This window comes from Melozone crissalis, unplaced genomic scaffold (genome assembly GCF_028551555.1).
Source record: "Melozone crissalis strain CALT ecotype California unplaced genomic scaffold, PUWL_Pcris_2 ptg000029l_1, whole genome shotgun sequence".
Lineage (NCBI taxonomy): Eukaryota > Metazoa > Chordata > Aves > Passeriformes > Passerellidae > Melozone > Melozone crissalis.
This window is the reverse complement of record NW_026535807.1, coordinates 18,182,449-18,326,627: the sequence shown is the minus strand read 5'-3', so window position 1 is coordinate 18,326,627 and position 144,179 is coordinate 18,182,449. Positions and strand designations below refer to the sequence as shown.

The 144,179-nt window shown below is 42.8% G+C and overlaps 1 protein-coding gene across 2 annotated transcripts; it reads right to left on the bottom strand.

Annotated features, from left to right (window-relative positions):
- Window positions 1–62,807: 62,807 nt before the first annotated feature.
- On the bottom strand, window positions 62,808–135,492 carry SLC6A1 (solute carrier family 6 member 1). 2 transcript variants are annotated; one of them, XM_054281310.1, is made up of 15 exons: window positions 135,390–135,492; window positions 84,793–85,206; window positions 83,389–83,520; window positions 82,007–82,107; window positions 80,521–80,630; window positions 80,276–80,408; window positions 78,829–78,963; window positions 78,606–78,709; window positions 78,157–78,281; window positions 75,966–76,078; window positions 72,446–72,577; window positions 70,630–70,732; window positions 69,449–69,549; window positions 67,750–67,917; window positions 62,808–65,193 (listed from the first exon to the last, which is right to left on the bottom strand). In XM_054281310.1, the coding sequence occupies exons 2-15, from the start codon at window positions 85,025–85,027 to the stop codon at window positions 65,089–65,091; spliced, it is 1,797 nt and encodes a 598-aa protein (XP_054137285.1). In that variant the 5' UTR covers window positions 85,028–85,206; window positions 135,390–135,492; the 3' UTR covers window positions 62,808–65,088. The 2 variants fall into 2 exon arrangements, with proteins under 2 accessions (XP_054137285.1, XP_054137284.1); XM_054281309.1 differs by lacking the exon at window positions 135,390–135,492 and adding an exon at window positions 114,530–114,727.
- Between the last annotated feature and the right edge of the window lie 8,687 nt (window positions 135,493–144,179).

The window sequence follows — 144,179 nt, the reverse complement described above, 5'->3', positions numbered from 1 at the left end:
TGCAATTCATTGTCCCATTCCAGCTTTAGCCCAGGCAGTCCCTGTGGTGGTGTTCACAGGGGTCCCAGGACGAGGGAAGAGATGAGAATCTTGACTCCATGTTTCAGGAGGCTGATTTATTAATTTATGATATATATTATATTAAAAGAAAATTATATATTAAAACTATGCTAAAAGAATAAAGAAAGGATTTCATCAGAAGGCTAGCAAGGAATGGAAAAAGAATGATAATAAAATCTTGTGACTGACCAGAGAGTCTGAGACAGCTGGACTGTGATTGGCCATTAATTAAAAGCAACCACATGAGACCAATCCCAGATGCACCTGTTGCATTCCACAGCAGCAGATAACCATTGCTTACATTTTGTTTCTGAGGCCTCCCAGCTTCTCAGGAGGAAAAATCCCAACGAAAGGATTTTTCATAAAAGATGTCTGTGGCAGTCCCATCCTTGTTTTTCTCTCTCCAGCCCACGGTGTTTGTGCTCTTGGGCTGAGGTTTGGATCATTTGTCCTTGGTGCCCAGCTGGAGCAGGAATTGTTTTGTCTCCCTGCTCTGTGCACAGAGCTCACCATCCCCTCATATGAACCCAGACCCACACACTAAAGCAGCACAGAATGTGGAAAATAGAAAAGCTAAACCTGAGGCATCAGCCCATGTGCACAGAGTTGTGGCTGCCCTGAATTCTTCTTTCTCCCAAAATTTGTTCCTGTAATAAGCTAGTGATGAAAAACTCAGTGTAGGAAGTGTCTGGGTTGAAGCAGCAAGCAGGTGAAGGAAAATCTGGCATGGTGTTCAGAGACAGCAGGGATTTCATCCTGGAAGTGACAGACATTCACAGATTTTAGCCCATTTTCTCTAAGTTTGCACAGAAATGAAACGCTGGAGGAAATGGTCATCTTTGAGTGCTTTTGTCACCTCCAGCTCTAATCACTGTCCCAGACATCTTTTATGGAAAATCTTTTTTTAGGATTTTTCCTCTTGAGAAGCTGAGAAGCTTCAAGAACAAGATGTAAACATTAATTATCTGCTGCTGTGGAATGCAACAAGTAGATCTTTGATTAACTTATATTAATTGTTTTTAATTAATAACTAATCACAGCCTAGCTGGCTCAGACAGAGAGCTGAGCCACAAACCTTTGTTATCATTCGTTCCTATTCTATTCTTAGCCAGCCTTCTGATGAAATCCTTTCTTCTATTCTTTAAGAATAGTTTTAATATAATTTATATATTAAAATAATAAATCAGCCTTTTGAAACACGGAGTCAATCCCCGTCTCTTCCCTCATCCTGAGACCCCTGTGAACACGGTCACAAATCACTAATTAGATATCTCCAACAAAATCCCTGGAAAGGTCCATGAGGAAGCTTGGACAGGATATGTCTGTGTAAGTTGTCAGCTGAAAATGTAAGCAATATTCTCATCAGTTTTTACAGGCTTCCAGATAAACTATGTGGCAGAAAATGCCTTGCTGACAGATCTACATCAGCCAGGCACAGGGTTTTGTAGATAAAAAATGAAATGTTTGATGCTTGTGCAGAACAGAATGCTGAATTTATGGGGGGAAGGTGCAAAGGATGGGTTTGATTGAATACTTTACAAGTCAGAGCCTCATAATCAGGTTGTTGGAGGAAATCATAACTTCTAAATCCAGGCAGAATCACTGCAGGTAGGGAGAGGAATTCTGGTTTTCACCATGTCCTGTCTTTTTCAAAGCAGAGTCATGCTTTAAAACCATACAAACACAAGTATTTACAGCCTGGTTCTGAAGTGTTAAAAATATGTGTTAAAAATAAGTGTGTGAGGAAAAAGGGGGGGCTTTAAAAATCCTTCAGGATGAGGAATTCCATCTTTGTTTGATGTTGTGGGGAAGTTAAGGGGAATAAAAGCCATAAACACATGGATGTATTTTCTCCTTGCTATGTTTGCTTCCCCACCTTTGCCTCCTAAGCTGAGAGAAAATGGCCCTGCTGCAGAAGGGGCATTTTCCTGGTGACCCTCACTGGAAGGAATAAAGTTCATCTCCTCCAAAACTCCTTCAGTACATGGAATAATGAGTGCAGGTTCTGCTGCTGTGGATTTCTGCAAGGATGCTTCATCTGGAAGTGTTTACAGTTAAAAGAAATATTTTCATGGTGATACTCAGCAGGAATAGTAAAGGAAAACATGGATGATGATGATGTGGAAAATCACTAAGAACTAGAGTTAATTGCTAAAAGTGAAGGATTCTTGTTTCCTTCTGTTTTTTCCTAGGAAACATTCCGGGGAAAAATAGAATTGAGATCATAACCTTTGGTTAATGCAATGTTGCCCTCTTTTTCTTGTTTGATTGTGTTTTCCTGTGTTCCTGGGCACTGACGGTGAACATCTGCTGTTCTGAGGAAGCATCAGCACACTTCTGAAGGATTTCTTGAAGTGCTGAATAAAAAATTATTCTTCAGATGCCTTGAATATCGTGTATTATTTCAAATGATAGCAAGAGATTGTGAGATGAGAATTTCAGAATTCAGTTCTGCGAGGAAAGGTTTTCCAGGCTTCAAAAGACAATTCAGAAATTGATAAGAAATTTTGAAAGTTTGGAAAGCTCTGCTGACTTCAGAACTGTTCTGTGCAATTTTTTAATGGTGAATTAACATGGATGGGCAGAGGGGGTGGATGGAGAGGGTGAGGGAGATGGGGGATGGAGGATTTGATGTGGGCACACAGCAGGGCTGGGAATTCTGACTTGCTTCACCTCCTGACACACAAATCCCTGCTGTGAACCCCTCTCAGACTCTGCAAAAGGACAGGTAAATAACCCCAGAGCCTGCCAGTCCCTGCACCAAGGTGAAAGTTTGGCAAAAATCTAAAATTCCTGTCACTTTGGGATTTCCTGAGAGCTGCAGGGTTTCCCTTCCAGCAGCCCAGCCCATTTTTGTGAGCTCTGCTCTTTGGCCTGGCTGCTGGGAGGAATTTCTGTCCCTCTACAGACACATTCTGCTGCTGCTTCCTCACTCAAAAACTCACTTTTCACAGGGATTTCATAATTGTTCTCAAACAATGAGAGCTGCTGCAATAGAAGTGATATTCCTTAAAAATCAATGATGAATTCTTCAGATCCTCAAACCTAAAATGAAGGGCAAGCAGTGAATGGGGTGTATTTGGCTCTAATGAAAATGGAATCATGGTTTAAAACACTGCCTTTATTTCTTAATTTCCTCTCTGTGCCTTTTCTTTTTTGGATTTATTATCTTGCCATTTTCCTGGGTAAGGCAATTCTGGGGTCAGTGTAAACTCCTGGGCTGTTCAGGGATTTTATAATTCTTTCTAAAACAATGACACTGCTACAATAGAAGTGATATTCCTTAAAAAACAATGAGGAATTCTTCAGATCCTCAAACCTAAAACAAAATTATATTCCTTAAAAAAAATCTGATAAATGCTTCAGATCCTCAAACCTAAAATGAAGGGCAAGCAGTGAGTGAGATTTGGACAGATGGATTTTTTTCCAGACTTTGCAAAGATGGATGAAGAATTTTCTCCATGCTGCAGAGCTGAGAAAATAAAACTCTCTTTCTCCTGAAGTGCATAAATATCTCAGGAATAAATATTCTAGAAAAGCTGATAAATATTGCTGGAATTAATATATTTGCTGAATGAAGTTGCAACTTTTAAATTCTTTGACCTGAGTGAAATAAACAGAAATTTTGAAACTTTTGCTGAGGAGCATTGGAGGATAAATGAGGGGGGGGGTAAGATTTAGAGTAAACCACGTGTTTGTTTGCTTAATTTCAAGTGTTCCTGATTTCATTAGAAGGAGCAATTTCCACAGGATGTGATTCCCTGGATTGTTGTGTTTATGGGGCTGGTGTGTGATTTCTGAGCTAAAACGAAACAGCAGCCTCTGCCGGCAAAAACCCCAGGTGAAAACAACAACAAAAATTAATAAAAACCTACCCAGCCTTCCAGAAAAAGGCACTTTTAAGCTGCATATACCAACTTGTGGGGCTGAAAGTGTGAATAAAACAAATAAAATGTGCAATTCTCTGGGAGATTTGATATTTCTTACATCACCTCGGGGACTGGGTTGAAGCTGCCCTGCAAATTCCCAAATTTCTGAGCAGCTTTTCCCCAGCTGCCCCATCCCAGGCACACCCTGCACATCCTGCTCAGCTCACAGGAGCTGAGGAACTTTGGGAAACTCATGGATATCTCAAGATTTTGAGGCTGCAGGGAAAGAAATTGAGCTTTTCAGCAGCACCAGTAAAGTGCAGTTTGAATATTTATTCCTTCTTCCTTCATTCCTTCCCTTCCTTTTGCCCTATCCCAAAGGAAAGTTATATTCTGCATTTTTTTGGTGTATCTGTGTTAAATCTTTTGTTCCCTCGAGGTTCTGCACCCTGTGAGAGGTTTAGCAGCACAGCATCCACCTCTGCCAGCACTGGGCTGAGGAAAAACTTTCCATTTTGTGTAAATGTGTAAATTCACTTTCCACTCTGTTTGGCCCTTTAATGTCTATTTTTAATCTTATAATTTGGAGAAAATCTTTGTGTATTTTGACAAATTGCTGTCAAGTAAGGGTTTCAAATGCTGATAATTCAGAATTTGTGCTGCAGGTGGAATTCCAGTTCAATTTGTAAAAACTCTTTTTTTTATCTTGTGTGTGCATGAATTAAACAACCAGGCAAAAATCCCACTGTGCCAGGATGTACAATGCATATTGTTTTTCCTAAAAAATAAAAAGCACAGCATCCACCTCTGCCAGCACTGGGCGAGGAAAAACTTTCCATTTTAACTTGTAAATTCACTTTTTACTGTGTTTTTTCCTTGAATGTGTACTTTTGATCTTGTTATTTGGAGGAAATCCTTGTGTATTTTGACAAATTGTTGTCAAGTAAGGGTTTCAAATGTTGATAATTCAGAATTTGTTCTTGTTATTTGGAGGAAGTCTGTGTATTTTCACAAATTGTTGTCAAGTAAGGGTTTCAAATGCTGATAATTCAGACTTTGTGCTGCAGGTGGAATTCCAGTTCAATTTCAACTCTTTTTTTCCCCTTGTATGTGTGTGTGAATTAAATAATCAGGCAAAATCTCACTGTGCTAAGATGTACAATGCATATTTTTTTCCTAAAATATTTTTCCTAAAATAACAGATTTTGTCCTAAAATAATAAATTTTTTTCCTAAAATAATTTTTCCTAAAATAATATTTTTCCTAAAAAATAAAAACAAACTGCCAAAAATCTTTCTGCTTCGACTGACCACCTCCTCTCCTTTCTCTTGGCTAAAATATTCCTTCTCAGGAAAACCAAGCACCAATTTTTAGCAACAAAATGACTCAGGAAATTTATTGGGATGTGGAAGGAATTGAATTCTCATCCCACTTAGAAAAATCAACATCTGCAGCTGCTCAGATGGGAACAATGAATGAGAATTTGGAATATGGGAATAATTATTTATATGGGAGCACAGGAGAACCTTGATGAATGTGTAGTGAACAATTTCAAGGATTCTAAGCCACATTCAGATTGTTAAACAAGGAAAGAGGAGTGAAGCTTAAATTATTGGGCTGAAACAGTGAATTTTACTGCTCCAGCTGCTTGTTCTGTAAAAACACAAGGCAAAATGAGGGATTTGATGCTTTTCCAGCCATGCTGGGAGCCCAGAACTTGTGTGATGCTCCTGAGAACCTCTGAGCGCCTCTGAGGGTTCCTGAGCCCCTCTGAAGGTGTTTCTGTTCCTGAGCACCTCTCAGCACCTCTGAGGGCGTTCCTGAGCATCTCTGAGGGTGTTCCTGTTCCTGAACACCTTTGAGGATGTTCCTGAGAACTTCTGAGGGTTCCTGAGCACCTCTCAGGGTGTTCCTCAGCACCTCTGAGGATGTTCCCGTTCCTGAGCGTTTCTGAGGGTGTTCCTGAGCATTTGTGAGGGTGTTCCTGTTCCTGAGCAACCCTGAGGATGTTTCTGAGAACCTCTCAGCACCTCTGAGGATGTTCCTGACCTCTACTGAGGGTGTTCCTGAGCACCTCTAAGTGCTCCTGAACACCCTTGAGGATGTCCCTGGGCACCCCTGAGGCTGTTCCTGAGCACCTCTGAGGATGTTCCTGAGAACCTCTGAGCACCTCTGAAGGTGTTCCTGAGCACCTCTGAGTGTTCCTGAGCACCTCTGAACACATCTGAGAGTGTTCCTGTTCCTGAGCACCTCTGAGGATATTCCTGAGCATTTGTGAGGGTGTTCCTGTTCCTGAGCACCTCTGAGAATGCTCCTGAACAACTCTGAGTGTTCCTGAGCACCTCTGAGGATGTTCCTGTTCCTGAGCACCTCTGAGCACCTCTGAGAGTGTTCCTGAGCGCTTCTGAGGTTGTTCCTGAACACTCCTAAGGGTGTTCCTGTTCCTGAGCACCTCTGAGAATGTTCCTGAACAACTCTGAGGATGTTCCTGAACACCTGAGGATGTTCCTGAGCACCTCTGAACACCTCTGAGGGTGTTCCTGTTCCTGAGCACCCCTGAGGATGCTCCTGAGCATCTCTGAGTACCTCTGAACACCTCTGAGGGTGTTCCTGTTCCTAAGCACCTCTGAGAATGTTCCTGAACAACTCTGAGGATGTTCCTGAACACCTCTGAGGGTGTTCCTGTTCCTGGGCACCTCTGAGCACCTCTGAGAATGTTCCTGAGCACTTCTGAGGTTGTTTCTGAACACCCCTAAGGGTGTTCCTGTTCCTGAGCACCTCCGAGAATGTTCCTGAACAACTCTGAGGATGTTCCTGAGCACCTCTGAGGGTGTTCCTGTTCCTGAGCACCTCTGAGAATGTTCCTGAACAACTCTGAGGATGTTCCTGAGCACTTCTGAGGTTGTTCCTGAGCACCCCTAAGGGTGTTCCTGTTCCTGAGCACCTCTGAGGGTGTTCCTGTTCCTGAGCACCTCTTAAGACATTCCTGTTCCTCAGCACCTCTCAGGGTGTTCCTGAACACCTCTGAGAATGTTCTTGAGCACCTCTGAGGGTGTTCCTGAGCACTCCTGAAGGTTCCTGAGCCCCACACACTGATCAGGGCCATGCTCAGACAGGCTGGGTGCAGATTCCTTCCCTGTGATCTTTCCTTAACAACAGTAATGAGCATAATTAGAGCATTCTGCTGAAAGGTTAACGACTTGCAGGACTTGTGGGAATTTTAAAGCATGTGGATTTTTCATTTTTTCCCCCCAAGTTTCTAATTAGAAATCTCATCTCCTGATTTTTTTTCCCTAGGATTATCCCACCAGGACATGACTTTGTATGTTAAGCAGAATGTATATCCTTGCTTAGCTTTTCTCCCCTATTTTTTTTTAATTGTTTAATTTACAGCAGCCCTTTAATTATTGGCTAGTTAAATGCTCTGAGTCAAGGTTTTCTGTAGGGGAAAAAGCTGAGCTGGGCTTGCTTCAGATTTCAGTAAACTGCAGGGTGGGCTGGGGAATAGCTGGATCCTGGAATTTGATGGAATCTGATGCAGGAGAAAGAAATGAAGGGCTCAGTTCATATTTCCAGCCCAGAGTGGGAGCTGGGACAAAATCTGAGCTGCCTCAAATGGCAGGGTAGGATCAGAAAAGTCCCAGCTGAGCTTAAACGTCGAGGAAAATTTTAAAAAATGCTTTTCAGATCTCAGCATTTGCTCTGATGAGCTTGTAGAGAGGAGCTTTTTTACCTACATAATCCTTCTGCTGTCTAATGTGAAATTAGAACTGAATGTGGCGGCAGGAAATAAAATTACCAACTTAATTTGCCTGTGTTGTTCTGAGGCCAGGTGGCACTGGAAAAAGAGATTTGTTAGTTGGCAGTGCCAGCAATGTTCTTCCTGCCACTGGATGGCAATGTTTGACTAAAAAATTAAATATCTGTGAGAAAATAAAACTGATTCCCTCTTTTCATGACACGTCTTCCTTTGGGTCTGTGGCTTTCTGACATCTGAAGGGGAGGAAAATATAATATTGCATTAAACTGTAGCTAAATTTCTTTGCTCTGTCATTATTAACAGGGCTTAGAAAACTCTTGGGCTCTGAACTTCAGTGGGTTGGATGTTGAAGGAAATGTTGGATGCTGTAGAAAATTCCCATTTTACGTAAGTGCAGCCGTCTGTGAACTCAACACTGTGGAAAACACAAACCTCAGTGCCCCCTTTGCCATCCTGCCTCTTGCTAGAGAAGCAGGTTGATAATTAATTTTGCACATTAATTTTGCCACAATGAATATTTATGCTTCAAATGGCACAGGTGCTTTAAAAACTGAAACACTCTCGTGTGTCAAGCCAGGTTCCAAGTGGTGTTTGTCAGACAGGATTAATCTGAGGGAAACAAATAAGGGTTAATAGAGCTGTTTATTCCTGCTTAAATGGGGAATGTTTAATTTATGGTGGAACTCAGAACAAGTTTAATTGGGTAGGTCAAAAGAAGTATTTAATTTAACACTGCATCTTCAGCAGGGAATAAAGTAAGAGCTTGGTAAAAAAGATTCAGGGGTCTCCTCTTTGGAAAGGTTTCTCCTACATATTTGTTGGAGGTATTTTTTGTTGTTTTTGCTTTTTAAAACTCTTCAGAGGAGTTCCGCAGCTCTATTACATTTTGAGCAAACACCTAATTTCTTGGAGGTTTTGGACTTATTTAGTTGTATAAAAAGCATGTCAGAATCTCAGAAAAACCTCATTCTTTGTAGCTCTGCTCTGCCATCAGCCAGAATTTATGTGGATTTCTGGGCTTTGGGCCAAGTCAGCAGTTGCTTGGGGACTCATTTTGTTTGATTTATTTGGAAATGGACAGTGAGGAAGGAAAAAGTGGATTGCAGTGGAGACGGAGTGAAATTCTGTGCCTGTGTCTGGAGCAGGGCTTGTTTGCAGGATAAACTTGAGGAGTCTGGGCATGAAGGAAGAGAGGAGTGTGGGGAGGGCAGGCACCCACCTGGCTGAGCAGATTGAGAGGAAATTCACAGTTACTTTAACAGGCCATTTTTCTCATGAAGGGATTTCTTTTTACCACTGCTCTTAGTCCAACCTGCTAATTCCAGGGAAAGCACCAAGAGCCCTGTTCTGCCTTAAAACCACAAATCCCAGACTGGTTTGGGTTGGGAGGGACCTCAAAGCCCATCCAGTGCCACCCCATGCTGTAGTAAGGTAGAAAAACTAAGAATAAAAGCCTTATAAAATCAGGCCTGCTCTGTTAGCCTCTCATTTCTTCAAAGTCAAGCCAGCATTTTGCAAGTTCCCACGTGAAAGCAATCCTGGTGTGAGCAGCTTGTTAACATAACAATCTATTCCTGGGTGAAAAACATCTTACACCTGTATAAACTGGTTTTACACCATCAGATAGAAAAATGAAAAGTGTCTCTGACACACAACTGTCCCTGCACATGCACACCAAGCGTTTGAGTGACCAATACAGAATAACAACTTGTTAATAACCAATAAAGTAATTGGCAAAAAACTACTGAACAATTGGAGTCACACACAGGTGTCACCATGATATTTTCTGAAAAATCCTCTTTGCCCAGGATTTTCTCCTGGAAGGCTGTGAAGCCTCAGAGAGGAATGAAAACAATAATTATTGATCATTGCTGATTGCTGCTCCTGTGATTGCTGCTTTGCAATGTGGCTTGGGCATTGTTTGCCAACAGGTGAATGTTTGATTGGTTCCATGTGAATTGTTTTTATTTAATGGCCAATCTCAGTCCAGATGTGTTGGACTCTCTGTCAGTCATGAGTTTTTATTATCATTTTCGATAAGCCTTCTGATGTATCATTTCTATTTCTTCAGTATAGTTTTAGTATAGTTTTAGTATAGCTATAATATAATGTAATATAATGTAATGTAATATAATATAATATAATATAATATAATATAATATAATATAATTATAATATAATATAATGTAACGTAAAGTAACGTAACGTAACGTAATATAATATAATAATATAGCATAATATAATATATAATATCAGCCTTCTGAGAACACGGAGTCAAATTGTCATCTCTCACCTCATCCTGGGGACCTCACAAACACCACACACAAGGTCTGTAAAACTGCATAAAAAGGAGTTGTGTGAATAAAGAATGGGTTTTTCTACCATGAAGAAAATGGAGTCTGATTTATTCCTATAAATTTCCTAAATTCCAAAATTTATTCCTATTCCTGATTTATTCCTGCCTGTGTGATTTGAGGTGCAACTTTCTGTGGAATATCCAGTAAAATCAGCCAGTTTGCCAGTCTGACTCCCTTTGAGGGACATGCATTATTTTGCTTACATATTAAAATTTACACTCTTCCCACAGAGAATAATATTTGATGAACTCACAGCTCCTTCAGAACTCTCCCTTTATGCCAGGGGGATTTCCATTCCTTGCAATATTCTGCTCAAATGTAGAAGTGTCAGGGAGGTTTTGGACAGATAAATTATCTTTAAACTCCATTGGGGCTGTACATGATCCACTGTAAATGTGTCTGCTTCCATTTGCCTCTCCTGCTGTTGAGACATGAAGAAGAGAACTGGAAAAAAAGCAAGGGCAAGTGTTAAAATTTTTAATTGCTATCAGCTATGACACCATGGAAACATTTGTGTTTGAAATCAGAGGTGTTGGGAGCACCAAAAGGACAGAAAAACTGGTGTAGCAGGAAGGATAATGACACTGAATTTGTGTTTTGTGCTCTATTTAAGGAATATTTAAATGATTGACAGATATTATTATTAGAAACTTTCTGATATTCATCCACATACACCTGGATCCCTTGCAGCTCAAAGGCACTTGGTAAAACAGCACAGATTGATGGGGATCTCCTGGTTTATTTGGTTTTATTGAATTTCCTTTTGCATTTCCATTTAAAGTTCCCTTGTATTCATACTGCAGAGAGAAACCTCTGAAGGGGTTTCAGCAGGATGCTCCAAACCTCTGTAATCATGGAGCAAGGAAGAGAAGATTCTTCTAGAAGGTGTCTAATGGAGATAAGAGCAGTGTTATCCTTTGCATTCACTCTGATGTGCTACTTTTTGTCCAGATCAAAGTGTTCACAGGATTTTATTCTCTTTAGATGCTGCTCCAGTGCTGTTAAGTGTCATTTTTAAGGTCAGGTTACCACAGCCTGCTTGGGTTCCCTCCTTGGGGTACAGGTAGCACAAAGATTTTTTTTTTCCTTTTCTTTTTGTCTCTGTATCTAAGCTCTAACTGCATTTTGGATCTGGGAAGCATGAGGTGTGGGAAGAGAACATTAACAAATATATTTGTGGAGAAATAGAAGGATCAGACAGCTTTCCCCATGCTGAACTGCTAATTCTATTTTCCCATTAATATCTATTTATTCTGTGATGATTTTGATAGGCTTTTCTGCCAGCTGCACGTTTTCCCAGAGGATTTAGGAGCATCTGCATTCCTGGCTTGAGCTTTCCATTAGCCTGGCCTGGGGAGATTCAGTTTTTGGGGGTGCTGAAGGCACCAGGCTTCACCCTGAGCCATAAAGGGAAGCTCTGACCAGCCCATCCCATGCTCCAGGTTAATAGCACAGGTGTAGGTCACTTTCCCCAAACTTTTTTAAAGCCATTTGTCATTAAAAATAATGATTTTGGTCAATTTTCACTTCCCACCTTGGATTAATTAAAAAGAATTGGTGTTTAAGGAGAAAATTGATGCTTCTCTTTGGTTGTGAAGTTTGGTGGCTTTTTTTTGGTTTTAATTGGTTGCTGGATTTTTTTTTTTTTTTGGTAAGGGGCAGAATTTACTCATCTGAATGCTGTTTCCAAAGAGAGAGAGAAAAAAAATCTGAAATATTTTAAAGAATTTTTCCTAAGAAAAAGCTCAATTTGCTTATTTTTTCTCAAGAAAAACAGACTGAAAAATCCCCAAGCAGCAGCCTGAGCCCTCGGAATGGCATCACTGACCTGGGACATTTCTGTGGGTGGTGTCACTCACCAGGATTTCCATCCCAGCTGCATCCTGAGCGTTTTCTGTTGTTGAAAATCATCTGAAACTGGTGATGTGTAAATACCAGAGGCAGGCTCTGTGACAGTGCACATGGAAAAACCTGAAGGGAGCATTCTGAGAGGACCTGAACTTTCCATGACCTGCTACCTGTTGATTGCCAGCTTGGCTGAACTCTGAGTCTGCTCCTGAGCTTGATTGGTGGTGTAGGAACAAAATTTTAATTATTTATGTATAAAATAAGAAATTTTAACTAATATTTTTAATCCTGTGTGAATGTAAGAATCTGTTACAAAAATACCCAGTGTTAAGTGTAACATGAACTTAATAGAAGTCTTTAAAAGGTGAAACTGCAGCAATGTAAGAAAAGTTTTGTCACCTTTAAAATAAATTGTTTAACTCTAAAAGTGGTTGTAATTTATCCCATTTTGGTTGTTCTCGATCAAATATTTTTGGCTGTGTGGTTCAGACCACACCAAGCAGTTTGATGGAAATATATATATAATATATAAATTATATTAATAGATATTACATCATATGCATATATGATATTATTATAATAATACATTATTAAGAATATAGTATATTAATTATATATAATAAAGGTTATATAAATTGTAATTAATTTTTCATTTCAATTATATTAGGAATACATCAATAACATACAGTAATTATATGTTATATATTACATATTACATATTACATATTACATATTATATATTATATATTATATATTATATATTATATGATATGTTATAATATATATTATAACATACCTATCATATTATATATATTGTAGATGGCATATAATATATATAACATAATACTAAATATACTATTAAAGATAATGCTAAATATTAAGCATTTAACAGTAAATACTAAATATTAAATATTAAATATAACAAGATAGAAATATTGTAATATAGTAAGATAACAATATAGTATATTTATAAATATATATATATATATATATAAAATAAAGTATAAATAATGATATAAATATATGTAATATTCAATTATGGTTATATATCCTGGGGAGGTGGGAGAGCTCCTGTTGGGAAGAGCTGCATGGGGCAGCAATTCCCGAGAGCAGCAGGCACTGTGTGTGCCAATGGGGCTGCCACAGAGGAGTGCAGCAGGGTAATTTTTCTATCCATCACTGTCAGCTCGGAGCGTGTGGGGCTCTGGCAGCTGCAGGAACAGCTGTAGCCCAGGTCCATTGTCCCCGTGACCACCCCATGCATTTCTACAGCCTATTCATGGCACTCTCAGGGCTTGAAAGCTGGATGTAGGAATGAAAAATCTGAATATTCTAAATGCCACTGGCTCATTAGGCAGCGCTTCCCACAATAATATCTAATTTTTGAGAGTTCACTTGGCAAAAGAAAAGGCGTTTGCAATGGGACAAGTGTTTCACAGCTTTACAAATGCAAGCAGCGTTTTACCAGTGAGCACAAAGGGGGAGGAAAACTCTCCCCAGATGGATTTAATTGCTCCTTCTGCTCCCTGGGCTTGGTTTCTTCCCAGCTCCTGAGGGAAGACTCAGCCTTTATGGCAAATACAATAATTCCTGGCGTGGAGATGCAGGTGCAGGTGGAGCAGGAGGTTCCAGAGGAAGATGGGGAAGGTGGAGAATTTTCTGTTCTGTATTCACAGAATTCACAGAATCGCTGGGTTGGAAAAGACCTTCAAGATCATAGAGTCCAACCCAGCCCCAACAGCTCAACTAAACCCTGGCACCCAGTGCCACATCCAGGCTTTGTTAAACACACCCAGGGATGGGGACTCCATCCATTCCAAGCCATTCCAGAACTTTATCACATTTCTGTAAAAATCTTTTTCCTGCTATCCAACCTGTATTTCTCCTGGTGCAGCTCGAGGCTGTGTCCTCAGTTCTGTCAGTGCTGCTGGAGAAAGAGCCCAGCCCCAGCTGAGCACAGGCACCTTTCAGGAGCTGTGCAGCGTGATGAGGGCAGCCCTGAGCATCCTTTTCTCCAGGCTCAGCACCCCCAGCTCCCTCCGGGGTTCCTCACAGGGTTTGTGTTCCCAGCCCCTCTCCAGCCTCGTTGTCCCCTCTGGATGTGCTCAGTGTCCCAAGGTCCTTCCCAAACGGAGGGGCCGGAGCTGGGCACAGCACTCAGGGTGTGCCCTCAGCAGTGCCCAGGGCAGGGGCAGAACGACCTCCCTGCTCCTGCTGGCCTCACCATTCCTGATCCAGGCCAGGAGCCATTGGCCTCCTTGGCCACCAGGGCACTCTGCTGCCTCATGTCCAGCCTGCTGTCACCAGTACCCCCAGGTCCCTTTGTGGCACTGCCCAGCCACACCGTCCCCAGCTCAGAGCATCTCAGGGGTTATTGTGGCCAAAATGCAGGACTGGGCACTTGGACTCATTAAACTTCATCCTGATCCCACAGACAGCAGGAAATGAGATCTCTGTTGTATTTATAATTCTGCACTTCTGGAATTTCAGAGTTTAAGCTCCATCTTCCTCCTAGATGAATTTTTCTGTTTGCTGTCTTGCAGATTTGAAAGTTTTCAGACAAAGAGCTGGACTTGTCCAAGGTGGACAATACACAGAATCCAGGCTGGTGGCTGTGTTGCAAATAGGATTTTTACTTAATTAAAAGAGGAAAAGAAGGTATTGGAGACCTTTGAAAATCATGAACTTTTGAAGGAGAAGAAAGGATGATTTTAGCTCCTGGGTTAGGAGCTGTTCCAATCTAAATTTCATAATCTCAGGAGGCTGAGCCCTGCTTTGCCTCCTTGCTCTTGCTTCAGTGAAGATAATAAATATCTTTCAGCATTTGTTTCTTCAGGTTAAGCACCTGCTAAACTTTCTGTAGGGTTTGATTTTGGTCCTGCATATCAAACAAAACTCTGTAGGCACTCCTCCTTTTCCAAAATTCATCATTTTGATGCAGTATTTTGGCTGCAGAGTTCTCGTGGGTTTGATGAGTGTATTTTGCTTGGCAGTTGTAGGAGCCATATGGAGCCCTGCTGAAAGCTGAGACAAGCTCGAGACTTGGAGAGATATTGAAAAAAAAAGTTAAAATCTGACACAGCTGCTATTTCTACTTGGAAATTGGAGGGAGTTTCTTACATGGCACTGAACCTCAAATCTACATGGCAGTAGTGAAGAATTCATTGAAATTTTTATTTCAATATATGAGGAGCACTGCATTTCCAGTTTCCCTGGTCAAAGGTTGTTTCAGTTCTTTCTGTGGCTCTCACTTCATTTATTATAACTTCATTTATTATAACTTCATGGCAATATTCAGTATTTTACTTCAAGCAATGACAGAATTAGTAATTACTTTATATAATTATACAATGTGGAAAGCGTTGGTTAACAGTGCTTTCTACTTATTTATAGTAAATTTATTTCCTCTTCCTCTTCATTTTTTTTTTCATTTTTTTAAAGTGTTTCTGGTTCAGAAAATAATGAGAAGCTGCTGAATCTCAAAGACTCTTTACTAACACGCAGCTCCTTTTATGCTTATCTGTTCCACCCCTCTCTTCTCTGGAAATAAAATTCTCTGTTTCACAATAAAGTCCAGTCTGAGCTGAGAGCAAAATTCTGATTATGTTATAAGCATTAAAGAAATGTAAAAAGGAGGTGTTTGGATTTGAGAGACACAAAAAGAAAGTGGTGATGCTTTGGGATTTCCTGTCATTGATTGTTGGTTTCTACTGCCCTCTCATTTTCTTTGGATCTTCCTGAAAATTGGGCAGACAGGAATGGTGTATCTGAATAATGTATGTAATCAAAATAAACAGAGAGAATTATGGTTGTATAGTGTTTGCAGCTACTGAAAGACACTAAAAACCTATTTTTATTTGGGTAAACTCACCCAAATTTGTAGGATTTCACACCTCCCACCAGCAAGATTGCTTCTCTTGCATGCTGGTTCTGTTATTTTACACATATATCAAAACAACAATTGCCATGTGTCCTCTAATGTTATGGAGATTAAAATGCAGCAGAATATTTTTGGTTTTCTGTAGTGATCCACTGTATGGAATAATTACAGAGCGTTCAGAGTTATGGGTTAGGACTTAATCTTCCAAATTTAGTCCTTCCTTTTGAGGAGATAAATGAAATATTGGACTTGTGACAGCAAGGAAGCAACTCTAGCAAAGCTCTGATAATGTCAGAAAATAAATAGATGTGTGTGTTATATGGAATAGAAGTGGAGTGTCTGTGACCCAGCTTAGCTGAGAGCCAAAGGTGACCACAAGGATGGTGGATTCTGCCACTTCAGAGGGTGATTAATCCTCTGAGGAAGGGGATATGGATATATCAGATATTAGAGAAAATTATTAGAAGAACTCATAAAGAGGAGCTGCTTTTAACAGATGTTTGTGTTTTTCATGTTGGGACATATTGGGGTTTAAGAAGGAGGGAACTGTAAATGTTACCTGTGAAACACCTGTGAAAAGGAAGGAATAAATGGGAATATTCATGTGCACATGCCAGGGAATAATCCTGCTGATGGAGCAATGTCTCTGATGTGAGCATTCACACATAAAAATGAGTTTTTATTTTAAATAACACTCAAAATGGCTGGGCTGTAGGGAGCTGGTTCCTGTTTTTCTCTCTGTTGGAATGCTTGTTTTCCCATTTATAAACAGAAGCAATGATGTTTGGTTCTCTTGTGGATGGCCTGAACATGACACCTGGAGAACTGGAGAGATAAACTCTTCCCCCTTACTTATTTTTTGTCATAAATTTATTTCTTCTGCTCCCTGGAGTTCTTTTTCTCCCTTCTTCTTCTTCATCACTAAATTCTCACTATATATATATATAAAAAATATACATATATAAATATATATTTTTTTAATGGAAATTATGGAGCAAATTCCCAATGGTCTGCATTGTCTAACAACACAAACTTTTCTCTTCTTTTCCTATTTCACTGTAAGTTGTGGAACTGTTTTCATTCACATTCAGTATTTCAAAAAGTGAGCATTTTGAGGGGCACCCTGATGAACCTGCCAGCCCTTTCCATGTACAGCTGCATGTATTGACCAGAACATTTCAGTGATGTATTTTGGCACATTCCAAAGACTCTCTACACCCCTGAGCTGGAAATTTTGTGTTTCCTGAAAGCAGGATGGCCAAGGAAAGTGTCATCCTTCAGCTCCAGAGTAAGAATGAAAAGTTCAACTTGTCTTGTTCTGAATCCTTCCTGCTAAAGCCTCTGCTCTGAGTGTGCAGTAGAAAATTATCTTTATAAACAAAAGTACAATGCAAAATGTATGGTTTTTTCCCATTAAAACAGACTTTTCCCATCCCAACAAGCTGAAGCATCCCATAGTGGTATGTCCATGGTGTCTTCTAAAAGTGGTTTTTAGTCCAATATAATCTCTCTGCTCCTTTCAGTTTAATTTGACCCTGATCTTGAGGATAATAAAGATGATACATGTTAATTATGCACATTAAAAAGTAACGCGTCTTCCTTTAATTAGTTAAGTGATCAGAAGCAGAAATATAAAAATATTCAGTCTATGTTTACCAAGATGCTTTACTTAGAGAAAAGCCTAAAAAGCCCCCACAAGCTGATGGCTGAAAGACACCCAACACAAATTAATTTATTTTCATGAAATAATTTTACTTGTAAATCTGCTGCTATTGCTTCATTTTCAGATTTATTTCCTGGCTACTTATTTCTCCTTGATTAAAATATATCCTGATTAATGCTGAGCTGAAAGGCTTTGACTGTTCAAGAACTGACATTGCAATGAGTTTTTCAACTTGCAAAATCGCCTGGAGGAGATCTGCTCCTTCAGATTTGAGGTTTTTCTCCCCCCTCCATGGTAGCCTGATCAGAATATCCAGCACATCTTTCCTCATGCACAACCTCTCCTGCTCACTTAAAAAAAGAAAAAAAGAATAAAATTAGAATAATTATTCATCAAGGTGCACAAAATAGAAATATTTATGTGTCATGCAAGAGCATGAGTTCTGCTTTTCCCACTGCAGAATTCCGTGGCTCTGGCCCTGCCAAAATCCATGTCCCTCATTTTCCAAGCTGAGCTTTGCCTGGTGAAGCAGACAGCATCACCTGGAGTGCATCAGCTTGGAGCATGCCAGGGGATTAAAAACCCCAAAGCCTCTGGATTTCAGAATTTACTGGCATATAAAATGCTAATCAGCAGGGAATTTATTTACAGAGTGTCAAGGAGACAATACTAAGAAGAAGTGTGTAAGTAAATAAATAGAAACTCAATCTAGATTTTCTTAAGGATCAATTGCGCAATTTATTGGCCGCTACATGGATTTAACTTGATGGATTTAATCTTTGCTACACTGGATGTCAGGCAGCTCCCAAACAGTGTGTGTGCTTCAAAGAATAAATGAGCAAATGATTTGTTTACCAGAAGATGTTTGGGAATGTTTCTCTTGGCAATCCTGCTGTGTTTTAAACCAGTGTATTCAAATATCTGCAGCCCCTTCCTGTTCTGGGGAAAGGTTTTTAATTCCCCTTGCTTGCTTTTCTCTTTAAGAAGAGTCATTATGCCCCTATCACTATCAGAGTATTAAAATAAAGGAGATTTACAACATTTCTAATTATTGAACTTTACTAGAGAATAAAGCAGCAGGAAATAATTTCCTAATAACTGGCTTTCAACAGTTCTTCATTAAAGCTTAATGAGGTGATCCTTTACCTGAAACCACTCAGTTTTGCTGTAGCTCAGAATAATCCCGAGTTTAAACTGAATTCCACACGCAGTTCCTGCATCCTCTGATCTTTTTAGGAGGCATTGGTTTGGGGATTATTTGGGGAAAGTTGTTATTTTGGGTAAAAAGACACAAATTTATGGAATTAATGGAGTCTGATAGAAAACAGATAGAAAACTATCACAGTGATGTTTAAATCTTGTTTGTCTGAACCAGGCTCTTGCCTTTCTTAAGGAAAATTCATTTTGCTGTGTTTTTGCTGTCACTGGCAGTGAATGCAGACAAATTTCCACCATGGGAGGGAATTTTGGGCAGCTGGGTAGAGCTGAGGGACTGGGAATGACTTTGGGCATCAAAAATTGACCCCTCAATTCCAAGAGCTGGAGTGAGCTCAATGCCTTCATTTGTCTTGTGCAAATTTCTGAGTTATACCTGGGATTGGTTTTGGGATTGGTTTTGGGGGTTTTTTTTTGCATTTTGTGTGGTGTTTTTTTGCTTGTTTAGTTTTTAAAGGTCACTTAACTCACCTGGCTCATCATTTCCCCAAGGAAATGTAAATTTGAGCAGCAGTCAAAACATGTTCTGGGTGTCTCAGCCTGGAAAAGCAAATCTCATTCATTCCAGAAATGGGGGAAACTTTGTTTGGCTGCAGAGTGCATGAGGGGGAGGTGAGAAAAGAAAGAAAAAACAGGATTTTCATTGTTATAAATTATAGGATCTTGAGTTTTTTTACTCAGATGCTTCTTTTGCAAGTTAATCCTGAGAATTGAGAACAAAAAGTGACCTCCTGCAGCCAAGAATTGAAGGAATGTTTCCTCAGAGAGTGTCAGCAGTGAAATTTGCCTGTGATGTGGTCATTCGAGCTGTTTGGGAAACTTTTCACTAATTTATTCACAAAATTATCCTTTTATAACCAAACTAAAAAATGCCTCATAGCAGGTGCAGAATTACCTGTAAAAATTGGAATCAAGCAAGAAGAGGCAGGAAATGGCTGGGATTATTTCACAAACTGGAATAAAATCCACTGTGTTGAGGCAGTCCTGTCTAGGGTGACATGCTGGGAGATTGGTGCCTAAGAATAATTAAGTGCCTGGTTTTAAAGAAAAATATTCTTACTGAAAGAAATAAGAAATATTTTTAAATACTTATAAGAAAGGTAAGGGTTGGAAAATAAGGCCCTAATATTTTTATTTGTTGGATAGCAAAAGGTCAGGGAAATGAGTAATGGATTAGGGTGACATTTCCATCTGCAGGGCATGCTGGTGCTGTGACTGTGCACTCAGAAGTGCTGAAAATGCTGTTCTTTTGGTTAAACCCATCCCCAGCAGGGTCACAGTTTGTGAGGGAGCTCTGACTGATACCCCAATGTCAGCAAAGTTAACTTGCTTTGTTCCAGACATAAATAAAGCAGAACTCAGTGTTCCAACCAAGCTGTTTTCCTGGAAAATGAGCGAGTGCCTCTGGAGCCCTGGCACTGGAGTTGCTCTTCTTTGCTGCTGCTTTCTGTGCCCCAATCCATGGGAGGATTTGGACCTCAACCTTCCAGTCCTTTTCCTCTCCCCATCAGCACAGGAGCATCAGCCTTAAGGTTAATGCAGTTACTGCTCCTTCTTACAGAGAAACATCTCTGAAAAAGCAGTTCATTCCTTCTTACTCCTTATTTTATTGAGGAATTATGGGGGACACCTTGCTTTGAGGCAGGTAGGGACAGACTGGACCTTGAGGGCTTCTCTTTCTCTCCTAGAAAGGGGCTCAGGGTCTGTTTAATTCGTCCCCCTCAAATGAAATTCTCAAATGAACATTTCCATTTAGATCCGAGGAGGAACACAGAAGGATATGAACAAGGGAGATTTCAGTGTAATTTACAAAACTGAGTAGTAGCTCTCTATTTCTATTTTTTTCTTTTTCTTTTATTTTTTTTTTTTAATTTTTAGGACTAATCTAACTCTTGGCTCATCCATAATGTGAGAGACCAGGACTGAGCTCCTCCCTCTGTCTCAGGGTGTGCCAACCAGCATCTCCTCACCTTCCAAAGAGGCTTCTTGGCTCTTCTCTTCTGTGAAAACTCTTCCACTTGGCATGAACCACACAGCTCCAGATCACAGAGAGCCTCAGGGACAGGACACTCTTTTGACAAGCTCTGGCTTCATTAGGGATTGAATTTTTTTTATCCTCTTAGTGCTGCAAAGTCTCTTTGCAGGGCTGTGGGTAGAAAGGTACTGATATTTCATTTTCTTCTCCCTTCTTTGTGCTTGGCTTTAAGAGTCTGTGTCAGTGAAGTGTCACTGGAGTCCTTTCCTCAAAGGCAAAGGTGACCCAGCAGCAGCAAAGTGAATTGAGTGAATTTTGCCTCCATTTCAGCTGGGTTTTTTTGCTTCACAAAGAGCATCTGATGATCTCTTGATAATCAAGTCTATTGGTGAGTGGTGCTTGGCTGGAGAAATTGCTGCTGCCTGGTTGGAAAAGCACTGCCTTCAGTCTGGAGGGGACTAGAGCTAAAAGTGGCAGTTAAATAATAATTATGAAATACTACCTTTCTGCCTGGCTTGCTTCCAGAAAAATGCAGTTCCTGTAGGTGCATTCACTGTGTGCAGAGCCACCCTTTGGGGACTAATACAAAAACTGGGGCATGCAGACAGGAGAGGCTGAAGGGTGAATGCTGCGCCAATAATAATTTTGAAGCATGCTCTGAGTTTCCCTAGAACAGTTTATTGGTATTTAGTGTTGTCAGTAGTACCTGTAATTCATAGATATTTTGTATTTGTAGCTGCCAGCAGATTGAGAAGTCCCTGCTCCATGAGAGCTGGACACCAAAAAAACCTTATTTTAAAACAAAAAAGGATCTGATTTTCCACAGGTCTCAGCTCCCACATGTGCTGAGGGAGCAGAGATGTTGGAGTGCTGGGTACCAGTGTGTCCCAGTTTGGTTTTGGTTTTGGTTTGGCACACAAGGAGCCCCTGCTCTGACCTGCTCCCCATCCCTCAACATCACCACCTCCAGCCCCATTCACTGCTGCTTCCAGCTGCAGTCTCAAAATACCTCAAAATAAACAGCAGCAACATCCTCAGTGCTCTTTCTTTCACTGGCCTGTTAGGGTGGCTCAAAAAAACCCCCAAAACCAGGCAAACACCTTTAAAAATCCATACCCAACAGCTGGCACTGAATAAAGCACGGCGAGATCTCTGCAGTGGTTTCCACTTTGCTCTTTTCCTTTGGGAAGACTTGCTGGGAAATTGCTGCACATCTTCCATCCACAAAAACTTGGTTATTTTCCCAAATGTGGTTATTTCTCAGCCCATTTGTTTCCCTCAGTGCACACATCACTCCTGGCAGGGAAATGCTCTGAGAGACCGAGCAGCGCTGCCAGCCTGGCCCTGCCAAGGTGGGAAATGATTCCCTCCACAGAGCAATTTTCTCCAACAAATCTGAGCTTCTCAAGCAAGCTCTTTCTGGAGGCTGATTTTTACAGGGCATGTTTTCAAATGGGTTGGAATCACGATTTATTTACACAAAATTCACCCCTTGGCCTTCTCCAGGTGAGGCTCTCAGGGCTGAGGCAGAGATTGCTGTTGGTCACAAGGCCCTGATGCTGCTGTTGTGATTTAAATATGAAAAAAACCCCCAACTCTGTATCCAAATCTGTCACACTTTTGAAGCTGCCTAACTAGCTTGGATCTTTTTAAAGTCAAATTTAACTTTATAAAACCTCAGATCCTCCCAAAACACCTTGGCCTTTTCCAGGTTAGGCCCTCAGAGCTGAGGCAGAGATTGCTGTTGGTCACAATGACCTGATGCTGCTGCAGCTGTGATTTAAATATGAAATAAAACCCTCCAGATCCAAATGTGTCACACTTTTGAAGATGCCTAACTAGCTCTAATCTTTTTTAAATCAAATACAAATTTTGAGACCTCATATCCTCCCAAAAAACCTTGGCCTTTTCCAGGCAAGGCCCTCAGGGCTGAGGCAGAGATTGCTATTGGTCACAGGGCCCTGATGATGTTGTTGTGATTTAAAAACCCAACCCTATATCCAAATGTGTCACACTTTTGAAGATGCCTAACTAGTTTGGATATTTTTAAAGTCAAATATAACTTTTAAAACCTCAGATCCTCCCAAAAAACAGCACTTTTGGGGAAGAGTTGGTGTAGAGGAAAGCAAAATAGAAGCTTGAAAATGAACATGAAAAAAACCTCCAGGAAGGATTAGCCTTGAAACTAATTTTGTCTTTCAGATACTTTCTTCTTCATTTTCATTTCCAATTAATAGTTATGAATAAAGAGTTCTTCCTCTTGCATACTGCACTGAACCATCCACTGGATAATATATTTATTGTTGCCTTCTGCTTTGTCTCCTTTTTTGTTGATGGAGATCCATGCTCCTGTTGCTTGGATGAATCTTGCTCTCCTGTATATGTTCATTCTACATGTTTTATAGCCTGAGTGGGAAGTGTCCTTTGATCATCACAAATCTGTTTAACCCTATCTGGGCAGTGAACATTTGGCTCAGAGCTGCTCCTGTTCCAGAAGATTCTGCACTGGCCCCACAGTGTCCCCAGCACTCACTGTTTAGTCTTTATTTCAAGTCTCAGACTCTACACAAGCAGACATTCAGCACATCTGTGCCATATATTAAAGCTGTTTAAATGTCTTGTGGTATCTTGAATAAAGAAATTACAACTCAGTCTGGGATTTACCTTTCTCAAATTTATCTTAGAACCAGTTTCTCCTAAAATGTGTTATCACATTGGCAGAGCACTGAGAGGCTCCTGCCCTTTGAAGGGTTAATAGGCTCTTCTTGGACATGGATAAAGTGAATAGTTAGCAAGGCTATTTACAGATGTAAGCACTGCACAAAAGATGACTTGAATTTTTAAATACTCAGATGTGGAGTGAGGGAGAAAAAACAAGAAAATGACAAATATTTCTGTCTTTATACTTGCTGGAACAACATGATCATAGAGCAAGAAATAAGTTCTTTCTTATAAGAAAGAAGACTTTCTTATTTATTTCTTATTTCTTATTTCTTACTTCTTATTATTTATTATTTCTTTCTATTATAGATATAAGACTATATATATAAAGATGATATATATCTATATCTATATATCTATATATCTATATATCTATATATCTATATATCGAAATATCTATCTAGATGTAGAGATATAGAGACATATATATTGATATATATTTATATATTTATATAGATATATAGATATATATGTTTTTTCTATCTATCTATCTATCTATAAATACTATTTCATATTCTTATTTCTTTCTTACAAGAAATAAGACTATTCCTGTCTTGCTTATGGGGCAGAGCTAATGAAAGTTGCATCTCCTCACCAGCAGCCCCAGAAGGAGAGTTCCTGAAGATGTAATTTCTAGGAGTTCATGTCAGAGTCTGAAGTTCTTGGAAGATTGTTTTGCCTTGCAGCAAAGCTTTTGGGAGTGATTCATCAGATCGAGGTATTTTTTGAGTCCGTGGAGGCAGGTGCAGCTGAAGGCAAAGTCACTCTGGTGTGTATTTACAGGTGTCCTGTTCCAAATGTGCTCTGGGTTTGTGCTCATCCACGCTCACCTCTGGCACAGAAAAACCCACAGTGCCCTGTGCAATTTGCACACGTTGGAGATGACAACAACTCAGAGGGCTCAGAATGCTGAGAGGATCAGCTCTGATTTAGTCCTGACACAACAGCCCCGTGATGGATGGCTCAAGGAGCAGCCAGAAAATGGCTTGTCCAGTGCTGTTAACGTGAGCCATCTCCTTGGTGTTCCTGCAGCCTCTGACAGCATGGGGGGTCTGAAACACATCCTGGCTGGCCCTGCAGCAGTGTCCTGATTCGGGGCCTCTCTTTAGGTTTATTTGTGCAGATTCTGAGCACACAGCAGCACTGCTGTGCAATGTGACACATCCCATTAGCCTGAGCCCTGCACGCAACGGGCAGGGCAGAGCTGCTGCAGAGATGGTAATAAACTGGGAAGGTGTAGGGCACTGCTGGGAATTACACTCCAGGGAAATGTTCTCAGCTGAATCTTGCAACAGATAGGCTGTGCTGGGCTTCAGACAAAATTCAGAGCTGATGGCTTTGCTGCTGCCTTGACTGGGAGATGTAGAAGTGGTGCAGAATTGCCCAGGTCTGGAAAAGCATTTATCTTAAAGGATTGACTTCAAGGTCTGGGGAAAAGGGCTGCAGGGGCTTAAATCAGCTTCATTTTAGCTGAGATTTGTGATTCCTGAATAAGACAGGACCCCTAATGATCTAAATATTGGCATGAGAAGCTAGTGCAAGGAAGGAGGAAGGTGATTTTGTTTGTATGAAGTTTCATCTCTAATTTATGTCATGCTCCCCCAATAAAATGTGCCAACATGGTGCCAAGAGGCATAACTGAAACCTCAGTAAGTTCTTTTCTTTTTGGTATTTGGTAGTACAGAGGAAAAATAATCCCAAATTAGGAGCTGTGCTGTAGACAACAAGGGGAACAAGATGCCTTATCAGCAGCTGTCCAGAGCAGTGATAAGGGAGATGGGCATTTCTCCAGCTGAATCCCTGATGAGGCTGTGGCTGCCATCCCTGCTCAAGGGCAGGGCACTGGGAGGAGCAGGTTCTGCTCCGTGACAGACAATGGGCAGGGGAACATCACTGCCACAATCAGCAAAGGGAGCAGAAAACCAGACCCTGGTACCAAAGAGAAGAAAAAGCAGCACCTGTGATGGTGCCTTGGGAAGGCTGAGCTAGAACAGAGGCTGGGCAGAGTTAGAGAATAAAGCAGGGATTTATTCAAAGGATCTCCTCCATGGATCCAGCTTGGGCAGCACAAGAGCCCAGCCAGGGCTGCACCCAAGATGAACCAAAATGGCCCCAAAATGCACGACCAGTCATAGGGTCTCTCCCTGTGATCAGTTCTGTTCCATTTGCACCTTGCAGTTCATTGTCCCATTCCAGCTTTAGCCCAGGCAGTCCCACCCTGCTTGTTTTTCTCTCTCCAGCCCACGGTGTTTGTGCTCCTGGGCTGAGGTTTGGATCATTTGTCCTTGGTGCCCAGCTGGAGCAGGAATTGTTTTGTCTCCCTGCTCTGTGCACAGAGCTCTCCATGCCCTCATGTGAAGCCCAGACCTACACACTAAAGCAGCACAGAATCTGAAAATATAAAAGCTAAAACCTGAGGCATCATTAGGATGTGTTTTTTGCCATGCAGAGCATCCAAAACCTCTGGAATCACATTCCACCTGTTGCACTCAAATTCTTTCTTGGCATCCTGTGGGGTCTGTGTGGCATCTCCTTTCCTCTAATGAACTCTATGGGTCTGGGTAAGGTGAAAAAAACACCTTGCTGGACCTGGAGAGAGGCTGTTTGGATTTTCTTCCTCTCTTAAAAAAACAATATAGAGGACAAAGTGATTTAGAAATTGTGGACTTTCTGTAGAACTGGTGAGATTTTCTTTTTTTCAAAGGGATTAGTGGAGGTGGTTTAGCATCTGGGGGACACAGGTAATGAACTGATGATATTAATTTTGTTCATGTGCATGTTCAAGGTTTATTCACTGGTAACCATGTTCTTTCTATGGTTTGGCAATGCAGAGGTGGTGTAGAACTTAGAGGAACTCCATGGGACAGGAGCCTGGGTGTTCTGAGTTGTGGGGAAATGTTTTTGCCACATCTCCCCTCTCAAGTGCTGGGGCTGCGGAAGCAGAGCTCAAACCCCTGCAATGCCTCATGTTCCAAGCCCAGCACTTCCCCCTGCAAAGCTGGGCTATAGCACTACGGCAGAAAAAACCCAGTTAACAGCAAATCTCTGTGAAAATCCCTCTTCCCTGCCTCATTTCCCAAAATCTCCAACTGCTTCAAAAGAACAAGCCAGGACTTTTGTAGGTTTAAACACCAGAGGCTCTCCTTTTACTGCTCCTTTAAGTAAAGGAGAGATGGGCAGGGTTCCTTTCTTCTGCTAAAAAAATGTCACAAGAGCTAAAACAATGTGAAGAGCAGGAAATCAAACATGCAACCTGGAAATAATTGAACCCCTCAATTATTTCAGCTATAAATTGAAATGGAGTGGCTGCAAGCTGTAGTTGGTTATTTTTAGATTGCTTTGATGGTTTGATGATTTAAAGTCCCATCACTGCCTCCAGTATTTATCCCAGCAATCTATTTTAAATTTGATCAGAGACTGTACAATCCTCCAGAGTTTGTTCTTGTGTTATTTAGGAGTTGGCTGGTGAGGCAGAGGCTGCCCACATTTCAGTGTTCAGCAGCAGTGTGTGCAATGCAAAGAGGAATTTTGGATAAATCCCTCCCTGATTCCTCACTTTCACCTGTTGCAGTATTCAGGGGACACCTGTGAGAGCAGGAAACCTTCAGGGATGGGAGAGTAAAAGCAGCAGGGCTGCTTTGGCTGCAGGCAGAGTCTAAGGCTGGAAGAAGATGGAATGAATGGGGAAAGGTAGGGAAGGAAATTCCAGCTGAGCTTTAAACTCCTGAAGTCATAAAAAGGTGTGCCAGACCTTCATGGCAGTGTCAGGCTTCCTCTCTGTGATGTCCTGAGGAGGACAGCAGTGATTTATAAATCTTTATATTCAGATGAACAGTACATAAAAAACACCTTAGCAGTTTCCAGCTCTCATTGTTAATGATTTGAGAATCAACCCTTAGATTCTTCTTAAAATTATAAAATTATAAAATTGTAACTTACCAAGTTAAAGCAGAGGCCTTTTGCCTGATCCTTGCTTGGCTCTCCTGGAGGGAAGAGGCACACGGGGTTATTTGTCCTGAGTGGATTATTAATTACAGATCCAGGCACTCATTTCAGCTCACTGTAAATAAATTCAGAATCACTTGGCTGGTTTTTCCCAAGTTCTTTTTTTCTTAATTAATGCAGCATAACCTAAACACATTGTGGGGACAGCCTGAGTTTCAGGGCTGACTTTTATTTAATAAACCTTATTTTATAAAGGAGAAAACAGGGAAGCCTCGATGCTGGTGGGAGCTCTGGGTTCCTGTATGACCAAAGGACCAGGCTGCTGTGAATGATGTTGATTATTGACGGGGAATCAGTGCACAAAACTTGCTTTTACACAAGCCAATGTGAAATAATTTTTCAGTTAGTTATTAAATTCATTATTATTCATTAGTAGGATTGATTATTAAATTTTCCTGTATATGTATAAAACCCAACAAGACTATAATAATTGTGAACACCACCAACAGATTTTCTTTGGTTTGTTTTGTTGTTGGTTTTTTGTTGGGAGTTTGGAACTCCATGATCTTTGAGGTTCTTTCCAAACCATTCTGTGACTCCATGAAAATCCCATAAAATCATTTACTCCCACAGTTATCCTGCTAGAAATAACTATCAAGTTTATGACATTTTTCCTGTTGCAAGACCATCACAGACATCTTTTTTCCCAAAGCTGCCATCCTGAGGTCAGCCTTTCCAATCTGGCAGAGTCAAGCTAGCACTACCCCAAAATTGCCATTTTTGTCATTAATACCTGCTGAGGCTGTGTTCCAGCTGGGGAGCAGCTCCTCCAATATTTCCTTTATCTATTTTATGGCCACTAAACAGCTGACTTCTGCCACATGCTTGTTTGGGGACAGATTTGTATTTGACAGCTTTGGAATAGCTGAAAAATATACAAGGGAAGATTTGTGCTGGGCCAGTGAGAAAATCCAGGAAATAAATATTTAAGGAAGCATTTATCAGATGAGTTTAATGCTGGATTTTACATAGGCTGGAAAACTAGGAAAACATCCAAGACCAGAAGGGATTGTTTATGTTCCAAGTGTAAGTTCAGGTATGCTAATGTCTGTATGAGCAGCAGGATTTGTTAAAAAATTGTAGAAGAGCTTATTTTTTTTTTTTTTTTTTTGCTTTAAGCCTTTTGGCTGCAGAAGTTTAGGATTAGAGAGGGACAATGGTTCTGGCCTATTTTATAGCGTTCAGGGAGCCAAGAGTTGTCTTTTTGTTTAATTATGAATGGAAGAATGTTGATGTGAAAAGGACAGATTTTCAGGTTTTAACACAATGAAGGATATTCAGAATCAAGTTGGGGATTGATTGGGAAAACCCAGAGGTGGAGAACATTTTCTCTTCATTTCCTCTTCCATTCCTTGTTGTGTTCAGTCTGTTCAGCAGCACCCAGGAATTTCTTTAGCTTAATGACAACAACGCTCTTCTTGGGTGGATGCCTCGAGCAGAATTTGTTTCCAGCCTCATCAAGTACTTTCCACACTCAAAGGTCTGCAAGAAAGGATGAAATGTGGCCCTCTGTTTCCTTTTTCACACTACATAAGAAGTTGATGTTGAATGAAATAAGTTCTTTCCAGTTAAAAGACAAAATTTAATGTAATTTATTTGTTTAATTGGAACGTATATCTGATATGAAATATTTAAGATTTTGTCTCATTAAGCAACTTAGTTTGGATTTTATATCTGAAAGGTTTTTCAGTTTTGCTGTTTAATGAAGAAAACAGACTATGACATCCTCTGGGAAGAAAAGAAAAAATGTTGGCACTCTGCAACTTAATATATTCATAAAGAGAAAGGGTAAAAATATATAGAATATGAAAAGGGTAAAAATATAGAATATGAAAAGGGTAAAAACATAGAATATGAAAAGGGTAAAAATATAGAATATGAGAGCTAAGTGTTGCATGAGAAAAGCAAAGAATGGCTAAGGGAGAGAATGCCCAAGGGAGAGAACAGCTCTTTGCCCACCCTATCCCATCCCCTCCCAACAGGGCTGTGATATCAGCCCTGCAAACCCCATTGGGTTGTGGCCACCTCCCTTTCCATCTGTGAGGTCAGAATTTCAGAATTTCAGCAGATTATTGCTCTAATTCCCAGGCACATTCAGAGTTTCTCAGGAGGCAAACGAGCTCCTGGCCCACGGTGCCGTCGGAGCCGGCACGGAATGGAGCTGTGGGGTTTTGTTTGCTGCCAGATCAGATGGTCCCCGTGCAGGTCTCTGGTGCTGAGGTCACCATTTGGGTGACACCAGGAGAATGTTGCAGGCAGATCTTGGATCCCACATTTGGTTCCTGTGATTCTGAGTTTGGGATCTGTCCTGATGTGTTCGTGTTCCAGACCCGGGCATGGGGCTTTGTGCTGGTCTGGGTTTCTCTCATGCAGGAATTTGTCCAGCTCATCAAGTCCAGCCCTTTGGACTTGAGCAAAGCTTTGTGGGCTGAGAGACCAGCACAGACTGTGGGGAAAAGAAACAAAATAAAACATTATTGAAAGAGAAAATGAAGAAATAAAGTGATATGAAAGAATTAAGAAACCCACTCTATCCTCCTTGGATAACATCCCAGCTGGTCCCACAGACACCTCTTTTAAAAACACATATTTATTTAAAGCTGCATAGTATTTGTCCTCCTCCACACAGAGCAGGCTAAAAATGTCCTTTAAATTGTGCCAGGCATAAGCGGAAAATGAGATTCATGACTGCATGCCCTACATTTTGCATTCAGCTTTGTTTGGAATTGTATATTCTCTCCATTATTAGTCCTTTCTGTTTAATTCCACATGTACATTAGGCAGTAGTTCATAAATGTTAATTAAACTTTACTATTCACCAGTGGGGAATTATTCTTGTTTGATAGGCAAGGAGCACAGAGTGGAAGTGGATGAGTATAACCTGTGTAGGTGGGGGACCAATAAACAGAATGCACTTTTCCTGGTGATTTTTGGGGTTCGAATTAGCACTGCCAAGCCCAGGAGAAATCCAGGGATCTCTTCCCACAGTGTCTGAGGTCTGTCTGACCACGGCCACATAGAACTGACCTCTTCAGAACAGCCAGCTGAGGTCAAGCTGTCTTTCCCAGCTGAAGCCCCAAATTGCTAATTAATTTTGCCTGCCTTGATGTGCTAATTGCAAGCATGTAGAGCAAAGGATGTCTAGCCCTGAAAAGCACCACACACAGCAGTTTTTTCTCCCCAGATATCAATCTAATAAGGCAGGAGGGGACTGTTAGCTCAGGGACAGGAACCAGCAGTGTGATCAGGTGTTTGTTATGTCCTCATCTCACCCAGGATTAGCGAGCAGCCACCCCTAACCATCCAAAGCCCACCTGCCTCCTCCAGCTCAGCCCCTGGAGCCTGCAGCTCCTCTTGTTACACCCTCAGGAGCAGCGCCAGTTGAATTTTTCATGAACAAACACCACAAAACACAGTTGTTTGGGAGAAGTGTCCATGTTGAATGCTGCTGGTTTGGATTTGCTCTCACTCTGCCTTGGGGCAGATGCTCCCCGTTATAAAGGAGAATCTTTGCACAGCTGCACTCTGCAGGCATTTCTGGTAACAAGAAACATTCCTTTCCAATGGGAATTTGCTTTTTACTCCCAATTGGTGATGCCTCATGTTTAGCTTTTATATTTTTCACATTCTGTGCTGCTTTAGTGTGTGGGTCTGGGTTCATATGAGGGGATGGTGAGCTCTGTGCACAGAGCAGGGAGACAAAACAATTCCTGCTCCAGCTGGGCACCAAGGACAAATGATCCAAACCTCAGCCCCAAGACCACAAACACCGTGGGCTGGAGAGAGAAAAACAAGCAGGGTGGGACTGCATGGGCTAAAGCTGGAATGGGACAATGAACTGCAAGGTGCAAATGGAGCAGAACTGATCACAGTGACAGACCCCGTGCCCGGCCGTGCATTTTGGGGCCATTTTGGTTCATCTTGGGTGCAGCCCTGGCTGGGCTCTTGTGCTGTCCAAGGTGCATCCATGGAGGAGATCCTTTGAATAAATCCCTGCTTTATTCTTTAGCTCTGCCCAGCCTCTGTTCTAGGGCATCATTGGAGTCAAGAAAATCCACGTGCTTTGTACTCACAGTGGTTTCCTTCTCTTGACCCCACTGAGGGCACTGAAGCAGTGCTGCTGCATCACTCCACAGCTCATTCAGCTACAGATTATTAAAACTGGCTCTTTGGGTAACTCAGTTTCCCATTTTTTCCCAAGAAAGTGCTGCAGTCACACTTCTTCCTTATTAAAGCCAAGCAGGGTTCATCAGTCAGCCAGAATGTAATGTTTGGTTCCCAGGTTAAAACACCCCTTCTGGGGTGGTGGTAAAATCTAGTAGGGCAATATAATCCTCCTTTTTTAGCCTTCTGAATATCCCTCTTTCTCAGAAGGTTTCTCATTGTTCCACTCCATCTTTGTTTCAAGCAGATGGTTCACTCCTTTCACATATTCTGCATTCTTAGATTAATTCTAATTATTATCTCTCTCCCTAAATGCCTCATGCTTTGTGTGCTGACAAGCACTCATTTGTGTTATCCCAGGAGTGATTTTAATTCTGTTTCTTCACAGCCAGTATTAAGTTCAGTCTGTACAATTAATGGTATAAAAAATGTTGTACAGAGAATAAAGCTGTGTCTAGACTTAAAATCTCTGTGTGTATTTGCAAAAATACCTGAAAAATCAGAGCACCTCTGCTGCTCAACTGTCTCAGGATTTTGCTGCTGAAATAAGGGCTAGATTAAGAAAATAATTATAAACCCTAAGGCCTTGGAAGCTGATGGGTAGAGTTTCAGAAGGTCAGTGCTCAAGCGTTGATGGATTTTGTGAAATTCCGGCTTCTCACATCATGTGCCTAATTAGGAGATTGGAGGCTTTTGGAAAATGAAGGCCACAGAGTTCAGTCTCCTCCAGAAGCAGCCAAAAGAGCTGAATTAGGATGCTGAGAAGGGACCTGCAGGCTTCAATTAACCAGCCCTGAGCAGCCACGTGTGTCTTGGAGGGCTGCACGAGGGACCGAGGTCAGGCTGGAGCACCAAGGGAGAAAAAATCTGCACCTCTGAAAGGGAGACTGCAGGAAATGCTCTCCAAGGGCTGGAAATAATACAGAACTAAGAGAACGTGGCCAGAGAAAATGAGGGAATGATCTGCAGCAAGTGGAGGAGGAACAGGCTGACCCCGTGCTGGTAACTGGGTAATTGTTCACAATGCTGCCCTCAAATACATCTGGCTTTATTTCCCAACAGCAAAGGCAGCAAAGGGGTTAAAAGGAAAAGCTGATTTTCACAGGTTAAATAAAATCTTAATTTTCATAAGTATGCTCCACCATTTTCCAAGAAAGAGGTGAAACAGTGAATAAAAAAGGGATTTTCCGCTCATGCTGGAGTGCTGAACATGCAATCCTCAGTGGAACTGAGCACCAGAGGAAAGGAAAATTCAAGGGACCCAAAAGCCTGGGAGCCTAAAGCTGTGGGTGCTGGTAATTTGTCCATGCAAAGCATTTGGACATCACCTTACTGGAGACATGAAAATACTGAAATGTGTGCTTTGATTTCAGAGCAAGAGCACAGAGAAATGTCAATATCCAGTCAGCACTGACATGTCTTGGCGGCACTGATCCTCAAACTCACTTTGTGTCCTTGCAGAGGAGCCAAATCCCAAACCTCTCTCCTGAGATTCCCTTGGAGACCGAGAACCTCTAGGCTTTGTCTGCATATTCTGCTTTTTTTGCTTATTTATGTGTTTTTATTTTATCTGAAGCTTAAAAGGTCTTCTTGAATTAATTCTCTGTTAAATTGAAAATAGTGTACTTAAAACAGGTTATGAGCAAGGCTTCCTCTAAAATATATATCCAACTAAGAATGGAAGGTGATTCATTTCCAGGTGAAAATAAATGATGACTTAATAATTTAATTGATTAAATTAAATTAAAATAAACAATAATTTAATTGTTAAATTCCTTCTATTGGGGAAGGGGAATTTAATCCAGTGAGGTAGCTGTAAAATAATCATTGCATGGGGCTCATTTGGTCTCACAAATCATTGGATAGCATTTAATTCTTTGGATACTTTTGGAAAGAAATCTAAAAATATCTACTATAATATATAATATAAAAAATGACTCGTTTTTTTTGGTTTTTTTTTTTTTTTTTGCTTAATGGGTAATTATGACTAGATGAAATTTTGTGGTCCCTTGCCATTTTAATTTGTGAAAAACAGGAATGTATGCCGTGAAAAACAGGAATATATGCCATGAAAAATGGCAAAATCTGGGAGCTGGTGGCAGATAAAATTTTCTTCCCTTTGCTTGGGGAGAAAAGGGGCAGTGAGATGAAACTGAGGGACCCAAACACCTTGGGGGTCTGTCCAGATTGTTTGTGGAGCATTTTCCCTCCTTTTTTTCCCTTTTATGTCTCTTTGAGAAGCAGAGGCAAAGCAGGGATGGCAGGAGGAGCCCTGCCCTGAGCCCAGCAGACATTTAGGAGCTCTGCCAATGCCTGCAGCTGTAAATCCCAGGATATTTTGAGGGGTGTGGAACTTGTTTTCCATCAGGGATGGTGAGAAGCTGTCCCGGGTAACTCAGGTTTCAGGCTGGGAGGAACCACCAGGCGCACTCCCTCACCTTTGGCACTATGGAGGTAAATAAATTCCACATTTTTGTGACTCACCTGAGGAATTGATGGAAAGCAGATTTTTAACACAAGTAAAACAATATCCAGTGACCAGCAATTCTATTTAATGCTGAAAAATCATAATTATAACTCACCTGTAACAGCACTTTACAAGGTAAAGCAGTACAGGAGGACAGTCAATTATCAGGACCAATTAAATCAGAAACAAAGCATGGAATTAACTGAGTGTGGTCATTGAAATTCTGCACTGTAAGGGCAGGCTGAACTCTGCTGCTCCCTGACAGCAGCTCACTTGGATTTCCACCTTAATAAACCCAGAACTCACCACAGATCCAGGCAGACACTGAAATGCCTTTGAAAGTAATTGCTGCAGGAAAATGTCCGATATTACAGGAAATAAATGTATTGTATGTGCCAGGACTTGACAGAGTCCAAAGCTATCCAGAAAAGAGATGGAAATAGCCTGAGACACGACTGGGATGATGTGGGATTTGGGAGAACATGTCCAAGGAGCTGATTGAAGGATTCTGTCTATTAAATAACCCTGATGGAAGAAAAACCCTTTGGGTTTGGAGGGCATGGCTGGGACTAGACAGCAGAGCCTTCAGCCCTGGAGGAATTCCCAAAGGAATTAGCTTAAATGAGGAGATTTAAAAAAATCTTTTTTCTGTCTTTCTAAACATTTTTTAGAGGAGAAATTGTCTTTGCTGGTTCTTGAGGAACCATTTGGGGTTTAATTTTTGTTTGGAGATCTAAGAGAGGCCAGTGAATAACCCCAACCCTCATGGAGTATCTGCACCACAAGCACTTCCACTTCTGCGTTTTGGTAAAAAAATAAGTGTTTGTTTTTTTTTTTAATTAGGAGTTTATTTTTTTGGCTGTTATGAGGTTCATCCTCAACTTTAAAATCTTATTTTGTTGCAGTCTTAAAGAAGGCTTTACATAAAATGAGCGTTTTTCTTTATCGTAGCTCCTGGGCTAAACCTGCACAAAAATGTGTTTTCTTCTCCCTAAAATCCTTGCTTCCTTTAAATCAACACTGATTAAACCACTTTATTGTGTCAGCTTTATGAGCTTTCTACAGAAGGAAATCACATATTACCAGTGTGATTTTGAGGAGTTGCTGTGTATAAACCAAACCCAATCATTATTTATTTAACTACTGGTGAGCTTTGCACTTTGGTTTCCCAGCATCAAGGAAAACTTATTGACTGAGAACGACTTTGAGTTCTTTAAATTTACCTAAACTGCCAATTCTGACAGCAGCTAGTCATTCAAAGCTGCTGTAAATCAGTTATTTTAGGCTTTATTGATTTGTACCTGTAAGCAAGCACTCAGTTATTCGAGTTATTTCCTCAAACTGATTTGCAAGCATTTCAATATATTCTGCTGGTTTGTTTTGTCAGTTCAATCCCTTAAAAATTTGGAATTAATGTGTCTATATCTACCTGGGAGTACACTTCAGTTTTATCAGTGTGCCTCTTTGTTTGTGGAAAGGAAAAGAGAGACAAACTAATTCAAATATAGTTAGGGAAATTTGTTTGACTGGTGACCAGAACAAAATGGATCCAATTTTGTTTTCAACCACTTCATTAGAATTTCTTTTCCCTGGGGTTCAACAGTGGTTTCCCACTTTCTCTTCTCAGTGTTCACACCACGAGGTGAGAACAGGATGACAAGCAAGAAGATGTGTGCTGGAAAGAGAGGTCACTTGGGCAGGAGAATCAAACATGGGCTGCAAAACCCTAATCTGGGCATTAAGGGAATATTGGGTTAATGAGGTCATTAATGCCTTGGTGTTTCAGAGGAAATCTAGAGGAAGAACAGGGCTGATGCTGCAATTTCCTTGCACAGTTTCAGTTCCCTTGCACAGTTTTAATTCCCTTGCACATTTTCAATTCCTTTGCTCAGTTTCAATTCCCTTGCACAGCTGCAATTTCTTTTCACAGTTGCAATTTGCTTTGCACATTTTCAATTCTGTTCCATGGTTTTAATTCCCTTGCAAAGTTTCATTCCCTTGCACAATTTCAATTCCTTTGCATAGTTGCAACTTCCTTGCACAGTTGCAATTCCCTTACGCAATTTCAATTCCTTTTCACAGTTTCAATTCTCTTGCACAGTTGCAATTCCCTTCCATGATTTCAATTCCCTTGGAGTTTTATTCCCTTGCACATTTTCAATTCCCTTGCACAGTTGCAATAACTTTGCACAGTTTCAATTCCCTTGCACAGTTGCAATTCCCTTCCATGATTTCAATTCCCTTGCACAGTTTTATTCCCTTGCACAGTTTTATTCCCTTGAACACTTTCAATTCCTTTGCACACTTACAGTTCCCTTCCATGATTTCAATTCCCTTGCACAGCTGCAATTCTCTTGCACAGTTGCAATTCCCTTGCACACTTTCAATTTCCTTGCACAGTTGCAATTCCCTTGCACAATTTCATTTCCCTTGCACAGTTTCAATTCCTTTGCACAGTTTCATTCCCTTGCACAGTTTCAATTCCCTTCCAGGATTTCAATTCCCTTGCATGCTTTCAATTTCTTTGCACAGTTGCAATTCCCTTCCATGATTTCAATTGCCTTTCACAGTTTCATTCCCTTACACAATTTCAATTCCTTTGCACAGTTTCAGTTCCCTTGCACCATTTTAATTTCAATTCCTTTGCACAGTTGTAATTCCCTTGTACAGTTTCATTTCCCTTGCACAGTTGCAATTCCCTTTGCACAGTTTCAGCTCCCTTGCACAGTTTCAGCCGGTGCTGTGTGGTGTAAATGAGGATTCTCAGGGCTCTGGGGCTGTGGACACCCCGTGTTTAGGGCTGAGGGTGGCTCCAAAGCTGGTGCTGCTCAGTGCAGGAATAGATGTCACTGGGGAAAGGCTGAGTGACCTCTCCAGGAGGATGAGAAGCAATGCAAGGTGAGGGGTTGGCCCTGGGTACAAACTGTGGCTATTCCAGTGGCCCTAAAAGGACCCAGCCTGTTTCCCCATAGTCCTGCTGCCAGGAAAAGCCCTGCTACAAGCAGCTGCTTGTGCCAGATCCCAAATATTTATATATTGATATGATTATGTGGATCAACCAAAGCTGTTCAGAGCAGTCTGGGCTGCGAGAGCACAATTCTGCAGGACCCTGGTCAGTCTGTGCAGGGAGAAACCAGGACAATGCCTGAACTCTTACAGATACATAGAATGGATTTAATTATTAAAGATATTACAATATGGAAGCCTCTGTGTCCTGAGAGGAAGGAGATGCAGTGCTGGATGCGTTACAAAGCTGATCCTTGCGCTGCAGCTTTCCCAGCTGGGAAATCCTGCTGGGAGCTGCTCTGATCCGTGAGGAGATTCAAAATCCATCCCTGCAAGGGGAACTGAGCAGAGAGCCCTCTGGAGAAAGAAACTTTCTGGAAATTCCGGTCTGATGCTCCCTTTGCAGCATGTCTCCAATGGCTTTTTCAGGATCTGACCTGAAGGATGAAAACCCTCTAAAAGTCTGAATTGTCTGCAGGGAGTTGCTTGGTACCCTCTGTAAAACAGTGACATAAATGCTGTCGTCCCTTTCCTAAACTGGGAAAAGCATAAAAGATGGAGCCCAATTTATTATTTCCATGTCATTAGTGCAGCTGTGTTATCTCAGCACACACCTGCGGGCTTGCTTGGTGTAAATCTGTCAGCAGGACCTTCCCCTGCTCCCACAGCTTTAGGATCAATGCAGGAAGGAGCTGGATGTCCTCTTTAGGCACTGCCACTGCCCTCTCTCCTACCCCATCAGCTTTGGGAAGCAACTTAAAGAATGAAATTAAGCCCAAATATCTGACCTGGCACAACCCTGCCATGGAAATTTATCACCAGGGTGGCCTTTATTCAATAGCTCAGAAAGAAATCCACTGCTAAAATCAATTAATATTTTTTTATATTTTTCTTTTTCCTTTGAGCGGAACTGCCCAGCTAGCAGCCTGCCCCAGCACTGCTGCCTTTGCAAGGCACACACAGCAGTGCCATGTAGCTCCAGGTGGTTTGCTGGGGTCACAGAAGAAGGGCATAGATCTATTTGAAGATGAGAACTTAACACTTTCCCAGCTCCTCTGGAAGGATTAAACCAGCCCTTCACAGGGGCAGGCTGCAATTATATTTAATATGTGTTAATCATCAGTGAATATTATGCTCTGAGAGGTGAAGGCTACTCTCACACAGAGGAAATTTAGGAAAGTGAAGTGATTTATGAGGAATAACGTTTGCATTAGCAGTTTGATGTTATAACTCAAGCAATCCATCAGATTTCACTTTGGTCCATTTATTTTGTACTTGCCTTGCCCAAGGCCTTGTTTCTCATTGCAATAAAAGGTCAACTCCCAGCACTGAGCTAAGCAAGAGCAGTGCAGAAGAGAGTTCAAAGACAAGGTAACATACAAACCAGAAGAATCCAGACAAGAGCTGATATTTAAAATGCATTTATTTGAAATAGAAATACATAAAAAAAATCAATACTTAGCAATAAATCTATCCTGGCTTTTCAAATCATCTGCCCAAAACTTGCATTTGGTGTGTCATTTTGGGGACAGCAGCTGGTTTGGTACACATCAGTGTCAGGCTCTGCCAGCTGTCACAGATTCTCCTGAAGCCTGAGAGGCTGCAAGAATCCTCTGTTAGTCCAACAATCCTTCCTGAAACCTGAGAGGGTGCAAGAATCCTCTGGGAGCCCAAAAATCCTTCCTGAAGCCTGAGAGGCTGCAAGAATCCTCTGGGAGCCCAAAAATCCTTCCTGAAGCCTGAGAGGTTGCAAGAATCTTCTATGTGCCCCAAAAATTCTTCCTGAAATCTGAGAGGCTGCAAGAATCCTCTGTGTGCCCAAAAATCCTTCCTGAAACTTGGGAGGCTGCAGGAATCCTCTGTGAGCCCCAAAAATCCTTCCTGAAACTACAGCGTCTGCAAGAATCCTCTGGGAGCCCCCAAAATCCTTTCTGAAACATGAGAGGCTGCAAGAATCCTCTGGGAGCCCAAAAATCCATCCTTAAACCCAAGCTGGGGATTTCAGAGCCTTCCCCAATGTCCTGTAGCCACAATCATGGCAATTTTCTGCACAGGACTACTGCCTAAAATGAGAGCAGTGGGACTGGAAAAAGCAGAGTTTGTGTGCCCTGGAGCATCATGATGCAATCCCGGTTTCTGCAGTGAAGATGATGATCAGGATTATTGTTGCTACCAGGTAAGACTGAGCCTGGATGGAAGAAAAATTCAAATAAGGCTGAAGAGGAAGAGAATGTGGAGGAAAAGGAGGATGGGCAAAGGATGGAGCAGCTCTGCTGGGAGGAGAGGCTGGCACAGCTGGGGTTGTTCAGCTGCACAGGAGAAGCTTTGGGCTGACTCAATTGTGGCTGTGTTTTATTTTTCCCTGCTGGTGCACTGGAGCCCTGTGAGGCCACCAGAACAGCTGTGGCTGAGTTTGTGGACACGGCCAAACATGAGGGACATTGGCTGTGCCACATTTGCTTGATTTGCAGGAGATTTTGTGCCAAATTAAAGCAGAGCCTCAGTGCAGCAGCAAAAGCTCATTTTCACCTGTTGGTGCAGCTGCCATACAGCCAATAAATGTCTTTGCAGAGCAGCAAAGGCAGGTTTTGTTTGCTTGTGGGTTTTTTTTTTTCTCTTGCGGTGGCTGGATAAGTGTCAGTGGCAGAACAAAGAGGTTAGAAGGAATGAATTTTGTCAGGTCTGAATCTGCTGGAGCTGCTCCTCCTGCTTGCTGTGCCCAGCCCTTGCTGTCCCAGAGTGTCCCCTCAAAGTGGCACATGCCACTTCCTTCATGTCTCCTTGGGCTGGTGTGAAACTGCACAGCCCTTCTCTGGCAGCCTTGAAGGGTTCAAACCAGGCCATATTTAAACACCAAAAATAAAAAAAAAACACCCTAGCTCTGAATTTTATCTCCCTGGAGAATGGCTCTCCTCACTTCCATGGTGCCACTGTGGCTTTAGATTTGCTTTTTAAACTCTATATACATCTACTACTTGAACCCGACAATCTGTGGTGCACATTTAACAACAGAAAATTTTGAATTAAGCTGCAAATTAATGCATATTGACATAGGAGTCCTGTATTTTGTGTTAGCCAATTCTTGGTTTCCAGCTGCTGTCTAAATATTAAGTATCTATTTATCTAAATATAAACCCCACAACTTCTTGGCTTTACTATTTAATCCATTATACACATAAAATCCTCATCTGAGAGAATTTTTAGCTGATCCATGAATGGGGATAAACTGAGGAAAAGCTGGTGTGGAGCTCACAGGAGAACATGGAACGTGTCAAAAGAAGCATTCATGGTATTTACTGACAAATGAAATAATTAACAATTAAGAAACTTGGTGGATATTTCTGTGCATAAAAGGGTTGGGTTGGATTTCTGTTCCACAGCTCTCTGATTTGCATATTAAGGCATAATTGCTGCTCATGATCAGTTATGTTTTGTTAAATTTGGATGAATAACAGTACTAAAAAACTCCTGATTTCAAGTTGTTCAAGTTTGGGAAGCAGCATCCCACCAAGAGAACCAGACCTGTACAGAGAGGGTTTTAATTGACCAGCTGAACAACCCAGTAAATGAAAATACACAATATTTAGGCTGGGAATTCATTATCTCAGTATTTTTCAGGTCAATACCAAACGAAACCATGCAGTATTTGAGATAAGAAGAGACTTTTATAAGTGGCAGTCCTAGAAAACAGTTGGGCTCATCTTGGAAAAAGCTCTGGGAATAGGGGATATTCTGTAATTTCAAATATTTATAGGAAAAGGCATTACAGAAGGAAGGAAATGCTGGAATAATCTCCTCTGGCACTAATTCCTGGTGCCTGGGAGCTCCTGTGGTGTCAGACCTGCCAATGGAGCTGAACTGGAGTAAATAGTGGAATATCCATGTTTTTAAGGGCTGAACACATCCTGAGATAAATTTCATTAATAGGATGTGACCTTTTAATGGCCCCTTTGATATTACATTAATAACTGAAAACAAATATTAAAAACAAACCAATATTTTGAGTAAAACTGAAGAGCGCTGTCCCTCTGCCAGCTGGTGAGAGATCTGTGTGAGGAACAGATTTCTCACTCAAATCTGATTTGAGAGCACAGTTCAGACAGATATTAATTTCTTGTCCTGATAATATGGGTGGCAATTTGAAGAAAACACTTTCACTCCCCCCAAATCTGCTTTTTTTTGTGTGTGTATTTCTCAGTTCTCCCAACCTAAAGCCACTCATCCTCTAATTGCCCTAAATTATCTCTGAAGGTCTCATTTCTTCATCATTGGAGCCCTTTGGAGGCTTTTAAAGAGCATTCTAACCAGGCTGCACAGTGCACTGCACCCCTGTGGGGCTGGGAAAAAAACCACATTTTTTCCCCTGCAAACATCAATTTTAACCACTAGGCCCTCAGAACTGAATGCCTATTCCTCTTCTGGAGTGAGATTTATGTTCTCCTCTCACTGAGTGAGCAGGTGTGTTGCAGTAAGGTGGAAAAATCATAAAGATAAAAAAATCCATAAAGATTAAAAAAAAAAAAAAAGAAAAATCATAAATAAAGGCGTCATAAAATCAAGGCTGCTCTCCTGGAATCAGTGGCTGGCCTTGTCAAAGCCAGCATTTTGCAATGTGAGAGCAATCCTGGTGTGAGCAGTTTGGCAACATAACAATCTATTCCTAAAAATTAATATATATATATTAAAAAATTGCACCTGTATAAATTGGTTTTACACCAACAGATAGAAAAATGAAAATTACCTCTCACAAACAACTTTTCCCGCATGAACACACTGAGAGTTTGAGTGACAAATACAGAATAAAAACTTGTTAATAACCAATAAAATAATTGGCAAGAAAGCTCCTGTGGTGATTTCCGTTTGAAACCAGTTGGAAGCACTAATTTTGTGTATTGGTTTTGGTTTGTTAATTTGAGATTTTACTAATTTTGAGATTTTTGGTTAATGTATTAAAGTATTGGTGTTGGTTAATTACTAATATACTTAATTCTTGTTGTGAGATAGCATTAGGAGAAAGGTAAAGTAGGCTTAAAACTTTAAAAGGGTACAAAGAAAACTTTACTAACAGTAACTAAAAGAAAGAGTAATAAGAATTGGAATAAATTCTCAAGGCATGTTACTTCTTTACTAATCAGAAGAGAAAAAAGTAGTTCTGAAGTTTCTTTCTTCTTTACCATGTATTTTTCACAAAAGCATGTTCAGTTTTCTAGTAGCTAGAAGCTTTACCTCACTTCGCTAAATGTCTGTCATGTAAAACCACCACAACTACTAACAAATTGGAGTCCCACACAAGGTCTGTAAAACTGCATAAAAAGGAGTTATGTGAATAAAAAATGGCCTTTTCCACCACGAAGGAAATGGAGCCTGTGTGATTTATCCCCATCCAGGTGAGGCACAGCAGTGCTGTGGTGAAGAAGAATAATAACCACCACAGAATGAAATGTTTCTCTGGGCCTGCAGGATGAGCCCACTGGGCACAGCTGAGAACAGAATATCTTCATTTTCTATGAGCAGAATGTCTTCATTTTATATAGGCAGAATATATTCATTTTCTATGGCTGTGGGCAGAACACCCTTGTGGTGGTGTTCTTAGGGGTCCCAGGATGAGGGAAGAGATGAGAATCTTGACTCCATGTACCAGAAGGCTGATTTCTTATTTTATTATATATTATATTAAAAGAGAATTATATATTAAAACTATACTAAAAGATTATATATTAAAACTATACTAAAAAAATAGAAGAAAAAAAATTATCAGAAGACTTGAAAGAAATAGAAAGGAATGATAACAAAATCTTGTGACTGACCAGAGAGTCCGAGCCAGCTGACTGTGATTGGCCATTAATTAGAAACAAGCACATGAGACCAATCAAGGGTGCACCTGTTGCATTTCACAGCAGCAGATAATCAATGTTTTTCTTTTCCTCTGAGGCCTCTCAGCTTCTCAAGAGGGAAAAAAAATCCTAATGAAAGGATTTTTGATAAAATATGTCTGTGACACCCTTCAACCCCAAAGCAGCTTCCAGGTCCCTGCTGGTGCATTTACAGAGGAGAAGGTTTGAACTGGGGACCACTGCAGGGACACCCTGTCCTTCACAACATTTGGAGGCTCTAACTTTAGGACTGGGGAGATTTGGTAATTGTAGGAAGGGTTAGGGGGGTTAGAAATGTGCCATGGCCATGCCAGTGAAAGGCTCAGAGTGTGGGGCAGCGTTTTGTTCTAAATCCACATCAGTGATTTTGTCTGGTCCTTGTGGTGTCACAGACACCCAGGCTGAAACCACATCCACTGCTCTGCCCTCTCCTGCTTTTTTCAAGAAGTAATTCAGAGCCAAATAACAATATTTCATTCAGCCACTACTGCCTCATCTTGAAATTCCAGAAGATTTGAAAATCTCACCATTCCCTTAGAAAACTGCACCTTGAATTAGATAAATTTGTCTTCGGGTCTTTGTTTCTGGAGGTGCTCTGTTGGCTTCATTCTGAAATGAAATATTTTGTTGTTTTGCATCCTTTTTTTCTCTTTTTTTTTTTTTGTTTTGGCAAAAACCTGCCATGGAGTTTGACTGTTTCACAGACAGTTTGGGTGGTAAACATGTATTATCTGATGGAAACTGAGCTGCTGTAGCAGCCAGAGTCAATCTACCTGCTGAACAATTTGAATAAAGGAGGGAAGCAAAGGACTCCATGTGTTTTACTCATGGTAAACTGAGGCTCAAATGCTCCAACTTATTTCCAAACTGGAGTGTGAGAGCAGGAAAGGAAAAATGTTCTGCTGAAGGGATCAGCATTGGTGCGAAGCAAGGCACAGAAATATTTTCCATTTTGTGGTATTTTCAAAGGAAGCTTGGCACTGCGATGGTTTCCAGGAAATCCTGAGGGTTGGGAGATAGATCTGGACCTAAAAATCTGGAATAAGTATTGCTAAAGGAAAGCAGAGCAGTGCAGCTGGTCTTTTTCTAAACAAACATATCTCTACATATAAAGTTGTAAACTTATTTTTTTTCCAAGTCTAGTCCTGTGAAATTCCCCTCGAATAATTGGATTACACAGGAATAGAGGAGCACATAAAGAGGTTAACTTTGAATTTGCTGAATAGCTTAAGTGAATTGTATTTTTTATTATTTCCTTAAGATGTTCATAGTCTGTGTGGGTGGATAACAGGACAGAGAGAGAGAGAGTTCAGGCAGCACTACGGCCTTGCATTAGGAATAAATTGCAGCCTGGAGGAGTTCTGCTTTATGGTCAAATTTTAAAGCCTTTGATAAATAAGGAGAGTAAAGAAAATGGATTTGCCACTGCTGCAGAACACACAAAGCTGTGTGTGTGTAACCTGGCCTAGATCAGCGCGGCACGTGCAGGGTTTGCTGGAGCAGCAGCAGGGAGGGATCTGCTTTGGGAGCTCTCTGCTGGCTGGGGGTTCTTCTGAGCCCACCCTGGGTGTGCTCTGCTCTCCTGAGCTCTGTGTGCTGCTCTGGAGAGGGCAGAGATGAGATTTAATGTGCTGTGAAAGGCACTGAGCACGGCAGAGAGGGGAGGCAGCGCAGCAAAAAGTTTACGCTCCCGACTTGTCAGTATAATTTTGCCCCTGCAGGATCTTTTTTTTTTTTCCTTTTTTTTTTTTTGGGATGCAGAGCATGTGAGGCAGGAATGTTGCCTGGCAACTGGAGGGGAGCAACCTGTGCAGGAGGAAGGGAAGGGAGAGGGAATAAATTATTGCCCTTATTGCTCCTTTTAGGACTGAGCCAGGAAATCTTTTGCTGAAGCTCTTCTGCATTTCTTTCCTCAAACAAGTAATTTCTCTCTCTCTTAGCAGGATGCGCCCAGCTGATGAATTGTTGTGATAGTCTGGAAATAATAAAAATTTAGGGTTCCCAGAGTGAACAATTTAAAAAAGTGAATAAAAAAGAGTGAATAAAATGATTCTACTCAGGTATTAGAGGAGATGCACCTGGTTAACAAATCCTATATGAAGGGTCAGGGCTGGGGGTCTGGATTTTATGGAATTCTCTCCAGCACTCTCCTGGTTTGTTTCAAGTGCCAAAAGGAGATGACACTTTAGTGTCACCCTGCCAGCCTCTGTGGGCACAGAGAAATTCTGGCTCACCCCTTTGGAATTTTAGGAGGAAAGCCAGGCAAAGTATCTGTTCCAGGCTCTTCCATTAGCAGATAACTTCAGCTGTAGAATCACAGCTGAGACCATCCAAACCACACTTGAAGCATAAAATTCCCCTTACTGCAACTTTTCTTCTACAAGTGTCAGCAGAAATAGTAGATTTAAGTTGGCCTCTGATTGCACAGAACATCACTGGTTGCCTGCAAAACTCTGCAGAAACAGCTATAAAATGGATTTTAACCAGCAGTGAGTCCATGAAGCACAGCTGTTTGAAATTCAGGTCTTTTTTGGAATGCAGGAGCTGAAATTCAGGTGCTCTCCTGCAAGAGCTGGAACATGAGGTGGGAGAGGAGGGTGCCCAGAATGTTTATTTGCATGCAGGACACTTGGTGCTGGCAGCCTGGGAGGGAGCACTGAGCAGATTAACAATCACCTCTGGCTGGGCAGGAAGCAGTGACCCAATGCTGAGCTCAAACCCTTCCCCCGCCCCTGGCACTTCTTCTTCCTCTGCCACTTCTTCTTTGCTTGCTAAGAAATGTCAGAATAAATATTTTCTTTTTTTCTAGTGAGTCTGGAATAGTCCTGCAATTGCAAAGATGAGCTGCATGTAATTTTCATGGAGTCACAGGATGGTTTGGGTTGGAAAGGACCTCAAAGTTCATCCAGTGCCACTCCTGCCATGGCAGGGACACCTTCCACTGTCCCAGGTGCTCCCAGCCCTGTCCAGCCTGGCCTTGGGCACTGCCAGGGATGCAGGGGCAGCCACAGCTGCTCTGGGCACCTGTGCCAGGGCCTCAACACCCTCACTGGCAACAATTCCTTCCCCATATCCCATCTAACCCAAATCTCTGTCAGTCTGGAGCTATTCCCACTTTTCCTGGCACTCCATGCCCTTGTCCAAAGTCTCTCTGTTGGATGTCTTATTTGTAGTTCCATTTCTCTCTCAACAATATCTCTCCTATTCTATAACATTTCTAAACCAACATTTCTTTTCTCAAAGTTTACATACAAATACACACCATATAAACCTTTATCAAATTTTAAAAATTTTCTACAACTCCGTTTCCCACATCTCTCCATCTTCCCTGCAGCCCTTTCAGGTGATGGAAAGCTACAATTCAGTGACCCCAAAGCTTCTCCTGTGCAGGTGAACAATGCCAGCTGTGCCAGCCTCTCCTCCCAGCAGAGCTGCTCCATCCTCTGCTCATCCTGGAGCCTCCTCTGGGCTCCTCCAGCAGCTCCAGGTCCTCCATGGCTGGAATTTGTCATCACATGTGGAAAATCCTGTGCTGCCTTTTGTGAGAAGCTTGGAAGGGCTCTCAACAGAGATGCCAGTGCCTGTGTTTGGGTGGATCACCCCAAAAAAGGGGAAAATCCACTCCAAAATGTTTCAAATGATATAATTCTGTACAGAGCTCCACATCCTGAGAAGATAACTGTTGGAGCTGCCTGCATTGGGTTTTTTGTGTGAGGAGGAGGGAAGGATCTGGAATTCCAGCTCTGTAGACAATATCCAGGACCTGCAGGGGAAGGAGGATTAGGATGATGTTGTGATGCACTCTAAATTCAGGTTGTTCTGAGGCAGGCTGAGCTCTGCTTTGGTGCTGGAGAAGGGTGGGAGATGAGGAGCTCCTTCCTCTCCAAAGCCTTCCCTCTCCAGGGAGAGCACCGGGGCAGCACCTCAGCAGCAGGCAATGCCAAAACATTGCCCTCTCCTCACACAGCTTTTCCTACAGACTGATTTTGTCACCAGGGAATTCTCACTGATGGGAGCCATTTGATTTGGGGATTGCCAAGGGGAAAACACAATGGTGTTGAGTTCTTACCTGGAATTTTGGTACAATTTAAGGATTTAGGAGGAGACCAAAGAGACATTCAGGAACTACCCAGACTTTGGGTTGGCCCTTTGGGTTCAATGCCTGCCTTGAAGCCCTGAGCTCAGGCAGGGTTGGAGTTTTGGGAAGCAAGGATTTGTGTGCAGAGTATGATGGCTTAGAGTAACCCCCCAGAGCAGAGGCCAGGCAAGGTTCAGAGCATAAAGTGGAGATTCATGAAAGCCTTCAGCAGGCCCAGCTTGGGCAGCCACAGCCTCCAGAGGCTGCAGCCAAGGCGGGCCATGGGCACGAGTTTGTCACACAATGATCAGTTTGGGCATTCACACATCAGGGGTTAATGCTCCAATTAAAGCTGCAGGAAATGAAGTCATTCACCTCCAGTTTGCCCCCCCTAACTCATTTTTGGTTGTACTTTTTGTGGCCTGAGGCAGTGAGGTGTCCTTGAGTTCCAGGCCCAGAGAGGAATTGCTGTATATCTTATAATGTGCACAATTTATTGGCATGGCAGCACCTGTGCGTAATCAATAATTTTATCTGACCAAAATGTGAAGACAGTTAACTAGCACTCTGTATGGAGTTCAGAGTTAGAGTACAGGAATTGAAAAATACAAAAGCCGAAATCCTAACACATCAAATGGAACAAAGGCTGATTGTCCCCAGCTGCCACTCCTGGAGGGCTCTACCTGAGTGCTCCTCTTTGCCATGGCAGAGATTCCTGTTCCAACCCTGTTATCCCAGGCAGCAGCACCTGCAGAAGGGCACAGAGCCATTAACTCGGGGCCACCTAAAACCTGGGACTGACATCCAATTTCATTCACCTCTCATGTTGCAAACCTCGCTTGTTAAGATTTTTTTTTCTGCCAGATTTACATATAAACAATTGCGATTTAAACTCAACCAGTGTATTTTCAGAAATAACTCCAGTAAATCACTTTAATCTCCAGTGTGCTCTGTTAAATATAGTTGTTGTTAAAGTGTAAGCTGATATCATTAAGAGATTTAGCTGAGTGATGTCATACTCTGCTTTATCTAAACTGCCTTCTGCAGATGAAATAATTAAGCACCAAAAATTTTTTCTCAGAGGGCATCCTGAATCCGAGACTATCCAGATATATCTCATTTTTTCTGCAGGTTTTGGGATTCTTTGTCTGCAGTTAAATACTTTAACAGAGCGAGACTCTCTGGTACTATTTTATTTGGGTTTTTTTTTCCTTTTCTTTTGACCTTGGTGTGTCCTCAATCTTTGCTGGATTGCTTGGAGGCTTGTCTGAGCCAGGAACCTCGTGTGTGTGATGTCAGCTTCATGCCACAAGGCTTGGAAGGTGAAGAACACTTAGATTTTCTTCTGCAAGGCTTTCTGAAAAATATTATTTCGTGAATAAAAACAAAAATGTTCTTTTAGTTGAATATTCTACTCAACGCAAATTTCTGTCGCCAGGTTTTGGATTTTGCTCAGATATGAAGAGGGAAATCAGCAGCAAAATGGGAATGGGGGAGAAAAGACTGTAAGGAAATATTTGAAATTATTCTTCAAAGTATTTATGATTTACTTAGCAGAAGAGGTTATAAAACACAAAAGGCTTGAGATTAAAAATAACAAAAAAAAAGAAAGATGAAAGGAGATGCAGTAAGAAGCTGCAAGTGTTCTTTGAGATTAAGTTGGCTGATCAAATAATAAGAGCTAAAAAAGTGTGATCTGCTCCATTCATAAACCTATCCTGGATTAATTAAATCTGCCATTTATTTATTTTAAATACATGTCACATTGCCATGTTAAAGTTTCTAACTAAAACAAAGGGGTTGCCAGGAAAAACAGAACAATTTGGTTTAAAATCAGAGACATGAGCACAAGCTGAAGATCAGAAGGTTTTATAAACTCCACGTGCGGCTGCCTGATCCCAGCATCCTGGAATTTATCATCCCCCAGAGTTGGATGGGCAGGATCCATCTTCTCCTGGAGCTTTCTGGGAACATTTTAGGAAATTTCACTTTAGTTTAGAAGGTTGTGCTATTCAGTGTTTGCCTCCATGGTCTCAGTTCTGCTGAACTTTTATGAAACAATCAAATTATTTTCTTTTCATCATCCAGACAAATTCTGGTGAGGAGGAAACCTGAATTTGTGCTGAACTCTGTGGAGTTGCCTCGTCATGAGCAAGCCCACAGATTGAGAGTGAGGCAGAATTCTGGTGTTGGGGCTTTGCAGAGCAGCAACCTGAGCAGAAATTAAACTATTTTCCCCACTTTTGCTGCCCTGGATAAACCAGCACATCTTGCCTGATGTGGGGAAAGGGAAGAGTCCTTTCAAACAGGCCCTGGGACCTGCAGGTGCCAGATGAAGCTTCGTGAAGTAATTTCCCATGAATTTTATTTCACTGCCTGCACTTTGTCATGGGCAAAAATTTCCAATCATAGGGAAATATTTGTGAAATAAATGAATGTAAAGTATAAAAAAAATGGAATTTGGGCAAAGTCTGAAGAGTCATGTGGTTCCCTTTCTGTGCCCTTGCATCAGGTCACCAGAAAATGAGATTTTCCACAGGAAATTTGTGCAAGTTACAGGGAATAATAGCACTAGTGAACCAGAGGAGTCTTAGACTTCCCTTGCTTGCTCTGTGTTTTATTAGGAATTTAAATTCTTCAGATTTTCATAGAGTTCATGAACATTTCAAAGCCATCTGTGCCTTGCTGTGTATGAATGTGAATTTCAAGCCAAGATTTATTACAGGTAGAGGGAAACTAATGGGATTTATCACTTCAGCAGTTTCAGGGGGGTAGTGAAGCCATTGCCACTACAAAAATACTGCTTAACAGAAAAATTTGTGTTTTCTGTGAGAGGAAATGGTCTTTTATGTTTGCCTCTCTGCTCTCCACACAGATTGTGACTTTCATCTCGTGCATCTGAGAAAAGCTGCAGCAAAAATCTTGTGGGAAATGCCTTTAAAACTCTCAGGTCCCAAAGTCCAGAGCTGATCCCAGGACTTTCCTGAGCAGGTTTCTCAACTCCTGCTCTCAGCAATGCAGAAAGGGCTGGGGAAGCTGACTCAGGACTGACAGAGAAAATATAAAAATAAAATATCTGAATATCCCAGAAAACGTCTGATGGTCAAAGCACAATTCTCTGCTCCCCTGAAGAGGTTGGGATGAGTGCAACTGCCTATAGCAAGGAGAAATCAGGAGAAAATGGAAATTCTTCACCTTTCGGACTTGTTTTCGGCTCCAGGACAGAACTGATGGAGGCTCACACTCCAAGGAAGCTTTTGTGGGGTTTGGTTTTCATCTCCAGCTGCTTCCCAAGACCTCCAATTTGTCCCAGCTGCAAAGCTCATATGACAGGGTGATTATCTTGATTGGTAGGCAAAACAAGAAGGCTCTGAGACAGACTAATGAAGTCAATTGTGCTGCTGCAGGGGCCAGTTGAACACACTTTGTGGGAAATGGATTCACTCAGCTTCTGCAGAATATGTGAAAAAAAAAATCTATATTTTCCTAAATTCTTACCTCCCAGATTAATTCTGAACTTTAATCCTGTTTAGAGCCATGATATATTTTGAAATAAGAAGTTCCAGGCACCCTTCATTTTTCATTAGGAAGGAATATTCTGGTCCTTTGCTTGCTGCATTTTGAGGAAAGGGATTTTCCAGGCAGTGAAGTGTTGGGGTGACCAAGCTTTAGTGTGAGCTGGGGAGGGGGTCCCAAACAGAATTCCCCAGAGTCTTAGGGTGCAGTGCTGGGGGTGTGTATTATATATGATTCCATTGCCGTTCATTATATATAATTCTATTGCCACCTGTTAAAACCAGGTGGGGCAGGTATCTTCTGTTCACTGGGCAGTTTTCTTTATCTCTTCCACAACCAATCCTCCATCCAGGTGATCTCTTCTGTCCATGGGCCATTAATTATTAATTATCTTCTGTCCATGGCCAGTGAGTGTCCCTGCATGGCTGATAAAAGTCCATCATCCCATTGGGAGATGCTCCACCCAGGGGGAGGAGCCAAGCATTCCTACCTGGATATAATCTGAGGTTTGGGACACCACAACAGCCTTTTTCCAACTCCATTCCCAGAGGAGCAGCTTTCTTCTCCATTGCATTCCCAGAGGGAGCCCAATGATCTCATTCAGGGGTCATCAGCAGCCTAGATGGAGGTGATGATTTCTTCTGTTTTACTCTAGGATTAGTTTGTGGTCATTTTTCATATTTACTATCATGCTTTTACATTTTAGTTTTCCTTCTTCCCTGATCTGCAGCTCCACAATTCATCTGAATTTATTACACCTGGTACCTTTCACATATTTTAAATTTTTTGTTTTGCTTTGTTTTCTTTTGTCCCTCTCTAGGTCTGCATTTCTCACTATTGATGAGCTGTTTATTACCTTGGAGGTCTCTAGTATCCCAAATTTTACTATCCCACCTGTGTTCTCCTCCTCCTGTGGCTCCAGCTCTTACTGCTGCACCAGGCCCCTGTTTCTCCACATTTTATCTTTGCATTGAAGTCATTAAAAAACCCTTTTCACATAGAATTACTGCTGTGGCTATAAAACTATGTTTGTAGCACAGCAAGATAACAAAACCAAACCAGATTATCCATAGATATCTGGTCATTCAGAGAAATTGCTGTCACAGCTGAACCAAGTAGAACAAAGCTGTGGGCAGGTCAGGAGAAGTTCAGACTGAGCAGCCCCGAGGTTCTGCAAAGCCTGCATGAAACTGATGGCTTGTTACTAACACAGAAAATGCCAAAAAAATCCACTTCCTAAGGCCTCTTCTGCTGGTGAAGATGTTCATGTTTTACACAGAAAAACTTCCAGTGTGTTTTCCCAATTTCCTGTTGAATCTGGGTTTTTTGGACATACAGAGTTTGCCTGCACACACCTCTGATTTGTACAGATGTTTTTAGGGGTTTTTACTTGGCCAACATCCATCAGTGTGGGTTCTCTCACAAGGAATTCCAAACTCCTAAAAATGCCCAAACTGAAATTTTTAGAGGCAAACCCTGCAAAAAAACTGCACAAGGGAAGAAAAATCTGCATGTGGGAAGGTGGATGGAGAAAACATCCAAGGCAACCTTTAATTATTCACAAATCAAACCAAAGAACCCCAAACCACATTTCCTGATCTCAAGGAAAAGATTGTTTATAGGAATGAGTATATAAATATTTACATTTTATATATTTATATATATATTTATATATATATTTCAGTTTCATACTTCATCAGTTTCATATATATATATAATATATATGAATAGATATATTTATAGGAATTTATATATATATAAATCATATATATTATATATATAAACATAATTTGTGATATTTATAATTTGTATATATATAGGAATTTGGATATATATACACAAATTATATATATGAAATAGATATATAAATCATATGTGTAAAATGGGTGTATTATATATAATATATAATTTTTATTTATATATATTTATATATATACATATTTATAGGAACTTTTTATATATATACAAATTATATATTTTTGTATATATATAAAATATAATTAGTTATAAATATAATTTGTATATAGATAGGAATTTGTATATATATACAAATTATATATATGAAACAGATATATAAATCATATATGTAAAATCGATATATTATACATAATATATATTTTATTTATATATATATACGTATTTATAGGAATTTTTGTATATATATACAAATCATATATATGAAATAGATATATAAATTATATATGTAAAATATATTTTTTTAATATATATATTTATGGGAATTTTCTCAGTGTTGTCACCAGCCAGGAGGATCCTGGAGCAGATTTTCCTCCTCCTCCTCCTCCTGATTTTCTGCTTCTCAAGAGGCTTTGGAAGAGCTGGTGCTCCCCTGTGTTTGGATTTTCCTGTCATCACCTGCCCACACAGCAGATCCTCTACATTTAGCACAGAAAACACCCTTCCCCTGAGAGGGGGAATTTCCCACTGGAATTCCTGCTCCCTGTTTAGCACAGGTGAAATTTTCCAGGATTTTTTTTTTCCTAAATTCAGCCCTGCCTCCCTTTCTGCACTCTGTAGCTGCATTTTTGCTGTGGCCCCTTTCCACTGATGTTTTCTATCACAGAAGGATGTGGTGCTCTGTTAGAAAGTTCTTGGAATTAAAAATACCCTTTTTTAATTAACTGTCTCCTAATTCTCCTCATTAGTAAGCAGAGAGGAAAATCAGAAAATCATTAAGGTTGAGAAAGAGCTCCAAGTACTTTCAAACCAACACTACCATGATGTAAAGTGCCACATATGCTAAATTTCTTTGCATTTTCAGGAATGGTGACTCCACCACCTCCCAGGGCAGCCCATCCTAATAAATACCTGAACAATTTCATTTTTTGGAAGTAATTTTTAACTTTGAAATGAGGACATGTGTATCAAAAGCATGTTTATCTGTGATTCTTCAAGGGAAAATAAAGGTTCTTTTTAGCCATGAATAAATCTTTAAAAAAGTATGTCATCTGCAGTAATTTATTCAAAATATCTTTGTTCCAATTAATTTCTAAAGTGCTAGGAAATATTTGCATAAGGAAATCTTTGTAGTTTTGACTCCTTTAAAAACTAAAACCAGCCATTCATGATGTAATAATTAGTGAGAAGTACAAAGTGGTCTAATACCCATTCTTGTGCATCAAACTGGCTTTCATTTTTAATCAGAAACGCTGCCATTCTCCGCTCTGCAATAATTACAATTTCCATCGAGCTGCCCTGGGGGATGTGCTCAGCCCTGGGAGAAGGAAAACAGGTCACTCCTTTGTTCTTTTTTTTAAAGGCCAGACCCAAACTTTTCCACCCATGGTGGGAAAGGTGTTGAGAACCTCATCCCATAAACACATCCACGCTTCTCCCTGAGCTTTTGGCATTGTGCTTTCCCTTCTGGGGCAAATGTGGGTCTGGAGAGCCTTAGGAAACAGAATCACTAAGATCTGTCTCATTAGGAAATGCTTGTTACTCTTAAATCAGCTCATTGCAGCCCCTTAAATCCAGCAGGTGCCTCCAGGTTAAAAATCAGCCCAGCAGATCCTAAAGCAGTTTTGTTTTGCATGTTGTGTGTAAAATATTCTAGTTGCAGAGTCACAATTATTACTGAATTTAGGGGCCTGATGTTGGTGCTGATGCCTTTTCTGGGGCAATTTTCAGGCATTTTCCCAACAGCAGAGGGGCAAAATGAAAAGAAAATCCTCTGGTTTTGATTAGACATCTAGAAACCTAAAAACAGAGGCCAGCCAGAACTCAGGGAATAAAAAGCAGTTTTATTTATTGAAGGGCCTGAAGGTACATTTAGGGCAGACAAATCTCCCAAGGGCTACACCCAAAATGGACCATGGGTCAGGGGTTTTTATACTTTTATCAGTTTGGTCCATTTGCACATTGGGGGTTAATCTGCCAATTCCAGCTCCAGGGAATGCAGTCATTGAGCCCAAGTTTGCTCCCCCCAAGTCCCTTTTGTTCCCATCTCTGGGCCCTGAGGCAGTGAGGTGTCCTTGATTGCCAGGCCTGGAGAGGAATTGTTGTGTGTGCCCAAAATGGGAAAGCTGCAGCTGACACTGGGTGTGGGGTTTGGAGCGACACACTAAAGAACTGCAGGAGTACAAATAGATGGAAAATACACAAGCTAAAATCCCAAGGCATCAGTGCCTTTTTGCTTAAGTCTTCTAGGCAGTTTAAGTGGGTAAATAGCTGCTTTTGCAGAAAAACCTGGTGATACTTTAGAGTGATGGAAGGAAAAAGCAGCTAATTCGAGTCATCACAGTCACCAGTGGTGTCTCTGGAAAGGACATTCCCTTGAGTGTGGGAGGTGTGCAGTAATACTGAGTATTTGCCACATCCAGGGGGCATAAATCCTGTGGATTCAACAGGATTTCCTGGAGGGATGTGTGTGAAGATGTTTTTTTGTCTGAAATAACAAGATTCAAAGTTCTGGGAAGATCCCTGTGAAAAGCAGAACTGAAGCTGGACCTGGTGGGGTTTATTTTTAAAAGATGCTGAGCACTTTGTGTGCTGAGGCTTCTCTTTCCCTGTCCATTGGGATGCAGTTGGTGGGGATGTCACCTGAGCCTGTCCTCACCCAGCCTGGGACGTCCCCCTGCCATGGGAGTGTGTGCTCACTCAGAATTTGTATTTTTTATTTACAGATGGACAGAGCCTGGTCAAGGAACCTTTAGCAGTTCCTCCAAAGCCCAGGTAAATCAAAGCCCTGCTCATGGCTTTGTGTTTGTGCAGTGTTGAAGGAGGGAGAGCTTGGCTTAGCCAAGACCCCTGGGCTGCTCCAGTGACAGTGGGAAATAAGGAAATAAAGAAAAAAGGAAATAATGAAAGTAAATAATCCTTGAGCAGATAAAGCCAATGACAGGTTGTCAAAGTGGTGGTGAGGTTAAAACACAACTGGTTGATCTCAGATTTTGGGTTAGGAACTGGATGGCACGGCCCAGAGCATGGTGGTGTCCCTCAGGGCTCTGTGCTGGAGCCAGCTCTGCTGCATTTTTTTATTGATGACATGGATGAGGGGATTGAGTCCTTCATTAGTAAATCTGCTGATGACACTGAGCTGGGAGCTTGTGTTGATCTGTTGGAAGGAAGGAGGACTCTGCAGAGAGACTTAGATTGGTTGGATGGATGGGTAGAGTCCAACAACATGGAGTTTAATAAGTCTAAATGCCAAGTTCTACATTTTGGCCAGAAAAATCCCTTACAACGTTACAAGCTGGGGATGGTGTGGCTGGACAGTGCCACAAAGGGACCTGGAGGTATTGGTCAGCAGTGACTGAACATGAGGCAGCAGAGTGCCCTGGTGGCCAAGGAGGCCAATGGCTCCTGGCCTGGATCAGGAATGGTGAGGCCAGCAGGAGCAGGGAGGTCGTTCTGCCCCTGCCCTGGGCACTGCTGAGGGCACACCCTGAGTGCTGTGCCCAGCTCCGGCCCCTCCGTTTGGGAAGGACCTTGGGACACTGAGCACATCCAGAGGGGACAACGAGGCTGGAGAGGGGCTGGAACACAAACCCTGTGAGGAACCCCGGAGGGAGCTGGGGGTGCTGAGCCTGGAGAAAAGGAGGCTCAGAGGTGACCTTATTGCTCTCTACAGGTCCTAAAAGGTGGTTGCAGACAGGTGGGGGTCGGTCTCTGACAGAACCAGAGGACACAGCCTCAAGCTATGTCAGGGAAGGTACAGGCTGGATATTAGGTAAAAGGTCTCCACCTAAAGAATAACAAAGTACTGGAATGCTCTTCCCATGTAGGTGGTGGAATCACCATCTCTGGATGTGTTTAAAAAAGACTGGACAGAGCACTTGGTGCTATAGCTGAGGTGTTAGGGCATGGGTTGGACTCGATGATCTTAGAGGTCTCTTCCAACCTCATTATTCCGTGATTCTGTGAATTTGCCACCCTTTAAAACCCACCAGGGCATTCCCAGGGCACTGTGAGGGCAGTGTCTGGCAAGGAGGTGTGAATTTAGTGATTTTAATGAGGAATGTTGTCCACTCTGTCTGAGCTGCCCATCCCTGGGGTACATGAGAGGAGCCACAGGCTGCTGGCCACCCCAGCATATGGACCCACCAAGGACTGCAAGGGAGGTGAATTTCCCTCCTCATTTGCCCCCCCTGGCCTCCATCAGTCCCTAAAAGGATGTCCCTGGCTGGTTTGAAGGCTCAGGCAGTTGTGGCAGTTGTTCCTGCCCTGACAGAAAGCCGGGCTGTGCGAGCGCCGCGGGAACATCGTTCTGACAGCCCACTGAGCTTCACACTCCCAACTCTCCTGCTTAATGTACCATGGGCTCTGGCCTGCTCCCTGCCTCCCTGAGCTGCCTGCAGGCCCCAGGAGAGGCTGGCACACGTGCCCTGGCATGGATCCTGGCAGCTGGGATCACCCAGCGGGATGGGAATGGGAATGGGAATGGAATATTCCTGATCCCTCCTTTACCTGGTGAAATCTATGCAGGGGTGGAGAGGGAAAAGTGGCCTTTGCAGGACTGTTAAAGTGCTCAAAAAAGACACAATGAAAATGTTGGAGCAGGGGGTGCTCCTTGGGAAAAATGGGAATTTCTGACTTGGACAGTGGTGTGGTGTTGCAGACATCTTTTATGAAAAATCCTTTCTTTAGGATTTTTCCTCCTGAGAAGCTGGGAGGCCTCAGGAACAAAACGTGAACATTGATTATCTGCTGCTGTGGAATGCAACAGGTGCATCTGTGATTGGTCTCATGAGGTTGTTTCTAATGAATGGCCTATCACAGTCAGCTGGCTCAGACTCTCTGTCCGAGACACAAATCTTTGTTATCATTCCTTATTATTCTATTCTTAGCCAGCCTTCTGATGAAATCCTTTCTTCTATTCTTTTAGTATAGTTTTAATGTAATATATATCATAAAATAATAAATCATGATGTATGATTTAATAATAAATAAATTTATTATTAAATTATTTATTTATTATTTATTTAAATAATAAATAATAAATCATCTTCTGAAACATGGAGCCAGATCCTGATCTCTTCCCTCATCCTGGAACCCCTGTGAACACCATCACAGTGTGGTGGTGCTGTTCTCTTATTTGCATTTTTGGGCTAATGAAAGCTGCTAATGAGGCTGCTCCTACAGCAGTGACTGATCTTGGAGAATTTGGAATGAAACATTTCCTGAAAAGCCAGCAGTAAATAAAAATAACCCCTCATCCACGAGTCCCAGTTGCATAATCGTGGAGAATCAAGGTTCATGAGATAAAGAAAAATCAGAGCAGAATGTGGAAGTACAAAACAAGCCAGAAATCCCTGGAGAGGAGTGTGACTTACAAAGGAAAAAGATGAGCCAAACCCACAACAGATCATTAAATATTAAATGGTAAGTAACACAGAGCATGTAAAGAACAAAGAAAAAAACTTCTCTGAGCATTTTTGAGCAAGTTTTCTGTGAAAGTGAGAAGCTTAAAAGTGACACACACAATGTTCCTTGCTGACACTTGAATGGCTTTGAGTGATGGAGCTGAGCAAAATTCCCCTTCTCCACCAGCAAAAGGCAGTGGGTTGGTTCCTTGATGTTCTCCAGACTTGTTTTATTGTGCCATTTGCTTTTAAGCTGGCATTTTATTATTTATTTGCAGACATCCAAATCTACATATTTTTTCCCCCTCAAAACCCCACAGCAGCCCCATAAAATAGTGTGTAAAGAGAGCAAGTAATGACAGCAAGTCCTGTGATGTGGCTGCAGGGGGATGTGGGCTGGAACTCATTTCCCTCAGCACCACGGCAGGAGTGAGGCACAAGGGTTTTTATCACTGGCCAGGGGCTATGTAAAATCATGAACGGGACAGGACTGCTAGGAATGTGCCTTGAGCTGTTTTATTTTCCAGCATCAGCCTCATTCCATGGGTATGACAATGGGAAGATGCCACCAGCTCGCATCCCAGGCAACAGACCAAGAACTTAATGTTACAACTCACTTTAAAAGGTTTTTGACCAATCACACAAGGCAAAAGCACATTGACAGTAGTTCCATCCAACCACCATAAGCACACGTACCTTTGGTTAAAACAATGCCTGCTTATTTCAAATACAATACCTGCTTGTAAGTCTGAAAACACAATGCACAGAGCTCCATTATTATGCTTAGAACTTCCTAATATTTCACTAGATAAACTTTTCAGCACAACCCATTGTTCTATTTGTCTTTGCTTTCCTGCTGTTTAAATAATTTTTCTGCTGACCTATCTCATGGTTGCTGCTTAGCTCTAATCACAGTTCTTCAGTTTCTGAGGCCTGCCTTTTGCAGCTTTCCCAAAACCCTCTGATTTTGTGGATTCCCACAGTTTTTAATGCACACCCAAGTCTAAATTGGTAGGTTTGAAGCAGATCCTGACAGGCAAGTTCTGCCACGACACAGGGTGCTCAAAACAGGAGGAACCAGGCTGGGAAAGGTCACCCTGAGCCCCTCAGAGTGAGGCTGGATCTGGGGAAAATCAGCAGGAAAGGTCATGAGCTGCTGCTGTGTGACAGCTGGGAGGGAGCAGGTTAAAAAGCGCTGAGCTCTGTCACTTTTAGGCAGAGTTTGTTGCCTGCAGTGTGACTTGGTGTTTCTCCCCAGTGTTTTGATTAATTATTTTGGTCATTCATTCAGTGCAGAGTTTGCAGTGCAGCGCAGTGAACTGAAATGACCTAGAAATAATTCCCTAACACAACCTGACGCTCTGGCTCACATTCACGGGGAGATTTTTTATTTTACCCCTCACCAAAGCACTCCTCAGCCATCCCAGGGGAGCTGGTGCCGTTCCTGCCGGACCAAACAGCTTTCCATCCACCAGGTGATGTTCAGTGGATGGAGAGTGTGCTGGGACAGAGATTTTGCCCGTGGAGCTTTGGAGGAGCCCTCTGGGACCTGCCCAGGGCAGCAGGAACTGCAGCTGGTTTTTGGGAATATGTCCATGGTTTTGGGATCAGCAGCTCCTCAGGCACAGCCAGGGCTGGGGCAGCTGCTGTTTGTGGGGTCTGGTTGGGGTTTTAGCAGGGTCACTGCCCTGCAGGAGCTGTGGTTCAGTTTTGGTGCCTTTCCATCCACGGGGATGCAACGGCGGCTCTGTGTCTGCACAAGGTGTGGCCAGTAAATGACAGTGCCAGTGGGGCCTGGAAAATCTTTTCCTAGAATAAACAGAGCCTCTAAGGCTTCTTTTTTATGTCAAACATTTCCAGACATTCCCAGGTGTCTTTAGAATAATTATAAGGAAAAGAAGTGCACAATGTAAGGGAATAAGGCAGCGACTTGTTCCATTCTGTTTTATTCCCCTTCCAGCACTAAGTTTCCAGTTTGGTGAAGTGCAGGGGAAACTCCAGACTCCCTCCAATTGAAAATGAACATTTTGGCTGTTTTCAACTCTCTGATACTTTGTTTGCAGCCACCTCTCAGCTGCTGGTCCCCAAAGGCACAGCACGGGGAGCGCTGGGATGCGAAGGCAGCTCTGTGTCTGCACAAGTAAATGACAGTGCCAGTGGGGCATGGAAAACCTTTTCCTAGACTAAACCAAGCCTCCAAGGCTTCTTTTTGTATGTCAAACATTTTCAGACATTCCCAGGTTGCTTTAGAATAATTATAAGGAAAAGAAGTGCACAATGTAAGGGAATGAGGCAGCGACTTGTTCTGTTCCATCAATTCCCCTTCCAGCACTAAGTGGGTTAAATGCAGGGGAAACTCCAGACTCCCTCCAATTGAACATTAACATTTTGGCTATTTTTTACCCTCTGATACGTTGTTTGCAGCCACCTCTCAGCTGCTGATCCCCAAAGGCACAGCAAGCAACTCTTGCAGCCTGACTAAAGCACCATTGCTGGCAAAACACATTAATTTTTGTCCTGGTGACAATGCCTGATCCATCCTGTCCTTCTCTTAGGCACTGTTGGACACATTTAGCACCAGCATGTACTTATGACTCACAAATAACTCACAGGATTACTTCAGCCTGCTTGAGACTCCAAAATAATCACTCAGGATTTGCCACTGAGCTGGATGTGAGACCGTTCGCAAACCTGGGGGGAAAAGTGATCAGATGTGAAGCTGCAAAATCATGGAGCTGTGGAATCACAGCATGGTTTGGGTTGGAAAGGACCTTAAAGATCATCCCATGGGCAGGGACACCTTCCACTGTCCAAGCCCCAGCCTGGCCTAGGACACTCCCAGGCATCCAAGGGCAGTCACAGCTTCCATGTGCACCTGTGCCAGGGCTGGAATTCTTTCCTAAAATCCACCTAAGCCTGCCCTTTGCCAGTGTGAAGCCATTCCCTGTGTCCTGGCACTCCAGGCTCTTCTAAATAGGCTAAAAATTCTCTCTCACCAATCCATACATTTAAAAAATAATGACAAATCCTGAATGACAGCACCGGTGTAGTGTGTGGTCAGAAGGAGGAACAAACCACAATGATGCAACGCTAAAAGTTAATGGGATTTTTGTGAAAACAGAGGAAATTTGCCCATTCTCCATCAAGTGTGAGCAGGAAAGAGTGATGTAATTATTGACTGGCCCCAAACTGTAAAGGCAGGAATAAGAAGTGGAAATACTTGGACAAGCTTCTTGAGATACCAAGCTCTGTGGAGGGATGAATATTTTGTTTCACTTTACCCCATTTGTTCTTTAATATTTTTTAAAATTTGTTTTATTTTTTTGACTTCAGAGGAAGAAGAGAGGAAGTAATTTAAATTGCAGAAGAAAAATTGTATATGGGTAAATCCTGTCCTCCCATCTTATTTTAATTTGGTTTATTTAAACACCCCCAGCAGGGCAAGAAACTGGGAAAGGAGAGTGAGGGGGGAGTGGAAAGAGCCTTTGGGATGTAAAGGCTGGTGCCTTCCTTCCTGAGCAGTGAAAGTGGTAATTGTGGTGCTCTTGCAGAGGCAAACAGGGGCTGGCAGCTGCTGCAGCTCTGAGCTGATCCCTTCAGGTGCTGGGAGTGAGGATTTGGTGTTGCTGCGTGTCTGTCCGTGGGTGTCTGTCCGTGCTGTGCAACATCCCCCTGGCTCCTCTTCCTGGGAGTGGAGCCAATCCATCCTGGAGGGAAAGGGATCAAGAGGTGGATGTCCAAGTGCTTGAGTGCAGCCCCTTTTTGCTGCTGCCTGCTGGGCAGTGCCCGCAGAGGGGTGCTGGCAGCAGGAGCTGCTGCCCTGTGCCATGGCATCACCCTGCCTTTGGGTTCCAGCCCCCGAGAACCAGCCAGCACTGCGGGCTGAGCAGTTCTAACAGTTAATTGTAATGCTGTCGTGGCCTGAGCAGGACAAAACAGAAATAATCAGGCTTAAAACAAACAAAAAACCCCCAAAAGCAACACAGTGTTATTTTAGAATAAAAGCACATGTAGCTGAACTAATACTCCTGATGAGCAAGGACATGGATTTCTCCCAGGGCATCCTGCAGTCCTGGAGGGGAGAAGTGACCTTATTTGCATTTTTCTTGTTGAATTGCTGTTGGGATTTCTGCAGCACGGCGAGAGCAAATTCCTCCAGGAGAGCATGGAAATATCACAGCGCTTACGCAATATCCTCCAAGTAGCTTCCTGCGCCTCAGCCCCTGCTGCCCTCCTGCCCTCCCACCACCCACAGCCAGCAGTGACAGCCCATGGCCTTTCCTTTCCTATTCCCCTCTGCATTCCCAAAACTGCTGCCTCCCCTTTTCCAGAACAGTCTGGGACCTCCCCTCCCGGCCGCGCCCTCGCCGTGCGCTCCTCGCGAAGGTCAGCGCTCGGTGCTTGGAGGCTGTGATTCCAGACGCCTCGCTGGGGAGCCTTTTCCATTCTAATCAGGTCCTCTAATTGCTCAGGCTCTTCCCCAGCATGGAGCCCTGCTCCAGTTTTGCAGGCAGATAATTAAATCCCGAGCCCAGGAGCGGTGGTGCAGCCGTGCTGCAATTTCTTCTCCTCCGTGTCTTCTCCTCGTCTTCCCACCCCGCCAGTGCAGCTGAGGCAGGAGCACGGAGCTTTGGGAGCCATGGATCATCTGCCTGGGGAGCATCCAGCACTGGGATGGCTCCAAAACTAGGGAGGTGCTGCAGCTCACAGCAGTGCACCCGAGGAACCGTCCGAAACATTCCCAAATCCGTTTTTTTCCTTTTCTTGGAGCTCGCTCTGCCATCTTCCTTCCCGCAGGAGAATGAAAGCAGCAGGATGCCAGGAAGGGCTATTAACTGTCACCTCTTAAGCTCCCTGTATAATGTATGCACATACTAATTACATTGTAGGAATAGCATGGATTAATTATACACACCACAAGTGGGATACAGCGTTTTGGTATTTAAAGGATATTTTTATATAAATGACACATTTGGAACTGGAAAATAGCACAGATTGGGTTTGCCCAATGAAAGACTGCAAAATTCTGGATTTAATGTATAATATAACCTTTATTCTTTTTCCTCTAAACTCTTGGAAACTTACATAACAATCGTGCTTTAATTATGACACTGTTTATAGACATTTAAAATGCATCTTAATTTATAAATATTTTACATTTGGTCCATAGAACAGGTTGCAATTTACTAAATAATACTGTACTCTTTTAAACAGGCTCTGTATATATTTTTGAATATGTATATATTACATATATATTTTTATATAGAGATAGATTTGCTTGGTGTTGGATATTTCCTTATTGCAAAAAGCATATATGATCATACAATAATCTTTCTTTTTCAGGGCAAGTACTACAAAAAAGATACAGCTATTCACAGTTTACACACAGTAGTTCTACAACACTAGTTTGTGCTATGTGATAACATTTGTACAGCTTTTTGCTAAAGAGCAGGTCTGTCAAACATCTGTCATAATTGTTTACAATCAAACATTAAATACTGCATTTTTCTTAGAACAACATGGGACTCGATTACATTAAACAATAAAGAGAAAGTCGGAGTTTTTACCCTTAGTCTAATGAAATTCACAAGTATGATGTATCACGTGTGATGTCTGTGTAGGATGTAGGGGTTCCTCTAAATCCCAAAGACTTACAGGACGTTTGCATCTCAGCTATGGCCGTTTAGGATGGAGCTTAGATCTCGTAGTATTTTACATTTGACCTAGGTATGAAACAGTTTAGAACCTACCCAACATACTCTGAGAGTTTAGAATGTTGTTTGAAATACATGTGTATTATATATATATATTATTTCTACATAATGTGCTTGACATTCTGAGAATAATACCTTATTGCAAGAACATGTTTGTCACCTTCAGACGAGAACAACGAAAAACCCAACATTCACAGGTAACGTTTTTTTTTTTTTTTTTTTTCCACGTAGTAGTTCTACATAAATTGTGCTATCTAACATCGTACGGTGCACAAAAAGAGTTTGCTGAAAAGCAAGTTTTTCATTGCACAGTTCTGTCACAGTCATTTACAATCAAACATCACCCTCCCAAAAAAAAAAAAAAAACCAAAAAAACAAAAAGCCTCCGTGACTGTCTTATCTTATAGCTGCCAAACGAGAAATGCCGAGCGGGGCTCCCGCTGCATTCCCCACACGGGGAGAACTTCCAGGGGCTGGCTGGAGCCCAGAGTGAGATTGCAGGGGATCGAAGAGCTCTCCCTCGTGCCCTCAGCACCACCCAGCCCCTGGAAATGGAAATCCCACTGCTCTCAAGGTGCTGGGGTTTGGGGTGGGAGCTGGGGGAGTTCTCGGGCAGGTTCAATCAAGCCCTACGTTGGAACTCACTTTGATCTTGGTTTGGTTTCTATTTCGGTGGCAATGCAATAGTAGAGTGATAACAGCATGATAAAAGCTCAGGGAGTCTGAGCTTGAATGGCAAATACTTTGTATTTTACTCCTGGGAATCTCTAAGAGCTCTCGGCTATTGCTTTGCTAAAAAAGTTAAAAGTCATATTTATGCCTCTAACATTGATTCTAACGCAGATATCTTCTTTTTATAAGAAGCAAGATATGTGCTTTTAAGGAAATTTATGACCTTGCTTGAAAGTCACCCTGAAAGGCTGAGCACAGCCAGCGTGTTTGGCCTGGGCTGCTCTGCCACAAACAACTCAATTTTTGCACTAGGAATGTTTATAAAGGCTGTGCCTGCTGTTAATTGAAGGAAGAGTCTCTTCCCCCCTCAAATGGCCTCAGCTGGAACAAATTTCAAGGGCAGACTTTTGCACTGGAAATCACTTGTTTACAAAATACTCCGTTCTCTTTTTGTACAAAACAACTCCAAACTTAATTTTACCCCTGCAAAGTCAGAAATAACAGTCTTGGGATTCAGCGGTAAGAAATAGTGATCAACTACTAAAAATCAGCAGCACAAAACTTCAAATAGTCGTGCTAAAAGGTAGATTAAAAAGGTCTTGGCACATCAATTTACAAATTCCAAGGTATGCAACTATCATTGTGAAAGGATAAAAACATTAACAGTCTGTGGATTGCTGGAGAACACAAAAACACTGTCAAACATCTGAGCTCGCGGCGGCTGGATCGAACCCATGGCGATTCCCTCGGAGTGGAGATGACCTTGTTGCTTTTTTTTTTCCTCTTTTTTTTTTTTAATATGTATTTTTTTTTTTTTTTTGCCACTAGAGGTAGGTAATTATATTCTCAGATGTGAATTTGTGGTCATATTCAACCATATTTTTTGTTTTTCTGGAGGAGGAGCGGTACTTGGACGAGAGAGGAGTTTAGATGTAGGCTTCTTTGTTGGCAGAGTTGCTCTGTTGGGCCTGGTCTGGCCCGTTCTCAGGGTGGGTGATGTCTTCACTTGGCTGAATCATCACTTGGATGCGCTGTTCAAAGGACAACAGTAAATGTGAGGCAGCCAAAAAACTCTTTCTAACCTTACTCTTCTTCTTTTAATTTTCCCTAAACATTTAAAGACAATTCTTTACAACCACCTGTCTTTCCAGGGACCAGCAGCAAGCCACTTCTACTAAACAGAATTCCAGCTCTGTCCTGAAGGTGACAGGAGGAGCTGAAAAACCCTGGGTGCCTACAAGGAGCTTTCCTGGGGAAAATAAATGTGGAGAGGCTCTGCTGTGATCCCAGGGTCCAGCACTGCAGTGGGCAGCAGTGCTGGGCACCAGAGTGATGGGCATCTCCCCAGGAGAACTGAGAGCTCCTCCAAGGATAAACCAGTGCTTTAGAGGGTTTTAGAGTGTTTTATTCCTATTCTGTCTTTCTTCGTCCTTTTGTCCTCTCTGTTCCTTCAGCTTCTCTGCCTAGCTCAATGCAGAGAATATCTCAAAAGAAATCTCTCTTCTATCTCAAAAGAAATCCCAGTTTGGCTCCTCAGAGCCTCTCACTGGTGCAGGCTCTCCCCTCACTTAATAATAATAATTTATCAATGCTTTCAAAAATACGACCTCAATCCACAACAAGGCTGAGATGAGGAACTTTTACCATGGTCTCACACAACCCTGCCCAAAGAGCAGCTGTATTTTAGGGAAACAGTTCTCCTTTTGCACCTAAAAGTTTCCATAAGACCAAGGGAGATCTATTCAAAATGTAGGAGCTAAGAACAGGCAGGGAGGGAAACACAAAAAAATCAAAACCCAGATTTTTTTATGCAGACTTCTTTAAAGCCTCACTGAGTCCTTCAAAATTTGCTGAAGACAAATATTTGGATCAAGATCTGAGCATTTCATGAGGCATCACTCGTCAATTCTGCTTAAGATCATCCAGCCCTTTGCAAAGATGGCTCTGTCAGCTGATTTTAGAATATTCCAGAAGTTCTGACAAATTCCTTTTGACAGTCTTTGGTTGCCACAAAAATCTTGGACTGGAGATCTGGCTGTGATGTACAGGAGGAGCTGGAGAGGGAAAACTGAGGATCCACCCAGACTGAAAAAAACGAGGTGTGGTGGTTGTGGGGGGTTCCTGAATTGTGTGTGGGGCAATATTGGGGTCAATATTTGCCACCTCTTTAGCAGCACATTTCTGAGGACCTCAGAACTGAGTGAAATAGAAACTGAGTGAAATAAAAACTGACTTCAAAAAAACCCCAAAAACTGACTGTCTTCCATGAAAAGTGTTGCCTCCTTTAAAAAATGGTATGAGCAGTCAGGGAGGCTGAGAGCAAAGAGAAAAAAGCCCCTAATGTTCATTACAAAGTGACTGCTCACAGAAGCCCATTAAATAAAGGCTCAAGGGAAGTTTTCCCAAGGTGTTCCATGTCCTCCCTCCCAGCTGCAGCAGAGCAGGGCAGGTGAAATGCAGGAGCTGCAGCCTTGGGGGCCATCAGGGGCGTGCAGAGCAGGGTCACTGAGCAGACTCTGCAATCCCAGAGTTCTGGAGCTCAGCCCCTGATTCTGATTCCAGCTCCCCAGAGCATCCCCTGCCACGATCCACGGCTGCATGTCTGGCATTAATCAGGACAAATTTCCATAATTTGCCAACCTCTCCTCTGGTTTCTAGGTGTGAGGAGCGGGAATGCCAAGTGTCTGCAGCTGCCAGAGCAGAGATAAGGAGCCTGTGGAACGTGGGGAACAGCAACAGATGGCTCAGACACTCTCTCCTATTTGGCTGGCACTTTTATGTTTAGGGGTTTTTTTTTTAGCTCAAAGCAAAATAACTGAGGGGGAAATACATGACAGGAAAGAAATGCCCAGCAATCTTTGATTGCACAGGTGCCAAGGTGTGGCGGTCATATTTTCTGAAAAATCCCTCAGAAGCTGAGAAGCCTCAGAGAAAAAAGAAAAACAATTCTTATCTCATTTGCTTCTCCTGTGTTGTGCTCATATGTGAAATATGTGGCAGTCACCTTTTCTGAAAAATCCCTTGGCCCAGGATTTTTGTCCTGGGAAGCTGAGAAGCCTCAGAGAAAAAGGAAAACAATTCTTATCTCATTTGCTTCTCCTGTGTTGTGCTCATGTGGAATGTGTTTGGAGATTGTTTACCCACAGGTGATTGTTTCATTGGTTTCATGTGAATTGTTTTGACTTAATGGCTAATCAGGGCCAAGCTGTGTCAAGGCTCTGGAAGGAGTCATGAGTTTTCATTATTATCTTTTTAGCATTCTGTAAGTATCCTTTCTGTATTAATATAATATAATATAATATAATATAATATAATATAATATAATATAAATCTTTAAATAGTATCTTAATATATAATATAGTACCTTAATAAGATATTAATAAAATTAATATAATACATTATAGTATAATATAAATGTAATATAACATAATAAATTAGTATAGTAATATATAATATAGTATATTAATAAAATATTAATAAATTAATAAATTATCCTTCTAAGAACATGGAGTCAGATTCATCATTCCTTCCTTCACCTGGGCACCCCACAAACACCACACCAAGGGGGTTGGGACAGGCAGACTTACCTGTTTTAGGGATCCTTTCAGGGTGAGGAACATGTATGCCATGTAGCCAGGAATCAGCACCATAGAGGACAGGGCCATGAACCAGCCCACCCCCTGGCCCCATTTTGGGAACACGTAGCTGCCCATGGTCAGCGGGGTCATCTGCACAGCACTGAAGATGAACACTCCCTGCAAAAGCAGAAGGGAGGGTTTGGGGTCAGGTTCCCACAGTGTTCTGGCTTCAAGAGTTTTTCTGTAGCTTCCCAAGATGCTTTTTGCCAAAATGAATGTTTCACCTCAGAGCTGTGTTTTCACATATGAACCTGCACCTCGGACAATCCAGGTGTGCTGCTGGGAGCAGTAAATTCCTGGGATAACCTGCACAGAGCCAGAGGGAAAGGGGCTGCTGGGGAAAATAGGGATCCTGGGAATACCTGGAACCCAAAAGCAACCCAATAGGAATCCTGGGAATACCTGGAACTCAAGAGCAACCCAGTAGGGATCCTGGGAATACCTGGAACCCAAAAGCAATGTGGGTGCTGCTGCTCAATGGCGCCATGTACATGTCCCCATTGTGCCCTTCAGCAGCAGCACCCACGTTGCTTTTGGGCTGTTCTCCAATGATGCCCTGCAGACACAGAATTCCATGGGCTATTCCCAGGAAAATCTCCTGTGCTGGCCTGTCTCAAATGGCTAAAGCAGCCAGGAAAACCTGCTGAAGTGAATCAGGAGAGAGGGAGGCTCGTTCTGATCCAGGCTGAGCCCTCATGCAGGACAGAGGGCAGATTCTCATCCCTGCTCTGCAAATTCCCAGAGGCAGATTCTTATCCCTGCTCTGAGCTGGGCTGGGCAGCACATTCTGCTGAGGACTTGGCAAATCTGACCAGTTGGGCACCTTCCTCCTGTGCCACTAAAATAAAATCTCTTATGCATTCCTGAATGCTTGTTTTTCACAAAAATGAAATCTGCCTTGATCTGGGAAGGGAAGACTCGAGGAACCCTCAACATGAACACATTTCTGTGTCTTTTTAGTGCTCCTCATTTGCTTTCTCTGGTTAAATGCTGGCTCATGTGTAATAGTTTGTTACATTGCATCTGGGTTCAGTGTATGTGCAGTGCATTTACATTTCTTTGCTTACTACTTCACAAAGTACTGAATGGGATTAACTGGGTAAAGTTCTGAATCAGGAAGAAGCTGTTCTGTGGTTTCCAGTACAGATTCCTTGCAGAGTTTGCCAGAAAACCCACGGCAATGTAGTAGAAAATGATGAATACATACCACAGAAGGCCATGAGGGAAGAACATGAGTTTAGAACCCTGCTCTGTCACTAGAAGGGCTCGTGGAGGAATTCAGTTTACAGAATGTTGACATTTTTGTGTATGTGGAAAATTTAGATTTTAGATTGCTAATTTCTATTTTAGAACACCAAAAAAAAAAAAAAAGGTCAAAATTTGTTCCTTACAGTTTTCTAACTCTGCCAATCAACCTCTTGAGCATTTCCAGAGGTCTAATAAAAATCTTGGCTTCTCCTTTTGGGGCACAATCTTCCTGGAATGTCACTGCTTTTCCCCTATTGCCTTCAATGGGATTGCTCAAATCCTTAAAAAATGAGTGAGGGCAGAACTAATATGAACCTGTGGGGCTGGAAACCACAAGGCTGCAGCACCCAGGCCACTCATTCACATCCTTTCAAGCAGAGAATAAAAGTTTGTTCCTTACTGCCACAATGATAGGAGTGAAAAAGGACCAGCAGAGTTTCCACCAGATGCAGGGTCTGTATCCCACCATCTCTTGGATGTTGTCATAAAATCTATTAACACCTGGGTGAAGAAATAAGAAACAGCAAAGAAACATGTCAGGTAGTGGAGTTGATGGGAAGATCAGTGGTTCTGAGAGATACAGTCATAAACTATGATTATATTTGGAAGCTCTACAAAGATCTCAACTTTTCCTCAAGGCAAAAAGTGTGCAAGCTCAAAAGCACCAAAAATCACCTGTTCTCACTCTTCCACATCATAATTTATTAAATAGTGACTAGCAAACTTATTCCCATGACAAATGAGGAAGTTGCACATGAGAAGGTCAGATGCAAGAAATGCCCTTGATTGATTCCAACTCTAGATTATATTAGGATGAGAAATTTAGGATGTATTTTACAATTATAACCACCCAAACCCATCCCAGCATTGACCAGCTCTGTTGCAGTGCCCACCATGGATGGGCAGAAGTGGAGCTGAAATCAGAGGGCCCCTGATTAATTTCACATTAACTCTGAATTAATGTGAGCAACATCCTGCTGCTGCTGCTCTCCCAAAGCTGTGTCTGTCACCAATTCATGGCTCTGATTTCTTCATGGCCAGAGCCTGGAGCTGACAATTCCAAGCCCTGTGTGGACCATCCACTTAATCTCCTTGTGGGGTCCCTTCCAGCTCAGGATATTCTGTGATTTCTGGGAGAGTTTTGATGTATTTTTCCATTTGCTGGGTTCAGGTTGTGGATATTTAAGGTGATTATTCCCTAACTGACCAAAGAGCCTGGCTCACTGCAGGAACCTGGAGTAAGAGAATTTCTGGAAAAATGAAATATTTCAAATCCCAAGGGTCCTGAGGCAATATGTATCCAAAACCTCTGAAGATCCAGGCTTCCCAAGGGACTGGAACAGGAAAAGAGATGGAATATCACCCTTTTAATATTCCTGAAACTCTTCATGGCTCCCAGGCCTCTAGGCTGGGTGTTTAAAAGGCAGCAGCACCTTCCACAAGCAAACTTTGAATTATATCCACAGAAACCAAAGCCAGTTTCAGTTCCACCCCCAGCACATGCACATCAACCACGGATCAGAGGATGAATTATCCTCAGGGTGTGTAAAGCTCAGGGAAAAACACAAACAGGCTGTTTACCATAGCACCAGGATATTGAGATGCACTCAAAGAATACAAGGAACAAGAGACTCATTCCACTGGCAGAGTAGTAGTCAAAAAGCTTAAACACGTAAATTCCACCCTGAAACGGAAAAAAAAAAGTATGAAAAATAGAGCAAGGCTCCAGCTTCAAAATGTAACAGACAAACTAGCAGCAGTGGGTAGGTTAGGGGCCTATTAGTGTGAATTAAACAGGGTAAGTTTTTTTAAGGCTTGAGGTCCATCCTGACAAAATTAAGAGTGCTGCTGTTAAAACTGAAACGTTTAATTTTGCTGTTTGCTGTTTATTTGGTAATTTAATCATAATTTAATCATTAATAATTTCCCTCAAGCAGTTTGCAAAGTCAACATCTCCAGCTGCCACTTTTTGGACTGTAGGAATGTGGGGATGTGCATTTTGCTGTACCCTGAGCCCTGCAGGGGACACCCAGGTAGGGCCTTTTTGGGACTACCTAAAACCAGAGGCCAGCCAGAATTAAGGGAATAAAAAGCAGTTCTATTTATTGAAGGGCCTGCAGGTACATTTAGGGCAGACAAAGCCCCTCACAGCCTACACCCAAAATGGACCATGGGTCAGGGGTTTTTATACTTTTATAAGTTTGTTCCATTTGCACATTGGGGGTTAATCTGCCAATCCCAGCTGCAGGTAATGAAGTCATTGAGCCCAAGTTTGCTCCCCCCAAGTCCCTTTTGTTCCCATCTCTGGGCCCTGAGGCAGTGAGGTGTCCTTGATTGCCAGGCCTGGAGAGGAATTGTTGTGTGTGCCCAAAATGGGAAAGCTGCAGCTGACACTGGGTGTGGGGTTTGGAGTTACACACTAAAGAGCTGCAGGAGTACCAATAAATTAAATATATACAAGCTAAAATGCTAAGACATCATTCCCACTGACACTCAGGAAGTTGCTGCTTGATTTGCAGTAAATATCAGCTACAAGGGGGATTTGTGCTGTGGTTTTTCCCCTCCCACACATGTGATTTCTGTGTGAGGCAGTCCCAGCAAGCAGGAGCACACAGAGCTGGATAAAATCAGGCACTGCCACTTCATGCAGCTCCTGAGAGTGGCTGCTCAGCCAACACCACTTTGAGTTTATGTGAGCAACATCGACAGGCAAGCTGCAGCTGACACTGGGTGTGGAGTTTGGAGTTTACACTAAAGAACAGCAGGAGTATAAATATATAAAAAATAAAATAGCTAAATATATTAAAAAAACCCAATCCTAATATAAAAGAAATTATATTAATGTAAGTGATAAATACAAATTAAAATATCAAAGCTAGAATCTTAAGGGCGTTCTACGCTTAAACCGCCCAAACTTTGGCGAGTGCCAATCCCGGACAGTCCAGGGGCTGGCAGGGATTTCTGGCTGGGCTGGGGAAGGAGAATGGTGGAGCAGGGCAGAGGCAGCCCCACAGAGCAGTGGGGGGGCAGAGCATCCCACCTGAGGGATGCATGACTTTGAGTTTATGTGAGCAATATCTCCAGGCAAACTGCAGCTGACACTGGGTGTGGAGTTTGGCGTTTACATTAAAGAACGGCAGGAGTACAAGTATATAAAAGATACAAAAGCTAAATATATAAAAACAAAACAATCCTAATATAAAATAAATTATATTAATATAAATCATAAATACAAATAAAAATATCAAAGCTAAAATCTAAAGTGCGTTCTACACTTTAACCGCCCAAACCTTGGAGAGCGCCAATCCCTGACAATCCGGGGGCTGGCGGAGATTCCTGGCTGGGCTGGGGAAGGAGAATGGTGGAGCAGGGCAGAGGCAGCCCCAGGGAGCAGTACCTGAGTGATGTTGGACAGCCCTATCACGTAGGACACGATGCACACCACGGCAATGAACAGCTCGCGGCGGTTGCGCAGCAGCTTGGGGAACTCGTCCACCAGGGCAGTGATGAACCCTTCCACGGTGCAGAACTGCAGGGAAAGGGACACAAAACACACTGCAGAGCCCAGCTGGACATTAAAAACACTGCAGAGCCCAGCGTGGAGTTTTGGGGAGCAGTTTGTGATTGGACCCTTGGCTGGCCTGAGGCTGCAGCAGTCCAGCGAGAAGGGAAAATTCACTTGACTGCAGCGAAAGCTCTGCTCCTGAATATCCTTGGCTCTGTCCAAAGAGATCTGTGCAAAAAGATTTCCAGCTCGAGGAGCACTCAAAATTCTGAGCTATGAACTGTTGCTTTCGCTCTGTGAACAGGAACTGCTCGTTTTTTGTAATAAAGTTGATAAACCTTAAGTTGAGGGCTTTCATCCCTCAATCCCACAAAATAAACTTGTTTATTTTGTAAATCACATAAAAAAGTTCTTTTTTATGTGATACAGGACAGCCAACACACAGAGAAAATCTAACCAGATTGGTGCTTCACACAGAAGGTTAAAGATTCTCATATGTATTAAATCAAATATTCTCTGTATTCCCAGAAAACATTTTTTGTTGAGGCTGTGTCCTCCAAATGGCCACACTCCAGAGTCCCTCTGTGTGTATATATTCAGATAAATGTTATCATTATGGTGGCTGAAATATGATCTGTCCAAGAAGATTTCCAGCTCGAGGAACACTCAAAATCCCGAGCTATGAACTGTTGTTTTCACTCTGTGAACAGAAACTGCTCTTTTTTTGTAATAAAGATGATAAAAATACAGTTGAGGGCTTTGGTGCCTCAATCCTACAAAATAAACTTCTTTTTTATGTGATTTACAAAATAAACTTCTTTTTTGTGTAATACAAAAGAAAGCCAACACACAGTGAAAGTCTAACCAGATTGGTGCTTCACACAGAAGGTTAAAGATTCTCATATGATTCTCATATGTGATAAATAAAATATTCTCTGTATTCCCAGAAAGCATTTTTTGTTGAGGCTGTGTCCTCCAAATGGCCACACTCCACAATCTTTTTTTGTGTATATATTCAGATAAATGTTATCATTATGGTGGCTGAAATATGAAAAGCAGAAGATGAGTAAAGTTTTATTAATTTTCAGCCGAGCAAATAGAATTCAACCAATGGTTACAGCTCCTGTAAATTAGAGTGGATGAAATGTTTCAGTGACAGACAGAAAATGCAGAGAGCATGACAGCCTGTAGATACATATTCCTTTTAATAATATTAGACCACCTTCCTCAGCTGTTAGTTGCCTAGAGACAAATGCTTTCAAGAATATTTCTGACCCAATTTTTCACAGCAGTTTCCCCCCTCCAGAATGAGCAGTGGGTTTTAATGTCAAGCCTGAAGCTCACTGAAAAACAAAGAAATCAAAAGTGTAAATTTTCAACTTCCTTTCATCTCCCAGGATAAAATACCCTCCTTGGTCTTTTTGTGTTCACAGGCTGAAGGCAGCTTGGATTTGTAGAAAATGATGGATTTTCACTCCTGGAAGACAGGTCCAGTGCTAAGGCAGTAAATCCACATTCCTTTACATGCTGGGAGGGCTGTGCTGGGGACTGGGAGCTGCTGCTTTGCCAACTGCAGCTGATTGCAAATAAATTAACACATCTGCCCAGACTGGGCTCCTGAAAATGATCCAGGAGTTCAGCAGCCAGGGGGGACTTCCCTGACCAAATCCTCCAAATATTCCTTGTGAAATAAGGCAGGGTGAAATAAGGCAGGGTGCTCTCCTGAGTGCTGCCACTGGGGCTGTTCTCTGCATTAAAATTAGCACTGATTTACAAAAGGTTTTGTTGGATATAGTTATTTCTAAAGAGTTTTCTCTCATGCTCTGTGCTTTTTTTATTTGTGTCATAATCAACATTTCTAATGATTCCATATGTTAATTATTTAATAGTTTGATCTAGACAGAGGATATCTTGGATTTGCAAAGCTCAGGGCTGGGCATCCTCCTTCATTTCCAGTTGTTAGATATCAGCCTGAGCTTTGGTACAGCCGGAACCAATAAATTGGTGATCCTTCCCCTTGGGAAGTGATTTCAGAGCACATCAAAACTCAGAATATCCTCAGTAACTATCCCACTGCCCTCTGAATTAACTCCAGATCTTAAAATGAAATGTGTGCTGTGTATTTTTGCTCCAGTGGTGAGTTCTTGAGTTGCTGGTAAGAAATACCTGTGGCATCCAAATCTTGTAAAACATATCCCAGTGTCTCCTACACAGCTGAGCATTGCACAGGTATTTTTAACATTGTGATTTAACAGGGAATATTTCAATGATAAACTCTTTTTTGCCTGCAGAATAAATTTTCTGCCCATTTTTCATGTGCTTCCAACAGTTCATGGAAGAGCAGAGGTGTTCAAGCATCATTTTTTTTTACTCAGACTTTCCTGAGTGCCTCCTATACTTTATTTGATTATTCCAGGGACCATCCTGCCCCACTTCCAGCTGACACTCTGAGTTTAGAGTTATACACTGAAGAACTGCAGGACTACAAATATATGAAAAATACAAAAGCTATAAGAATTTATTAAAAAATCCTACTATAAAATAAACCTAATATAAAAGAAATAATCCTAATTTATTAAATAAATCCTAAATTATAAAGTAAATAATCTTTATGTACAACGAAGAGCTGCAGGATTACAAATATATGAAAAATACAAAAACTAAATCTATGAAAAAATCATAATATAAAGCAATCCTAATATAAAAGAAATAATCCTAATTTAATAAATATACTCTAAATAATAAAATAATGAATTCTAAACTATATATATATATTTATATATAAAATATAAAATAAATAATCCTAAATTATTAAATAAATCCTAAATTATTAAATAAATACTAATTTATAAAATAAATAATCTTTATATACACTGAAGAACTGCAGGATTACAAATGTATGAAAAATACAAAAGCTAAATATATAAAAAAATCCTACTATAAAATAATCCTAATATAAAAGAAATAATCCTAATTTATTAAATAAATTCTAAATTATAAAATGATGATTTTGAAATTATAAAAGAAATAATCCTAAATTATTAAATAAATAATCCTAATTATTAAATAAATCCTAAATTATAAAATAAATAATCTTAATATACACTGAAGAACTGCAGGATTACAAATGTATGAAAAATACAAAAGCTAAATATATAAAAAAATCCTACTATAAAATAATCCTAATATAAAAGAAATAATCCCAAAGTATTAAATAAATCCTAAATTATAAAATAAATAATCCTAGATTATTAAATAAATCCAAATTATAAAATAAATAATCCTAAATAAATCCCAAATTATAAAATAAATACTCCTAATAGAAATAAATAAAATACAAATAAAACATCAAACCTGGTTCCACCCAGTGGCAGAAAATCTGTATTTTTATTGATTTTCACCCCAGTTTTACCTGACTGTCAATGCCCAGCATGAGCAGCATGGAGAAGAAGAGGATTGCCCACAGAGGGGAGATGGGCAGCTGTGTCACTGCCTCTGGGTAAGCCAGAAACGCCAGTCCCGGGCCTGGGGAGAGACAGGAGACACAACATCATCGTCAGGGGCTGGGGTTGGGCTCCTCTCTCCTGCTGGGCTCTGGATGCAGCCCCTGAGCAGGGATTTCAGTGCTCACTGCTCCCTGACCACCAGGGCACTGCAAACACCTGGCTTTGAAAATGAACCAGCCAGAACAAAAATAAAATAATAAATACACTCCAAAGCCCCTCAAAGCCAACCAGCAGAACACTGGATGGGTTCAGCAGCTGCTCCTGCTTTGCACCACTCAGAAAAGAAACAGAGCTCAGCAATGGAGAAGACACTTCCCAGCATTTCCATCTGCTATTCCATTCCACTCCCTCCCTCTAAATACTCCTTTGAATAAACTCTGTCATTGTGGATGACCAAACTTCTTAATTCTTCTTCTTCCTAACTGCAGATGGAGGGCGGAGTGTTAAACTCCTATTAAAATCCCCTATTTTCAAACCCTATTTAAAAGGGGATTTTTTGTTCTCATGGCATACCTGGAGTTCAGCTTCAGAGGGAAAACCAGCAAATTTAATAAATAAATTTATTAATACAAAGAATATATTATAAATATAATAAGTTACAATAAATATGTATTTATTATATAACATGTATTAATATTTAACTATTAATTAATATAATATTGAATATATTTATTATATAATAGATATATATTTATTATATAATATCTATTTATATTTATCTATTAATCAATATGATATTTAATATATTTATTATATTATAGATATATATACACATATAATAAATTATAAATTTATAAAGTCACAGAAATAAAGCTCGTGTGTTTCACCTAAGGAGTGCCTCTGATTTTTCAGTTTCCATTAAAAGTCTGTCAGTGACAAGTGCTTGGTCCCAGCCCCCAAACCAGTGGAGCAAGGGTGCCATCAACACCTGGATTGTCAAAGTCTAATGAGGATTTTGAAGCAATTAATTGCTAACAAGAGCAGATATGACTGGAAAGCAGTTCAGAAAACATTCCAAATAGCAGTGCTAAAAGCAAAATAAACTTCAGATAAATATGTTAATTTTACTCTGTTTGGCATTACACAGAAATGCAGCTACTCCTTTTAATAATATCATTTGTTTTATAAGGCTGTATAAAAGATGGCAAAACAACCTCTTATGGTGGTAAAATCTGGCACCAGCCTCTGAGCTTACTAGGAGAAATAAAAGCCTTAATTAAAGGTCAAATTTTTAAATATCCTTTGCTATTAGTGGCCATGGGCATCTTTCAGAGATCTGTTATCAAATGTACTTAATATGATGTAAAAATATTGTGCTGTTTGCAGGTGCAGCCTTTACATAACTCCTTCTGTATCAAAGAAATAAATCCAAAAAGCTTATTTCACACACCACTGCCTTTCCAGAGCAGCTTCTAATAACAGTGCCTGCCATCATCACTTTGCACCTAATCTCTTTGTATGTGTAATTTATTGAAGATTATTTTCAGCGCTTAAATTCTCTCCTTTTCTCACCAAGGAGAATATTCCAGCGGGTTGTGTTTGCTAATACAGTCATCCAGATTTTGTCCACCAGCGAGTTGCAGCCAAGCTTTGAGTTATGAGATCCCTCCCTGTGGCCAGAACTGCTAAGTGAGTATCTGGTGCACCAGCTGGGGCAGGGCAGCCATCTGCTCTGCTGCTTTTTGAGCTTTTTCAGCTGGAAGACACACAAGGAAAAACAGAATCCTCCCATGGACAGCTCCACAGCTCCCTGCCCTAAATAAAATGTCTGTCATGATACAGAGCCACAGGAAACAGGTGTAGGTGTGAACAGGGGAGAAATGGATCTGCCTCCAAGGGCTTAACCTCAAGAAATGGGAAAAGGAGTTAAAACCCAGCTGGACTGGGAAATATTAGTTTAAAAACCACCCCATAATGACCAGCATTCCTCCTTCTCTGCCTGGAGTGGGTTGGGACAACACTTTTCCTCCTGGGAGACTGAGGGGACAGGGAGCTGAGGAGCTGTGGGCAGGGATTTTAAACAGCTGCAGGAACAACCTACAAGCAAAAAAAAAAACAAACCTTGATGCACAGCTTAGAGGAAAATATTTTGGGTACCTGATGCTGCCACATCTGCAATTGGCCTCTTTGTGACATTGGCCATGAATCCCACAATGGAGAAGATGACAAAGCCAGCAAACATGCTCGTGCACGAGTTTATGCAGCACACTATGATGGAGTCCCTGAAACAAAGGGAAGGGGCTTTAAGCAGCAGGGAAAGCAAATGTTCATTCTTTTTGGGTTGTTTTGTTTATTTATTTTTGTCCTGTGGAAAGATCTCAATGATTTAAGATTTCACAGTTTAGGATTTCCCAGTCTGGGCTCCATCCCATGCTGGGGAAGTCTCTCCCCTTGGTGTAAAGGCAGTCACACATCTCACCCCCAGCCAGACAGAACATTTAATATCCAACACTAAACTTTATTTCAATTATCTGTGCACAGAGACAGAAGCCAGCTCCAGCTGAGACAGGCAAGTGGCACTGCAATATGTGCAGTCATCTGCTTACCTGTAAACATTATTGTGGAAAGGGTTGTAACTTCCAAGGGCAATCAGTGAACCAAGGCCCAAACCGTAGGAGAAGAAAATCTGTGTGGCAGCATCCAGCCAAACCTGATGGCAGGAAACAATTTTTTTTTAAAAATCTGTTTCATCTCTTGAGGAGCAGCTCATATGGCTGAAAGGGGAGCAGTGAGGAGTGAAACTTTGGTTTACCAGCATGCAATATTTACCTCAGAGTCTGAAAGCTTGCTGAAGTTGGGAGTGATATAGAATAAAATGCCTTCCTTTGCTCCAGGCAGTGTTACACCACGGAAGAACAAGATAAGCAGCATAACATAGGGATAAGTAGCAGAGAAATACACCACCTGATGTGAAGAAACAAGACAGTGTTAAGTGTGCAAGGAAGAATAATCAAATTGAGGCATTTTTCAATGAAAAGGTTTGGGAAGTGCCTACATGAAAATCCCCTTAACTCCAGCTCTAAAGGCAGGTGGCTGTTACCTATTTTTCTGAAAAGAGAACAGTGTGGACTAGGATGTTTTCACACTTTTTTTGGTATTTAACACAAGGAAGTCCCAAAAGCACAAGGATCATGACACCAGGATCCTGCTTGTAACACATCTGGCAGCTCATTTTTCCCACTCTCTCCTCCTCTATATTACAGGCTTCCTACTTTCTTGCCTTTTTAAAGATCCTGTAAGAAACCCTTTCTGAAGTCAGACTCAGCCCTCTTTTTTCCCTCTTTTTGGCCTCTTTGTGTTTGGAGACAAGAGAAAGAAAATTATTTGCTCTGAGCTCAGCTCAGCCCTGTCCAACACACAGTTCAAGGTGGGTCACAGTTAAAACCACTTGTCAAAAACCAACAATCTGTTCCCTCAGAGTGAAGAAATCCCAGCCCTCTGCACCAGACCTCAGCTCTTCTAACCCAACACCAAGCCCCATTGCTGTGGCTTTTCATTTCCCTGTGATTTCTTCCGACAGGGTAAGGCATCAACCATTAGCAGATGTTGCTGCCCTTTCACTCAGAAAGGTCTCTCAAGAATATAATTTCCTTTAATTGATTTGTAAATCCTAATTTCCACTCACAGCCAGGCAGACCCCAAGAAGCACAGGGTGAAATCCTGTGAGAGGACCTCAAATGTTTCTCACTCACATGAGGGAAGGTGGGAGCAGCTCTTCCCAACACTTCCTTACATATCCAGGTCCAGCAAGAATTTTGCATTTATTGCAGTAGTTCTTCTGAATATTCCAGCTGGTTTGGATAGCAATAGAGTGAGGATGAAGTGGTTTGGTTCCAGCAAGAATTTTGCATTTATTTTGCATTTATTGCAAAATTCTTTCTAGAACCAAACCATTTCATCCCCATTCTGGTGCTATCCAAACCAGCTGCAATATTCATCCCAGGAAGAAGCAAGAATGTTTTTAGGTGATTTTATATCTGGCCAAGCCAAGAGGTATAAGTGAAGCATCTAAGGCTGTGGTCTGACCTAGCTAGAGAGGAGCCAGCTCTTCCTAAAACATGGGGCTGCATCAGTCCAAGAAAACACAAATTAAATCCTTCACAGAGCTCTGACAGCCAAACTGCCCCCGGCGCCTCTTACCTCAAGAACTTTCAGAATATTTGACCAAAATGGGCATTTTTAATTGAAAGATATTAACAGTACTTTTTAATCTTACCTTTCCAGTCCAGCCTACCCCCTTCCAGATACAAAAATACACCAGGATCCAGGCAATTGCCAGGGTGATTGCCAGTGGCCATCGGATTTGCCCAGGCTTTTCCAAGCCGTCGGTCATTTGGTGCATGTTGCGTCTGCAAGGAGCCAACACAACATTTGGCAAAGAATTCAGAGGGTGAAACAGGAAGGACAGCAAGGTGATCCTTGGGCATGCACGGGGAGGAGGGAGGGAAATGCTGAGCTTACTCCCAGAACTCCACCACGGCACTTGTCATGTTGGTGGTGTTCGCTAGGGTGTAGTTGGAGAAGCAGCGGTCGGTGTTCCAGGGGTTCTCACAGTGTTTCCAAGGAAGGGTCTGCAGAGGGGAGAGCACCAAAAACCTGGGGTCAAACACTTCTTAAGCAAGGATTACCTCAGGTGTCTCTTTCTTTGCTAGAACTGACAGCTGAGTGCAGAACTAAAGCACCTGGAGCTCTGCAGACATTGATCTCCCCGGGGTGAAAGTTATTTCAATTCCTATCAGCTGTGGGAGGCAGGTGTGGAATATTCCCTCTTTTCCTTAAAATTGCAGCCCAAATGCTCTGGATTCAATACACTCACCATGAGAGTATGGTGAAACAGCACAAAGGACCTCCTGGAGTTCCTGGTACTTCTTGTTGCAGAAGAGATAACAAAATTGGGATGGTTATTGATCAGAGAGTTTCATTTTCCCCTCAGGTCAGAGGATAATTGGAGAAAGATTAAATATCTATCTGTTATGTGCATGTTCTGCATGTGTCCATCCCATCTTTCAGAAGCTGTGAGGAGCAGAACCTGTTTCTCATGGTATCCATTAGAATGAGCCTCATTTAAATACAATTTATAATCTTTTTGATGGCAATTGTTGGGAAATCCTCTCACAGAACTGCATGCTTTATACACAAGGAGAAGAGGCTTCAAGGGAATTAGAAGTCAATATTCATTTAACACGGGCCACAAGAAACACTTCCAGACTCTGCCTGACCTTTCACATCAATACCAATTCTGAGGACAACAAAGCAGAAATGGTCATGTCACTCCCAGACAGTAATTAATGCAAATTTGGTCAAGGCAAAATCCTTTAAAGCCAAGAACAAGCAAGCATGAGCAAAATTTATAGAAGAGACAATTGAACAATGATGCATTAATTATATACAACTTATGTAAGAATGCTTCCTCAGATGGCCAAACCCCACAAATCAGACAGGACTTACTCAGCTGATGAATCACCCTTGAGGGGAAAAAAAAAGGCAGCTAAAAATAAAGTAAACAGGAAAGAAAACAAAGCAAAAATAACAACAATGAATGGAAGTTCAGAGCTAATCAAATCACAGACCTTCCATTCCATGGGGGTTTCTTTAATAAACCCCCATCATGAAGCCACATTGCAATGATACCATTTCCCAAAGAACTCATATTTGTGTGGCTGCTACTGAAGAAACAAAATAATTAGTTTCACACTAAAATTTTTCTTGGGGGAGTGACTGACCTGTAAGCTCAGTTTTCTGCTCTAAATTTCTTGTGGAGAAAAAAAAAATAAAAGGGATTTTTACAAAATAGGTTTTTTTCAGTAAGAATGGATTATCCTACAGATTTCTGTGCGCGTTGTGTTAACCTCACACATCTACACTGAGGCAGATTAGTGGTGTATCCATATTTTACTCGGCTTTACATCCAAGAAACAATTCCCCATCCCCTCTGACACACACTTACAGTGGTAAAGGAATTATACAGGTAGTATATGGCCCAGGAAATAATCACAATGTAGTAGATATTTAGCCAAAAGGACAGGACTGCAGCAGCCAGCCCCACACCTGCAAGGAAAACAAAGAGAAATAAAACCAAGGGAACTTCCAAGTGAAGGGCAAACACATCACATGGGACAGACAGGCACCACTGGGAAATGTTGTAGGAGTGAGAATTTCAGCAGTGCCACTACACAGAGGTGATTATTTGGGTGATGGCTCAGCCATCCATGAGCTCACTGCCAGCCTTCAGTGGTGGAGTCCCACCTGCTGAGAGTTCCTGGCACGTTTTACTCCCAGGAAAAGGAGCTAAATCAGCTCATTCTCTGGCAGAGCAGCCCCGCAGGAGCTGGTGGCAGATGCACACACTGTGAGAATGTGTTCAAGGCACTCAGGACACGATCACAGTGCCTGCTGGCAGCCAGACCAAAGACGTGCCAGGGTTCCACCACGAGGGTGTCTTCTGCTCCACATGGACACTCCAGGGGTGTTCTGAACTATTCCATGACCCTGAGCTGGAGGAAGTGCTCACAATAATCAGGATAATTCAAAGCAAGGCTGTACCCACAGCAGCAACTCGAGCAAAACCACTTCTCTGTGAGAGACAATTCCATCTCCCTGCGTTTTGCCAGCGCTAAATCTCCCGGAGCAAAATCCAATCTCAACAAACTCTCAGCTCCCCCTGTGCTAATTGTCAATCCTACTGGGTGAGGTAATTTGTAACACCACGTGCAGCTCTGCTGGGCCAGAACTCAGCTCAGGAGCTCGGCAGTGTCAAAGGATTTGGGATTAGAAGGGTGAAAATCATCATTTGGGAGGTCTGTGGGTCTGTGCAGAATCGAGATTAAAACCCCTGGGGTTCTGCCAATCAAACCTCAAACTTAAAGCATGGAGTGAGTTTTTCTTAAGGAATTCAGTATGAAATTGCCAAAAGTGTCTGGCTTTGGAATTTCAGTTTAAAAACCAGTTGATGCCAATCTCTGTGAGCTCAGAAAAATTTACCAAAGTTTACCAAATCGCTGCGAACACATCCAATCCTGCTCAGACAACTACTGCTGGATATGCTATTTTTAACGGTCTTCATGCATTTCTACAGAAACCCACAAGAGTTTTTGAAGCTCAAAAATAAGTTTGTTACAATTCTAATGCCTAAATGTCACTATTTTTAATGGAGAATAAAAAAATATAGCCCAGCATGTTTCAAAATCATCAGAAAATCAGTGTGTCTTCTCTAGAAAAATCATGGTTTAAATATAAATGAAAGGCACTAAGAAACATCCTTGCCCTGGCACTTTGGGAAACTTCTGCAGTTTGGAACCAAATGAGAAAGAATTGGGATCCATACTGTACCTTTGAACATTGGAGCAAGCTTCCACACCCCAAGGCCTCCTATAGATGTGTACTGACCAAGGGAACACTCCAAAAGGAACAGTGGCACTCCAGCAAAAATTAAAGTAAGGAAATAGGGAATCAAGAATGCACCTAAAAAGAAATTTTTAACAAGCCTGTTACAGTGGGGAAAAACACAAGTGAATTTCCAGTTTCCATCCCTGTTACGTATGAAAAAAAACCCACAGGGATTTTTTCCTCTCAGATGTAACTTTTCAAAAATGTTAGTGGAAATCACACGTGCACTTCTGAACCAGCACCTCCAGAGGTGAAAATAAAGGGAAAACGAGAACTCCCCATCGTTTAAATGTTTTCTGTGGAAGTAAAAAGCTGAAATCCAGAAGCCTGTGGGCTTTGCTGCCTTCACCTCTCACAGAGAGCGCAAAGGCTTTAACCAGCCCTGGCAGCTTTCCAGCCTTTTATGGAGAGCTCAGAGTCAGCTACAAAACCCATGAAATCCTCTCAAAACTCAGCCCAAAAGAGAGTGATCTGCAGGGTGGGATGGAGGGCAACCTGCTTTAGTTCTGCTCTGATACTTTATGGTCTTTTAAGTGCCACTGACAGCTCGGAGTTAGGATAAACTTCAGAGCAGAGCTCAAAGCAGAGCTCCACACTCCAAAATGGCTCTGAACCTCCTGGAATACTGGAAAGTACTAAAACCCAAAAAACCCAAGCCAAAACAACAACAGCAAACCCCCTAAAACAAACCAAAATCAAACAACAACAAAACAACAAAAAACCCCAGGCCCAAAACATCACAGCAAATAACCAAAAAAAACAAAAAATCAAAAACCAAACAAAAAACCCAAAAGCCAAACCAAAACAACAACAAAAAACCCCCCCAAAACAAAACAAAAAACCCAAAAACTAAACCAAAGCAACAACAAAACTCCAAAACACCAAAAAATGAAAATCCCCCCAAAACCCCCCAAACCCCTCACAGCAAAGAAACAAACAAAAAATAAAAAAACCAAAAAAAACCAACAAAACCCAAAAAATACAAAACAAAGTAAAGCCAAAAAAGACTCCACAGCAAACAATCAAACAGAAAACCCAAAACCCCAAACCAAAACAGCAACAAAAACTGAAAGACCAAACAAAACAGTAAACTCAAAAAAACTATCCAAAACACCATAGCTAACGAACAAAAAAAAGCCAATAAAACCAACCTCAACCTCACCCAATAAACCAAACCAACTAACCAACCAAAAAAAACAACCCAAAAAATTCTCAAAAAAATCCTGCAACCCCACAAAAAACCAACAAAAAATCCCCAACCACATGTATGAAAAATCTCTCCAAACCAGGTTTTGATTTGCTGCTGATTTGCTGGTGACTCCTACCCCACAAACCCGGCCAACGTACCTCCACCATTCTTGCCGCACAGGTAGGGAAATCTCCACACATTCCCTAAGCCAATGGCATAACCTACACAGGACATAAGAAAGTCAAATTTCCCTTTCCAAGTGTCTCGGTCTGGAAGGTCCGTCTTCTTCTTCTGCACTTTTACTACCAAGGTTTTGGGCTTGTCGTTGGTGATGGAGGCGTCGACCTCGGTGGAGATCTGTCCGTCCGCCACTTTGGTGCCGTTGGTGGCCATGTCTCTGGGCTTGGCAGGCGAGGCTCTGGCGGCGGCGGGGCGGGAGATGTCAGCACCAGTCCACGTGGACAGCAGCTTTGCGGCTCGTGGCGATCCACCCGATGCACGAGGGAGCGATGGCGAGCGCAGGGCCGGCCCGCGGAGCCGCCGCGTGGAGCCTCAGCGCGCCCCGGAGCCACCTGCGCGACACCACGGGCACACTCAGACACACGGACACGGGATAGTGGGAGGAATGGGCCCTGCTCTAGGGGATGGGGCTGGACCCAGCAATCCCTACAAAACAAGCCCTAAGATCCACTGGTTGGAACTTTTCCCCATGGATCGCCCATGAGTCTACAGAAAAAAGAATTTACAATCTACAGAAAAAAGAATTAAAAAAAAAAAAAAAACAAGGAATAGCAGTTGCCACCTTTAATAGTGGGTTAATGCTGAATTTAAAACTTTTACGTTCTAACATTGATGTTACCAAAACAATCTCCGAAACCCATTAATTGTATTTTTTTCTATGGATAGCCTATGAGTATACAGAAGAAAGAATTTAAAAAACCCAAGGAATAGCAGTTGCCATCTTTAATAGTGGGTTAATGCTGAATTTGGAATGATCATAACTAATCCAAAATAATCTCCAAGACCCATTTATATATTCTTTCCTATGGATTGCTTGTGAGTTTACAGAAAAAAGAATTAAAAAAAAAAACCAAACCCACAGAATAGCAGTTGCCACCCTTAAAATAGTGGGTTAATTCTGAATTTGGAATGTTCATGACTAATCCAAAACAAGCTCCAAGACCCACAGATTGTATTTTGTCCCCATAGATCTTCTATGAGTCTACAGAAAAAAGAATTTAAAAAAAACAAACCAAGGAATAGCAGCTGCCACCTTTAATAGAGGGAATACTGAATTTAGAATGTTCACTGCCATGTTACCAAAACAATCTCCAAGACCCATTTATTGTATTTTTTTCTATGGATCACCTATGAGTCTACAAAGGAAAGAATTTAAAAGAAAACTAAACCAAGGAATAGCAGTTGCCACCTTTAGTAATGGAAATACTGAATTTAGAATGTTCACAACTAATCCAAAACAATCTCCAAGACCCATTTATGATATTTTTTGATAGATCTATTTTATGATAGCTCTTCTGTGAGTCTACAGAAAAAAGAATTTAAAAACAAACAAACCAAGGAATAGCGGCTGCCACCTTTAATAGAGGGAATACTGAATTTGGAATGTTCACTGTGGTGTTGCCAAAACAATCTCCAAGACCCATTTATATATTCTTTCCTATGGATTGCTTATGAGTTTACAGAAAAAAGAATTGAACAAAAAAAACAAACCAAGGAATAGCAGTTGCCACCTTTAATAGTGGGGTAATGCTGAATTTGGAATGTTCACAACTAATCCAAAACAATCTCCAAGACACATTTATTATATTTTTTCATATGGGTTGCCCATGAGTCTACAGAGAAAAGGATTATGAAAAAAAAATCAAACCAAGGAATAGCAGTTGCCACCTTTAATAGTGGGAATACTGAACTTAGAACATTCATGGCTAATCCAAAACAACCTCCAAGACCCATTTATTATCTTTTTTCCTATGGATCACCTATGAATCTACAAAGAAAGGAATTTAAAAAAAGAACCAACCAAGGAATAGCAGTTGCCACCTTTAATAGTGGGTTAATAATGAATTTAGAACATTCACTGTGGTGTTACCATAACAATCTCCAAGACCCATTTGTAATATTTTTTCCTATGGATCCTCCATGAGTGATCTACAGAAAAAAGAATTTAAAAAAAAATTCCCAAGGAATAGCAGTTGCCATCTTTAATAGTAGGAATACTGAATTTAGAATGTTTACAACTAATCCAAAATAATCTCCAAGACCCATTTATTATATTCTTTCCTATGGATTGCCCATGAATGATCTACAGAAAAAAAATAATTTACAATCTACAGAAAAAAGAATTAAAAAAAAAACAACCAAAGGAATAGCAATTGCCACATTTAATAGTAGTTTAATACTGAATTTGGAATGTTCATGACTAATCCAAAATAACCTCCAAGACTCACAGATTGTATTTTGTCTCTATAGATCTTCTATGAGTCTACAGAAAAAAGAATTTAAAAACAAACAAACCAAGGAATAGCAGTTGCCACCTTTAATAGTAGGTTAATACTGAATTTGGAATGTTCATGACTAAGCCAAAACAATCTCCAAGACCCATTAATTATATTTTTTCCTATAGATCGCCTATGAGTCTACAGGAAATAGAATTAAAAATAAAAACAAACCAAGGAATAGCAGTCACTACCTTTAATAGTAGGTTAACAGTAAATTTTAAAAGTTCACCGTTAATCCAAAACAATCTCCAGGACCCACAGATTGGATTTTGTCCCTATAGATCTTCTGTGAGTCTACAGAAAAAAGAATTTAAAAAACCCAAACCCCAAGGAATAGCAGTTGCCACCTCTAATAGTGGATTAATAGTGAATTTAGAACGTTCACAATTAATCCAAAGCGATCTCTGAGACTCATTTATTATGTTTTGTCCCTGTAGATCACTTACAAGTCTATGGAAAAAAGAATAAAAAAAAACAAGCCAAGGAATAGCAATTGCCATCTTTAATAGTGGATTAATAGTGAATTTAGAACATTCACAATTAATCCGAAACAATCACTGAGACCCACTGATTATATTTCATCCCTATATATCTCTTACAAGTCTACAGAAATAATTAAGAAAAGAAAAAAACAGATCAAGCATAGCTGTTGCCACCATTAATAGTGGATTTAGAGAGTTCACTATTAATACAAAACAATCTCCAAGATCCACTTATTATACTTTGTCCCTATAAATCTCTTATGAGTTTACAGAAAAAATTAAAAAAATAAATCAAGAAACAGCAGTTGCCACCCTTACTAGTGGATTAATAGTGTGTTTAGAACATTCAATATTAATCCAAAACAATCTCCAAAACCCACTGATTATAATTTTTCCAATAGATCTCCTAGGAGTCTACAGGAAGAATTAAAGAAAGTAATCAAGGAATAGCAGTTGCCACCATTAATAGTGGATTTAGAGTGTTCACTATTAACCAAAACAATCTCCAAGACACATTTATTATATTTTTTCTATAGATCTCCTATGAGTCTACAGAGAAAAGAATTTTTAAAAAAATTCAAAAAATAGCAGTTGCCACCTTCTATAATGGATCAATAATGAATTTAGAACATTTACTATTAATCCAAAACAATCTCCAAGATCCATTTCTTATATTAGCTGCTATTAATTTCTTATGTGTCTACAGAAAGAATTAAAAAAAATAAATTAAGAAGTATCACTTGCCACCTTTAATGGTAAATTAAACAGTAAATTTTAAAAGTTCACTATTAATCCAAAACAACCTCCAATGTGCACTGATTACATTTTGTCCCTATAGATCACTTACAGGTCTACAGAAAAAATGTAATAATTTCAACTAATAGCAGTTGCCGTCTTTAATAGTGGATTAATACTGAATTTAGAATGCTCACTGTTAACCAAAACAATTTCCAAGACCCATTCATTATAATTTTTTCTATAGATCTCTTATTAGTCTGCAGAAATAATTTAAAAACAATTTTAACTAATAGCAGTTGCCATCTTTAATAGTGGATTAATACTGAATTTAGAATGTTCACTGTTAACCAAAACAATTTCCAAGACCCATTTATTATAATTTTTTCTATAGATCTCTTACAAATCTGCAGAAAGAATTTAAACCCAATTTCAACTAATAGCAGTTGCCATATTTAATAATGGGTTATTAGTGAATTTAGAAAGTTCAGTATTAATCCAAAACAATCTCCAAGACCACTTATAATCCTTTTTCCCTATAGATGAGTCTACACAAAAAAAGAATTCAAGAAATACCAACCAAGCGATAGAAGTTGCCATGTTTAATAGTGAATTAACGCTAAATTTAGAATGTTGGCCATTAACCAAAATAATCTCTCTTATTATATTTTGTCCCTAGAGATCTCTTAAGAATCTGCAGAAAGAATTATAAAAAGGTAAATCAAGAAACAGCAGTTGCCACCATTAACGGTGCTGGCATGGTGGATTTGTAGTGAAATTAGAAAGTTCTCTTATCTAAAACACCTTTCCCTGAAATGCTCCCAAAGGAATTAAACAATAAATCAGATCAAGCAATGGTACTTAATCCTGGGTAATGATGTCAAGTTTTACATGTGGTTATAATTAGCTGTTAATGTAAGACAAATGTTTGACAAAGCTGAAATTGTCAGCACAGTGAGATGGCAGCCTGCAATGGCCACTCCTCATTTCTGTTCCCAACCATTTTAACCTTTTAAAACACCATTGCCGTTGCTAGGTACACTTCCAAAAGCTAAATAAAACAATAATCAAGGAAGCAAATATGGATTATTAAAATACCGGGGGTGTTTCAATCAACTTTGAAGTGCTTGTGGCTCCTGCACGCTTCCACAGCTGGAAAAAACCTACTGAAATAAAGCTTTTCATGTCTTCTGTGACCCATCCACAACCAATTTATTGTCTGTTTTCTCTTGATAACTCCTTTTTACCAGCCCAGTGCTCAAATCAGAGGTGCAGCACATGAAACAATGGCCATGGTGAAGAAGCTGCACCTTGTGTTGGCAACACTCGGCACAAGCTCAGGCAGAGATCAACAACAATTTTATTTACACATTTTTGGAAGGGAGGATTGAGGTTCTAACTGAAAGTTATGGTAAAAGAAACATGAAAAAATATGTAAAGACTTTATTTTTCTTTGAATTGTCATTTCTGATCACTGCATGACTATAAAGCCACGTGCAATTATTAAAAGGAAGATTTTGCTTGGAAGCTGTAGAAAATCAGCTGTAGGTGTGGTTGCGGTGAGGAGAGAACAAGGACAGTGCTTGTAACCTTCCTGCCTGTTCCACTTCAGGGTGGGCCTCAGAGAGGAAAACCTATCTCTGCCTGCATTCTCACAAGCCCTGTGTGCAGATATCTCCTTTTTAAATCCAGTTTTCCACATGGCATGCCTGTCCAGTGTTCTGGACCAAACCCCACCACTCTCAGCATTCCAGGAAAGGCATTTCCCAATGCAGGAGGAAATTGGGATAAGGGTGGGACTCAGAGAGGGAAAATTCATCTCTGCCTGCATCCTCACAAGCCCTGTGTGCAGATATCTCCTTTTAAACCCCTTTTTCCACATCCCACACCTGTCCAGTGTTCTGGACCCAACCCCAGCACTCCCAGCTGTGCTCAGCATTCCAGAGAAAGCATTTCCTGATGCAGGAGGAAACTGGGATCAGGATGGAATTCAGAGAGGGAAAATTCATCTCTGCCTGCATCTTCACAAGCCTATGTGCAGATATCTCCTTTTTAAACCCAGTTTTCCACATCCCACACCTGTCCAGTGTCCTGGACCCAGCCCCAGCACTGCCAGCTGTGCTCAGCATTCCAGGAAAGGCATTTCCTGATGCAGGAGGAAACTGGGATCATGGTGGGCCTCAGAGAGGGAAAATCCATCTCTGCCTGTGTCCTCACAAACCCTGTGTGCAGATATCTCCCATTTCTCCACATCCCATGCCTGTCCAGTGTCCTGGACCCAACCCCACCACTCCCAGCTGTGTTCAGCATTCCAGGAAAGGCATTTGCTGATGCAGGAGGAAATTGGGATGATGGTGGTGGCAAAAGGGGGCTCCTCCTGGGAGAGCACCCCGAAACTGGGAGCTGCCCTCCCTCTGCAGGGCCATGCGTGGGTGGCTGCACAGCTGCAGGTGCAGCCCCAGATGTGCAGTTTGGCAGCTCCATCTGCTGCTCAACAGCCAGAACTGATCGTGGATCCTTTCAACCAACACAGCCTGGATGGAAAAAAGAACCCACCTGGGTGTCCTGGGACTTTACAAACAGCCCTGCACTAGATTAGATTTGTTTTGTTGCTGCAGTTTGTGTTTGGGTTGGGCTTTGCCATTAGCAGAGTTTCCAAGTATTGGGAGAGGCTGAATGTGTTGAGGATGAGTGGAAAAAACCCAAACCAACATAAAATCTCCCTTCAGTAACTCAGCACTGCAGGGAGAGATCTACATGTACATTTCTGGTTTGGTTCATCATGAGGGAGAAATTCCTGCTCCCAGGAATCTGGCCTGAGTCAGAATGGAGCAACAAAGACAGGAAGGACAGGGATTGAGAGGGAAAGGGATTGAGGGGAAAGGGATTGAGAGGGAAAGGGATTATGGGGACAGGGATTATGGGGACGGGGATTGAGAGGAACAGGGATTGAGCGGGACAAGGATTGAGGGGACAGGGATTGAGATGGAAAGGGATTGCAGGAACAGGGATTGAGAAAACAGGGATTGGAAGAACAAGGATTGAGAGGGACAGGGATTGGAGGAACAGGGATTGAGGGGACAGGGATTGGAGGAACAGGGATTGCAGGAAAAGGGATTGAGGGGACAGGGATTGGAGGAACAGGGATTGGAGAAACAGGGATTGAGAGGGACAGGGATTGCAGGAGCAGGCATTGCACAAGCAGGGATTGAAAAGAACAGTGATTGAGAGGAACAGGGTGAGAGGAGCAGGGATTGAGCCCCTGAGATCTCCAAACAGGTCCCACAGGTGAGTGCTGGGCATGGAGCCTGTCCTGCTGTCCCAGCCCTCCCAGGCTGTGCTGGGCTTTACGGCCTCTGCTGAGTGCACAGAGAAACAGCCCAGTGCAGGACTTAGTGACAAAGACAAACCAGAGGGTTAGTTAGGAAATCTTCATGAATAAAGCAGGAACCTCCTGGAGGAAGGAGCCCAGACCTGTTTCAGCACTTCCCAAGGCAGCCCAGCCCATTTGTGTCAAGGGTGATGTATGCCTGGCAGGCAGCCTGGGGCTTTTTATGTTAAAATACATTGAAAACAGTGCTTCAAACAATCACCTGGGGATGTGCTGCACTTTATGCCACAACACAACTACTGCACACACCACAGGTATCCCAAACCTTGGCAGCAACAAACCCAGAGCCTCAGCAGAGGCTGCTTTTAGAGGATGCAGGTGAGGATTGAGCAGTTTGCTGCCCCACCACTGCTGGTGCCATCCTTCCAGCTCCTCCTGGCATTGGCTCATACATGGACATTTGTGCATTTATGGGCACACAGCACATCAGCTTCAAACAATGAACAAATACTCCAATTCCAGTTTGGAAATTAGAGGTTTTTCCAAACTATGAAAAGTAACTTTTCCCAAGCTTAAGAAATAATGGTAATAATTACAACAACAGAAGTGGAGTCTAACCTCCAATCCACGCTCTCCATACACTGCAGTGCTTTATGACTTACAGAAACCTGGAAGAACTGGCAGTGCAGCACAAAGACCCTGGGTACACGCTCTCTAATCACATTAGGCACTATCCCACAGCACTGGGATTTAAATTTCAAATTGCTCTGACATGGAATGGGACAGAAAGACACTTATGTAAGCTCCATGGGCAGCAAGAAATACAAGCGGCAGCTGTCAGGCAGCAGAGCAGGTACAGCACCCACTGCCTTTGTGGGGAAGAGATGGAGAAATCCCTTAAACAACTCTGCCTTTGCTGCCCCATCCCCTCAGGCCAGCCCTGAGTGTTGAAGGTTCAATGCAAGTTGTTTTCCATTCCCATCTGTATGGCAGATTACCTTTGCCAAGTGGGCAGTTTGCCCTATCTCTCTCTTTGAGTGACCACATTCACACCTCCCTCAGGAGGGGACATTGCTGATAACAGCTACTGAATGTCACTGCATGGCTGATAAGAACTATAGCATCCCACTGGGAGATGTGAGCCCAGAGGGAGGAGCCAAGCATTACTACCTAGATACAATCCAGAGGGAGGAGCCAAGCATTCCTACCCAGATATAATCCAGAGGGAGGAGCCAAGCATTGCTACCCGGATATAATCCAGAGGGAGGAGCCAAGCATTCCTACCCAGATATAATCCAGAGGGAGGAGCCAAGCATTGCTACCCAGATATAATCCAGAGGTTCTGAGACACCAGCACGGCTTCTCCATGGGATTCACCAGAGGAACAGCAGCTGTCTCTCTTTCCATTGGATCTTCAGAGGAAGAATACATCCTCAGCTACAGATCCCCCCTGCTCCAGCAGAACCACCCCTGACACTGCAGGAGGGCTGCAGCCACATTTCCAGTTGGACTGCTACCAACACCCTGACCCACACGGATTGGTTGGTCAGAACCCAGGTTGGGTTCTGACTCTGTGTGTGTTGTTCTAGTGCACTGCATTGCTTATTTTATCCTTTTATTTTTCCTTCCCTATTAAAGAACTGCTATTTCCTGCTCCCATATTTTTGCCTGAGAGCCCCTTAATTTAAAATTTATAGCAATTTGGAGGGGTGGGGAAGGTTTACATTCTCCATTTCAGGAGAGGCTCCTGCCTTCTTTAGCAGACTCCTGTCTTTCCAAACCAAAGCTAGGAAGGGCACAGCAGCTTCCCACCACATTCCTCAGGGCACAAAGGAGCCTCCTTGACTTCAGTTACTAGGGCTGCTGAGCCAAGGGCTGCAAGGATCTGCAGCAGGATCCCAGCTGGGCAGGAATGGCCTGGGGCAGAGCCAAGCTCACATAGCAGCCCAGGGCATGGGCACTGCCAGGGAAACTGCCACAAAGGCAGGGCCACTGCACAAAGGCAGTTTTCTCTCTCCTGGGCTGCACAGAAGTGGATTGGAGGAGTTGAGCTCATGAAAGTGAACAGCAGGATTGGTGTCATCTCTCACAGGTTCTCTTGCTTGTGGCAGCAAAAGGCAAGGAAATCTCTGTATGAGCACAACTAAAACCAACAAAATCTCTACCTGTTTGTGCACGACCAAAATCAACAAAATCTCTATTTGTGCATGACCAAAACCAACAAAATCTCTATCTATTTGTGCACGACCAGCTGTGCAAACATTTCTGCTCAGGATGGGGCCAGGAAGGTGGGCAGTGGAAGGAAATGCATCAGATGCACTCTGCAGACTGTGGTGCCTAAAGTAGGATGTGAAAACTGATTTTTGACATGTCTGTATGAATGTTAGCGTTGAGAAAAGCAGAATTGTCCATTTTGGGTGCCTGAGACTTCTCAAGAGCAAGGATCCAGTGCTTACTTGTGGAAATCCCAGCTCACTGGTTCCAAAGTCACCTGTAAAACACCCCCTCACCAAACCCCAAAGAGTAAAAACTTGTGAAATAACCAGAACTTCAGAGTTAAACTTGGGAAAACCTTCTCTCTTCTGGCACAGCTTTTAAATCCAGCTGTGCTGACAGAAAAGGCATCAGAATCTCAGAACCAGATCCCTGTGCACATCTGGGCCCCAAGCCCTGCAGAAAGGAGCCCAACAGGGCAGGGCAGGGCTAGGCTCGAGGGAGGGCTCAGTGCCACAGGTAAAAATGCTGCAGACTGGTGGCCAAATATTCATCAGGAGAAGGCACCACCATGGGTAAACAGCAGAGAAAGCTCTTCTCAATTAATTCTCCACTGATCAAAACCCCAACAGTTCCAAGGCATCTTTGCTCTTCTCCACCCAGGACACACTAAAAGCAGGAAAGGCTCCAATCTGAGGCAGGTGTCACAGCCCAGAAAGGAGGTATTGGAACAACCTGGACAAGTTCTGCCATTCCAGTATCAATTCTAACCTGTTCTACTGCCTGCTGCTCCTTCAAGCTCAGGGTCCAGGTTAATTCACTGTTTCATTTATTTTATGTGATCATGCAAGACTACACCTAGTCCAAGCAGGATGTCAGAGACAAGCAAATATTTTTATTTAAAACAAATTTTGCGTGGATGTGGAGAATCCAGTCCCATCTGAGTCCAGTTCCTTGGTGCAACCTGATGCCCCAAAGAGCAGCCCAAGGAGGAAAAAGGGGAGGATGTGGCTGAGTTAAAGCCTGGCAGAGGGGAGCCCACGTTCAGGTTTCAGACATTGCCACCTCCTCTGATCTTTGCAGCTGAGGAGGAGCTCAATCAGAACCCATCTCCCCAGGCTGATGGGCTGTGCTTCCTGCTCAGCCTGGTCTTAAATCCCCCAAAGAGCATCTTCACCTGGTCCTGAATCCCCCAAAGAGCATCTTCACCTGGTCCTGAATGCCCCAAACATCATCTGTCTTCACCTGGTCCCTAAATCCCCCAAAGAGCATCTCCAGCAGCAGCCAGCGGAGCCAAAGGGAGCCCCAGATGGGAGAAGGGACCACTTTGGGGGTCAGGGTTGGAAGGTGAGGTGGAGCCAATGCAGAGGCAGCAGCTGGAGGCTCTGTCTGCACAGCTGGGGCTGATTCAGATGTGGGGCAGATCCAGCTGTGGGGCAGATCCAGCTGTGGGGCTGCCAGAGCCAGCTCTGAGGGGACAATTCCTGAGGCAATTCCTGCTGTGGGCAGCCTCAGGCCAGAGGAGCCAGGCAGGAGAGAAGTTGAGACTTTGAGCTTTTCCAGAGAAGGAGCCACTGGAGTGGGGAGACAGAGCTGAGGTCAAACAATGGGTGAGACAAAGCTGAGACGAAGCAGGAGAAGAGGCCAATGGATTTCCCTCTGTCCCTCTGTCCAAGACAGGAATGTGTTGGGAGGTGACAGAACTGTCATGGAATCAGTGAGGCTGGAAAAGCCCTGTGAGATCCTCACACCCACCCCTGACCAACCCAGCCCTGCCAAGCCCACCGTGCACCTCTGTCCCCACATCTGCACATCCCTTAAATCCCTTCAGGGATGGTGGCTCAGACACTTTCCTGGGCAGCCTCTTCCAGTGCAGGACAATCTTTTTGGTTATGAAATTTTCCCAAATCTCCAATCTGAATCTGCTCTGGAGCAACTTGAGGCCACTTTTGCTCCTCCTGTCCCTGTTCCCAGCCCGACTCTCCCAGTCGTCCCCTCCTGTCAGGAGCTGTGCAGAGCCACAAGGTCTCCCCTGAGCCTCCTTTTCTCCAGGCTCAGCCCCTCCCCAGCTCCCTCAGCCCCTCCCCAGCTCCATTCCCTGCCCTGGGCCCCTCCAGCCCCTCCAGGTCCCTCTTGTGAGGGGCCCCAAAGTGGCCCCAGGGTTTGGGGTGGTGCCTCAGCAGGGCCAGCTCAGGAGACAATCCCTGCCCTGCTCCTGTGGCCTCTCCACTGCTGACCCAGCCCAGGTGCCCTTGGCCTCCTGCACATCTGGGCACAGCTGGGTTCATGTCCAGCCACTGTCCCCAGCACCCCCAGGCCCCTCCCTGCCTGACAATTCCCCCTCAGGCTCTAAGACAGCCCATGAAAGCTCCTCTGCTTTCACCCCTAAGGAAACAAATTTCCTCTCTAGCCACACAGCAGAGCCTGCATGTGAGGCAAAGAAAGAAAATAGTTTCCTCAAAAATAGCCCCTCTTTGCCTCTCCTTAAATTTAGGGTAGCAGCCTTCCTACAGCACTTGTCTGGCTCTCATGGGATGCACAAATTGCCATAGGAATCCAAAGAAATCACAAGGATATTATATTTAACTGTGCCTTGGAAACAGGCCCACCACCCCCAGGAAGGAAAAGCTTTGTCTTCCAATCTTCACATGCAAGGAGAAAATAAAAATGAAACCCAAAAGCCACAAAACATCACCAGAACTGTCCAAATTTCTGTGGCATGCAGAGATTCCTGAGGAGGCACCTGTGCCATTGAGAGCCCAAAGAACAGGTATTTACTGCCCAAGTCCAGTTCACTGATGAGATTTGTCATTTTCTGTAGCTCTCCTGGTACAAAATTCCCTCTTAATGTAAAGAGACAAAGGTCTAACCTGCAGAGAGAGATTGTCTCTTACACAGTGCTGCTAGCAAGGACATATCCTGGTTACATCCTTAAATAAATATTAATCACTTAATCCTCAAAAAACCCCAAAGTTTCATATTTCTAAAGAATTTACTAGCAAATGTGTAGTTGTGCAATTATAAACGATTCTGTAATCAGTCTGGGAAAAAACCCACTGTAAAATTAAAAGAAAAAAGCCACACTAAAATTAAAGAAAAAAGAAACAAAGGAGAAATGCAAGATGCAAAATCATGGGAAGTGGTGGCCACATAGCCCACAGCAAGGTTATTTCTGAAAGACAATGGATTTTGTTCTTTTGGTTAACATGAGGGTCAGGATGCAGCAAAACACACTTAAAGCACAAGTGCAAAATTTTCCTGACAATCCTGGGAGTGTGCACGAGGCCCATTGCAAAATCTACAATATTTTCCTGCAAGCATGGAGTGATGTGTAAAATTTGTTGTAAGATTTTTGTTTAAAATAGATGATAGATGCTGGAAGGAGAAGCTTTTTCCACCCATCATGGAATACTAACTGATAACCAGTCCCTCACAAAGATTTTACAGTGATCAACACCAATTCCTAATCCATGCCAGAAGTTCTAACAAGGCTGGGGGTGGTCACAAACTATTTTGAGAGTATTTCTCCTCAGCTCACATTAGCACCATCTGCTCTTACTACTTCATATTTACACACCAAAACATTTTGGGCCCAATTTCAGAGAGATTTCTAGCAATTAACAACAGAACCAAATGGCTCTGGGGTACCTGCCTGGTTTGGTGATTCCCACCTTCTGGAATGGTGTTTCCTTTGCTGTTTGCACTGTTGTCTTTGTCACAATTTCTATTTTTAGCTTCTAGACTGATTAAATATAATAAATAATAAATAAATAGAAATAAATTTTCTGTAGTAATAAATTTTCTAATAGTAATGAAAGTTAGTAAGTATAATGAAATAGAATAATCACCATCTACTGCAATGACAGATTCACTTCTAGCTCCCACACAGTAAATAGGATGTACTTTAGGAAAGCAGGGACAACATTCCCATATTTATCTGGACTCTTGGTTGTATTCCCATCCTTCTGAAGTTTAATGGAGCAGGGTGATAATACAAGTTACTGCTGCATAAAATTGCTCATTGTTCTTTATGTATATTGGGTGTTAGTCTTTAGCCCTAGCTGTTGTTAACTGTTGTTGTGCAGGCCCCAAGGCCTTCCCTGAGAGCCCACATGTAGAAAATGCAACACAGAGTGACTCAATAAAGGACACAAGTGGTGCCTAGAAAATGCAATATCTGGGGATGGAGAGGCTCAAAAAAGGACAAAACTGGTGCCCAGAAAATGCAACATCTGGGGATCAGGGAAAAGCTCAAAAAAGGACACAAGTGGTGCCAATCAGCATTGGGGCTGATGCTCCAACAGGTTCCATCATCCCTCTGCTGACACCATGGAAATAACCCAACATTGCTGGTCCATGCTGGCCACAGAAACAGACCCAAATTTAGTGGGAAAATGGATTTACTGCCCTGTGCTGAACTGCAGAAATTAAAGATTCTCATCCATTAAAGATTCTCACCCACAGGTACCGCCAATCACAAGATTTGCTTCCCTCCTCCCATCCCCTTGCCTGGGAGGAGATGAGGGTGCCCAGGAGCCCACCCAGCCCTTTCTCCCGCTGTTCTGCCCCTTTTTTTTTTTGTCCTTTTTGGAGTTTGTGCCCAGGGGAGCTGCAGTGGGCAGGAGTTGGGCAGTGCTGACTTCCTGCCTTGGGGGCATTGAGCTCCTGGGCCCAGGGAGCTGCACAAAGCCCGTCCTTGGAGACACACCAATGCAGGAAGCCAGCCCAGAAAAAGGGAGCAGCAAGTGCTCAGAAAGGCAAAGCAATTTGCCCAAGCAGGAGGCTGGAGCAGAATTTAGAGCAGAGTTTCTTTGCGTGCCAGTGCAATCCCTTAACCTTCAATAATAATGCTGCTAGACTCTCCTCACGGCCTCTTTTCATCTCCAGCATGTACAAATGGCTAAATATGAAAGACTTTTTGCCTCCTGGAAACAAATAAAGGCAAATAAAAGCACATAAAAGCTCCAGCAAGGATCACGGTCTTTGGGAAAAAAAAATAAAATCTCAGTATGAGTAGTTGGGGGTTGTGGTGTTTGTGAGGCCTCCAGGATGAGGTGAGAGATGAGAATCTGACTCCAAGTTCTCAGAAGGCTGATATGATATGATATGATATGATATGATATTATATTATGTTACATTATATTACATTACATTATATTACATTACATTATATTACATTACATTACATTATTTATATGATACTAAAACTATACTAAAGAAAAAGGATACAAACAGAAGGCTTAACAAGAATGATAATGAAAAACTCCTGACTGAGAGAGTCCCACACAACTGATGGTGATTGGTCATTAATTAAAAACAATTGACATATTTGGATAAACAATCTCCAGATCACATTCCAGAGAAGCAAAACATGGAGAAGCTGGGGCTTCTCCCCTTCCCAGGAGAAGAAATCCTGGCTGAGGGATTTTTCAGAAAATGTGACAGTGACAGGTGTTTGTTATTTAATTTTTACCAATCTCTAAGCTCTGTGCCATTTCTCCTCCCGGTTATTTAATTTTTACCAATCTCTAATCTCTGTGCCATTTCTCCTCCCGAAGAAGAGAATGCCCTGGCGTGCCAGAGCCAAATTTGCTGGCAGGAGGGAAAAGTGTTGGAGAAGGTGGTGCTGCTGCCCTGCATCTGCTCTGCCAGTGCCTAAACCTGCCAGAGCCAGCCCTGGGCACTCTGCAGTGATGTTGGAACCCAGGACATTCCTCTGGCTGCCCTGGAGGACTCCAGACCCTGGCAGGGGGCTCAGAGACCTTGGCACGGAGTTAAAATCACCTGTGCCTTTGATTTTAGTCCATGGAAACAATTACCAGCTTTGTGTGAGCATTTACAAGCCACAAGAGTTTGAGTAGAATGATAGTGAATTTGTCACAGGGTGAAAAAGTAGAATTGTGGTGATTTAGAATGGGGGTTCAAGAGGCAAGATGGAGGAATCTGGGCATGTCCTGTGCTCGTTGTTCTTGTTCTTGTTCTTGTTCTTGTTCTTGTTCTTCTTCTTCTTCTTCTTCTTCTTCTTCTTCTTCTTCTTCTCCTTTTCCTCCATCTTCTGCTGTGATGGTGGCACTTCTGTATTGGTCTAGAGTAGAGACAGACTGTCTAACATAGGTGGTAGGTATTGGGAAATGATTGTAAATAAAGTACAATTAGTTCTTAGCATAAAAAGTTAACACCACCCCAAGGGTGGTCAGTGTGCCTCAACCCAACCTGCTGGACAGATCTCAGCAGGTCAGAGAAAGAAAGGAATGGATAAGAGAAAATAAACCTTGAAAAGCAGAACTGATGAATCTTGACTTTTTCTTTGGTTGTGGGGCTGGGAACAAAGAGACTTTCTGAGACCTCAGGAGTCAACACAGGCACAGAATCCCAACAGCACCAGACTCAGCAATGGCTTTGGAAGCCTGTGAGAACCAACACACTGCCCAAATTATTTGGAGGTGCCACATCCCTGAAGTAAAACATTCCTTTGGTGAAAACGTGATGTGAAAACAGATATCCAACACTCTGCCTGCCTTCTGTATGAGCTGCTCAGGCCCCCAGGGTTTTGGTTTGTTTGGGGGCTGGAGGCAGCTCCCATCTGTTCCTGTGCCATTTTTTAGTGTTATTGTTTTGGGTGAGAGTAGGTGGAACCACATGTCAGAATGCAGCAGGAGGAACATCACTGCAGCCTGGATTTCTCATATTTAAAGGAAACACTGACTATTGATCAGCAGCCTGTGAATGGCTCCTGGTCTGTGTCAGTCCCACATCACACACAAGAGCCCAATGATGATGGGGAGCAGCAGCCAAGGCAACACTGAATTGTTTCACCAAGATTCCAAGGCCAAAATCCACAGAATCTGACCCAAATCTGACCCAGATTTGCACCAAATGCTTGGTGTTCCTCAGCCTCTGATTTCCCACACAGCTCCCAGTGCCCAATCAGGCCAAATTTAGACCAGATAGTGTCTTAAAATAGGTCTCTAATCTGAAGACACTGTTGGCTCTTGATGCTTGAAAAGGGGCACCTTCACCATTGTGAGGGTGAGATGGAGAGAGAGAAATAAAGTTTTAACAGTGTTTAAAATTCTCCTAATTAGATTTAAAAATTTTACCCAAGTTTCAATTTCATGCCTAAGAATGAAGCCACAAGGAAAAGAAAAATAATTTCTGTAGAGCGATGCTGAAGAAAAATTAGAGCTTTGAAGATCACTTCAAACTCAAGGAGAGCTTCAAAATCATTGATAAAACCAACAGAATTTGGGCCAAAAAAACCCAACATTTTTATTCTGGATGTTCTCCCTTGTGATTCTCCTGCCACCTCCAGTGAGTGCTTCAGATTTTGGGGATATTTGAGTTTCTCTTAAAGTTGAAAACGCTGCCTGGAAGTGCCAGGGCCGAGTTATTGTTCAGGGGATGACATCTTGGAACATCTGAGATCAGATTTTGTCCGTGTGACTGGGCAAGTCACTTTGGGTGACATACAGAGGGGGAAGCTGTCTGCAGCTCCCAGAGCCACCCACCAGGCAGGATCCACAGAGCTCCAGCATCACAGTGAGGGCTGGGAATACATTCTGACAAACAGAGCTAAATTATTCCCCTTTTCTAGAGGCTGTGCTGTGCCACCTTCATGCAAGTCGAGCTTCTTTCATTTTCTATCATTTTGTTGGAATTTTGTCGGAATTTTTTAAATTTTGTTGGAATTTACTTTTATTTTATTCCCCCCCTCCGCAACTCCCACAAATTTTGTGGGAGTTGTCCAATTTTAGCCCAGCTCAAGGTCTGCACTTCCCCAAGCCTGGAAGAAAAGAGGCAGCTCTGGCAGATGCTGTTTCCTGGTTTACAAAGCCTCTTCACTGGCAACAGCAGCTGCCAGCTCTGCTCATCCAAAGGATTCTAATTTTGGGGCTTCCTCTACGTGTTTTAGCTCGTGGCTTCTTTGAAACAGCCCCTGTTTTCTGAATAAGAAAAGGCTTCACATTTGTGATTCTTACATGCGGTTATCATACAGAGCAAAGCAAACAAAAAAAGGCTGCAGGCACATGCACATGTTAATGCAGTTAAGACTCTTGGCAGGAGAAATTGCAAAAATCAGACTGTTTTGGATGGGGTGCAGTGGAGAGAAGAAAAGCCCTGAATCTGAGGTTACCCTTTTCAGATATAGCTCCAAGCTAAAGCCACATTTTCTATCTGTTCTGTTTTCTTTGATCCTCAAACCTCAATCCAAACCTTCAGGTTTAAATGGGATTTCAGTCTGAACTAAAAGCAGTTTAAATGGAAACAAGAAATTCTTTCCCCCCTCCTCACCCCTCCTGTCAAATCAGGAATTTGAAGCTGCAATATTGAGGTGTTTTGCAAATCTATAAAACTTTCTGCCTTGAAGTGATAAGGACAAACAATCAGGGCACTCACTCCGAGGGTAGGAGATAAATAGAATAATTTGGGGTTTTTTCAGGTGAAAAAAAAAAAAGGAAATGTAAAAGCAATCAAAGTAAAAGGCTGAATAGAAATTTGAGCATTTTGCAAGGGGTCAGGGGATGAAAAGCAGCCCTTGCTGGTGTGGGCTGATGGCTCAATTGCATGACAATGCCAGCAGGGCAAGGCTTCACGCCTGTCCAGGAGCATTTCCAGCCTCCCTCCAGACAAGCACTGGGCTCAGGCTCTGTTCCAAACCCTTGGCATGGCTCTGAAGGGAGCACAAACGCCTTCGGGGGGATTTTGGAGCCCTGAATCCCGGCCCTAATGCCCGGAACAGCAACTCAGCAGCACCTCAGATCAACTTCCTGGAACTAATTGGCCTTTGGGAGATGCAAACCTGAATTCTCACGTGGCAGGAAGGCTCTGCTGAGCTTTGGGGCTCCACTTTGGCTCGGTCAGGTGGCGCTGAGGTCTGGCTGCAGCCCCTGCCCTCATTTCCCTGCAGCTCTCTGCAATGGCAAACCCTGGGCGAGGGGACTTGGGATCCCTTCCTGGAGGGCTCCTTTGCTCCAGAGCACTCAGATATTTAATTCATTTATTTATTTATATTCTATATAAATTTTATTTATTTATTTATTTATTTATTCATTTATTTATTTATATTCTATACAAATTTTTTATTTATTTATTTACTTATTTATAGTTTACATAAATTTTATTTATTCTATATAATGTATTTTTTTATTTATATTTAATATAAATTTCATTTCTCTTTATTATATTTATATTTATTTTATATATTTATTATATTTATTTATATTTTATTTATAAGGTCAAAAGTGCACGTAAGTGGTTTTTACCTGACTGCACTGATAGTTTAATTAGGTTTATTTTGAATGTAGTGAAGTATCATACAAAGATTTTCAGTGTGGAGGACATGCATTGAAGACCATCAACAGAATTTTGGTTTTACCTGTCTGGAGCTTTCTAACTACAAAGAAGATTTGAAGCTTTGCTGCTTTGGTCAAAATAAATCTATTGAACAATCTCCTCAGGCATGCCTTGAGTATCCACTAACAACTCTCCTTACTTGGGGGAGTATATATCACAAATACCTGCCTCTCACAGCAAGTCAGTCATTTCAAATATAAGACAAAATATCCACTTTGCTGGCTGCAGTGTAAACACAGAGTAACAATTTCCTGCCTCATGAAGGAATTGATTTGTGGGGTTTTTTGGTGGTTTTTTGGTGTTTTTTTGTGTTTTTTTTTTTTTGAGGGGGGGTTTGTTTTGTTTTTTTTGTGGTTTTTTAGGTTTGTTTTTTTGTTTGTTTGTTTGGTTCGTTTTTTGGTTTGTTTTTTTTGTTGTTTTTTGTTTTGTTGTTTTTTTGTTTTGTTGTTGTTTTTGGTTTTTTGGGGGGGGGTTGTTTGTTTATTTTTGGGGTTTTTTTTTAATTTTATGTTTAGCAAGCTCACCAGCAGCCATCCACGCAGCAGCAGTGACATTGCTCAGATCCGCCAACCATCTGAAGGGTCAGGGAGCCCCACAGCACCAAGTGCTGGCTCCTGCCATGGCTCAAAGCCTGCTGCTCTTATCACACATACAGAGATAAGGCACCAGCAGGGCTTCCAAGAGAACTCAAGGCAGCAAAGGTTAATTCTGCAGCCTGAGAGCCCCTGGCAGCATCTGGGATAATTTCCCCCTTGGTCTGTGCTGCAGAGGAAGGGCTTGGAGCTCTGGAACTCCTCTGGATGCTGAGACCACACTGGAACAGAATGAATTCCCTGGGATTTCAGGGGCCCAGAGCAGCAGCAGGAGGAGGAGAGAAGGAGATCCCAGCCAGAACAGGGCACCTGGGTGAGTTCAGGGCCAGGGGAGCTCCTGAGCAGAGCAGAGGTTCCTAGGGAGCAATGCTGGTGTCATGGCAGGTCTTGTCATTTTTTAACCCACTGATCATCTCTGTTCTAAGGGGACAGCTGCTCATTCTAAGGCAGAAATTGAATTATTTTCTCCCAGCCACTACCAAACACATTTTCCTGATCTCTAGGGCATATTTTTCACTATGAAGCCTTAGGAGGCAAACACCTTCCTTAAGGAGAGAGTTATTTTCCCCCACACCATTTTTTTGAATAATAAACCACTTGAGCAAAAATATGACACATGGGAGTTATGATTTTTTTTTTTTTTCCCCTGGAGGAGATTAGGTTAAATTTGCCTTTTTTCCAGAGGTACACAGTTCATCAGCAAGAAGTTCAAGGAGGAAAAATGTGTTTTCATATTGGGTAAGAGTGCACACAGTGCTTGCCTTGCTCTCAAAATGGATGAGGATACAGCAAGCTGCAGGACTGACAGCTTTATTTTCATCTGCCTGCCCTGAGAGAGCATAGCAGGAAACATTTTTCCAGATCCACACTTGAGGATTTGAACATTCCTACTGAGACCACTTAAATCTCATTTGACTCTATAGGGAAAAAAAAAAAAAAGCCCACTCATATATGCATTTGGTTACATCAGATAAAACCTTATTTGCTGCAGTTTGGTGGTTTTTTCCCTCCCCCATTTTTTGGGAACTGATTTTTTTCTCCCCCTCAGACTTTCACAGCCTTCCAATTGCAAGGCTTGTGGCACTTGCCAAGGGTGAAGGAATCTAATTTGCTAATTCAATCATCATTTGCAAACTAATGGCTGTGTGAGCATGGATAAAACCAACATTAAAATATCTGAAAGAGCAGCCATGGTGGGGAATACATTCTCAGAGTAAACAAAACCACCTTGCAACTGAAGCATTTACAGCCTGAGCACATTTCTGCTTCAGGAATTCAGTCTCTTCCTGGACAGCAGCTCCATTATTAATGAAATTAGCAGTAATAAAACTAGAAATCAAGCTTTTCCCACAGCTGGGCTTCACCAAGAACTCCAGCTGGACTGACTTTTGGGTTAAGGCAGCACAACAGGAACAGTAATAAACCCCCTACTTCTCAATCAGTGCTTCAGATTCACCCAAGAAATGACATTTCTCAGTGCTTCTCTTTAAAATTCCTCAAGCTCTCGAAATTCCAGCTCACAGTAAAGGACATATGTATGAAAATAAACAAAAAACCCAGTGTGAGCCATCAGCAACATTCAGTTCTCTCTGTTGACATTGCTTTGGGCCAGATCTCTAGTGGATAATCAGCAAAAATTCAGTTTCCTGAAGCACACCTGGAAATTCTACCTTTACCCACCTGTAAAATCTGAGGTGGCACAGAGGATCCTCACTGGGAAAAAGGAATGTACAAATCCCCCAGGGAGCACACCCCTGCCATTCAGGTGTTACAAATGACCCCTAATCTCCAAATTAGATTATTGTGCCAGAGTTTCTCCAGTGGAGAAGAGAGCCCTCAGGCCATCACAGATGCAATAATAAATTAATTTATTTGAGAAAACAGCCTGAAAACAGAGATTTTTTTTGGACAATCAGGAAAATGTGTCTTCTCAGCTGCTTTTGGATAATAGATGAGGCATGTTATTTATCAGCAGGCATCCAGTGATATTTAGGGTGGATTAGCAGCTATTCCCTTGCTGCCATGCTGTAGTACATGTCCTACTCCATGCTTTTCACTGCATGGATTTCACTTTATCCCAGCCCAGGGGCTCCTTGGGATCATCCATGCATTCCACTTCCATCAGCACCTCAGGACTGCCCAGACAATGTTTTCTAGGCAGGAGTGGATTTCCAGGTAAATCCTGTAGAAGATCTTAGAAAAACATGTATTTTCACCCTGGAACAAATTAGGGAGGCATCGATCTTGCATGATGCCTGTGAGTTCTCTCAGCAGCAGCAATTCCTTCCTGCCAGGGTGTTAGAGCAGCTTTCAGGGGGCAAAAATCAATGGAGGAACATTTGTCTGTTTTACAGCAAAGGCAGAAAAAAAGAAAGGTGAAATGGCCACCACCATCTAACAGGAGCTGATTGAACTGGAATGGGAGCCTGGTCCAACATTCAAATATCTGAAACAACAGCTCTGATGGGGAATACATTCTCAGAGTAAACAAAACCACCTTGCAAGTGAAGCTTTTAGACCCTGAGCATATTTCTGCTTCAGGAATTCAGTCTCAGACTCCAGAGCACAAAGTTTTCCACATTTCCACAAATTTTACCCCACCCAAGAGGCTCTGGAGGTTCAGGTGGCTGCAATCACCTCCAAGGGCAGCCTCTTCCTACCCAGAGCTCCTGTGGAGGGGAACATCCAAGTTTCCAAAGGTCACCATGAACTTTGGTGTAGCTGACACAATTCCTGTCCTCCCCTCCCAAAATCAGAGTGCAATTTGCAGTATCCAAAGGATTCATCTCACCAATCCCCACAATTTGGAATGAGCATCTCAGCAGCAATTGCGTATCCAGATCTCTGGGGAGATTTTAGCATGTGAACTCTGATTATCTGTGCCATAAACAACTTCCCTCTTTACCTGTGGGGTTGAGCAAAAGAGGGGCAGGCTGGAAATAAGCTAAAAATCAAAGCAGTGCATGGATAAGCTTTGCAGAGAATAAACCTGGAAGGACCTTGCTAATCCCAGCTCCAATACAGGTTTCAAATGCAAAGCCAAAAGAGCCTCCATTTATTACCAACCACAATTTCTGCTTTTCTACATTTCCAATACAGGTTTCAAATGCAAAGCAAACAGAGCTTCCATTTATTATCAACCACCATTTCTGTTTTTCTACATTTTATTTTGCATATTTGATTGAAAATACTCCAGGGCAGACTGAAGGCAGGATGGTACCACTTGAAATTCTTTACAAAGAAAGCCCAGAGTGCTGGTGGGCAGATCCCAGATCTCACAAAATCAGCACCAAGCAGAGCATTCCAGCAGCCAGGCAGTTAAAATGGCTCAGAAAATGCCAGCTCAGCTGCCACACACTGAGCCTGTTGAACAAGCTCATCAAATTACCCACTGGAGCATTTCCAGGGACTTGCTGAGCTGGGGGATTTGCTTGGCTACACTGCCACAGGGAATTTCAGCCCCATTTGTATTTCCACAGCCTGTGGGATCTGTGGGCCCAGAGAATTTCATCCCCATTTGTGGATCTGTTGGCAGAGGGAATTTCAGCCCCATTTGTACTTCCACAGCCTGTGGGATCTGTTGCCACAGGAAAATTCAGCCCCTTTTTATTTCCACAGCCTGTGGGATCTGTCACCACAGGAGATTTCAGCCCAGTTTCTGTGGGCCACAGCCTGTGGGATCTGTGGGCCCAGGGAATTTCAGCCCCATTTGTGGGCTACTGCCTGTGGGATCTGTTGGCTCAGAGAATTTCAGCCCCATTTGTGTGGCCACAGCCTGTGGGATCTCTTGGCCCAGGGAATTTCAGCCCCATTTGTATTTCCACATCCTGTGGGATCAGTCGCCACAGGAGATTTCAGCCTCATTTGCATGACCACAGCCTGTGGGATCTATTGGTACAAAGAATTTTGGCCCCATTTGTGGATCTGTTGGCAGAGGGAATTTCAGCCCCATTTGTACTTCCACAGCCTGTGGGATCTGTCGCCACAGGAGATTTCAGCCCAATTTCTGTGGGCTACAGCCTGTGGGATCTGTGGGCCCAGGGAATTTCAGCCCCATTTCTATTTCCACAGCCTGTGGGATCTGTGGGCCCAGGGAATTTCAGCCCCATTTGTATTTTCACAGCCTGTGGGATCTGTTGGCAGAAGGAATTTCAGCACCATTTGTATTTCCACAGCATGTGGGATGTGTGAGCCCAGGGAATTTCAGCCCCAGTTGTGGGCCACAGCCTGTGGGATGTGCTGGCCCAGGGAATTTCCTGTTCTCAGAGGGCAAAAATCTGTAAAAAAAAAAATATTCTGGCCATTTTTGTGGCCACAGCCTGTGGGATCTGTTGACACAGGGAATTTCAGCCCCATTTGTGGGCCACAGCCTGTAGGATCTGTGGGCCCAGTGAATTTCACCCCCATTTGTATTTCCACAGCCTGTGGGATCTGTGGGCCCAGAGAATTTCAGCCCCATTTTATTTCCACAACATGTGGGATCTGTTGGCCCTGGGAATTTCAGCCCCATTTGTGTGGCCACAGCCTGTGGGATCTGTGGGCCCAGGGAATTTCAGCCCCATTTGTGCACCCACAGCCTGTGGGATCTGCTCCCTCCATGGATATTTGCCAGTTCATCATCACAGGGCTGTGGTGTGAAATAATTCAGTGCTGGGATGGGGACCCAGCTGGAAAATGCCAGAGCAGTGCAGGGACATGCTGAGGCAAGGGAAGGGAACCTGCCCAACCTGCAGGGACAGGAGAAACCAAGCTTTGCTCAGGGAGATGCTGCTGGGGACATCACTGCTCCTTCCTCACCTTTCCAGCTGCCCTGCTGAGAAGTGGCTGCCACAGCAGAAAGGGGAAAGGAGAGGGGACTCTCTAAAATAACCACTCCTCTAATCTCAGGAGTGTGATTATGGACCGCACTTCAATCTAAAAAGTCCATCATGTGCTGTCTTTCTCAGGCCTCAAGTATCTGAAATGTCTCTGAATTACCCTTCTCCTAAGGGCAGGCTGCTTTTCCAAGAAGCATTCCAATCAAGAAAGAGAGATATTAATATTTTTCTTTATTTTATATTAATATTTTTCTTTATTTTTCTTCTCCCTTCTGGTCCTTTTGCCATGCAGAAATGGCACATTTTTGCATGCCAGGCTCTGACATACTTACTGAACCAGCTCCGAGAGCATTGAAAATTAAGATGACCACCACACTATCACTGATCTCAGCTACCAAAATACAATGTTTGGGGGACTAAAGCTCCTCAAATCCTAAAAATTCCAGCCAGTTCTTACTCACAAACAGACTTGCTTGCTCTCTGTTGAAAATGTAGCTCCTGGGTTGGTTTGACTGTGCTTCACAAGCCTGACAAGTCTTCCATACATTTTGTCCCACTTCTTAAATGTCTCCATCCACTTGCTGGTGGGACCAACTTGTTTGGAAAGAATTGCCCAGACCCAGAAGTGGGAATTCTTCTCTGCCACCTGATAAGGCAGCAGACAGGCAGCTCAAAACTGTTTTTGATTTCAGGATGAAACTAAACAAGTGAAAAAACAAGCGAAATTTCTTTTTCCAAATGGGCTTTATATTTAACCTTCAATTATATTAACTGTGCCATAAAAGTGGATGTACTACTGTAATTATACACTCAAAAAATGCTGCTTAAAAGCTGAAATGATTGCACTGTTTCATTGCCTGGCTGCTTTAGAATATTTCCTTTTCCAAACATCTCCTACCCTCAGTCCAAGAGAAATGTTAAAGGTGACAGGATCTCTCTGAGCCCTGAATTTTCCTCAGAAATTTGCACTTTCAGGTTCTATAAAGCCAAGAGGAGCTTAATTGCCTGCAACTGCAATTCCAGCCACTGCAAATCATATACAGCTCTCCCATGAAAGCATTAAAGAGCTAAGACTTAATTAGCATCCCTGATTAAATAGCAATTCATATAGCCATTATATCTTCCAGTTATGCAGCGCAGAGCTCTGGAAAAGCAGAGAAGGGGAAAAAAACAACAACCACACACACTCCTCATCTCAATGAAAAAATTCACCTCCCCCCACTTTCTCCAAACTTCATCCTGGGGAATGTTCATTATTTACCATGAAAAAGGCACTGCCAGGCACTATTTGAATGCTCCCAGTTTCCATCAGCAAACTCCACCTGTGTGAGAGATCAGAGAGCCCCTGTGCCAGCCTGGCAAAGGCAGGGGCAAACATGAGAGCAGCTGAGGGAGAGCAGCATGAGAAGGCTCCCACAGGCTCTCACGTTCCTGGGGAGGAAAGGGGCTCTCAGCACAGAAAACCCCACAGTGCTGATGGAAGTCTCCAGAACAGGCTTTGCTCAAACTCTGCTCTGTCACCACATTTCTCTTCACAGAGGCACAACTTCCCAAGAAATTCCTGGGATTCATATTCTCTAAACCTCAGAGAAAGGAAAAATAGTTCTTATTTATGTTCACAAGTGGAATGCATGGTAGAGGATTGTTTACCTGAAGGGAATTAATAATTAGATTCTGGTGTGAGTGTTGTGATTAATTGGCCAATTGAATCCATCTAAGCCAAGGTGTCACTTCCCAAGAATATTCCTGGGATTCACATTCTCTGAACCTCAGAGAAAGGGAAAATGATTCTTATCTCATTTACTTCTCCTGTGTTGTTCACAAGTGGAATGCATAGTGGAAGATTGTTTACCTGAAGAGAATTGATAATTGAATTCTGGTGTGTTTTGATTCATTGACCAGTTTGATCCAGGTGTGTGTGTCAGGACTGTGGGCTGACTGTCATGAGATTCTGTGCAGTGTGTGCAGAGTTGAGTACTTGTACAGATTAGGTTTAGATGTAATGTAATATAGTGTAAAATAATATAGTATAATAAAGTAATTAATTAGCCTTCTGATAAGATGGAGTCTTCCTCATCATTCCTCCTGGATCTTGGGCAAAAATATTTACTAGACTGCTCTTCTTCTGCCCTGTTTGCACGTCAGCATTTCAAACACAGCACAGGGAGAGAGGATCAGCTCCTTCCTGGGACAGCAGGGATGGCAATTCTTCACCCCCCTTGCTGTGATGGAAAAAGGGGAGCAGGAGCAGAACTGGGAGGCAGAGGCACATCCAGGGACACCCTCTCTGTGCTGGGATAGCACAGCCAGGGGTGGCTCTATGCTGGACTAAGAGCTCGTGTTTTGAGGTGGAGGAAGTCCCTTGGATTGGGAATTTCCAGGCCTGAATATAATTATCCCCCACTTAGTTCTGCCCAAAAGGTGCTGCCTTGTTCCTTGCTGGATTTGGGAAGATCTGCAGACAAAGAGGAGGAGCATCTGTTGCAGTTTTTACCAAGTGGATCATGCAGCACCAATAATTCCTTCTCCCCTGGCTGTGCTCTCAAGGGGCTGGAAGGATCATTCCATTCCAGCCCCTTGAGAATCTCATCTTATGAAGCCAAGCAGGAAAAATGTACAAGAAGCAGTGATGGGACAATAGCAACAAAGAAGTAAAGAAAGAGAGCAAAAGTAAATTAGCACCACATGTGCAATTACCATCATAGAACAATATTTTGCCAGGACAGGATTAAACACTGCTCCTCTACTACAGCAGCCTCTCAGTTTTCACATCAGGAAATGATCACAAATCATGGATGATTTGTGGCTTTTAATGACAAAGCACAGGGTCAAGAACTGATTTGGGCTCCAACCACACTGCTCCAGGGGAGCGCATTGAGATTTTGGTAGCTTATCTTTCAGACAAATGGAGAATTGCACTGCAGCAATATTCTTTCCCTCAGCCAAACTGGAAATCTTGGCTACAGGAAAGAAGTCTGTGATGAGGATAAATAAACTGTCACAAGACAAGACTCCAATAAATTAGCCAGACAGACAGAACAAAGACAGATGGGATATAAGAGGAGAGGGAGTTGCTGTATTTAGTGTCTGAAATGTCATTTGGATGCTGCTCACTGCTAATGTGCCTCCTGGGCCTTGCAGAGTCCTGCTCCATTGGCCTTCAGAGAGCCAGAGGTCAAATTTACATAGAATAATCTGAATACTTGCTCAGATTTGAACATTCCCTGCTTCCTGCTGAAAACATTCTCCAGCAACTTTCTGGAACAAATGTGTTCTCACAGGGCTGAGCAGTCCCTCAATGCACCCCACACTCCTTCTGGCATTCCCCATTTCTGCTCTAGTCCCATCCCACTATCCTATTCCCTTTCCAGAGCTCTTGGAGCAGTGTTTTTTCCCCTCCTTTTCCCATCACTCCCAAATCTCACCCAGGTCTCTGATGCCAATCCCCAAGGCACTGTTCGCCCCTGATGCTCCACAGCCCAGTTCACCCCTGGCTCTCGTCTCTGCAGCTCAGCCACTGTCTCCTGCTGAGGGAACTGCCAGGATTTCTGGATTTGCACAGCCCCAAAGAACTCAAGGCCATCACTGAACACACAAAACATCTCAGAGATGAGTGTGGAGCAGTTTCAGCTGTTTGCACTGTAATACATGACTGCTCAGTTGAGGAAAAACTTGGAACAACATATGGTCCCAATTACCTCTGTCCTCCTGCAACCAATACTTCTCTTTTCCAGCTACAATTTATCTGTGCTGCTTGGCAGCTCAGCTGGCTCCCCTTCTCCTGAGGAACACAACCACATGCAGATGCTATTTATACACCAGGAAAATTATTTCTGCAGCCATATTTTCCCAATAAAACCAGCCTCGTGTCCCATCCAAAAGGTGAGAGTCATGATCTGTGACTGTGAAAGATGCCTTGGCACTTTTTGGAAAATAAATCCACAGTCCTGGCACAGTGTCAGCTTTGTAATTGCATTCTGTGGACCTGGTAGCTCTTTCCTAACAAATAGCTGATGAATTCCACCCCAGAAGTGACTGGGAGTCAGCCCCAGGTTCCAGGAAGATGTTAAATCAAAGAACAAACTTCATAATGAGCAACACAATTATAAGCCTCATTTTTTTTCCCTCATGGATCTGTCCTTACAGGTATTTTTTATGCTCTTTTTCAGCTCCCACAATCCACTCACAATAGCTGGGCTCAATAGGATTCACAGGAGGAAATCTCTTCCTCACTTTGTGTTTGAAATGCTGGTCAGAACCCCAGGGGAATACAAATGGCACACAAAACCTCATTTCCCTCACTCCCTACAGCAGCAGCTTGGGAGGGTTCAGTTTCTTCCCATTTAAAACTTTCCAAGCCTTGGCTGAAGGGAGAGTCCCACATGGTGACAGTGCCAAATGCTGACAAACAGATCTGAATGGGAGCAAAATGTGTTTTGGAATAATGAATTCAGGTTTATTTCCCTTTGCACTGGTTTTATAAGGTGCATTGTTGTATTTAGGAGCAAAGGTAAAGCAAAAAAAATTGATTTGCAAAAAGTCAATTGCAAACCAGCTGTTTCTAGGTAAGAAAAAGATCCCTCCACACATGGAAACTGCTACAGAAATCCCTACAAATGCCATATGTTTTTTTATCCAGTGTCTTAGGGTTCATTTAATTCATGCAATTTGAAAATGAGAACAACATGCTATCACTTAAAAAACCCAGAAAGCCAAGCCCAGCATTATTATGAGGCACCATATTTATTGTACACCAATGGAACATCCTTGCTCAGCTTATCCACAAAAAGTCCCAAAGATGGGAATTTTGCAGCCCAGCTCTGCAAGCTGAGGCAGAATGTGAAAGAGAAGAGGTGTTTGGAGCATCTCCCATTCTGTCACCCCCACCAGGCTGCACACTTTTCACAGTGCCATGTGCTGCCAGGTACTCAGCAGTTTGTTGCAAAGCAGAGAGCTGGATGCTCAGTAACCATTCTGAACTAATTTTTCTCACTCTCTGGAAACAATTTTCTAGGCCATCTATCTGGGAATGTCACCTTCCTAATGGGAAGCAATAACTGCTGCCTCCTTGAGCTCCTGGAGAACACAGCTGAGCTTTACTTTTCTTTTTATTAACAATCTACAGCAGTGATGGCACAGGAAAAAATGTATTTTATTCAAGACTTTAATCAACACTTGATAAGAATTACGTGCTTTCCCTCTTTAAATGTAGCTCTGTAGTTTTTTTTTCTTTCTTTATACTAAAATGGATAAGTTTTGCTTTAAACTGGTGAGATTGATGCTTGAAATTAAGAAGTTTAACACAGCTGAACAGCAGGAGGAAAACTTTGAGCCATGCTTGCATGAGAAACCTGCCAGGGAGGAGATGGTTCCATGATTGGAAATGTCTTTTAATTTGCTTCACTACAAATGCTTCCATTAAAAAAAGGCAAAACATAAAAAAAGGTGTCCCCCAAAACATAAAAAGAGATGTTCCCAACTGGTTGAAGGTTTCACAGGAACTGCGTGAACCCCAGCGAGCACTGAACTTTTCTGGGTGCAGTGACTGGGAGCACTGAGAGAAATACTCAAAACACCATCTTACTTCAATGAATTTTTAAAATAAAACTGAAAAGATCATATTCAGCACCAACATTTCTGAAGAAAAATGCTGAGCCTAATGCAAGACCAGTGAGCAGCACTGCCCTGCTCGTGCAGAGCTCCTGGAGGAGAAACACAGGAATGGGGAGCAGAGGAGAAAATTCCCTTCCACTCCCTCCACTGTCCCTGGCTCTTGGTTGGGAAGAGAAGGAAGAAGTAGGGAGCAGGCAGAATATTAGCTATATTAGATATATTATATATATTCCTTACCTGCCACAGAGAATCCCAAGGCAGCTCCTCATTCACAACCACCTCTCTGCCCCATCAACAGTGAGTCCCCAGAACTCTGCACTGACTCCTTTTCCAAATTACTTTTCTATACAGTTCCCCAGGGGCTCGTCCACCTCCCAAGCAGAGGCAGAGCTGTTTCCCCACAGCAGCACCGGGCTCTGGAAGGTTCCCTGCCCCTTTTGTCCAGGATTTCAAGCTGGGAACACTGTGCTCTCACAGAGCTGCCTCCTTTCCAAAGGAGCTGGAAGTGTTCCTCAGGCTCTGGTCCCAGGAGTGCATTCACCCCTCCAGGCTGGGAGCCTTCCCTCTCCCCTTAGGAGGTGTGAAAAATGTGTATTTTATGATTGGCTTTCTGCAAATATTCAAATGAATGTGATATGTGTTCTGTTAGAAAGTTATGCTGTATTAATTCTCTTAAGTAGTGTGGTAAATATAGTTTTAGGTTATAACATAATGTTTAAATAGAAACTATGCTATGTAAGATACTTTTTTTCTCAAGAAAGGACTTGCAGTGAGATAGCAGCCACAGGACACCTGAATCTTTCAGAGAAAGAGAATTTATTGCTCTCTTAGCAGAAGAAACGAACTTCTTTCTGCCTTGCTCAGCTCTGAAGATGCCGGTTAGGATTAAGAGGAAGAAGCTGACACTGCCCAGACAGAATCCTGTGTTTGAATGAAATTTATGCATCATGTATGAGGTGTATGAATATGCAACAGGTTATTGTTTTTAAGGGTTAATCCTCTGTTAAGGTGGGTCATTTTGGGCTTATTTTACCCAGAAAAAGTTACCGGGATGTCTGTAAATCTTTGTTTCTATTGTCTTCTATTGTCCTAATCCAAATTGTCCAAATGTTTATTACTCTAATTATATTGCTATTTTTATAACCATTTTATTACTATTAAACATTTAAAATTTTAAAAACAAGTGATTTCACAGGAGGGAAGTTCCCAAATCCTGCTGCCGTTGTTGGGGCCCTCAAAGGTCCGAGCCGAGGGGAAGCCCTGCAGCTCCTGCAGCCCAGGAGTGGGAGCTGGGGGAACAGAGGCTCTTTTTGGGAATGCAGCATTAACCTGGGCAAGGGAAGTGTTCAAAAGGCTGAGGACTGTCTCAAAATGTGAAAAATGCCAATCACTTGTTTTTAAAATTTAGAAAGTTTAAGAGTAATAAAATGGTTATAAAAGTAGTAATATGATTGGAGTAATAAAAATTTGAACAATTTGGATTAGGACAATGTAAAACAATAGAAACAAAGAGTTATGGATGTCCAGGTACCTTTTCTGGGCAAAAATAAGCCCAAAAAAGGACACATGTTAACGGAGGATTAACCCTTAGAAACAATAACCTGTTGCCTATTCATACACCTCATACATGATGCATAAATTCCATTCAAACACAGGATTCTGTCTGGTCATTGTCAGCTTCTTCCTCTTAATCCTGATGGCGTCTTCAGGGTTGAGCATGCAGGAAGAAGTTCATTTCTTCTGATAATGGAGCAATAAATTCTCTTTCTCTGAAAGATTTAGGTGTCCTGTGGCTGCTATCTCACTGCAAGTCCTTTCTTTATAAAAAAAGTATCTTACATAGCATAGTTTCTATTCTAACATTATGTTATAACCTAAAACTATATTTAACACACTATTTAAGACAATTAATACAGCATAACTTTCTAACACAACACATATAATATTCACTTTAATATTTTCAGAAAGCCAATCATAAAATATGCATTTTTCACACAAAACAAGTCCTGACCTAAATAATGGATGGGTTTTGTTTGCTGAGGCGTGAGCAGATACTACTCCTCTGCTTTAAGTGAGCAGGCCCAGCGCCAAAGCTATCAATGGAATTATATCTGCTTATGCTGCTGGGAAGTTCTGCTCTTTGCACAGCACTCACTGAGGTGTAAAATGAGGACTTAATGTTACTTGTTTGGACTCATTTCAAAAGCAATTGCTGCACCTGTTCATACCAAGGCACAAAGTTCTTTTATTTTTTTGCCAGAGCCCAACACCACAAAACCTGGATTGAAATAATAATGCTATCTTTTATATTAATCTGCATTTCTTTATTCTTTACTAATAACCTCCTTTCCAAACTGCATTTTGCCCAAAGAAATCAAAATAAAAATCTGTTTCTGCCTATTAGACAATAAGCAATTCCTTGGCTCTGCAGAAGAACAGAAATCTTTCTGTATCGCACAATATTGAGTTGGAACAACGCACCCTAGCTCCTCTGGAGCTCCATCTTCCAGGTATTAACCAGGCAAATGGGACTCCTCAAGAATAATGCACATTATAGTGAATTCCATACCCTCTGAGTGCAATAAAATAATAGAACAAGTCGGATTTCTCCACAGAAAAATCTCAGTTCTTATCTGCACGGCACAGATTGAGTGAAGAGTTCTCCCCTGTGAGTCTAAAGCAAATATCCTGCAAATTTGGAGCTGCTCCAAATATCCTGCCAGACTGCAGGGATTGTGCACACGGGGGCCTTGGCTCTGCAAAGCTGTGAAGATCCTCAGCCTCCACTGGGAGCCCGTGTTGCTTTGAAGGAAAATGGAATTTCACCAAAGGGAGAGGATTTTAACCTAAACAAACCAACAGCACACCACGGTATAAAGTTATTACAGTGAGGAGAGAAATCTTCATTGCCCTGTAGCTACAAACATTTGTGTGCCTGGGGGGAAAAGAGAAAGTGAGTGATGTGCAGAATTTATTGATTTATTGCCATTTGTCTGTGAGCCAGTGAAATGCAGCCAAACAGCCAAACCCACAGGCTCCTGTATGAGCCTGGTGACCTCCAGAGGCTCTTCCCAAATTTTCTGTGAGGTGCACCCTGAATTTGGGAGATGTTCATCACCTCTAAAGGTGGCCCAGAGATCCTGGGGGCATCCAGGCCCATGGAGGCAGCTGCTGTGGATGAAGCTTTCCATCAGGGAAGGCAGAATAAATCCTCCTACCTTTTAAAATATATTTATTTATAGACCAAATACTGTTTCTTCCTGGTGTAAACATTGGCTGAAGTGCCTCCCACCAGCAGAGGCTGCATTCAGATATCTCCAATTTTGCACTTCCATCATTCCCATCTTCAAATCACAGGGCTTTTATGTTTGGTTACCAACACAAGTATCAAATTCTCCCAATAATCCTGAAGGGTTAAAAACACACAGGGCAGAGCTGGCACATTGCTTAAGAGGGCAAAACCTTGTCACCCCTCAGCAGGGCCAATGGTATTCGAACATTTTTATAGTGTTCTGTTTCTTAAGGTTTGTTCAAGATAAGAGAACTTGTGCAAAATTCACAGCAATTCACTGCCTGCCTCAATGAGGAATCTGAGGAAAGTTGGGTTCTCTTGAGCTGCGGAAGCACTGGTGGGTATCAAGTGGTAAAATTAAATAGAGAGAAAAAAACAACTGTGGGAGCATTATTGTTTTAAAACATATGGGCAATGGGAATATCACATAGCAAACATTTATATGTAATTCAGAATGTGTTGATCAAAGATCACCATTGGATTATATTAAAGAGTGTGGCTGAATGTTTCACAAGTACACACACGTGCATTTCAGTGGGATAGAGGTATCTATCTTCCTTAGACTCAGAAAAATTAAAAAAACCCATGCTGAGTGATTAATGCCTAGTTTGGGTTGAAAATACCAGGTTTAATTATGTTTTGACCTAATGGTCATCTCAGAATAGGGAGGGAAAGATGTGGATGGGGGCAGGAGAGGGGTAACGGTGCCAAACACGTCCCCAAATGGCAACACCATTTATAAGACCCATGGGACCAGAGCTTGAAGCCTTTTATTAGCCAAGAAATTCCCATTTCTGGGAGTGCCTCCCACACGACAGCACTGCACCTTGTGTAACCCAGCTCCTGAGCACCAACCCTGTGTGTGACTCTCCCAGCATCCCATTTGTGTTATGCAGCACATCCCCCAGTGCTTTCAGCAGCTCTCTGCAGGGCTCATCACGGGAGATGGATGACAAAGTGTCAGCTCCCCCTGAAGATCTCCCCTCCCTGGGAAGGTGCCAATCTGAGCTGCCACAAGCCAAGGCACGCTCGTGTTCTATCACATGTCAGGAGCCAGCAACAACAGCCTGGAGGGTGCCTTCCCCCGCTCCTCTCCTGTAAACAAAGGAACTCTTTATTGCTGGAGTATCAGAGCTGCAGGAAAGCTGTGAATCCTGACTGCTACACGGCACACAGAACTCCTGCTCCTACAAACAAACTCTGCTGCTGCTGATGCTGCTGGAGGCTTTTATCTGCAAGGCACCTCAGGCACCCTCACACAATCCATTCTGGGTATTTCAGAGTGATTCCAGTGATGGAATTTCACTCTGCTTTTAAGGAAGATGCCACCATTACACAAACAAAATACAGAGCCTTGGTTTAAATTGGGTGGAGGTTAGTTTAATTCCAGATGTATAATTAAATTTATTAAATTTATTAAATTAATTAAATTAAATTTAATAAATCTAATAAAATTTAATCTAATTAATAAATAATGCATCAATATATTTTATATTATATATTTATTAAACATAATATAATACAATGTAATAAAATATAATGTAATATAATATAATAAATATAATATAATATAATATAATATAATATAATATAATATAATATAATGTTATATTATATATAATAAACATATATATATAGTTTATTATAATTTATTTATTACAAATTATTTAACAATAATTTAATTTCATAACATTTCATTTAAATGTCTCAGAACTGGAAGCATTTTGTGGAAGCAGTGGTGACATTAAGTGGCTGGGACTGAATTAAAACTGCAAGGAGAATAAATGGAAGCAGCATTCTTTTTGTGATTCCCATCCTCCAGAGAGAACAATGACCAATTCAGCCTTCCTGGGGAAAAATAAGGACCCTCCCACACAAAAAGTCACAGCAGCCCAGCTGCCACCCAGTCCACATTTTATGCTCCCCATCACCATCTAAAAGCACAGAACTGCATTGTCCACTGCTGGAAGGGTACCCAGGCCAGTGGAGCTGTGGCTTTCTGCTAAGACCCCGTTTCTCTCTCTTCCAGCTGCCCAAATTCCACTCCAAGAGCTTCCTCTCATTTCCAGCGGTGTGCAAAGCCTCCATCTTGCAGGCTTTGTGTGCCACAAACATCCCAGCTCAGAACAGAGCTTAGAACAACCCCTGGCCATCAATTCATACACAAACATAGCAAATGCCTTTAAAAAATAATAAACAGACAAAGCAGTGTGATCTTAACCAGGAAAGCCAAGGGGATGTGGCAGATCCACAGACTGGCTTCCCACAGAAACCACCCCAGAAAATCACAGGTAACACAAGCCCACAGAATGGATGGCACCCATGGAAATGCCCTTCCAGCAGCCCTTCTCTGCAGAAGTGCATGAATCCAGCCCTGAAAACAGAAGCAGATGCAGACAGACATTTCTTTCGCTTTCACACACAAGGCAGGCTGCCACATGAGCACAGTAATCTCTCCTGTCCCAGAGCTGCTTCTTAAACAACAATTCTTAGGGATTTTTGCTCCTTGGCTGGTTTGTTTGGGGTTTTTCAGATGGCCAAAGCATTCTGCACAGCTTTTTTTTTTTTTGCTTGTTTATGCTCCTAATCCAGAAGCAAGCATTGAGCAGACTGAGATGTCACAACCTGAGGTTGTTCTGTGCTGCTGTTCAAACTCTTTAGCTGCAAACTCTTCTCTTGGACCCAGCTCCCAAACCCTTCACATGCTGGGGAGGGATGGATTAAGTGCAGCAGAACTTCTTGTAATCACAAATTAGCAGACCAAGTGGAATAAAATGGTGCATGAGGGCCAAAATTGCCCAGACTTTGTCTCCTTGGCCATTCTTCATCCCAAAGGATGCAACTGCTCCTTCAGGAGCAAGCAGCAAATATTTCTGCACTGCTGCTGCCAAGAGCCTCCTGTGAGCAGCCAGGGCAGGCAGGGAGGGTGGCCTTGATGGTTCCCATCTGCTTCCCACGGAGGATAATCCTGAGCTCCCTCTTTGGGGCCATTCCTGTGCAGAGTTAATGATTTCTGTGTGTTCCTGTCCCCAAGGGAAGTGCCACTGACACATCTCTGGGCACTTACAGCAATTTTCCCTCAGTCTCTACATCTTGGTCACCCCCAGGGAGAAACCTGACCACAAACCTGCTCAGAAACTTGCCCACTTTTATTCTGCTTGCTTTACTACCTGTTTATCTACACCAGTGTGGTTTTCAGATGGAAGAAGCAGCTAATTTTGACATCAACTCAATTAATCCTCACAATAGGTTGTGGGGATTAAAATTAGGCTACACAAGCTTTGGAGGGAGTCAGAATACAAAGAATTTCAGTAAAGAAGATTATTGCCCTGCCCCTCCATTTCACCTCTAACATCAGCACATCCATAAATGAAAATAATTCACCTGTGGCCACAACACACCTGGATTTTAGCCACCAGGTACTCACATATTTACCTGCCATGCCTCAGGCACCTCTCAGCAATCCTTTTTTTAAGCTCTTGAAGCAAATCCCAACACAAGCAGCTCTGTTCTTACAATGCAATTCTGTTCAGGTTTTTCTACAACTTCAAAAATAGCGGCCAAATGAAAATGTAGTGGTGTCATGACAGGCAAAACAAAATCTTGAGGGGTTTGCTCAGCAAGTGTGTGTTCCTTGAAATAAAACAGCTTTTGTGTTGCTCAGAAGACAAGGCAGCAAGTTCTTACATAAAGAACAAAAGAAACTAAATGGGGTTGCCTTTCTACCACTGTCAGTGCTGGCACAGATGTGAGCTGAACATAATAGTGTGCGTGGTTTTATTTAAAATAGACTTAAAAAAATTACCCAGAAAATTTTGGGACATATTTAAAGGCCCAGTTAAGCATTTTCCAGGTGCATATTTGTCTATTACTAAACCACTTTGTTAAGATATACAGGCTCCTGTAAAATAAAAGACTTTCTTGGAGAATTTTCATTTGAACCTTCCCCGAGATATTACCACCATCAGTTAGCCATTTATTTTTATGTAATCTGCATAAAGACAGGAGCAGGCTCTCGTGCTGCAGCTCAATTTTCCATATGAAAGGGTATAAAGCTGTAATAAATCCCAGCAGTCACAGCTCAGCTCCCTTCTGTGGGAGGAATCACACTGAGACAAATCCAAATGTTCCACGGCCTCTCCAAATTGCTTTCTGTGGATGTCCTTGAGCACCTCCACTTCTTTATTATTTCCATCAAACCCAATTTCCACTGGGACTACCCCAGCAGTTGATCATCACTCTATAAACCTGTCAAGTGCCTTGGAGACCCCCGGCAACAGCTTTTGTCACTCCAGTGCCTCCTTGGAAACTCTTGTTGTGCAAAAGCAGAGCCATCCTCACGCTCAGGGGAAATTGATATCCTCAGAGTGGCTGGATGCAAATGTGGGGAGAATCTTCCCTACAGCCCTGCCTGGGTTTGGGAAGCAGAGCCAGCCATGAAGATGGAATCCTACCATGTCTCCACGCAAAGCTGCCGCCTCTGGAAGACTGCTGGGAGCACTTCAAAGGGAATTCTGAGGGATAAACCACTGCCAGCCCCCTTTGGTGGAGTTTGGGATCCAGCAAAACCCTCCCTGTGCTCCTCAGGGGAGGGATCAGGATGCCAGGGCCAGATATACAAGCAGGGCAAACTCCTGTTGGTTTATTCAAGGCCTTTCCTATTATAATCTCATCACAGGGGTTCCACACTGCTGTCTCCTTATCACAAAAGTTTCACACCTTCTTGGTGTTTCTCATGGACAGCTCCTCAGAGCACTGACTCTTCCTTCTTCACAAAGCAGCCAACTGATCCAATTCCCTTCTCACCCAGCCACCCTGCTCTTTTGTAGCATCTTCTTCTCATTGCTTACAGCTGTGGTCTGTTAAAGTCAGGCCTGTTCCTGATCTTTGCTAATTGGCCCAGCTGCAGCTCCTTAGGGGTGAGATTACTTTCTACACTATCTTTATTTTCTTACGTTCTATTCCCCCACAACAAACTGCTTTTTCCATCCAAAATCCAGCTCTGGGATGGAACCTGTGGCACTGGCTGTGATTGTCACTCAAGGGCACAGCCCAGCATGGGGTCCTGTTGTGCCTCAGCCCATGGATCCAGCCTGGCCAGATCCCTCTGGCAGATGCACATCCCACCCAGCCTGGTGTGGTCCCAGAACTGACTGAAGGTGCCCTTGATCTGTTGGCATCTTATTGCAGGGTACCATGGTGTTGTCTTCTTATCACAAAAGTTTCACACCTTCTTGGTGTTTCTCATGGGTACCTCCTCAAAGCACTGCCTCTTTCTCCCACACAAAGCAGCCACTGACCCCAGTTCCCTTCTCACCCAGCCACCCCACCCTTTTATAGCATCTTCGTCTCATTGCTTACAGCTGTGGCCTGGTAAAGCCAGGCCTGCTCCTGATCTTTGGTAATTGGCCCAGCTGTAGTTCCTTAGGGGTGAGATTACTTTCTACACCATCTTTATTTTATTTTCTTATATTCTGTCCCCCTACACTTTCCAAGGTACACACTTGCCTCCCTTCCCTGCTGTTTTCCCCAGAAATATTCCTTCTTATTTCCCTCTCAACACCACAGCTGGTCATTGGGACAATTTTGTGCTCCAGCCAGCAAACAGAGCTTTTGTGGGTTTGGGGAAGGGGCAGAAGCCACATTTTTTCTCACATCTGCTCTCCTAAAACTTGGCCAACCACAAAGGAGTAATTTACTTTATAATCCCAATTTTAGTTCAGTGAACAGGGGGGGAATTACAGAATGCTGTGCACCACACCCCAGTGAGAGGAATAACAGATTTGTCTTTCCAAACCAGCTGTGGGTCTGCTGGTAGCTAAACAACACTGGGAGATAAAAGAAACAATGGGAAGGATTCCACTGGTTGATGAATGGAAAAAGATATTTGCTTTTACAAATAAACTTTAGATTGCTGATAAATGAAATTAGCCATTGAGAGATGAAAGAAACAATGGGGAAGAGAAATGCTTAAATTCTGTAAGAATTAAAAATTAAAAGGGAAGGTTGTGCATTGGAGGGAAATCTCTGGTATCAGGTGTTTTGGGAAGTCTGTGCCTCTCAAGTACCTCAGAAATGGGGAAAGAGAGAAGGGAAATGCAGCCAGAAAATTGGGATAAAAAGGAGGCTGCATCCTCCAAAATTTGGAGACACCCCAGGGGATGCCCCATGGCCTCTCCCTTTATTGGGATAAAGTCAAAGGACCCCTCTGTCTCCTTTTGGACATAAACCTCTGGTGTTTGTGGGTTAATTTTCCTGACACCAGCAATCAGCAGTGCCTCCCAGGGCAGAGGAGTTCAGCCAAGAGAGGTCACTGAGGGCTCAGGTGGGGTCTGGGGAGCATTGGGGTGGTTTTCCATGGAACAGCAGCACCAGGTTCCCTGTCTTTCACGTGGCTTTGGGATTTATCCCCTCAAAGTCTGCTTTTCCAGAAAAATGGCAGTTGAGGAGGTATCATAGTATAAACACTGGTTTTATGAAATGTTGCACCACTTTGGTATGGGAAATTCCTGGGTGCAGAGCAGAGGCTGACAGACATCAACAACACAAAACCTCATAAAACCCCTTAAAACCTCATAAAAACCCCACAAAACCCCACAGGCTGCCAGGCTGCTGTGTGTGGTTGTAGACATTTCTGCTTGCCCTCATACCTAAAGCTGAGCTTTCTTTAAGGCGCTGCTTGCCCAGGACTAGCCCAAAAACAAACGAGTGACACTCAAAGGCTGTGCCACTGCTGCAGGTTGGCTCAGAGCGACATTGTCACCTCGTTATGGTGACAAACCACTCCCAGCTGGGTGCACAGCACGGGCCAGAGCAAAAGCTCCAGCTGACATTCAGTCTGTTCACTTGGAGCTGAGCTGGAGAGCTCCATAACCCCAGAAATCATCCTAACCACTGCCAGGGGAGGGCAGGAGAGGGGGAGAACACATTTTCACACACACACAAATGGTGCTGGGTGTGGATTTGTGCATTTACAGGCAAAGGTGGCCAGAAATCCCAATCCTGCTGTGCACAGCAGCTGCACCTGGAGGGATGGGTCACAGGGCACGGGAGGTTTCACTCAGGCAGAAATCTTAAATATCTAAATATAATATCTAAATATCTAATATCTAAAATCTTAAATATCTGTGATATCTAAAGCCATGCCTAATGTCTAAGTTCATTAATTAGGTCACGTCCTAAATCCAATATAGATTTTGTTTCTAAAAAAGACTAAGATTCTCACCTTCAAAATCATTACATAAACTCAGAAAACATTAAAACATTACCAAAAAAAACCCCCAAAAATCCCAAATAACAACAACAAAAAAAAAACCTAATGGCTTTAATTAAACATATCAAATTCCTCTAGTGTGTTTAGGTGCTCTAATATATAACTTTTGGTACATTACAGAGCAGGTGTCCTGCTTATCAAAAGATGTCTTAAATGATATCTCAGTTTGTCCTGGCTGTACAAAAACCCCAGAAATCCAGAGGAGCTGATCCTGTAAAATCAGGTTTTGGAATTTTTGGCAATAAAACTGGGAGCTCAGCTGGGATGTGGTGGCAGGATTTAAAGGCAAAACCAGCAGGAGAGAATAAACTGAATGGCTCTCTGAGCACCACATTGGACATGACCTGCGCTGAAGAACAAAGTCACACAAACCTGCAAATCGTGCCCACAGGGCACAACAGCCTAGAATTTCTAAATCCGTCCTCCCAGACACATTTCTGACAAATAACACCTCAGATATTTTTAAAGTTCACCATCTCTGCCTCAAGATAAGCATCTTATTAGAGCTGCCACAGAAATTCACATTTCCTAAAGGTCCAGTACTTTTAAGGCTGATCCAGACAACACCAGGAGGTCCAAAGAGCACAAGGCAGGTATGAAAAAATTCAGATTATTTCCCAAAACCTGCTAAAGTCCATAATTACACAATATTTCCTCTAACAAGTGGCCAAGTGCCAGCAATCCTGCTGAAGGTAAGCAAGAGTTTGTGGCATCACCCTTCCTGGAGGGGAAAACATGAGAAGGACAGGAATTTAATTTGCATTACCTCATCTGCACAATCCTCCCGAGCAACAGTGGCCCCAGCTGCCTCTTGCCAAGCAGAGAAAGCACTGGGGAAATTTTGCTGGTTTTTGTTACTGAGGAGCTGGGCTAGAGGAGCAATAATTCTAGTTTCTTTGTCATTCCAGGAGCCAGAATTTCAGGCTGAAAAATTACAGCAGAACCAATCCTGCTTCATTCATTTTAATGCAAGAATCCCAAACTCACCTAAAAAACAGGACCAAATGTGATCCTGCTCACAGAGAATTCTGCCAAGTTAAAACCTTCATGTTTTACCTTGCCCCAAATGAAAACCTTAATGTTTCACTTTCCCCAAGTTAAAACCATTGTGTTTTGCCTTGCCCCAAATGAAAACCTTCATGTTTTACCTTCCCCCAAGTTAAAACTTTCATGTTTTACCTTGCCCCAAATGAAAAACCTTCATGTTTTACTTTCCCTAAATGAAAACCTTCATGTTTTACCTTGCCCCAAATGGAAACCTTCATGTTTTACTTTCTCCTAAGTTAAAACTTCCATGTTTTACCTTCCCCCAAATTAAACCCTTCATTTTTTACCTTGCCCCAGCTTGGGGAAAGGGCCAATACTGCCATAATAATAATAACAATAACAATAATGATGAGGATGATGATGGTGATGATGATGATGTTTGGCTGCCAGTGAGTTGATGTTTTGTATCCCCCAATTTTTCACAGCTCTGTCACTAATTAGACTCTTCCTTGGCAAGCTGGGACACAAGTGAACTTTTCAGTGCCACCGTGAATGGATACAGAGGGGAACTGTGACACTGTCCAGGTGACAGCCACCACAAGGAACATTACACAGGTGAAAGTTCAGCTTCAGGGGTGTTTTATTGTCACTTTAATTCAGTGCATTCCCCTGGAGCATCCCAGATCCAACTCTTCATTAACTCCAGCTCAACACCCAGGAAAGACTGTGACCCTGATCATTCTCCCCAAGAATTCCTGCTCTTCCTTCCCCCATGCCATGGCAAAACCAGCTCTGCCCGGCCCCAGCCCAGCTGATGAGCTGCTCTGCCTCACCAGGTGGAACACCCAGCAAAGCCCAGCGCTCCCAAGGAATGCAGGGGAGCTCAAATCAATATTCAGCACAGATCCCTGCACCACAGCACTGCCATTATCTTGTGTGGCACATGCACTGTTCCCATGGCAACCAGCATCCTTCATCCTGCTCCATTATTTGGGCGGTTTGAGGCTCTCAGAATCTCTGGTGCCCAAGCCACGGCTCAGAGCTGCTTTGTGCTAATCAGCCTCAAGAAGAAAAGAAGAAAATGCAGCAAAGTCTGGTTTTTCTAATCTATCAGCAGCATGGAAAGCAAAAAGTGGCATGGGAAATAGAGCTCCAGCAGCTGAGGGGAAGGGACTCTTATGTAACCTCCTTCATTAGGCGAGACTAACGTGCTGCAAATCCACCCCAGCCTTTCATTGCCACACATTGAACAGCCTGCCCTGGCAGGATCTTCACCAGGAGCAGCTTTGTAATAGGTGTTAGGAAATCAAATCTCCCTGCACATCTATTGTAACATTAGTGCCTCTCTAATTGATATCACACAGGTCTTTATTTTGAAAAAGGGCTCAGCTTGTAAGCACCAGCAGCATGGTCCAGGAAAATAATTTGATTTTGACCTTTTTATGATGTCTGCTATTAGAGTTTTAAAGGGCTTTTATCAAAATCTATAATCTTTTATAGTATAATCTATATTTGCTTGATATAAACTGTCCCTAGATACCTTAAGCAAGCTCCATCAATAACACCATTTCATTTCTTTCTTTTTTTTTTTTTTTTTGGGCATTTAAGCATTTCCACATCAAAGCATTACAGCAACCTCATTATGCTCTGCACAGCTTAATACAAAGTTCCTCTTAGTCACCAACCAGGGAATTTCAGGCAGAAAATAAATAACCTCATTTATTAAAGAGACCCTTGAAAAATCATCCCTAGGTTGCCAGCCTGGGGTTTATCCCTGGGAAATACACATGGGTCAGTAGGAACACACACAAATGCTTTGAAGTTGGAGGATTTGAAGGCTCCTAAAAAGAGATGTTGAAATAAATAAATAAATAAGGCACTGTGGCAGAAAATGTCCTTACAAGTGACAAAGGAGCCTGACAGGCTGCTGAATTAAGCTGAGCTTAAATGTGCTCAGCACCTGTTGGGAGGAGCGGGGATTCTCTGAGTGTTCCGAGCAGCATCTCTGACAGCCACATTCCCTCTCAGGGCAGCTCTGGGGTCTTCTGGAGGTGAGCAGGGTCAAAATCAAGGTCAGCCATGCCCACTGGGGATGGAGGGAAGCAGCTGTGCCCCTCTCAGCACCCCAGCCCTCCCCAGAGCATCCAGGCAGCACCAAAGCCCCATTTCCTGTTTTCTCATGGGTTCAAACAGTGCAGGAACAGGGCTGGCTGAGGTGGGAGCCACTCTCCTTTCCTCCCCCGACCCACAAGCATTCCAGCCCAGCAGAGTGCAGGAGGGTCCAGGCAGGCCCTGCTGCCCCAGGCTGGAGAGCTGACATTGCTCTCTGCACACAATTTCAAACAGAAACAACAAACAGTGAAAACTTCTGCAGGAAAGAAGCCCCAAAAAAGCCCTTTTACCCCTGGCTCGTGAATGTGTCAAGCACTGAGGGGAAGCAAGAGCAACATGACAGGTCTGTGCTGCTGCCAGGGGTCGTGGCTTGTGGGAACCCAGAGCATCCCTCTGGCTGTCCAGGACACCAGGACCCTGCCAGGGGGCTCAGAGACCCTGGCACGGAGCCCAGAACACCTGTGGGTTTGATTCTGACCCATGGAACAAATTAACAACCTTAGATGAAGATCAGCAAATTTAGGTAGAATAATAGTGAAGTTATCATGGGGTGGAAAAGTAGATTTTGGGGTTTCTGGAATGGGGGTTCAGGGGGCAAGATGGAGGGATCTGGGTGTGTCCAGCCTTTCTCCTTCTTCTTCTTGGCTTCCATCTTCTGCTGTGATGTTGGCACTTTTGGATTGGTTTAGAGTAGAAGCTCACTGTCTAACACAGGTGATAGGTATTGGGAAGTTATTGTAAATATTGTACACGTAGTTTTAGTATAAAGACATAACACTGCCTTGGGGGCAGGCAGAGTGCCTGGAACTGTCCTGCTGGACGAACCTCAGCAGGACAGGAGAAAGAATTTTATAGATAAGAAACAATAAACAACCTTGAGATCGAGAAATGAAGAGCTCCAACTCCTTCTTCAAGTCCTCGGGCTGGGAAAAGAGACTTTCTAACTTTTCTTGGGGTCACTCTGACAAGCCAAAGATCCCGACAGCGTCTGGGTGCAGGGCACAACCCCAGAGCCCCGTGCCCTGCTGGTGCCCCCAGCCCAGGCTCACCCGCTGCTCCCAGCCCTGTGCAGCTGGCTGAGCCAGCTCAGGGCAGCAGAGAAAGCCCTGATCCCCATGCAGGGATGAGATTTCGGTGGTTTCACACTCCTGCTCCTCAGCCCCGGCACAGATTTGGAATTCTGCTCGTGCTCGACAGCCAGCGGAATCAATGGAATTAAATCCAGCCCATTTGTACCATTTAAGCCCACAGAGAAGCTTAACATATTTAATCATATAGCTTCCTTCCATTCAATAATTTGCCAGAGGAAAAGGCATGGAATTTTCCATCCACACTTTCCCTTTGGAACATGCATCACAAGCATGTACAGCTCCATTTTTCCTGCTTGTGTGATGGAGAAACTCTGTTGGTGACCCAGGAATGCTCAAACTTCTCTCCCTTTTTGTATGCTCCAACCCAGGGGTGGCTGTTTCCTTCCATGCTCTGTGTCACCCTCCTGTAGGTGACCAGCAAGTGATGCTAAAATGGGAATAAAATGGGATTGGGAGGTGAAGGAAGCAGCACATGCAGCTGAGGAAGATGACATTGTGTTACCCTGAAGCCCATCTGCTAACCCAGAGAGGATCCAGCAGACAAGAGCAGCAGGATCCTTGAGGAATGATCTCTTTTTTCAGAGATGTTCAAACCCCTTTCAAATAATCCCAGTTAATTTTAATTTCGGAAGGTTAGATAGTCCTCAGAATTTTCTCTAATTGCATATTCCTCAGAATAGACTCCTCTGCTTGCTCTGTAATCAAATCATAATTAAAGCATCTGTGTCGTTTTATCCATCCCTTCCTGCTATTTGTAACATTTACAGAAGGCAACAAAGATGCAGAATGCAAAATTTCCAGCGCTGAGGCTGGGCAACAGCAATGCCATGATGGGGATTTGTGCTGCTGTGAGTGCTTGAGCATCTCCTCAGGCTTTCCTTGGCCTTTCCAAACAGCCCAGGAGGAGAAGGGCACCAAACAGTGTCCCCCTTGTTGTGGCCACCACTGGAGGCCGTGTTTCATTCCTGGGATTTTTGTTTTTAACCAGCTGTACGGGAGGCTGTGTTTCATTCCTGGGATCCTTGTTTTTATCCAGCTGCCTCCTTCCATCTGGGCACACTGGCCTGGGGCAGGCAGAGGGGCTGGAATCAAGGGAGGTGTTACGCCTAGCAATATCACCTTGGCAGAAATGAGGATTTTCTCTTTGGGCAGCTGTTAGACGAGTCTCCACTCACCCAGGAAAAAAAAAGAGTCTTCAGATGAGTCTCCAATGCTTTCCAGGCAGGAAAAAAAATCCCAGACCAAAGCAACCAACAGTAAAGTGGCTCCCTGGGCTTTATCAGAAAACTCAGAGTAACTCATTTGTCACTGTCACATTTTCTGAAAAATCCCTTCACCGGGATTTCTTCTCCTGAGAAGCTGAGAAGCCTCAGAAAAGAATGAAAACAATAATTATCTCATTTGCTTCTCCTGTGTTTGCTGCTTTGGAATGTGGTCTGGACATTGTTTACTAACAGGTGAATGTTTGATTGGTCCATGTGAATTGTTTTTAATTAATGGCCAATCACCATCAGCTGTGTTGGACTCTCTGAGTCAATCACAAATATTATTATGATTCTTTTTAAACCTTCTGTCTGTATCCTTCTCTTTCTTTAGTATAGTTTTAGTATAGCATAATATAATATAATATAATATAATATAATATAATATAATATAATATAAATCAGCCTTCTGAGAACATGGAGTCAGATTCCTCATCTCTCACCTCATCCTGGGGACCTCAGAAACTCAACACTAATTGGATTATTGGTGGCACCCTTTGCCTCCCAACGCATCATAGAAATCATATTTCAGATGAGAAATGTTTCCCTAAACTTTTCACCCACTGCTGTGGAGTGATGAACAAACCTCTCTGGGGAAAGAGTTTGCAGTTTGGGTTTTGTCTGCTTTATTTCAGAAAGACAGAGGGGAAAGAATCAGAATTCCTTGCACAAGCAGAGTTCAGGCTCAGACAGGGATAATTTCCTTAGGAATTTGTAGTTTGTATTAAAAGGAATGCATTGATTGGTAAATGAAAGCATCTATTTTTCAAAAGAAAATTTTGTGATGTATTTATGCACCCCTAACATGGCTTTTTATTCCATCCTAGATTTTAGTCTTGTTACACAATTTTGTAACGCTACAGAATGAACCTCAGCTGTGTAGGCATCACTTGATAAACTCCTGATTACAACTGGTATAAAAAGTACTGATTTCTCACTGAATGTTTCTCATTGCAGCATCATTCTAGTGAAACATTCAAATAATTGTCATTTTGCACAGAAAAGATTCAGTTTACACAAAGGTTACTCTAAGCACTTCAGACTGAAATCAGTACTGAGTTCACTCTCAACATCACTTTCCTTCTGAAATATAACTCATAGACAAAGATCAAAACTGGAAAAAAATAAAAATTTTCCATCTTAACAATTCACTGTAGGAATCATTTTTAGATAACTTCTATTTTTGGACAACGAATGCTTTCAGAACCAACTTTGAGTGGAAAAGAAATTTTGGAAAAATTGATACCTCAGTTTCCTTAACTTAAGTCTTAAATAGAATTTTCATAGCTACTGGGTAATGTTAGATATAATATCTGGGGTGATTTTATTAATTTCAGGGGGTGTTTTATGTCATTTGGATTGGTGCAGATTTTTGGGACTGCTGCAGATCATTCGGATGGGATTGCATCAGATCATTGGAATGGGATTGGTGCAGATTTTTGGGATTGCTGCAGATTATTGGGATTGTTGCAGATCATTGGAATGGGATTAGTGCAGATCACTAGGATTGTTGCAGATCATTGGGATTGCTGCAGATTCCTGGGATTATTAATTATTTTACTTCCTAGTTTACAAGGGAGAATTCTTGTCCATGTTCTGTCACTTTCCTCCATCAATAAATATCCAGCTGCAGATGAATTCACTTATCACACTACACATCTCAAATATCCAGCGGCCAGCCTTGCCCTTATAAAAGGCCCACACAGGTGAAGCTGTTATTGATATTATTTTCCCCTTAAAGATCTACACTTAAAAAGCAGAAATGTAAATCCAATAATCCAGCTGGTGCCTGGTTCCATCCTCACACAGAGCTGAGGACGGGAGCAGAAGCTGGGGCTGAAACGCTGCCTCTCCTCACCCTGACAGCCACAGGGCTGGAACCAGGGGGACAAAACATCTCAGCCGGGTTCTGAAGCACATTGATTGTGGTTTAAAATCCTAAAGGTTGAATTTCTCATTGCTATTGGCACAAGCAGAGGCTCAGCTGCCTGGTCTGAGCTCTGCAGGAGCTGAGCCCGTGTGTGAGAGCTCTGTCCCCCTCTGTCACCGGCTCAGAGAGCTCAGGGATGCTGCAGCATCACCCCTGCCCTGCCAGCTCAGGGCAGGCTCTGCTTTATGTAACCAAATGTGGCAGCACATCCAAAGCACAACCATGCAAATGTCACAGCTGACCCTCCAACGTGCACTTGCAAGGCACAGATTTATCCCCAAGTCCAAACTCATTTCTCGTCTCCAACGTTCAAAGCAGGCATGAGTTAGAAGAGATCATGGTAAGTAGAAAATCCTGAAATAACTTGAAAAGAAATTGTCACCAAGGATTCTCTTCAGAGATAATATTGTTTTTCCAAATCACTTGTTCGTAGTTGAGTCATCCCAGAGAGAATCTAAAGCTTGTGGAAATTTGTCACTGCGTGTAGTACGAGGAGTGCAGAACTCTTGCAGATTATTTAGAAATTTCCCTTTTGCATCTGGAGCTTGGATTGCACTCACAGGGTGAATAGATTCAAACACACAGCCAAAAACATCTTCCCCCACCGCCCTCCCACTCATTCCCCCTCCTCATGTTCAATTACTACTCTGTTAGACTTAACAGTGCCACCAACACTGCAGCTCTGGAGCAGCAATAAAATCAGCAATCAGTGCCTTCAGTAAATACATTAACACCAACTCATCCACGCCAACAAATCATTGTTTACTTCTGAAATATGTTTTAGCAGCCCACGGTATTCATCAATCAAGTGAGGCTGGGCTCTGAATGTTCTGAGAGAGGCTCAGATTTTCACTTTACCAACAGAACCACAAAACAAATGGAAATTGCTTTCCTTTCTCCCTTTCTCCAAGGAAGGCTTGCACACCTGAAATATAACACTGCCCTGTCTGGAATCTGTCAAACTCGCTGTCTGTGGAGAAATTCATGATCACAAAGCTATGGAGGAGGAAAACACCTGAAATTCACACAGATGATGCTCATGTGGACACACACAATGCAAACCAGCTGTGACAACCAGCAGTCCTTGCTGATCATCAGCAAATGACACCATTTGTGCCTTTAACCTCAGAAGAAACCAAAGCCATCAATTCTGCACACGTTCCATACTCTAAAGATTTAAAAACTCACTTACAAGGAGTTCCCTGCGATGGCAGTGTTGCTGTTAAAATCCTTCAAACTTACCAATTATGCTGCCTAATTAGAGAGAGAAATAAATTCTGAGCTGTCTTCAGAACCATTCAGTACCGTTCTTAACATGGCAATTCCTGACAGATTTCATGCATTTACCATTAGAATTGCAATTTATTTTGGCAGCTGAAACAGCTCCTGTTTTCTCTGTGCCCCCTGCAGCACCTCCAGCACTCCAACTCACACACATTACATGACTTGATCCTCTTTGAAACCCGAGCCACTTTTACACCTGCACACAAATGTACTAAGTCCAGAGTTTTAAATCACTGCCCTCCACATCCAGAACTCCACATTTGAAACACAAGCTGCCAAGTTCCTCAGCTTTTGAAAGGACCAGGAGCAGCCACTGTCCCTTTAATGTTCCACCTCGTCTCCAAAAGAAATGTCTTTTTACTAGAGCTCAGTGTGATTCATTGGAATTTGCCAGGCAGGTCAGGAAATCCCCTGAAGCAGAGGAAGAATATTAAAGAGATGGGACATGTATATCAAATCTCATTACTGTTCTCTTCTGAGAATCAATCAGGTGAAAGGATGTGATGATGTCATTATGACATCATTGACTTTGGGATTAGCAATTCAGAGCTACTTAGCAACCAAAGCTGTCCAATACAGAAGTAAGAGATCCAGTGGAAGATGTTATCATCTGACCCACTTACTGCAAGATAAATATTTGTCAATGCTGGTTTCGAGACTTTATCAGAGATGCGAAAACTTACGGACAGCCTTGTTTCAAGTGCAGAATATTTGAAATAAAACGTCCCCCCTGAACCTTTTCCATTTATACCCAAGCGTATTCTTTACCCCATAACAGCTCATATCCATGTTCCCTCTCAGTCATCTTCTTCCTCACCTTCCCATAAATCTAAACCTCTAAAATGCACAAAGAAAAACCTTCGGCTAAAGAGATTATTGTTATTTTAAGAACTACAAGCTCTATCGGAAACTCAAACCTCGTATAGTCAAGGGAGACTAATATAATTGCATCAAAATGCAAGCTTGGAAAGCGTGCTTATTTCATTAAAGTAAGCTGAAAAGATCCAGTTGATGAGCTCCGGTATCCGTCAGAAATTCCAACCAAAATAAAAAGGAAAAAGCTTTGTGCATGAAAAAAGAATTGGTCACGCTACTTCTGTGGCTATTTCTGGGACCTGAAAGGGTTTGATGCCCGGAATCTATGGCTGACCTGATTTTCTTTAAAGTTCACTCGTCTCCGTTGAAAATACAGTTCTAAACGAGTTCTAAAGCAACCGAGCGAAGCTCCGATGCCCTGAAATTCAAACTAAAGCTTTAAACCCATTCCCAACAAGCCAGAAGCGGAGCGCTGGGCTGACACTTGGTGTTCCCGCAGCCACGGGCGAGCGGAGCACCGCGACGCGTTCGGGGAGCAAACGAAAGAAAATCAACCACTCCGCCTTCTGCAAAGAACTTTTATTATCGGGGCGAGGCCGCTCCAGCTCTCCACGGCTCCGAGAGCCCCGCGGTGCCGGGAGCGCCCGCGGAGCCCGCACGGAGCGCGCAGGGAGCGGCGGAGGCTCCGCGGAGCGCGGCACGGCTCGGGGAGCCCGGAGAGCCGGCTCGGAGCCTCCCCGAGCTCCCACAGCCCGCAACAGGCGGCAGCTCCCGGCCATCGCCGCTCCCCGCGGGGCTCCGCCGCCCTGCGAGGAGCTGCCGGCTCAGCCTCCATCCCCCGGGGGCTGCCGCGTCCCCCTCTGAGCCCCGGCAGCATCCCACAGCATCCCTTCATCCCTTAGCATCGCTGCATCCCGCAGCATCCCTTTATCCCTTAGCATCCCTGCATCCCGCAGCATCCTTGCATCCCGCAGCATCCCGGGCGCGTTTCCCCCGCGAAGCTCGGGCTCGGAGTCGTGCTGGAGCCCGCGGTCACAGCGCACAGCCTACCTGCCGAGGAGGAGGAGGAGCAGGAGCAGGAGGAGGAAGAGGAGCTGGAGATGCCGCTGCCGCCGCCGCCGCCCGTCCCGAGCCACCGGCGCTGCCCTCCCCGAGCGATATTAATGTTCATTTAAAGCTCGGCGCCCGCCGCTCCGCCGCGCCCTCCCCGCTCGGGCTGGAGGCCGGGCCCGCACCGCCCCTGCCCGCCCCTGGACCGCCCCTCGGCACCGGCGGGTCCCCCCGGGGCTGACAGACCCCCCTCGGGACCGACAGGTCCCCTCGGGGCTGATGGATTCCCCCTCAGCACCGGCAGGTCCCCTCGGGAGTGGTAGATGCCCCTCAGGGCTGATGGATGCCCTTGGGGCCAGCAGATGCCCCTCAGGGCTGGCAGACCCCCCTAGGGACCGGCGGGTGCCCTCCAGAGTGGCAGATGCTCAGTGGGGCTGATGGATGCCCTCGGGGCCAGCAGAAGCCCCTCAGGGCTGCTGGATCCTTTCTGGGCCAGTGGGTCCCCTTGGGGCTGCCAGACCCCCCTCGGCACCGACAGGTCCCCTCGGGACTGGCGGGTCCCCCCCAGGAGTGGCAGATGCCCCTCAGGGCTGATGGATCCTTTCTGGGCCGGCAGGTCCCCTCCGAGCTGATGGATCCCCCTCAGGGCTGGTAGGTCCCCCTGGGGCTGATGGATCACCCTTGGCACCAATGGGTCCCCTCAGGGCTGATGGATCCCACTCGGGCTGGTGGGTCCCCTTGGGAGTGGCAGATGCCCCTCAGGGCCTATGGATGCCCTTGGGGCCTATGGATGCCTTCGGGGCCAGCAGATGCCCCTCAGCGCTGCTGGATCCTTTCTGGGCCAGTGGGTCCCCTCAGGGCTGCTGGATCCTTTCTGGGCCAGTGCGTCCCCTCAGGGCTGATGGATGCCCTTGGGGTCAGCAGATGCCCCTCATGGCTGCTGGATCATTTCTGGGCCAGCAGGTCTGCTCGGGGCTGATGGATCCCCCTCAGGAGTGGCAGATGTCCCTCAGGGCTGATGGATGCCCTTGAGAGCGGCAGATGCCCCTCAGGGCTGATGGATCCTTTCTGGGCCAGCGAGTCCCCTCAGGGCTGATGGATCACCCTCCGGTCTGGTGGGGCCCCCCGGGAGTGGCAGATGCTCTGTGGGGCTGATGGATGCCCTTGGGGCCAGCAGATGCCCCTCAGGGCTGCTGGATCCTTCAGGGTCCCCTCAGGGCTGCTGGATCCTTTCAAGGCCGCGGGGCTGGTGTCAGGCTAACCCCGTGTCGCAGGGCCTGGTGACATCTGTGACCAGCTCACGCCATTGTCCCCCATCCTCCCCCGGATGGTGCCAGGCAGCCCCAGTGCAGGGATCTGGTGCCCTCAGCTGGTTCCCCCCAGCCCTGGTGAACCAAAGTTGGCCAGAGAAGTTGAGAATGGCCAGGCTGGGCAGCTGCTGGAGGCTCACAGCTCTCTGACCCGATCTGGGTCACCAGGGTGGGATTTATTTCAAACAGCAATGCCTGGAAGTGTGTTTTGAGCCTGTGGAGACCCAGGTGTGCTCCCGAGCCTCCTCAAAAATGTGGCCAGAATGGTCTGGTTGCTGGGGTCCTGCTTGATTGGGTGAGACATAAGCTTTAAGGAATTTAGAGATTTTAGAGGAGCTAAGATTTTAGTTAGAGATAAGCTTTATTGGAGTTAATCAAAATAAATGGGTAGGCCTTGATGAAGTTAAGAGTTAGTAGTTAACTAATAATTGATTGCTTGTCAGCACAATGTTTGGTTAGCTGGGTTTATAATGAAGAATATAGAAACAGATAAATAGTTTTTGGGAACATAAGACAATTATTTTTAGGAACATAAGACAATTGTGGCCTCCTCTGTTCTGGAACCAATTGAAGATGAGGAACCGGAGTTCTACTAGTGGGTTCATTTGTCAGATTTGCATTGAAAAGGTAGAAAGGTCAGAAAGAGGAAGACTTCATTTACTTCTGCATTTTGGGACCCCTCCCCATGAAAGGGACCACTGACCCATTTCAAGGAACCAACTGTGCATGTTTAATGGCATTTGAACTAATTACCATGCTTAATGGCTTTTGAACTAACTACCATGAGAAGCAAGGAATGGGATTTACCAAAGTAACGAATATGCATTTGTATTTTGGGTATTCAATACTTGTATAGATAAAAGGACTCTGTAATCACCTATAAATTTGGTGTGTGTTTGGGAGTTATCCCACAATAAACATACACTTTCTAACTCTAAATTGTTAGAGAGTTTTTGTCTATCATAGTTGGATGTCAGTACTAGATCAATATCCGTATTTTTAATAAATCATTGGTGCTCCCTCAGTAAGATCAGACAGGGCCAGGTGGGGTCACCCCAAGGGCAGCCCCAGCCCAGGCACCCAGGGAAGGTGAAGAGCAGGGAGAGGAGACAGGGAACTGAGCAGGAAGGTCACAGGCAGGGACAGACCCCAGGGCACAGACCCCAGGGAACACCTGCTGGAGAGTGTTCCCTGGTGGTTCCTCAAGCAGCCATCACAGTGGGAGATTCAATCTTGTCCTGTCCCGTGCCTCACTGCATGAGAACACAGCTTGGAAAGTCAGGTAACACTCACAATTTTTGTGTTAAAATGCACCAAATGGGTAACAAAACCAGGCACATGCACTGAACTGTCAAACACATGTTGAGTCCAGAGGGTCGGGCCTCCTCCTTTCCATCCCAAATGGGGCTGAAAGGGTTTTTTTTGCTTTTATTTTCCCCACCAAAGCATCATGAACCCATTCCAGATGCTTATCTCCTCAATGTCCACATTGCTCAGTGTGAATTTAAGGATGATATGTGAACCAATGTTAAACTCGTGATAATCACACAGCAAAAGGAACTTAAACACTGATGTTTATTAAGACATAAAGATCAGAGCTTAAAAAGGGCTAATTAGCATTTCCAAACCCAGCTAATTGTGCAGAGGTTGCCAGATTACTCAAAATCTTCAATGACCTGCTTGCAAGTTTTAATGGAGAAAACATGTCAGCAGAGTTTAACTCTGTTGCCCATTAATTACAAAGAGTATTTATGCTGAGAATAATAATTGGATTGCCCTGTAATCCACCATAATAATCAGGAATTTTCTTTGCCCATGTGCCTTGGAAAGGTAATAGCTAATGATATTTGAGCTGATTTCTACAGCAGCAATGAGTAACTACTATCATTACTCCAGGGTTATAGATTTTGCTCCTGATTAGCACTTGATTAGTCCTTGTCTTCATCATGGTGCCATTGTCCTTGCATTTTGGTTCAGCATGGGTGCTGATTGACTCAGCTTTTTAAAAATACAGGATATATTCAGTTGTTCAGAGCAGCGCAATTTGACTCCTCCTTTTCCCTTTCTCTCAGAGATGCCTTTCTCTGGGTTTGGACATGCCACCAGCTCTGGTGGCACTGCAGTGGGGCTGGCTGTCCTCTGCCTCTGAGACTGTTTGCTGTGGATAGGTCAGGACCACTGGAAAAATTCAGAACCACTGGAAAAAGTCAAGACTACCTGACCTGGCACTGCCAGCCATGGCTGGGACCACTTCTCACATTTTTGATGCTTGAGCCTAGATGTATTTCTACTGGAAAGCTCCAGTTTGGCAGAATAAATTGACATGGAGAGAATCAGTTCTGTGAGGGAGCTGAGGGAATAAATGACACTAACAGCCACAAAGGTGAAGACCAGAAGTCTCAAAACTCTACTGCAGTGGGTCCCAAATTGTCCTGGACCTGCATTTCAGTAGATTTGAAGCCCATCTGAATTCAGTTTGGTCTGATCCATGAGACATTTGAAAATCTAAACTAATCCTGGTTTTGTGATATTAGAGAACAAGTGTCAGGAGAAGGAGCTGAGGGAGCTGGGGTGGTTTAGCCTGGAGAAAAGGAGGGTCAGGGGAGATCTTACCTCTCTACAACTTCCTGAATAAAAGGAGATGGAATCAGTCTTTTATCCCAAGTAACAAGGGACAGGACAAGAGGACGCAGCCCCAGGTTGTGCCAGGGGGAATTTGGAAAGAAGTCTGTGCTGTGGTTTGGAGGCAGTGCCATAATCTCCATAATCTCCCTCTAAGCCTCACCTGTGAGGAGAGCTGTGAGGAAAGATCTGGTTGAAGTTGGATGCCATGGGGCAGTTCAGTGACTTGAGATCTGCAGCTCTTCCATCCTCACTCAGATATTTGGGGGCTTAGAAAGCCCAGAGAAGTGTTCAAGGTACCTTTAAACAAACAGCCACGAGATCAATGCATGGATTTTGCTGAAATAAATAATGAAATAATACTGAAATAATACTGAAATATTCAAATACTGAAATAAATACTGAAATACTGAAATATTCAAATACTGAAATAATAGTGAAATAATAGTGAAATAATACTGAAATACTGAAATACTTCCACATCAGAGCCAACTGTCCCAAAGCAGCAGAGAGATTTCATTGCTGCCTGACCCCATGAGCACAGGCTTGTTCTGCTCTTGGTGTCTACAGGTGAAACCCCGTCTGTCCACTGAGCATCCTGATTTAAATTCCTTTGTGTGCTGCAGAGTTCCTTAAAAATATCCAAAAGGATCTCCTGTTGCAAGGGAAGGAGGAAAGCTCTGGTTTCCCCCGAGTTTCCCCCAGATTATTTATGAATGTGCCAGGATTCTCCTGCTGTGTGGGCAAGCTGGTGACTCAGAAATCTTAGGGAAAATGTTGGATGGAGGCAGGCTGGGCTCTGTGGGGTGTTCCTGGGTGCTGGCTCTCCTCAGGGACATTTTGGGGCGGCATGGGCTGGCTGCAGGTGTGCCCGTGTTCACAGGGGTCTGAGGATGAGGGAAGAGATGAGGATCTGACTCCATGTTTCAGAAGGCTTGATTTATTATTTTATGATATATATTATATTAAAACTATACTAAAAGAAGAGAAGAAAGGATTTCATCAGAAGGCTGGCTAAGAATAAAAAAAGAAAGAATGATAACAAAGGCTTGTGGCTCAGAGAGTCTGAGCCAGCTGGCTGTGATTGGCCATTAATTAAAAACAACCACATGAGACCAATCACAGATGCACCTGTTGCATTCCACAGCAGCAGATAATCATTGTTTACATTTTGTTCCTGAGGCCTCCCAGCTTCTCAGGAGGAAAAATCCTAAAGAAAGGATTTTTCATGAAAGATGTCTGTGACATGCAGGTGCTAAGGAGAGAGGGAGAAGTCTGGAGCATCCTGCTGCCAGCTCAGGGAGAACTCCTCAGATCCCACCTGGGACAGGGCTGCCCACAGGAGCAGGAGTTCAGTGTCACCTGGGCAGTCTTGGCAGGAAAAGTTATCCAGGCACTGCGAGGGAATATTGAGGGTTTGAGGGCTGAAACCTCGTACATATGTCAGTTAAAAAATGGGTGTAAAGTGGAAGCTGCTCCCTGCAGGCCTGAAAGAAGACCTGAAGCAGTGGCACTGACAAGCACGAAACACCTCAGCCCTGGTTCTGGCAGGATTATTAATAATCTGTGAGGATTATTGTTATCTGTGCTTTGTTTGCAGCAGTTTCCATGCTGCTGAACCCCCCAGCTCCAGTGCTGTGCTTGTGATGCTGTTCTGGGTGACACATAAACAGACTGGAGCTTTGATCATTCCATTTGTCAACTGCTTAAACAATTCCACAGTGTCATCTTTCATCCCAAAACGTGGCTGCTTTTTGTGCCAAAAGGAAAACACAGCCTTGTGGTCAGTGTGGGTTGTTCCTTGGTTTTGCTTTTTGCTGCTTTTGATGTCTGGAGGTCAGACAGGAATTTACTCAGAACAAGTAAAGATCATGCCCTGAATGAGGGACCAGATTCAAACAGTAACAATTAGACTTTTTTGTTGATAATTTGCTAAACAGTCAAGGCTGGTGGTCATTATGGGTTGCAAACCTGCTCACGGGGTCAGGCAGCAATGAAATCCTTCTGCTGCTTTGGGACAGTTGGCTCAGATGTGGAAATATTTCAGTATTTCAGTATTTCAATATTTCAGTATTTCAGTATTTCAGTATTATTTCAGTATCTCAGTATTTCAGTATTATTTCAGTATTTCAGTATTTCAGCATTATTTCAGTATTTATTTCAGTATTTCAGTATTATTTCAGTATTACTTTGGTATTTCAGTATTTATTTCAGTATTTCCGTATTATTTCCGTATTATTTCAGTATTATTTCTGTATTATTTCCGTATTATTTCCGTATTATTTCAGTATTATTTCAGAACTTCAGTATTTCAGTATTCAGTATTTCAGTATTTAAATATTTCAGTATTTCAGTATTATTTCAGTATCTCAGTATTTCAGTATTTTGGTATTTCAGTATTTATTTCAGTATTTCAGTATTATTTCAGTATTATTTCAGTATTTCAATATTTCAGTATTATTTCAGTATTTCAGTATTTCAATATTTCAGTATTTCAGTATTATTTCAGTATTTCAATATTTCACTATTTCACTACTTCGCTATTTCACTATTTCACTATTTCAGTATTATTTCAGTATTTATTTCAGCTGTTACACTTGAATTGCTGCTCCTTATCCCTTGTATGAAGTTTTTTGCCATCACTTGACCTGTTAGGGCTGGCATTCAGCAAGGACTGGAGCTGTTGAGGTGGGGATGCAGAAAGGGACACAGCCAGAGGAGATACCTGAAAGAAAAGAAAGAAAGAACTGGAAAGTTTAGAAAAGAACTGAGCTGTTTCTAGCCCTGGTTGCCCAATCTCCCCAGGCAGTGCTGTGGAGCTCTCTGCAGTTAACATGTCCACCAGCAGCACCCTCTGTGTTTATTTTGGCTTTGGGAGGACCAAAGGCAGCCTCTGCTAAGCCTGGGCAGTTTGAAGCCTGATCCAAATCACCCCAAACTCAGTGGGAGAAAGTTTCTTGTTGACTTTGACAATGGTTTTTGGAGCAGGTCCCTGGTGATGACTGAGCTGGAGCCCAGCCACAGTGACTCTGTTGGAGCTGTGATTTGGCCTTGACAGATGATGAGAAATAATCTACTGGTTATTACAGCACTTATTTCTGCATTTCTAAAGCATTAAAAGGCATTCATAAGGCTTTGTTGTATTTTTACATCTCAAAGAAAGAAAGTTGGCTTGGACTGTGTTTTAAAAAATAGCTTTACATCTGTCTTGGCTGCAGAGAGCAGTGATTGGGCTTGGACAACATCTGGAAGGGATATAAAACTTGCACACAAGGAGAGGCACTAAGTATAGCAGGGACAAAAGACTTGAACCTCTCATCAGAGTGCCGAGCCAAGGGAGAGAAGGGACTAAAGAGGCCTTGTGTGGCTGAGGAAGTGGCAAAAGCCAGCTCCAGCAGGGACAATGCCTGGGAGAGCTGCTGCCAGCACCAGCCTTTCCTGCTGGCCAAAAAAGTTTTTAAAATTTCCTCCTCCAACACACACTCTGCTTCAAAGCAGCCCCTTGCATTCAATAAACTCCTTCTGCAGTTTATTGATGTAGCCAGGAGATGATTTTCCAAATGCAGTTAACATTATTTTCATCCTGCAAACCATGTCAGATTAATGTGGGACAAGCTGTGTTTGTTTGATTTTATTCCCCTCCTGCTAGAACAGTGTGCTGGGCACTTTTTGGAAGCCAGGGGACCTTGCTGTGGCTGTCTAGGAAGGTGTCACACAGAGGTGGCCACAGCCACATGTCCCACAGCCCCGGTGCCACATGAATTCTGCGCAGAAAAATCTTTAAAATATCAATAAAATTTTTTCACAGCAGGAAAATAGAAAAGTCTTCATGGGCACAGCACAGGGAGAACACTCTCCTCAAAGTCATGGGAAAAGAGAACAGTTCCACATAGGGTTGATTATTTTTTACCTTTGAATCCCTTCTTAGGTTATCAGTGAACAGCACAAAGGGATCAGTAGGACCTCAGAGACAAAATATTTTTTTTGAACATCATTTGAAATATACAATTTCCTGATTGCAGGGTCCTTGTGCCAGGATTTGGGCTTGTGCAGGCCCTTCTTTATTATTTTCCCCAAAATCTTTCAGAAACAACTGTTTGAGACACTGAAAACTGGAGGAACCCAAAGGGCTTTGTGCTCAATTCATTGATTATTGCCCTCTGAGGGTTCATTGGATCTCATCCCTGGGAAATGGGCTCAGGAATGCATTGAGTCAATGGAGAGAGTTCTTTTGTACCACTTAATTGAATCTCATCAGCATTTCCTCCTGGCTGTGCAACTGATAGCAAGCTGTGTTCAGGCAGTGTGATTTGCTGAGGAGAAACTTAAACTTTGTACATACATAAAATTAAAATTCAAAACAAATATAAATGATATCAATATAAATAATATAAAAATAAAATAAATATAGATAGATATAGATATAGATATAGATAATAAAGATAGATAAATAGATATAGATATAGATATAGATATAGATGATATAGATTTTTGGTGTGAATGAGGTTTGTTTCCCTGGTGTAAATGAGTTTTGCTTTCTTGCTCATCCAGAGGGGAAACAGAGCACTAAAACCCTGGAAGGGTGACTGCAGAAGCACCAGATCCATCCTCCACCTGCTCTTGAACAGGTTTAAGGATGCAAGAAGCAGCATTTTATTCCCTCTGTCAAGGAGTTTGAAAGCAAATCTCCCCTCACTCCTGTAGCACTTCTCTAGATCCAAGCTTGTGGTGCACCTTGGAGAGGAAGGTGGTGTTTGTTCAATGCAGGACTGAAAAATGTGCCCCCAGATTTTACACCTCAAGGGGTTGGATATCACCACAGAAGAGAAAAGAAGAGAAAAGAAGAGAAGAGGAAAGG

What these genes read in the sequence shown, in the direction of transcription:
- SLC6A1 (XM_054281310.1), bottom strand. Translation starts at nt 85,027, where the DNA reads ATGGCCACCAACGGCACCAAAGTGGCGGACGGACAGATCTCCACCGAG. An exon ending in GTGCGGCAAGAATGGTGGAG is followed by an intron (nt 83,521 to 84,792) that starts GTACGTTGGCCG and finishes ATTTCTTTTTAG; the next exon opens with GTGCATTCTTGATTCCCTAT. An exon ending in CTCAATATCCTGGTGCTATG is followed by an intron (nt 69,550 to 70,629) that starts GTAAACAGCCTG and finishes TTCTTCACCCAG; the next exon opens with GTGTTAATAGATTTTATGAC.